The following is a 121,869-nucleotide window of genomic DNA, read 5'->3' on the forward strand; positions in this document are numbered from 1 at the left end:
AAGGTTTGGAGCATATTCCAACACGCTAATCCAACGCGTGTTGGTGCAATACACATGTGGCAGAATTTCATTGAAATTAGATACATGCTAGTTTCCTCACGATGTTTCCCTTTACCGCCGAGCACAAGATGAATTATAAACACAAATTAAGCACATGATAATTCAGTGGTGCTTGCCTGGGTTTGAACCCGAAATCATCGGTTAAAATGCACGCGTTCTAACCACTGGGTTATCTCGGCTTACTAGTATGTATACATATAAATAATTTAAATATCAGACGAACAACGATTGACCTTTAATCAATGTGGGAAAATTCAGAAATATTTTCAGATACGAGGTCTGAAAAATTTCGTTCAACGTTGACTGCGCTAGGTTTGCCCGTTATTGAATCCTTGCAGGCCAACGGTCACCGTCAACTTTCATTGTAAGCTTTGATTTTCCAATCGTATTTTCCTTTACATTTTCCATTCAACCTAAAATAAAATGACTTTTCAGTACTATGTATTGTATTTTTTTTTCGAAAATCCCAATTTTTTAGTCCTTACTAAAACTGTTTACCTATTAAAAATACTACGTTTGTTTTTAATAATTGTAAATGTTTAAATTATCACAGCAATAAATACCTTTATCCCTATGGTCTTTAAACGGTTCTTATTCCACGAGGTTATTCTTCAATGTGGATTATTGAATCATAGTGGATTTCATCCGACACTAAAGGAAACCTTCACGACGTAATATCCATCGCTGGGCAGGAGATAGATTATAAAAACAAATTAAGAGCATAAAAATTTAGTGGTGCTTAGGCCTCCTCTCCGAGCCTACTCTCTCAAACTGCTCAAATGCACATGGACAGAAATTGTTTGAAATTAGACACAAACAAGTTACCACGCGATGTTTTCCTTCACCACAAATTAACGTGAAAATTCAGTGCTCGCCCGATTTTAAATCCGTAATCATCGGTTAAGATGCACGCGTTCTAACCACCGGTTTCCTGTTTTAGCAATAACACCCTCTTTTGTATCATTGCTTATTCCCTGATTCCTCTTTGGTGTAAAATAATATTATTCGTATTTATTATTCACTAGTGTGTGAGTAATATATATCCATTTTCAACTATCCTAATTAAATAGAACCACATTAATCTTATTGAATTTATACAAACGTAAACTAGGTCGACTAATAAGTGGAATTGGCAAAATAATTTCAGCTATACGGCTTTTGGCTCGGAGCGCATTGCAGCAAGATAATTCAGAAAAGCTAATTAGGCCCTTCACGCCGAAATAACCTGGACTATTAAAAATTCAGCAAGCAAAGTGCAGATCAGTGTCGCTGCAGTCTCGCTGCATTTAGCCCGTCGCGAATGGACGCCCGCCGCGATACCGACCTGTCCTTCCTCAAATAGAACCTTCAGATACTCGAAGAGCTTTATTCGTAGCGTGTATTTTATGCGAGCAGTGAATGTTTTATTGGGATAAATGTTTACGTTGAATTTTGTTTTTTGATTTATTAATTAGGTAAAACAGTATTAAATAATAGCAGCAAAGTTATTCGCAAATTCAATATCTAACATATTACGATATAAACATATACATATATAAATCTGTACATTTCTCAATGAAAATATATTGATTTTTTTTTCTTATCGTTACAAAAATACATTTCATAACTTCAATATTTTCAATATATCTATGGACTCCTTCACTATAAAACTACCGGGAACGAGGGCCTATAAATAAACATATATATTGGTTTTAAAATATCACGTTCTGTATTCAGACAAAGCTTTTGTGTGACACGAAACGAACATTTCAATTTAACATTTATAGAGTGATCTATATTTATTTATATTTGAATTTAGAAACTTGAACCACATTTTTAAATAGTTTTCTTATTAAATAGATAGACGGGCTAATCGACCTGCATCTGATGAGTATTTTTACAGCCCATGGACATTGGCGCTGTATGAAATATTAACCATCCCTAACATAGCCAATTCGCCTAACCGTCTGAATTAAGATGCTATGTCCCTTGTGTCTCACTCACCCTTCAAGGCGCTACCGAACGTATTTATATAATAAAAATAAGGAAATAAATTGTGTATCATTCGATAAATATTGGCTCACACAAGTGCACAAAAGAAAAAAAAAAGTTGGTTCAAATAAAAATGGATAAATTCATATAAATCTCAATGCATTGTACTGCAATCGTAATAATTTCAATACTTCAACTTAGAAAATAAATAACAAGACATGTTATTCACTTGCTGAAGTTTTAACAAACTTCTTCACCGTATTGTGTATCTTTTTCCGAGGAAATGGAAACTTTGTGCTTAAAATATAAGTAAGTTCATTGTTTACGTACTCGTGGAACTTTGAACATTACTGACATGTTAAAATATGTTCGAACAGAACATGATTATCCTACGTCGATAGGAGATAACATTCAAAAAGATTTTCTTTTTAAAGACATGCACAGTATTTTTCCTCGGAAGATTCAGAAAATACCCGCTGGGGCATTAGTAGGGGTTACAATGGTACATATATTTTAAATTCTCGAGTGACAACATTTCATTATTATTATATATTTATTATATTCATCGTAATGATTCATGATTGGTCATTGGTTCTGAAGTAAACATTTTCTTAATGAATCACAAGTTGGTTCTAGAATTTTCCATAAAGTATCAAAATCTGTTCCAATAAAATTTTAATTTATCTTCTTATGGTCGTTAACACTGTTATTACTTTTACCAATATTACGATAATTACTATTTGTCCCGTACTTTATCCGTCAACTAAACAGACAAGCTTTGGACGTTTACATTTACTTACATTGTCTTCAATATAGCGTTGCTTTCTTAAAAAAAAAATTGAAAAAACCATAAAATTTTTATATGAGTATTTTTATATTTACTACATTTCGATAATGTTAATCAATTTGCTTGTTATAAACAAACAAACACACAACAAACTTTGATCTATGTTTAACAGCAAAATACAGCGACTCAGCATAAATTGCATCCGTGATGCCGGGGCGGGCCGCTAGTATCAATTAAAAATCACCTGAAATAATTTCTTAACATACTTGAATATTCTGTTATTTTTCTATTGTATATAATAATTACGTGATCTAATTATTATTATACTAGGTATTTATATTTGACGTTTTAATTCTGTCATTAAAACTTATAACATTCGAAAGAATGTTTAGATGTTAGTTTTGTGTCAACTAAAAAGTCTGAAAAATAGCATAATTTTGACTGCACGTGATACCATTTATAAGAATAACGTTAGGTAGCTTTGTAATATTTTATACCGCTTAAAAGTACGAAAAACTTTTGTTTTCTTTACTTCCTAAAATGGAGACGAAAACTCCTACCAAGTATTGGCGAAGTTTTGTTTATTTAATGACCTTACTTTTCTCCAAAAAACGTTTCCCTTCATTTATCTTATAAAGTGAGTAGGAGGATAAACACGGCGTCGACTGTACGCGCGGGATACGTGAGGCAACTCAAATAGATATTATATTTGATGTTAGTGAACTTTAATCGAATTAGCTAAATATTCATATTTTAATTTCTAAAACCCCGGAGAAGGTGGAAGTTTTGCAACGTGTACCTACCAATTTGGAAGCGTGGTGGAAGATTAAGGCGTTCTCTTTAAGAACGGAGACTTTTGCCCAGCTGTGGGATACTTCCTAGTTGTTCCTTTACATTTTAAGTTTTTGTAGGCAAATTTAATAATAACACTTATAGCATTATCCAAGCCAAAAGAAAATGAAGATTAATAATGACATATAAAAACAAATCAAATCAAAATATACTTTATTCAAGCAGGCTTTTACAAGCACTTTTGAAACGTCATTTAACAAACTATTTAAAGTAAAAATACCACCGGTTCGGAATCTAGATTCTACCGAGAAGAACCGGCAAGAAACGCAGTAGTTACTCTTTTTAAGCATGTAAATATACAGTCATGCTAGTTAAATACAATTATATATGTATGTTACGTCTCCTGCCTGGAAGTCAACAAGCATTATTATCAACGCTTTTTTATCATCAATATAATCTTGTATCGAATATAATGCCTTCTTTACCGATGTATTTTTTACAAATTACTAAAGCTAATCACAAAACTACATAACAATAAAATATTGTTTAAGAATCCATCTAATCGTATCGGCAGATCGCTTCCAGCGCCGCACCAGTAGTGAGTGGCTACAGTTGTGAATAGTTGAGTATTCCAACCGCAATATCAACTATAACTACAGTAGAGAGATTTCGACGTCTTGTTTTCGTTGTAGTACTCAGGCAAAGTCGACGATCCTTCAAAAACTTTGTCTGCACATATACACTGGCGTATTGTATTCATTCTACCGATAACTTTGCAATGTAACTCATATTTATGCGTATATAATAAAGGCAGACGTTTTATTCGTTCGTATTTCCTTTTAGATTCGAATATACTGAACCGATTAATTCCGATTGAACTAAAACGTACCCATATGTTTCTATATTTTTTATTTTGTTACTACCTTGTTGGTCTAGCGGCTACGTATAAGGGGACTGGTTTGACTATATTTGTTCCTTCTTTCGAATGGGCTTTATATAAATAATTGTTCATAATATTAATACTTATAGGTCTAAAAAAGGAAATAGTTCGTTTTATTAATTATGACACGTAGCGTTATATTTATGTCTCATTCTAAATCTGTGTGCACATATCGTGGTAACCTTATTAAGTGACGATATACAGATATTGAATATTTATTTCAGATTTATATTTTTGAAGTGATAACTTCTTATGAAATGGTAAACCTCTTCGTTACGTAACGCGTTACGGCACCTGTCTGGCTTCTAATTCTCTTACGCATACGACAGCGGTGGACAGACAATAATGATACTAATAATGTACATACACAAAGTACTCATGTACATATTCAAGAATTGTAACTAAGAATAAAATATATTTTATAATCAATCAATCAATAAAAGATTTTATTATAAATAAAATTTCCTTACATTATCATATTAAAATACATAAAATGTAAGTAATAACTTAAGCTTTTCTCAATTTAAACAATCTCAATATTAAATAGTTCAACTTAGAATATTTTAAGTTATCACTTCTGTGGAGTTAGTTTTTTTAAATATATAATTTGACATTTTTTTTTAATCAGCATAAATAATTGGTAAGAAATTAAAGAGATTAATCTAAATTAAATATTGTTTGTATGTTTGCCAACTAACATATTAACATTATAAAATGTAATTTATTAACCTAATGTCCTATAACGACGCGATCACTCTGGGGATCTTGTTATTGGCAATAAACTTAGCGATTGTACGACCAAGTCGAGTCGTCCAAGCTGAGCGTAAGTTTGCGGAGCTAATGATTAAACTTACAAATCATTTAACCGCTGTTTTGTACTCATATTCAAAGCATATTATATTGGAATAACTACATTCAAAATCAACTCTTTATTGGTCCTTTTCAACAGTTTTGAATCGTCGTGTTACGGGATTTATTGAATGTAACACTACCATTGGTTCGTAATATAGATTTTACCAAAGAGCTAGCAAAAAATTAGTTACACTTTTTCTTAAATTGAAAACATCATAAACTGTGATTAAATTTATGAATGGCCAGCAATCAAAACTACTCTGGATCTCCAGTGATGCTTAGACGATACACAACAAAGTTAATATTCAACAACAAATCAAACATAGTATGCTATGTTTTATTTGTTGTTGAATATTGCATAATATATTTTATTTGTTGTTAAAAAAAACATAGTGATACAATTTATAATAATTTTAAAATCATGAGTGAATGTTACCTAAAATTTTCTTTTCTTTTCTTTTGTACATTCCACCCTAAACTGCAGCAAAATCAAATATATATATACTACCAGAACACGTATTATATCTCACGCTTGCTGTGTGAAACGCACTTAGACTTCCAGTATAACTTTTATAAATTATTTTTCAACAAAGTATTAAAAAAAAGATCTCCTCATTTATTTATATCAGATATAATAACGTTACATGGACATGAATCACTTTACAAGATCATCGATTTCCTTGGAATCTTACTCAGAATAGCATCCAATTTTATACTGCTCGCAGTGGATAAATAAAAGATAACCTGAGCCAGACGCTAGAAAGCCTTTCTAGCTAATGGCCTTAAAATATTTCATTTTTAGAATTGTTTTGAACCGGAATCCACCGAAGTGACAGTTAAACTGATGTGTTCTGCAATGAGACTGGAAAGTGTACATTTATTAAATGTCTTAACTTAAAAATGGAGGCAAACTTGTTTCGCTGTGATAAGTGTGCTAGATAATACGTTGCTACAATCTGATAGTCCCAATATAAGCTTTTATTATTAGATTTATCCAGCGCTAGATCGCTGGAATGTAGCAATTTTTACTAAATGCAATATTTTAAAAAATATGAACAGATTGATACCTTTTTTGTTTGTTGGAACGTGCTTATCACAAAAAGCATCATTTGGAAATCATTTAAAAAGTATGGAGTTGTGGATAATCACCGTAGGTCTAGTCCCCAAATTCGAGGTCGCTCAGCGAGTAATGGAACGCGTGACGCTTGTGGTTTCTCTAGAAGATAGAATCCAAAATTAGGAAATTCGCCAGGGAACTAAAGTCAGCGACATTGCGCGTACAATTAGCTCGCTGAAATGGAAATGGGCTGGTCAATACTCCAGTCACCTTGATTGCCGTTGGAGCCGACACGTGCTAGAGTGGGGAAAATGCTTAGGCAAACGTGGTGCAGGACGCCCTGGGGCGAGTTGGAACGACGATTTGAAAATGGTCGCAAGTTCAGGATGGATGCGGGCTGCCCAAGATCAAAAAGTTTGGCGTTCTATGAAAGAGGATTTCGCCAAGCAACGGACACCAAAAGTTTGAAAAAAATAGTATGGAGAAAGGTTAAATACTTATTATATTAATCCATAACATTTTACACAAAACAACAACTTTACTTCTTAATTTATACTTTTACTTGGTAGTAGTGCCTGTCTACGTAGGTACCTAAACATACCAACATAGAAAAATACTTATAGCTTAAATAAAACATACAAAACCGGGGAAGCCCTATACGATCTCTGTGACATGTGGCTCTTTTTGCTCTATGGCTTGCAAGTTTAAAAATCCTGTCTATGAGACTAGTCCTTCGAAACCATAAATTGAATTATAGAGCTCAAAGACTGAGCCCTGAGTGGCAATAGCTCCAGCGTTTTCGATACAATATGTTGGATGATGTCACTATTGAAGCGATACTTTGTTGGTCACATAGAAAACAACATTTCTATTACGAATTACTTGTAGTTTGCAACATTTATGTTTATGTAACGTTTGAGCGAATCATTTCTGACGCGTGTTTTGAGTCGCACGCTCGTTTTTATTCTGTATACTAATACATATTATATAACATAACGAAAGTAACAAATATAAGTCATTAACTTATATTTGTTACTTTCGTTATGTTATATATTAATCAGCTTTACTTTCATTTTAGGATTAAAAGGTATATGTAAGTTTTGAAATTAAACATGTTCAAAAATAAATTAAACTCAAATCATATTATAGAATGGGTGGAAATAAGTAGCACATTTTATTATATATATCATGTTATATATAAAACCATTTCAAAGATCATGAAATCGACAAAATCATTGTCTTAAAGTGATAAAATGAATTATGAAAATGACCATTTTACATAGAATAAATTCACTAAAAATGAGAAACTTACAAAAATAAATACGATAATCTTAAGAAACGACTTTGATTCATTTTGACAAGGAAACTTAAGAACTTCTGAAAGACCACAAAGTTAATTTAATATTTTTTAATCTAATTCTCAGAATACTGATTTAAGATTCTTATAAACTTAACCTTACTGAAGAGAAAATTATCTGAGAAATATTTTTAGCTCTTTATACTATATTTTCTGTGATAGCGTAATAACAAAGTGGCCCAGTTGTAAGCACACCTGAACCTTGACCGAAAACTGCGGGTTCAAATCCGGGCCACTGATATTTAAATTACGGATGCTATGGAGTTCCGTAACCGTAACTGAAGCTAACGGGTATCGCAATTAAAATCTATTCATAATCGATAAAAATACAAACAAAATTTACAAGAATAGCTAATTTTATTTTATGTATATAAACATACATTCATCCGTATATCCTTGATTTATATAAGATTTATTTTTTTATAATTCATCACGTGCAAGGTGAAGGAACAACATTATGAAGAAACCTGCACGTATTAGATGTAAATCTTCTATATGTGTATCCACTAATACGTGGAGGAGCAGTGTGGAGTAAGCCAAAATAAAAGAAGGTATTGACCCACCACCAAGTCATTTGCAGTCTCTTACATTTTTTTACTTATGCAATAAATTGTGTCACATAGGCAGAGAGACTGACAGTAGTTTACTGCCCATAAACATTGACATATACACATCATTGCTTACGTCACCAATGTGCCACCAAAACCTGGAAACTAAGATGTTGTCTCTTGTGCCTGTAGTAGCAATACTAAGAATAACTATTTTTCGGTACAATATGTGATGACTTGCCTAGACGGGCTTTCACGAAACCCTTCTAAGAGAACGATAATAATTTAAAAACAAAACGTTGGACAAAATGTAAGCATTCATGAAACAGTATGAAGTTATAAATTCAGCTCTTCTCAATGTCCGTTCCGAGTGTGCACCAGACTATAAATAATATCTATATTCTATGCATAAATTGCGCTGTCGTAGACAACCCTCCACTGGAACGAACATGAGAACATCTTAAGGAGCCAAATGCTACATTCAATTAGCCGAATATTCTACATCTTAGCAGAGATTTTCGATTATATTATTGATTTCTTATGTTAATATGAATTCGCCTAACTTCTTGACGTATCGTCAAAAACATAATTAAACTTTTTAACGTCAAACATCGAAAATTGACATCATATTTATATCTTTATCAAAATTTTTGGTGCAAGTCTATGACAGACCCGATCGAAAGCTATCCACAATTATAGATAATTAAAAAATGCATAAATTTAGTCGATAACTTATATCCGCAAAATTCATATAATCGAGATATTTCTATATTAAATCCCTGAAATTCAATGACGTGACAATTCAACGGGCGGCCTTGTTTGGCGTTTACGGCTGCGTTCAGAAAGTGTATTCCAAATAATAATTTCGTGCAGGGGTACGGTAATTAGTATATTTATATTTATTTATTTTTAATTAATTTACTCGAGCGGTACCGGGTTATCATCTTATTAAATATATCATTATTAAATAGCATTCAAATATTTAGGTCGTCAACTCATAACATTGTGTGGAAATCAACATAATTAGCTCAAATAAAATTGGGTCACATATGTATCCACCAAACCACATTGAAGCAGCACGGTAGAACAAACTCCAACGAGTATCTTTAAAAAGGAATTAATCCTTTACCTTAAAAGTAATATCATTTGTTAATAAAAGAACACTATGATAATCAGCCTCAAAGTATCATACCTACTTAAAAATACGTAAGACATAACAATTTATTAATAACCGTGTTCACAGTGGCCACAATTTCTAAGTAACAAGAATACCTACACCGCCTTCTATAGGATGTTGAGTAAGGCACACAACGAGTGGCTGATTAACAAAAGCTAATTAGGCACTTCGCGCCGGAATAACCCCCGCCATTAAAAATTCAGCGACTAAAGTGCATAGCGCTGGCACTGCACTCAGTACATTTAACCTGTCGTGACTCGTGACTGGACGCCGCCATCGTGGAGCCTGTCGTTCCTCAAATAGAACCTTCAATGTAGACCGAGAGCTCGATCACTCGTAGCGTTTCATTTGTTATATCGATATTATATTTCAATAATTATTATAATTTCATGGATATTTATTGATTTACTTACAATATGAAAACTATAAGATCAAATCGCGGTATAAGAATGAACCGAAAGCGTCTAAAGATATATGAAGTAATATGTTAAAATTATGTTATAATAATTATGTTGGACGCATGAAATAGAACATGAGGGAGACATCATCGTCATATAACTACACTAGTTGTAGCCCGCGGCTTCGCTGCGCTTTAGGGTGTTGTCGTCCGGTTTTATATATACGAAAGTAGCTTAAGTCCAAGCTTGCTTTATAGCAAATTTCATAAAATTTGGTTCCTTGATTTGGTCGTGAAGAGGAACATACAGACAGGCAGAGTTACAGATTGAGTACAGGTAAGATTTTTTTCACAAAGTTTAAATAGCATATTTTTCGTATTATTTCATCATATTAAACAATAAAATATAGATACGTTTATTGTGTTAGCCATAATTTGCGCGTTTTACATTTTACACATTTACACATTGCGCGATCACTTTGCTACGAAACCTAAAACAAGCTAAAAATTATACTGTGTCATTGTATATTATTACAATTTTTGCGTGTGTCAGCTCCGAGCGTAGTGCGTCAACGAAGTCTGGCATGCCAGACAATTGTCTGTTGAATTGGTAAAGCGCATTTGATATTAACAAAATCTATTTCATGACATATTTACAAAGAATCCCCGGAAATATTAAAAATATACATTTAAGATAAATGAAATTACAATTATTTGCAACAAAAATGATCGCTTTGCCTCAGTTTATCACAATCGGGACCTTAAGCAACACAAATAATAATTCAGCTTGTGTTACAATACAAATTTTATTTTGTTTTCTAAATCATTGACGCGTGCGATGCTGGCTAGGGGAATTGGTTAACTAAAAGTGGAATTATGTAGATTTATTTACAATAAAGTCATTACATATAGATGTTAATAGTTTCGTGCAGGTCTACGACAGACCAGATCGAAATTTATCCACATTACATTTATCCACAATTAGTTGATAGCATATATACGCAAAATTCGATTGATCGAGATATTTCCATGAAATTCAGTTATAATATGACAGTAGGTACAACGGGCGGCCATGTTTGACGTTTATGGATGCGTTCAAAACGTGTATCCTAACGTTAGTTAGTATGTTTATACATATATTTGTTTAGCTTTTTTATTTTACCCGTGCGAAACCTGGTTTTCATCTAGTAAATTTAATTTTAAACTGATTAAATATTTTTTCATATCGCAAAAGTTTGCTCAAATACGATAAAAGGGAACATTACAATCATTTTCTTTCAATGCGACATTAACGCACTTCTATACAATATGTATTAGTTAAGCTATGAACATATAAAACATTAAATGAACTAACATTTAATAAAGCTAATGTTAATCTCTACTGAGTTGCTTACTGATACTTCTCAGTAGAATCTTCATAGAACCGGTGATAGTTGTCTGTTTTTATGATTTTAATTTATTTTGGCAGAATAGTTTATAGATAAAAAACACAAATACTATACTAATAATTAAAAGAAATATCTCATAAAGAGGATTGCCAGCTTAGAAATTCAATACAAAGCCGAAGCAGTCGCAGAAAGTTAGTTCGACATCTCATCATTATAGTTTTAATGTAGTAAATGTTATATGAGGTTATGTTTGTCGTCTCTTAAAGTTGTACTAAGCTTCGCAGAAACTGCTTACAAACTCGCATGTCTATTTCAAACGCGAAAACATGTTGAGCAAACTTACTGCTCGAATTATGATATAAGTAACACATTTAACAAATAGTTACTTAGTCTAAGACTTTATGTGGCGTGGATTTAAAAAATATATGTTTGAGCGTTTGCTCGTCTACCAACTAAATACAAATATTGTATTTAACAGAATAATATACCCATATATATTTATATTTATTTCTTATCTGTAATAGTAATTTCACTGCTTCATGACTCTAACTTATAAATCCAGAGTGCTGAGTTCAAATCCCGGTCGGTAAAATAAAAAGTTATTGTTTTCTATATTGACTTCTAGAATAGAAGGAAGCAAGAAGGAAATCAAGTCGATTGGATTTCCTTAGCGTAAATAATAATACGTAATAAAATTTCAATTTGAAAAAAATGTACCATCTATGGTATATTCTGAAATGTGGGATGACATAATGGGCGCGAATTTTATTTATAATATTTTGTCAGAGTACTATTACATTTTTTTTTTGTTAAAATTTTTATTATTTTATTTTTAAATATCTCAGTAGTACAGCTTTCGAATTGGCACTTCATACACTCATGCTTAGAAATCCACTTGAAATCAGATCCTGCACCTGATATCTCTCCAGCCGTATCGAAATTCTCCAGCCCATCAGATTATGAGGGTGATATACATATATACCTGTGTTTGCGTACTATAACGTAGGCAACGGACATTGTCTAACCACCACTGGAAATGGCCACATGTCTGAAACAGGTAAAGAAAATATCATCATATCAATTGAAACCTGTAAGAATCACAGCTGGTCACCTTATTCAGTAGAGAGCAGAATACTTACTCGTTGATTCCAATGTCAGATAGTCCAGTGACTTGTCCCTCTAGAGAGTTCAAGAGAGACTATACCGGACATATCATCACTCCGATAAGCCGATAAAATAGCAAATACGATTCGACAGTCTTCGGCTATTGAGCAGTGTCAACATCCAAACTCCGGGCTACTACTGACAAAGAGCCGAGACAATGGCCTAGCGGTTGATCTGCAGAGGGTAGGTGGAATAGGCAAATTTTTATATGTAATAGGTGCATAAAAACACCTGACACCTAGGGGTTTACAGGTGCGTTGCAAGCCTTTAGTTCTTATTCATGTAACGAAATTCCAGTCAAAATAATATGCATACTTCCTCATGACGTCTTACCGCCGAACACGGGACGAATTAAAAACACATATCGAATTATAATTCAATTATCCTTATCCGAATTTGAACTCTTTTGTAGATTTATATATATATATTGTGGATACACTGAACAATACTTAATGTATTTGTGAAAAGTAATATATATATACGTAAGTAGGTAAATCGAGTATAGTGCGACTACGTGTTTGCAGGTTTCGATAACAATTAATTACGCTTTCACAATACCCGGCTGTTACGAGACTCCAGAGCATCGTAGACGAACAGAACGGCCATACAATGAAATGGAATATAGGTAACTCATGTTCATTTTAGCTAATATACGAATTATAAGCATTATAGAGCGCTAAGATATTTTCAAGTCCCTTATGCAAGTAAATACGTGTTATTTATAGGAAGTTGACGTTAACTACTTATGAGTACATAAATAAGAATTAAATACGAGCAATGTTTAAACTTTTTTTAAATATTAAAAAATTATTAAAGTTTTAAAAATAGAACTAGACTCGAGTTAATTAATTTAATACAATTTCTAATTATATATATAGAGCTTCGGTAATATTACCTCGAAACTGGCGAAATAAACTCAGAGAGGTTAATATGATTTATATATATATTTTAAGTTTTATATAGAAACGTAATATACTGGTTTATTGATAGTCCAAAATCTCCTGTCATTGACTCGTCTGAACCTTTCAATCAAATCGAAGCAACAACAGCCAATTAAAGTTTGATATCTCTTTTTTTTTAGATTTTTCTTGAGCAACTAATGTTGGTCAACTAAAATCAGCCCTGTGCTAAGTAAATTAGATGAAAAATACGAATAAATAACTCGCACCAGGAAACGGGCTCAATCAATCTTGGAAGCATTTTGAACGTTAGTAAAATTAAAGTGGAATCAATCAATCAGTGTAAAAATCTGGCGCTGGATGATTGAGAGCTTCGGCTCAAATAGCGACGAAAAAATCATATTGTGTAGAGACAACCTAGCTCACAAAAAATATATTTGAATTATGATATCATTTTTTTACGAAGTACCTTTTATGTCGCCAATTATTTTGTCATAAAAGTTTTTATTAATTAAATTGTTACTTTTTTATTTAACTACCTTTGGAGGAGGAGGCAATCGTGGCATTATTTTTATTCAACAATTTGTTGTAACATTTTACTATTGTTCTTTGAAAACAATGCAGATTCAACCAAGTTCTTTCAAACTTTAATTTATTGTATAAATGGTTATACTTTATACGTACTTATGTCCCCATGTATCCTACTAGTTTTCGCTCCCGGCTCCACCCGTGGTAACTTAGCTTCAAGTAAGTCGGCTACCTTTAACAATTTTTGACAATTATATCAATCGGAGAAGAAAAGTACAAAACCGTGTACGGTGCACTACTTGCCGCACTGTGTACTTAGCTTCGCTCAACATTTTCATAAACCTTTTTTCAGATTTATCTTTATTCTGAGATAAAAAAAAACACACCACGCGAGGACATTAAAAATAAAAATATATATATATATATTTTGCAAGCACGTTTCAACAAAAATTATAAAGGTGGGAAAACGAAAAGCGTCTGAAGTAAATGGCATCGTGCTCTATCTACATCGTAACGAAATTAGCTGGCAGCTAACCTCTGTTACCGTGTTAGGCACTTACCGCGTAAGCGCACTTGTAACGGAACTTTTTATTTCGTAACCGAATATACAGTCAACGTTCAGAGAATACTATAAATAAGTTTAAGAGGTATCTTGTATCCGTTCTTGATGTGAAATGTCTAGTAGCGCCTGTGGGGTAAGATCAACTAGTATGCCGTGACGGCAAGCGGAATGACACCCTCTTATGTCATCTATACCTTATATACTTCGCTGCTTTACATATAATATAAGATACATAATGAGCGCTTGCACGTATTGATGGGATGTGCTCAGAATGAATCCGTTAAAACTAAACTTAATTCAGATTTTGTGCTTAGATTTAAGTTCTGTAGGACAATGCAATGTCATTCTGGCAGATCCGATATCAATTCTCACAAAAATGTCGTCCAAATTAATAGACATCTGATTAATCAAGACAATTTTAAGTTTAATATATATTATTTTGTATCCTCATAATAAATCCTCAACCGGGGCCTGTTCGCGTATACGAAAAAGATCTTTTTTTTAGAAAAAAAAAAATTATAGGTACATAATATTAACACGATGATAAATGTATATTGTATATATGATTATAATAATAAGAAAACTATATATTTATATATATTTAATTTAAAAATATTTATTTCACTTCTTATTTATTTATAGGTTATCTTTTATTATATAATATATAACATAATAACCATTCCCATCTGCGAGGCATCCCTCGACAGTATCATTTGTACGATGGGAACTTCTTTGGGCAAAGTTAGGTGTAGCTTTTTCACGATCGAGTTCTAAATCGAATTCGTAGTATAAACCTTACAGAATACTCGTGCTCCATAAAAAATGCGTTCATAACTCTGACCAAAAAATATTTTTATAGGTTTTAAATTCAGTCTTTTCGTAGTATAAACTTCATATTCATATTGAAACATGAAGCAAGTAACTGCTAATAAAGAAGCACTCAACGTAAATTACTATGAATGGAGGTTAATTAAAAATGTATATTTAATCAAGTAGAAAGCATAGTGATGTTTCAACTCGCAATTGACAGTCTGCGGGGAAATCAACGCGTAGACCAAGAGCGCGTCTGATTCAACACGACCTCGTAACGCCTCGTTTCACGTGCGTTTAGTGACCTCTTTCTGTTTCAAATCGTCTCTTCAGATTTGTCCAATACGAATACTTTAAGGTTATGGCTTGTATTGCGTGTTGTCAAAATACGTTTTTTTTTCTTTTTTGGCTGAATGCTTTCATTCATCTCACGTGTATTTTGAATTATTAAATGTTCATACGTATAGATTTTATAATTTGAACAGTTTGTATTTATCAGGTTGTTTTTAAAGTTAATGTTCTAAAATGCAATGTTAATCACACATTGTGAGAATATTTCTCCTTAAATTTAATTCGATAAGGAGTTTCTTTTGAATTTAAAATGTATATTATAAAGTGTTGTCGTACTGTTATTTGAAACAAGACCCGCGCGCCATCCCTGGGTGATTATTTTAAGAGCATTGTAAAATGATACAGTACATCAACCACCCTTATTCTTAATGCTATGTTATATTTTAAAGTTGACTTTTGTCGTTACATATCTTATATTTAAATAATAAACAAAATGCAAAAGAACGAGTTCTATATTATAAGTAACATAAATGAACAATCTTATTAAAAAAGCGCAACAAGAATTTAATATTTTCGACATCCAATATTTCTCACAACTGGGCAAAAAGCAATTATTAAAATTAATCAAAGGCTATCTGACATAAAATCAAATAGATAACATTATACAATCAATGAGATCAATAAACGTATACTAACGGAAAGCTTATACAATTATGAATAAAACAAAATTAAAATTAAAACAAAATATCATGCATTAAGAGCTACATTGACAAATTAATAACAGGCTAAATATTTATACATGTCAGTACATATTTTTATAAATTTGTCATATATAAGTTATTTAAAAAAAAAAACATCCAAGTAATTTCTTGGTGGGAGGGCTTTGTGCAAGCCCGTCTGGGTAGGTACCACCCACTCATCAGATATTCTACCGCCAAATAACAGTACACTGTATTGTTGTGTTCCGGTTAGAAGGGTGAGTGAGCCAGTGTAATCACAGGCACAAGGGACATAACATCTTAGTTCCCAAGGTTGGTGGCGCATAGGTGATGTAAGAAATGTTTAATATTCCTTACAGCGCCTTTGTCTATGGGCGGTGGTGACCACTTACCATCAGGTGGCCCATATGCTCGTCCGCCAACCAATGCCATAAAAAAAAAATACATTTCTCACGTATCATTTAACTAATATTTCTTTCAATTGCGAAGTTTACTTGTTTGCGCTGTATTCTTCTAAACATTTCAGGATGATATATAGCACAAGTTTCTTTTGTCGTCGTCCCAAATGTCATTAAAAGTGTCGGTCGTGCAATCTAAAATGGTTTTATATGTGTATTGTGCTGCAAACTTCTACGCTTATAAGAAATTTCAATGACAAAAATAAAGGCACAGTATTAAACCCGTTCTGTTACTCGATGGTAGGGTGCAGGCTCTGGTAACAGGACATAAATTATTCTATCGCCAAACCTCAATACTCTGTGTTGCTTTATTCCGTGTTGTTATAGGGTGAAAGAACCCAGGGGTGACATTGATGACGTAGCGAAAAAGTAACCACCAAATAGCGGACCCCTTTAATCGCCTGCCTAGAATGTTAATATAAAAAAACCTAACTTAAACAATCTTAATATCCATTGCTAGAGTATTGACGAAAAGCGTACCATGCGGATGTCATTGCTGTACACATTTTGTCCGTAAAAACAAGTGTGTGAATATAAAGGCGAATGTTGGCTTTCACCAAAATTTATCATGGTTATTGTAGATGTCTGAACAATTGATAAAGATTACAAACTAATCATTTTCTAAATTATTAACAGACATTTTAAATCAATATTCTAATACATACCTAACACCTGGTGCCTTGCTACCATAGACACAATTTTCCGCTAGAGTGCTAGTAACAAGACACTCTTCATAGACACACCGTCAAATGGTATAGTTATATTAAATATATGTAAGCAATTACAAACTGACCAAAAACACAGTTCCTTTCGCCGGTTCTTCTGAAGTATTTTCATTTCCAAACCGATGGTAATGTTTAATTTGACAATCAATAAGTAAGTGTTATGCTTCTATATTGATTTGATATGATGGTTCGATGGAAAAGCGTTCCGATACGATCGATATAGTTCAGGCGCCGGACGGTTTAGGTGCTTTCCGGACTGCTAGTTGCTACTGAGAATCTTGCCAAAAAAAACAATTAATTTTTTGTCTAGGCTCGGAATATACTTCAAGGACCTCAGAATCTAATACATTTTGAATTAGCTAATAGACCTATGGCTATAACAGGCTGTTAAAAATTATAACGTATCAATGCCACAGATTTTTATATATAATTTAATATGTAAAAAAACCTTTGAATGAGTTCTGCAGGTAATTAAGGCGACAATAGCGAGACCGCAGGCCAAGCCGCAGACTTTATTAAGCGAATGAATTGCACCATTTATCACATGATTTCAAGTGGTTGTGCCAAAAATTGGAAATCATTATAGATAAATTTAATTTACGGCTCCTAAAAAATCCCTATCCTAAACCTTTTTCTCTTTGTTAAATAAACATGAAGGAATTGACCCCAACAGAATATTTCATTCGCATGAAGCTATTACTTTTCACCAAAAAATTGGAATGTACGCATTATATACTGACGACCTCCGTGGAGTAGTATGTACATCGGTTTTCATGGGTACGCCACTCCGAGGTCCCGGGTTCGATTTCCGGCCAAGTCGATGTAAAAAAAGTTCATTAGTTCTCTCTATGTTGTCTTGGGTCTGGGTGTTTGTGGTACCGTCGTTACTTCTGATTTTCCATAACACAAGTGCTTTTGCTACTTACATTGGGATCAGAATAATGTATGTGATGTTGTCCAATATTTATTTATTATTTATTTATTTATATAAGCGTTTTGGCGATACAAGTTATAATATAGACAATTTTGTTTTTGAAAAAAATTGCATGTGCCTTCGGCCATTGAGATTTTTTTTTTCATAATTAAAAAAAAAACGTTTAATGCACAAACTTATGTGTTGTGGATACACATATAAAAAAATATCTCGGCAAAATATTTTTATTACAAATATATTGTTTAATAACTATTATAATAGATAAATATACAGTATTTTCTTTAAAAAAGTTTAACATGCATCCTACAGATTAAACATACCTACTAACTTTGACGTTTGACTAAATTATCTGTGACGCGTATTGATACAACAAATCATTTACCGATTCATATCAATTAAACGAAGAGAAAGCGGTTTAATCTGGAGCGGATGGACACAATTATTCATCAGTAGCCTTTAATCCAGCAGTATCGACCGCTTCGGCAGTACTTACTCGTATAGATACTTACGTATTAAATAAATGTTGTTTAGCATTCAATTATATTAGACCTATAATTTTACGGATTTAATCAGGAATATTTAAAAAATAAATATAGGATAACTAATTCAGAACATCAATTTTAACCTTTTTTGACTATTAGAAATACCGCCCACTATTCACGTGACAAATTATTCAGGTACCACGTCGATAAGGCTTATTAAAATTTAATACTCTTGGACGCCCATGGGCAACTAAGGCGGCATGGCAGTAACGTACCTATTTTCTTGAGTGGCGATGAACGGGTTAATACGTTTGAATCTTATCTAGACACGCGGTAGCGTGTCAGCCAAGTATACTATTAATACAAGATCATCGAATAGTTTGATGATGTGGATAAAAAACCGGACGAGCTTTATAAGTGCGTATGATGCTGTAACATATGTCATCTCACCTTGATAATAAATAGTATCACCTGCCGGCCAATGTTAAATATATATATACTCATATATATATAGGCATTCTATGTGTTTTGTGGCCTCCTCAAAATTTTTGTTTTATTATCAAATTAAAATCTGTGCCGCTCACACACTTTGGCACAAATAAAAGCCAAAATAAAAATGTTGCCAAATAAAATATAACGATTATATAACATAGCAGGAAAAATAATTTCCATAAACAATTTCTTACATCAAATCCTTCACTCTACATAAAATCTCAAATTCTTATCGTGTTTAAAGTAGAGGTAGCCGCTGCATATGTGAAGGCGGGACGTGACTCGGGTCGGAAGAAATCTATTACTGACTCGAATAGACCAGGTCATCCAAAATTAATATTTTTAAAGTTTAATTTAATATGCTTCTATTCGACTACCATATTAATATTTAAACATTATTGAAACTTTCGTGTGCTATATAAAAGTTACTAGGAAAAGATCAGGCATGGTGTTCAAGAACTTTAAAAAATATATACCTATTTTTTAGGGCCAGCCTTAACCATCTATCTACGTGGGTCTAAACATGCAGGTACCCTTTTAATTCAATCAAGATCAGATTAAGCCGCAAGGGTGTGGTTTCAGGGAATCTTACCGGGGTAGAAATAGTGGAAGCCTTTTTTCGTACGTAGCTAGCGTACTTATAGCGTGATCGAGGATCGACTCTAACCATATGCGTAAGGCACAGTATTAAGGGTATGAAGCACGGGAGACAAGAGTCTCCAGACCTCAGCGCCCCCAAAATTAGGCCCCCTTTAAGCCAGCATTGCTAGTCTAGGTACTCATAAAATTAATTTAAAAAAGATACACATTTAGTTGTCAATTAATTTAATTGTACATATATAATGTGTTTTATTCGTGAAAAACAATAATTAATTTACTAGCGGTCCTTTTCAGCTGAATCTAGTTTCAAACTGGTGGTAGCTTTTCGGTTTAATTTAATTCAGCTTGTAAGAGTCTATCTAAATAAGGAATGTCTTTGTTTGTGATTTAAAATACTTTAAGATTCTAAACGTATTTGCTTAAGCGTATAAATAAACTTACCTAAAAATGTTATTATTTCCTTAGAGACTTAAGCTAAAAAATATAGGTCATTAGCTAAGATTAATTATGCTAATTGCAGAAACTTAAAATTAAAACTGACACCCTTAACTTATTAAGGCTTAAGAAAACCTGAATTAATTTTTTCGACGAAGACAATTAGGCTGTCCTCAGGAACCGCGGGCGAGAATGCAAATCCGATTTGAGCAATGAAACGAGACTAATTAAAAAGTCGGAAGAAAATTGTGGGAAATAATAGGACTTTCATGCAGACAATTGGAATTCTAAGTGTCTTATGAAAACGTATAAAGATAAACGTGATATGGGTACTCACATATTAACGCCACCGCGGCAAGAAAGAAGTTTTTTTTGTTGCGCTGGCGTACGTTTCTACCGTGATATGATAATCTATATACCTTTAACTATAGGATTAAAATAATACTCACGGGGAGTTATTTAAATATTACAAGGGCCAAGGTAGCAGAATGGATGTCGCAGGAATGAAAATTGTTAGGCTATTCTGTAACAAGAAACTCGTAACTCACTGCAGAACAAGAGCGTGAAATGTCAGAATGTGATATGCAAAATTGACTATTATAATTATAAAATTTATAGGACATTCGTATTAAAATGGCGACTGTAAGACATTTGTCAATATTTCATGAGTGAGATACGAAGTGATTTCTTACCGAATCGCAATGCTGATTTCACTTGTGTGTTTAAATTTTGTCAAACGTCTCAATTTCAAACAATTTATTGAACAATTCCAGTTAAATTGTTTGTGTATTGTTTATGTAATGTTCCAAGTACAAGTATAAGTTTGGTAGCACGACATTGTGACTTCTAAGTTCCTAACTTTACTAGCTTAGAATTTCTTGATTGACCCAAAGACACTTATTGTATTGTCCTTATTTGGATTTCATATTCTGCAGCCGAACAAGTTTGGCACTAGAGTTAAACTAACCGAACCAATGAGCCGAGATGGCCCAGTGGTTAGAACGCGTGCATCTTAATCGATGATTTCGGGTTCAAATCCAGACAAGCACCACTGAATTTTCAAGTGCTTAATTTGTGTTTATAATTCATCTCGTGCTCGGCGGTGAAGGAAAAGATCGTTAGGAAACCTGCATGTGTTCTAATATAAATTCTGACACATGTGTAGTAGAAGAATTTGCTCCAAACCTTCTCTTCTAAGGGTGAGGAGGCCTTAGCCAAGCAGTGGGAAATTTACATGCTGTTAATGTAAAAATGTTAAACTAACATCTTTGTTAAAGATATATAAAGTATATGACTACATAGCGTGCGTGTGAATAGAACGATAGAATCGCGTGTAAAATTCATGTACTGTTTTTTAAATAAAATACCGAGAATAGAACATATAACGCTGTAATACAAATTTCCCGAAAATAGGTAGTTATTTATGTTATAAAAGATATTAATAACTTTTCCCTTAATAGAGCTATATATAGTAAATTGATATTTTCAATTTGATTAATAATAAATCAAAACAAAATTTTGTATAGAACAAATCGATTACACTACACATTAAATTATATTATTACTATAATGTAACTTATGAAATATTACCTTAATTATTCGACTTACGTGATGTATGTGATCAAATTTGAGTAGTATCGTTATAAGTCACAGCAAAGCGATAACAAAACGGAGCAAATGGTTGGGTAATCATAAAATGTACACGAGATTCCGTCACGCGAAGGGAATATTGCTTTGTTTGCTAGAAAATGAAATAAAAAGCTCATTCCGGCCATGCGGGTCGGTTATCGCAACAATTATTTTGGAATTGTCGATTTTAGCCGAAGCATGCGATATTGCGGTCAAAACATTTACAAGAACAAATCTGCGCTAAATACTTGTACCGAGGTATTATCTAAGACTTCGAATAATGGCTTTTGTAAAAAAAGTATCAACTACCTACGTATTATACAAACGAGGCTGCGGTAAGTCACGCAAGGGTCCTTATGTAAGCTTTTCTTTCTATGATATTGGTAAGTAGTAGCGAAGTTACCGACTGTAAATGTGGCCGCTGTGAGCTTAGGAGCTTATTCCAAAGCTTGATACTCATGTTATCAGAGATACAACCGACACATAACTAGATAGCATCCAATCGTCTCATACTCCACCAGCAAGACTTAGTATTGCTATATTTAAAGGATCTATAGGCACAAGGGACATAACATCTTATTGTCCAAGATTTGTGGCGCAGCGAAGTTGTAGGGGTTGCTTAATATTTGTACTATTGTGTATTGCTAATTTCGAGGTGAAGAGTGAAAAACAGCGTCTCGTGAAAATATTTAATCAGAACTGACGGTTCATTGACATCTGTCATATAAAAGACATATCCTACAATATCGATCGCAATAATACGAATTATGTTCTTGAGGTAAATGTTAATAACGCGATTTACATAAACTATTAGTCTTAACTGCCGTAACAATAAATGATTTCATAATACTAACAAAAATATAAAGAAACTGCTTCTTTTCAATCAAATAATATTAAATAAAACTTTACTTCTATCATTTTCTTTTCTCAACTGTCGACAATGTCTATGAGTATTAGTGTAACTTATCACTTTAAGTTACCCATTTATGACGTCTTCTTTCACTGATGAGCTCAATTATAAACACAAATTTGTGATTGTCCGGGCCAGCTTATTTTGGTTAAGACCATTGTCCTGGGATATCTTGTAATCGTTAATCAATATTAACGATTATTTACAAGTTCATTTCAATCTTGCAACAAAATGTTTAACCAGTTCCCGAGGGCGACGGAACACACTATAGGTGTTAGTGTAAACAGAGCCTTCAGTGTAAAGTTTATTTTAAAAAAAGCTTTTTACTAAAACCAAACATTTTTTATTCAAACTTAGTAATAAAATACCTTGATGTAGGTATTAAATAATAAACTATTATGGTCTTTGTAAACATTATATTTTTCTTTTTTTTTCTTTTGGGACGGCGAAGCCCTTGAGGGACGTGGGGCCTCTACATTTCCTTTATGTTAATCTGTCCCTGAATACGATAGGTACTAAATAATGCCGTATGAACGTAGAAATACTTAGCGTATTGTTATTTTGAAAGAGTTTTGTTACACGAGTAAGATATTTGCTAGACAACATGAACAATGGACATTATATTTGGACGAATATATATTAATTTAAATAGATTGTATATGATTGACGTCTCCGATTGATGATAAATTTTGGTAAATACGCAGGCTTGTATAATACGGAGTATCAGCACGATGACTTCAAAGTGCTTCATGAATGAAAATAGCGTCAATAAACATGATGATTTTAAATAATTTAATGATTTTAAACATTAAACAGAAACGTACTTAACAATTGTTTACAATTCAATGATTTTTAAATAAAAATTTACTCTTAGAAAAAACTGAAATTAACATCTGCTTGATCTATTTTTATCTTCATTGTGTGTATTTATTACTTATTTGATTAATCTTCTTGCCATTTCTTGGTTGGATTCACATTTCGTATCGGCGACGCGATACAATGTACTCCTAAAAATTTATATGAATAAAAAAAAATTGACGTAGTCACTTTTTATATCACTATAAAATCAATAATAATAATATTTTAATACATTGACTTACTTATTCCAAGCCATTACAGGTAGATAGTATGTCCTCAATAAAATATTCACACGCAATAATACTTTATTTCGTGAATGTCGTCGTATGATTTAATTGTAAGCTTATTTTTATAAAAACAATTCGAAAGGCACGCGTGAGAATGGCCTGTAATTTATTTACGTAGCTTATAGGATTGAACTATCACGCAAACTCATAATATTGTAATTGCTAAGAATACATTATGACTCTCGACCACGAATGAATTTAAAAAATATATATATTAATAGAGGAAGAATAAGGTAGATTGAGTAATAGCCTGTAAATTTAACACGGCTGAGCAAAGCTATTCGCCAATGCCGTCGCATGTTGCCCTGATTCAAGTGAATCCAGAGAGCCACAAACGTTTCTTTAGTTCAAAATTATTATCGAGGGCACTCCTCATAAATACTTAAAAAATCCCAAGCAAAAAGTTTGCTTGATTTCCGCGATTTAAACTATATAATATTTTACGAGGAATATGATTGTATCTGTGTTCGGCAAAACTATGGTCTTCTTAGCTCAGAAACTTTAGTTAAAAAAAAACACTTATAATAAAAACTTTCAGGTGTCTACTACCGAATAGCCGACTTCTCGACCAACACTCGCCTATTCTTCGCTTTCGTAATATGATATATACACATAAGATTTTTTTATCATTTTGATCCGAAAAGACAAGTTACTTCACTGGCCTGTACTATTTATGAAAGGCGTTTATCCCAACGTGCTCGTCCACGAGTTGGATATACATATGACAGATTTTATTAAATTAATTATAAACATAAATTGAGCACACAATAACACTGATGAACTTGATTTAAAACCGTTATCGTCGATTACGATCGGCTTGCTCAAACCATTGGAGAATTTCGTAATCGTCTCAATTTTATATAATGAATCCTATAATCATTGTAAAAAAAAATTCTGATATATCTTGACACAAATACATATTCAAGTCAAATAAAAGAATTGTATGATCTGGTACTTAAAGGGCTAAAGTACACTCTCGATTCAAATGTCAACTGCATTTTACCATTTGGCAAGTCCTTTAACACATTTATTTGTGCTAAAATGGCGTTAGCTATACGTATACGTTTTATAAAACAACTAACATCAGATTATTGTCGCTTCTGATTACCAAATGTAAAGGTTACGGATAATGGCTCTTATATAAGGCCAGGCTATATTATTTGACAATAAAATTAATTAATGTCAAAATATAATTACAGTATTTAACAAGGATTTGTATATAATTATATAATACTGAGATACTGTTATTTGTATTAGCATAATTTAGTTTATAAGGAGAAAATAATAACACGAATTATTAAAAATGATTATTTATTTTTATTAACAGCAAACTGCTACAAGTCTGTCATCATTAATTAAGTATTATTATCTGCTCTAGATAAATCACATCTAGTATCAATACATACATAATATATATCAATAAATAAAAAGGTAACTAGAATGAAAATGTCTTTATACACTGAATAAAGCTAATGTTAGAAATTACTGACCATAGACTAAATTCGGAATACACGTTTTAAAAAAATATTTGACTTAATAATTATTTCATATTATTTAAATGTCAAAATATATGACAGATGAATAAAAAAAAATCTATGATCGAGTTACGGTATTACAAATTCAGCCAAATATTTTCCAAGTAAAAACAAGTTCAATGTGCTTCTTAAAACGTAAAAATTCATCACTAAATTTTGACATTCGAATGAAAAAAACAAGAATGTTTTTTATAAATATTTTATAATCACAAAAAGGCGGTATTTCAAATGAGATTGATGGCATTATATAATTTCGGTACAGTACAATCATGACGAACAAAGATACCACAAAAGTTATCTATCTATATTTAAGGGCCATACTATTAAAACATATAATTTAGTACAAAAATATAATCCATATAAATTACATAGGCTTGATCTAAAATATTTATATTTCTGAGAAAGCCTACTTTTAATTGATACATATAATATAACCTTTGCAATTGATACGGGCTCCTGTTTAAACAATCCTAGTAATTACTATCATTACTTTTCAATAAGAATCATGCAAGAAGAATAATATCATAGATGTTTATATATAATTACTTATCATACAGTTAATATAGACTTACAAGAATAATAGATCCTAAACTTAAAATATGGCTACTTTTGACTGCTATAATTAGACAAATAAATTGACATTTCTCGACTATTTCATGACAAATTAACTTTCTCGAGATAACTCTTCAGCGGTACTATCAAAATATCTTATAATATTCTTATAAAGAGAGAACTGTAGTAAATGATTGTCAATTTAGTATTTATGTAATTATTTCGGTCGAAAGCATTAAGAGTATAAAATGAATCTCGATGACAAGTGTGTAGTGTTGCGATGTACATCAATGATACTTAAATTTAATGGAATATCATTTTAATAATAAAACTTAAACATACGGATTTATGTTAATACCTAGCTAAAGATGGTCGAAACAATATCGATTTGTATATTTTAACAGAAGTATTATAGATGGTTGGTTTAGCATTTAAGTTGGCTCACATTCGATCAGATCAACAAATGTATAGAACATATTTACTGTAACTCAATTTGGTCACAGAATTACCAGCACAATGTGACTGTCAGGCCGGTGACAGCTACGTTGTGCCAACGCGTGTGTTGTGACGTCACAACGTCACAGCAAGTGATAACTGTCGTTCTGACATCATGTAAACCAGCTCAAATCGTATGTAGAGTAAAAGTGAATAAAAGTTTCGATCAAGATTAATTAATGTAATCCACAGCTCATCAATTCGTCTCACTCAAAAATCTCTTGAATTTATTTTGCTTTACCAACATATTTTGAGCTGTACACACACATATAAACTCAGTGATACTTCCAGATTTGAACTTGAGACCTATAAGATCCACATATTCTATTCACTACACTCAACCGATTAACTCATATAAACAAGAAAATAACAAAGACGCGATACACATTGTTGATATTTGAGTATAAAGATAAAGGAGGTCATCAATCAATGTCGAAATTACATATGTAAAAAAAACATGATGCAAGATTTCTTCCGATTGGCTGTACCACATTTATACCTAACCACTTCGACACGGGCACATAAATCATAGCGATTAACTGCAGTGACTATATGAAATAAAACTGTTTTTATAACATAATCACTAACAAAATGTAACCGGGGCTGTTACGCTTGTAGCAATCGTAGAATACTGAATACTTGTCCATATGAAAGAGACAATTAAATCTTAAAGAATGTCACATTGTCAAAACCCACAGCGGACTCCATGTCTGCTTTCACGAAAGTAAGAATAAAACCAAATAAGAAGATAAACTAATCAAAGTCACACTTCACATTGACGTCGGCGACCAGAAGTTCATTTCACGAAGTTCCGACGGCTTCGGGCGGAACGAATGAGCCGGTTTCGTGAGCTTGGGTTGTTGACTCGTCTCGTTTGATATTATCTTCGGGTCGACTTTCGGAGACGGGCCGAGGCTCTCGACGGACTCGGCCAGAGAACCACCTAAAATAATAAAATTTTATTAATTAACAGGAATCTGAAAATCACGCTTGTCACACATCAAGTAATAATTTCCAGAAGTTGCAACTAGAGCGTAATTTTCATAATAATGTTACATATTAAAGTATATTTTGAAATGCGAAGTAATAGTTTTCTCGGTTGAACATAAAACATCAATCTATGATTGGTTTCGCATATGGGTTCCGACGGCGGTAAGAGTAAGAGGTAAGAGGCGCGCTCACCGTGCAGGCGCGGCTCGGGCGCGTCCTCCTCGGCCAGCGCGGAGGACGAGGCGGCGAGGTCCTTCTTGTAGCCGAGCAGCGCGGCCGCGAGCCACGAGCGCGCGCCGCCCTCCTCCGCCGCCTCGAACGGCGTCGTGAAGAACCTGTTAATATATGCACACAATATATAGACAAATATCATTAAAATCTGACTCGTTCGCCCAGTGGATAGATATCTGCTGATCTTGCAGCCAATAGGTTCTACTTCCCGGTCGAGCACCGAGAGTACTGGGATTTTTATTTCATTTTGCAACGGCTCGCTGCTTAGAAGTTGAACGTATCAAATTCCGTGCCAAAAGCGCGTTAGATGCGCGGTTGGCTTGTTTTCGTGGAGAATTGCCATCGCGATATATGACACTCACCGGTTGCCGTTCATCCTCCTGCGCGTCGTGGGACTGGAGGGGGGCGAGTGCGCCGGGGTGGCGGGCAGGCTCTTGCTGCCGCGTCGAGCCAGGACCTTCGGGGTGAGCTCCGGTACGTCGTCCGCGGGAGTCGCCACTGTGAAGCCGCGGGGAGAACGCGTCTGGATCATTTGGTGGGCTACCTGGAATTTGAAATTTCATGATTATTTATACATATTTTCATTGCCATTTGTGAGTTCCCGTCATGTAACTTTGCCGCTCTGACGTAGACAATGATTAATTGCGCATTAGATTAATTTTTGCCTCTAAAATCAGTAATATAATAATTCTTAAGCACTTTAGACATCACATTTGGCAAAGTTACACGAGGAAAAATATAAACATACAAAAATATAAACCAACGACTATAGAGCTAAGCATCGATGTTACATTATAGAAAATATTTAAACAGCCTGAGGTATCTGCAATTTGTACAGCACTTATATTATTTCAATCGAAATTCGTACGATAATTATATGAATGTATGGCACACGTAGCGAATTTAATCAAGTACGAATTTCATCTCTAACGTACGGCGGCAATCGAGGTGAATGTATCGCTGAGTCACGGCGCACGCGCATTTGAAATAGAACAATGCGCTCGGAAGTACCTTGAGTACTTGTTCATAAAAATTCAGCGAGAATGCACATTCTAGTTTATTTGATACCAGTTATAGATGAAAGGATAACGACTATTCAATAGATCACAAGTACGCGGTGCGCGTCAAACTTGAAATGCAGTATTTTTCTGTATTTAATAAAATATATAATATATTATTATAATTTCTGTTTTAATTCGTTCGTTGCGTTCAACTATTACGTAAACGAGGTTAGGATATGAAGGTTATATATATTTCATAATATTGCTAACAAAGGGAGCCGTGAATCGTGATACATTATCAATTCAATGTTTTATTAGCAAAAATACTAAGTTCAAAATACTCCCAAACTATCTATATAAAAATAATATATTATATAAGTAAATAATCAACGCGAAATGTATTTTAAGACTAAAATAATTAAAAAAAAAAAAAAAAACGTTTATTACACCTTCAGAATTTTCTATATTATCTTAATATCTGTACATCTTCTATGCATCAACAAGATGTGTAAATATATATTACGTAATACTTTAGTATATATTTAGTAAATAGTTATTTCTATCATTTCCTCGATCGATAGATTGAATTATTGAATTTTATAATTCTTGTTTTATTCGAGAGCCGAGATGGCCCAGAACTTAAAAGGCGCGAATCTAAACTGATGCTGCGGGTTTAAAAATCCAGGCAAGCACCACTAAATATTAATGTGCCTAATTTGTGTTTATAATTCATCTCGTAATCGGCGGTTAAGCAAGACATCATGTATAAACCTGGATCATTTATTTATGTAAATGAAACACGGTCTCAGATAATAATATCACGCTCCAATATCTTACAAACATATTGAATATGAATAAATTTCACGTTATCTTTATAAAAATTATCGACTGACCTTGACGACGGAACTCCCACACGCCGCGCCCTCACCTTTGAAGCCATCGTCTGTCCCCGCGGGCTTGGATTTTGCATTTACTGATTTCACTGAAAAAAAATAAACAACATTTTTAATTACAATATATATTTTTAAAGAAATCTTATTACATAACCTTTTTTTTTTAGCATTAGCAGCCCTTAAATGTCCCACTGCTGGGATAAAGGCCTCCTCTCCCTTTGAGGAGAAGGTTTGGAGCATATTCCACCACGCTGCTCCAATGCGGGTTGGCTATGTATAATACACATGTGGCTGAATTTTGTTGAAATTAGACACATGCAGGTTTCCTCACGATGTTTTCCTTCACCGCCGAGCACGAGGTGAATTATAAACACAAATTAAGCACATGAAATTTCAGTGGTGCCTGCCTGGGTTTGAACCCGAAATCATCGGTTAAGATGCACGCGTTCTAACCACTGGGCCATCTCGGCCTCTTTCACATAACCTTACTATAACCTAACCCCGATTGATAATTTTGTATCTTATGTTTGAGATAATTATTTTATATATGAATAAGGTAGGTTAGGCACTCAATATTATTTACAAGATTGCTAACATTCACGCATATCTCGTCAATGGACTAAATTTAAAACAGGTGAACCAGCGAAGCGTAGCTCTATATATATATATATATATATATATAAGTATATAACATTATATACTTATTAACCTTTTCAGGATATAAGTCTTCGCGCTGCATCTTCTGATATAAGTCTTATTTATATTGGTTTAATGTTTTTTTTTTTCAATTAAACATAAGAAAAAAAAAAGCTTTCCTCCTCATGAATATTATAAATAATATACAATATGTTAATACGTAAAACAATCGTTCAGCGATATCAGGGTAGCCTAGCGAGGGATATTGTTGTTCTTGAGTCCTTAAACTATTGTCATCCCCACTCCACCTTAATATAAAACAATAGACAGGTTCAAAAATCAAGTTTTATCAATTTAATTATTAGCTAGAGATGTATTTTAAAAAAAAAGACACGTCGTTTCGAAGTACCGGAAATTTGCATTCGCTTTTGATGCTGTATTCGCTTTTGTTGCTTTACTATAGTATTCGACGCGCTCCATTCGCCTTTTGTTTAAATATGGGCCTACTCCTAACACAAACTTAACTTTAGAGAAAAAACACTTGCTATTATTTCGAGTGGTAACTTCGACTCGTAAAGTTACCTAATGTGATTCTTTCTAGAATAAATTTATCTTCTTTTGTGATATATTACATTAATATTATTAATAGTTATATTAAAGTTAACAAAACAAATCACAAGTTTATCTTGCAAGTCAACGTAAGCTTTTCCATATCTGAAATTCATAAACAATAAATATAACTGAGATTGGTTCAGTGTTTCTTTTTAATAATTGAATTGAGGAAACAATGAAAAATAGTCGTGCGTCATTACAGTTCACAGAGAACATTTTACTGTGCGTATAAGTAGGCGTGACATTTAATTTTTTGTCCGACAGTGTCACTAATCGCAATACGCGTCTCAGTTCAACGGCCATCGTCGGAGAACCAGTTATTTAACTTGTACGTTTCTTATATTTAAAAGCGAAATTAAATGTCAACTAAACACGTCTCGATCGATTGAATGCATCCTGTATCGTTCACCTACCTAATTTAGAAGTCTAGTCACAACTAACAGACATATTTTTTGAACTGACTTTCAAACTATTCTATACTACTATAAATCTGTAGAGTCTGTCGGTACACTAAATATTTTTTGTCGAATTTCGTCCTAAATATTCGTTATATAACACACTGACTCAGTTTTACATTTTTTTAAATTTTTGTATGTGTGTTTGACCCGCTATAACTCAAGAACGGTCGAATCGATCTTTTAAAAAAATTGTATACAGTAAGAACATGTGATTGCGCAAATGATAGACTATATACAGTGCCGGAAAGCCACATGGCAGCTATAACGAAAAAATTTAATCATTAATTTTCTATGTTTTTTTAAATAAATTATGAAGCATTATTCAACTGTTTTAGGTATGTATAAGAGTTCGTGCGTGCGTGCGCTTTGCAATTCAATTTCGATTTTTCACCAACTAACTTAAAAAAAATTTAAAACGCCCAGAGGGAGTGTAACATCTAGTATTTATTGTATTTTCATATTGGGCGAAACTAAACAGTACAGGTACAGGTTGAATTACAAATTGTGCACGATATAGATTGAATTATTAATTTTAGTAGTGTGCCAATTTCTAACGTAAAAGAAATAATTTAAAATTCTCAAAAAATGTCTCGATATAATTGACATTGACACAAAATACTCTGTGTGTACACGATACGACAGTGACGGTAACAAGAAAATAATTGGCAAACTAGAGAACGGAAATAAGCCGTGCTCATTTTAACAAACTGATTCATATTTTCAAATGATCTGTACATTGACCGCACAGTAACTAACCATTCAAAATGTTCGACGTAATCCTAAAACTTTACGAACAGATCAACACTACGTTTAAACCTCGCATCACAACATCACGCTCATTTTAACAAACCATTTCTATGTTATAAACATATATTTATATATGTATGACGTGGGATGATTTGATAATTCAAATTTTCGGGTAAACCCTAAGCGTATCTATTACCCTAGGTACCCTAGGCGGGTAACGCAAACCTTGCGAGCCTTCGGTTTCTTAAAAACACTCTAGGGGTAAGACCAACACGACCATATAAAAGAGTAGGCAGAGTCGGTTTTAATGTCAACTGTGTGTGATTGAGAATTTATTTTAATTTATATTTATGAAATTAATGTTTTCACGATTGTGTGTGTCTTCACTGTCTCTTTCGTTTTCGCGAAAATACTAAATATCAAATCATACGACATATAAGTATGATAAACTCATATATCATTGGTAATAAAAGACGAATATTTAATTTGAGAAAATGGCTGTTACAACGTTTTAAAATTGACAACCGCTTTGTTGTATGCTAACAAATATGTACATAGATGCAAGTGATAACTCTGTGACGTCATTAGACAATGTAATATATGTTTTTTACTAGTAAATTACGTATTCCCCACAATTCGAATGTATAAAACGTTATAATAGCATTATGTTTATGTTATCTAGCGTACAAACTGCACGGGAATAACAATCGAATGGTTTATTCCACAGCTTGTGTAATTATTCATGTGAACATAATTATTGCGCGTGATCATGTTTACAAGTCACTCGAATAACCTGTGTGCTGTTTTAATTGTTTAAATTATTGCATTTTGCATTAACAGCCTGTAAATTTCCCACTGCTGGGCTAAGGCCTCCTCTCCTTTTTGAGGAAAAGGTTGCGAGCATATTCCACCACACTGCTCCAATGCGGGTTGGTGGATACACATTTGGCAGAATTTCGTTAATATTAGACACATGCAGGTTTCCTAACGATGTTTTCATTCATCGCCGAACACGAGGTGAATTACAAACACAAATTAAGCACATGAAAATTCAGTGGTGCTTGCCCGAGTTTGAACCCGCAATCATTGGTTAAGATGCACGCGTTCTAACCACTGGGCCATCTCGACTCTTTTTTTAAATTAATTTAGATCTATTCACATACAAAGGCAAGCCCCTCCACGTTTCATTTTATCGGCTTGCATTAGTGAGTGTTGCACGTGCTTACACGATGTCTTAGTGTGCGTAAGACCAATAAGAGCACACAAACAAAAAGGCAAGACACAATTTAGATATATTTTTTAAGTTATTTTTGCTTAAAGTATTTATTTAACGTGAAGATACTACCAAGATTATATTACGTAAAAAGAGATTATTGCAGCCGAATGTTATGGTTGAGCTTCATAAAACTATTGTTAAATAGTCGATTTCAATGGCAGGAGGTATAAAGATAATTAAACAACATTTATCTTGAATTGACATGACGTCATTGGTCTAAATAATCTATAATATCAATATTAGTATGAATTCGAGAAAAACGGCGTTAAAACGTATATATGTAGACGTGGAATTGCACGTTTAATTAAGGATATATTAATAGATAACAGTTCATAGTGCATTATTCGCGTGTAATATATATATGTGAGGTTTCTTTTATATACTCTTCCTGCCATTGAAATACACAATACGCTTAATAAAAAACATGAACTGACCAGCTGTATTAATAGGTGCAATGCCGTGCAGAACTTCTTGGCAGGGCTTCGTGTGTTTCGACCAATCCTTGTCTTGTCTGTACGTTGCCGTGGCTGCGATTTCGTTGTGCTGTTCAATCATAACCTTCGGAATTTCATTGCTGAACTTGGGTTTACCCAACAACGCATCGGTCTTCGGATAACGAATGTAAAAGAATGAATCTTCGGGAGCTGGGGGTGATGAAGCGAACGGTGCAAATTCCCTGTGAACAATGATAGCACATTTTCTAAAGATTGCAGTTTATACCTTGAAGTTTTTTACTTGCTATTGTTGTTGAAGTTATTTCGTAAACTGATTTGTTAAATTTAAAATTAAAATAACAAAACAGTTATATTAAATAGAAACTAGCTTAAAATATAAATATACATGTATATTTATTATATTATGTATGTATACGTGTTTTGTTTATTGTAATTTTCCAATAAACTTTACTTTTATACTTTCCAAATACACGTATATAATTTTTAAATGGAGCACTCTCTGACGCGTTCACGTACCGTTAGCAACGATATTGAGGTTAATTATTTTTGCATCGTCATAATTATGGTTTAACTAGAGATGTTTGAGAAGTGCTTATAATAGTAAAGTAGAGATTGAATTAATTGGAATAGAGATAAAATGATTTTTATTATTGTTATTGTATACTACTTACTAAAACGATAAATAATAGTTTCATACTTTCAACTTTATTCATATAAACCTGTATTGTTTTAATTTCAATCTTTATTTATTTATACGAGTATATTTTAAAGCAAGATTTAATATTTAATTAATTAAATTCATCGGGTTGTTTTTCTTACATATGATATTATTATTATATCACGCCACGTCACAACTTCAAAAGGTCCTAACGGTATTTGGCACGGATACGTAATACATGAAAGTATCACGAGAATAAGTGCACTTTAATAATAATATAACGGTGTAACCTATATCGAAATCGTACCGTAACCCAAAAATATATATTAAAAAGGCTAATATAAACTTACGTATATAGTTATGTATATGTATAAGTTATATAATAATAAAGTCAGAGTATATTTATAGACATAGTAAGTATATTTTTGACCAAACATTGCAATTATCGAAATTAATTTACTTTTTTAATTATTTATTATATTTAAAGAGTATTTAATGCATGTTGTGATTATTTATAAATGTAATTGCAACACTATGGACATTATATCTATAATACTATCGTCATTTATGATGGTAATTGTAATAAATTAATAATTAAATAATGTTAACTATGTTGTTTACACGTTTTTGATAATGTTTGAATATATTTAAAAAATAGTTTTACTTTTGGTAAGTCTTTGTTCTCGCCAGTTTGGTCGGTCCCACCCACTTCATACGATACTTCAACGATTCGACCATCAATTTCGTTACTGAATTTGAGAGGTGACATTTATATTATCAACCTGTCTTCGGATTAATTAATCTACCAAACGACAGAACCCCTCCCTCCATGACAGAATAGACCATCCAGTAATCAATTTAAAAAGGGCCTTATAACCTTGATTTTTGAAAGGAAATGAACTCTTCTAATTATAAAAAGCCGAGACGTTACGAATTTAATTATTAAATAATAACACTTTTTAATTAAGACTTTTTCAAATCTATTTTATGCCTATGATTATGACAAGTCAATTATATTTAAGATAAGATTAAACAGTAACTTTTGCATAACGTTATACATTTTTACATAAAGTCACATATTTGTTATATGTCATTACAAAATTAGGGGCGTTTTCGATACTTTTATATATCACAAAATATAAGGATTAGTTAATGAATACTTTTCACATGAGTTACTTACAAAAAACGGCCATTCAAATCACCAAAACGCGCGACGATGTTTCTCTTTTTCATCATTGTAACAGAATTAAAAACTAATTATAGAAATTTAAATTCTTATATGAGTTATCACTGAAGAGACAAGATGTATACGAATGGAAAATTAACCACAAACTAAAAGCCTACAAGAAAACGTATACCATTTTATACTAAAAACACTGTTGCTGCCGAGTTTAATCTTATCGTGATAATATTTGTTGTAAACTAAACAAAAATAACTCGTGACGTCACAGCTGAGCAACCAATAGCGTCTATTTGTACGAACACTCCCCCAGCGGCAAAACATCACGACATTTAAATGCGTGCGCGAGTTTGTATAACATCTACATTCAGAGGTCAATGCAGGACACCGATAATTTTTTAAATGTTCATAATATATCGAATCATGGAAAATAATTCTTGGCACACAATAAAGATCTCTCACGACAATCACGTGCCAAACTGCGCCTGAATACAGCACTGAGAAGTCATTAAGCCGGTATGTTTTATTGCTTCTATAAATAACTAACTTGGCTTTCATACAATATTTCGTTAACTTTCCAAATCCAAATATAGTTTCCGACGCATATCCTTAAACATTAGAAGAAGTTTCTAATTCCTCTAACACAAAGGTAGCCGATATTAATCACCATTATATTGGGAAGGATGGTTCCCTTGTCTTGGTAGATACGAAGAACCAGTTCAGCCTTATCAGTTTTCATGAATTTTAAAAACATCTCTTTATGACGATAATTGACAGTTCTTGCCAAGTATTTCAAGTTATGATATATTATCTTTAATTAAATGTAGCATTATTTACAATTTCTAGCCATCTATGTATGATAGTGTACTTGTCCCACAATCACATCATATCAGTTACAATACCTTGCTCTTCTCTTGGGGCGTATTGAAGTAATCTCTACGGGCGATATTGTTTGGCACCAAATGCAAAACTGCTGGTAATTTATCATAAGCGAGAAAAAGTGTGTGACAAGGTTTCGAGTTTATAATACAAAAAACCTTTGAATACCTTTTTTAGGGATTCCGTACCTCTAAAGGAAAATCGAAACCCATATAAGATCAATTCGTTGCTATCTGGAATGCGAAGAGGTTATAAAGTAGAACTTAATACAAATACTGAGAAATGTGATCCCTTAGGACTATGAAAAAAAAATTAAAGCTCTAAGTCTACGCAATCAAAAGATATGTCGCATTTCCCATACATTTTCGCAAAATCCATAGGGTGGTACCTGCTCAGAGGGGCTTGCACAAAGCCCTAACACCAAGTAAAACCTGTCTCCAACAAACAATAAATAATCACGAGTGGTAAATCCAAGAAAGAACATTAGTAGATACGCTATCAGTATAAAACCTATTTTTACATTTTGATTATAATATCAATTTAAAATATGAGATTCAAACAAAAATACGATGAATGAATTCTCAAAGCAATAACTATTGACGCCATTTTTAATATCTCGAATATTCTATTTCCAAATATTGTCCAGTTATTAATAAAATCAGTTTCAGAACAAGCCGTGACTTGTCGATGGGCTTTTAGAGGCAGACTGTAAAAGCGGAAATGAAATTTCAAGACGAACAATGATCGAAACGTCTGATAACTCCAAAGACTGGCTAAACTGGTTAAACGAGCTATTAATTCTTGAGCTTACCAGAGACCTGAACATTACAAAAACGATTTCCTCGTCTTCCGAAAACACGTCAACGGAAGACAGGTAGTTATTACCAATTGAATTTTTTTTTCTTTTCATTTTGAATAAATTAACATTCTTGATATTTGACACTATAGTTAATACTAATTAATATATAATGTCAAATGTTTGCCTCTATATCACTGAAATAATTCATCATTCAACGTATATCAAAAACAAACTTTTTTTTCTTAACACAAAAATCAACTATTGGTTTAGTAATAAATGAACAGCGTATACATCACTAACTATATGATATAATTACGAGCAGCATGTATAACCGGCAGCAACTTGCCAGTTACTGGCGTGTCCTCGCATGGTCTCAAATGTATTGTGGCAAACAGTTTAGAACCCTGAACGACCCATGTCGTATAGTGTCATATAGTGTATATAGTTATATACTAGCTAGCACACACAAGGAACTAGCATGCTATCTAGCAAGCTCCTTTATAATGTCTTTACCCCGTTTACGCTTTACTTATCTATGTGTGCCTACACTATTGTTTATATTTTTCTACGTTTTGTTTGTAAATATTAAATATGCTTTATAAATTGCTTGATTCAACAAATGGATAACAAACAAAACAATCTGTTGTGTCTTAATGCTATGTGACAAGATCGATCGTCGCTGACGTCAGAACATTTGAAAGGTGTTTTCAATGAAACTGATAAGGATTCATATTTACATCAGCATTGTTACATAAATAGCTGCAACCATGTATTCATTTATATACTATTTTAAAAAGTATATTATTTGAAAAGTATATAAAAACGATTACGTAATTGAATCGAATATAATCAACAGCTATCTACAAAATGAATTACTTAAGGTTTAGCAATAATTAGTGACTGAAGCCGATAACTTTTGACAATCAATGTACATATGTATAACGAATCAATATATAACGCTAAAGAAAGATTTTGACTTTAAGTACGATACCAATTTTTTTATTAAGTAACGAAAAATGTAATGTGTAATATAACAATAGTTAATTTTAAACGTATTTGGAATCTAATCGTTCAATTGCAACTTATTTTTTTGCTTATCTTTAACCAATGTAACGTGGTGCAAATTTATAAAAAGCACAGTACGAACGATACATCTCGTGTAAACACGAGACCGTCACAAATTAGCATATTGAATAATAATATCAACAGGTGACGTTTCAAATATTATTATATATGTAAACGACATTAGCAAGTTATTTTAAGTAAACCAAGTATCAATTGAGCAATAACAAGATGCCACATCTCATATTTAGCTTAGCTATTAAAATACTAGTTAAATAGATTCACTTAGGGTTATAGTGCAAGCCTGTGGCTAGGTGTAGTCCGCCAAGCAGCAATGCTTAGTAACGTTGTGTTCCGATTTGTTAAGTGAATATGCCAGTGTAACTATAGACAAAAGTGACGTAACATCTTAGTACACGATATTAGTGGTTTTTATATTTCTTACAATAACAATGACTTGACGTCAGGTGGCTAACTCGCCAGTCTGCCTATGTAATATATATACATATATATACATATATAACTTTACGAACTATTGTTTATATGTATTTACATATATTAATAGCTCTTTCATAGAATAAGGAATCGTACTAAAAAATTAACTTAATAATTGGATCGCAGTTTTGCAAAACACAAATTCGTCCATTTATGAATTTTACAACGAAAGAAGCGTGTATGATTGTTGCAAAAGGAAGTTCAATAATCAACTAGAAGCAACTAGAAATAACAAATGGAATAGACAAAAAAGCACACATTTTCAGAGAAATTGTTCCAGCTAAATTATTCATGCAAATCTTTGGTTTCGTAATATTTTTAACTATCGCTTAGTATAATCGCTGTCGTATCTTTTTGTTTTTAAGTCACTCTTTACATTTCAATACACTTGATCCTGTTTTGACAAAGAATTGTATCGCAATTCTATTAAAACTTAAAATATTATATGAAAGAAAAGGCATAAAAAAGAACAATTTTAGCGTTTGTAGCCTTTTGCAAAAATTATAAATACTTTAATACTAGAGAATTATAATTACTTTTGTTTCAAAACGATTTATTCGAAATCCTCTTTGTAGTTAAGCTGTTATATCTTAATCTATACATTATGTCAATTTGTAACGGCAATGTTATCGGAGAAAATCTCATTAAGTACAAAGCAATTCAAAGGAAATAATTATGCTTTATTATTATATATACGCGTTATATACGATTCAACATTTCGAATATTAACCAATGTATATAAATTTAATTATGCAATGTATGCAACCAATCTTTTAAACATTAAAAGTAAATGATCTAGATAAAATTGGCAACACAAGTAAAAAGTCCAGCTAAATCATCCACAATAATAGCAAAGGTACAAAACCGAAGTTTTAAAATTATAATAAAAAAAAAACACCAATTGTAAAACACACATATTAGATACGTTAAAAATCTATTTCAATTATAAATACGAATTATCAATAATAACACTAAAGTCAATTATTAAAGTAATTAAATAAATTAAATTCTACTTACTTGGTTGGTTTACTTTTCATCCATACAGGGAGAGTAAATCCATCCTTAATTTCTGGATCAGACGATGCCATCTTTGTTTTTAATGAAATTGCAAGTATTATGAAGTTATAGTATATAAAATATATATTCAAATAATCAGCAACACAGCAAATATATTACTAAACGATATGATATTTGAGTGTGTTTTATCGTGAGCAGAATGATAAGAGACTAATACTGCCAACATTAAGAATTATTAACGACTACGTAACTATACAATACAATACAATAACTGAATTAAATTAATAATTTATTTAATGTTCAGGACACCCTTTGAGATGCACCCGACTTCAGACTGAGCGATGATATAGGCATCTGTAACAAAAATACATAAATCATCTTTCGATCAGATGTCTCTTTATTCAATTACACTTATAGATTATATCAAACATTAAGGAAAAGAGATTTTAAAAAGTACAGCGGTTTTTTATCAAACAAATCTATTTAAAAATAAATTAAACCAATAATCACAGCGTCCTTCTGAATTAGTTTGAACGTAAAGACGATTTTTGTGTGACTTCTATACATACAATATTGAAGCAGTATGTATTCTATGACCACATGTTCTGCGGCATATGGTTATTAGAATGACAATGACGTACGTGTTTTTAAACATGCAATTTTTAAATACTATTTTCAACTGAATAGTCACATGAGTACTGCACTCCTCAATTCTAAGGAGGAAAAAAGATCAAACAAATAACCTTTTGATACGCATATTTCCGATAGCTCTGTTATGATATGATTTACGACTGCCTCGTTAGTCTTGTGCTATCGTATTAGTTTTAAAACCTACGTTCCAGAGTTAAACTCGAGCCAGTAAATGCATTACAAACCATATATATCCATTTTATTTGTACATGAATACGAATAAAAACGACTAACTAAACAAAACTTAGTTACTTTCACAAGAATCAGTACCTTTCATGTAATTTAACCTCTTCCTACTTCAATTGAAGTGAATGGAACGAATGAACAATTCTGTATATTATAAAAAAAACTAAAATTAATTTCCAAGTTTTAATATTCTATCAAATTCTATTCGTACATCGTTTTAACTTAAGTTTTAACCAGCTCATCTGTTGAACTTGAATAGTTAATACGAATAAAGCAACCAGTTAACCGCTTACGAAATATGTATGCGCAATAAAATTTAACGCTATATACCGACAACTGACAGCCACTTCAACTAACCTGATAGATACAAGGTTAAAATTTTGTTTACAAGTATTTGATTCAATAAGAGGTACGGCGTAGTGTTAAGAACATATGAATCTTAACGGAAATTTACAGATTCAATCGTAGATAAGCATTACTAAATTTTAATGTACTTAATTTGTGATAAGTAGAAAATGCATTGTCGAATGAAAACCAACTCTACCCTATTCGTATCCACCACTACGCATTGAAGCAGCACGATGAAAACATTCTTAGAAAAGTCTTTGTCCAATATATCCAAGCACACAGGACAATTATATTTTGTATTTTTAAAATTAATTTAAAACAAATATACTTCTTTTACTTCTAAACGTATATATAATATGTACTCTAAACAAGGTTATATGAGCCAAGGACCTAACATCTTAGTTCCCAAGGTTGGTGGCGCATTGGCCATGTACGGAATGGTTAAAATTTCTATCTGATGGCCAATTGGTCAAACGCCAACATATTTCACAAAAAATTCAAAATTATTTACGCGTTAAGTATTAATTATTATTTTATTATATTTAACACCTTCGGCTTGAAATTATAGGTTTGAAATTCGAAAGAAATCAGCAATGTTTATCTAGTCTCCCTTTAAGAAACGTTTGAAGTCTGTGATTACTAATTAGTCACGTGACACATTCAATTGGCTGAGAGTAACTTTCATTTTAATTTCAATGTTGTAGATGCATTGACGGCCTTGATGAGGGTACCGTTGAACATATTTTCTTCGATTGCACCAGATTTCCTGTTTCACTGTATGATGTTCTTCCTCCTACTTTCTCTCGCCCTTTCAATATGTCCTGTATTTTGTCTTCTTCAGAAATCTTTATTATAACTATTTAATTTAAGTATATTGAAAGTTATAACATTAAACTTTAAGTAAGTTTTAGTATATATTATTTTTATAATAAGTATATTTATGTAGGTAGTTTTATTATTTTGTATCTTAGTGGGTGTTGGTATTGGTATATTATATTGTGATGTCCTATTTGTTTTAGATCGTGGTACTGGTCATTTGGAAGAACGAAAAAGTGCTGTTTCAAGCAACCACATGTATTTTTCAACCCTGACACTGGCAGAATTGTCAACCTATTGACAGAAGCCATAAACATAATAAATAAAAAAAAATAGATGCATTGACTATTACAATTATTGTTGTATGAGTAACTAAATTACTAATACAACAAAACAATGTCACTTTAGATTCTTAAATACTGAGAACATGATATACATCATCTCGCTAACGAGTTTCAATCTAAAAGGTCAATAAGTGGTTAAATAGGTTCAATTTAAATAAAATATGTTCACAACTATACTACAAAGTAGTAAAACTAATCAATGGGAGAAGAAAAGTGGCAATTGGAACTGGAGACAAAATAATATAAATGATAACATTCCTTTTATCTTATATACTTCTTAAAGTTTAACTATGTGTATAGTCTTGTTGTAATAAACTGCAATACTGCATATTAACTCATCTATCTTTAGTAGAAATGCCAAAAACAACACAGATTTTAAAGTTTTAAACCATTGTGCCTTACTGATAGTGCTAATGAATAATAAAGTAACTTTCTATGTAAATAACATAATACAGTTTTGTATGGAACTCAGGACTACATACTGCACAAAAGTAGTAAAAAAAATAAAAAATAAATACACACTGTTGAAGTGTTTTAGTAGCAAATTGTTGTAGTCAATCTTCAAGCATAATATTTTATGGTCAGTAATTACAAGATAATTCAATTCAAAACATATTTTGACAGCATAATTGTTTTTGGCAATCTTATAACAAATCCACTAGCAATCCCTGGTCAGTAACTAAATCAAGGATTATCAGAAAAATAAGAAAATATATGACCAGCTGGATAATGTATATGTTGGCAAAATAAATAGTCCAAATACATTACTATTATTTGCCCAACAGAATTATATAGTCAGTCGATATAAAGACAAGATTTATAAGCTATAATCTCTAAGTTTGTTAGGAAAGTGTCATCAAATAGTTTTTTATTTGACATACAAAACTAAATATTTTGTGATGTGAGTGTGATTTCATGTCTTTATTGCCCTGGGTTATATTGTTTTCTTAATATTACTGGCCTTTGACATCCTAATTTACAATTAACAGCACCATGCTCATGAACATTGTTGACTACTGCAATTGAATAAGTTACTCTTTTGGTCCCTTTTCAAATATATACATAATAAATGGTTTACAATTATATATCTAATATCAGAGTTCAGAATGTATTAATTATATTGGTATATTCTGTAATGAGGGCATTACATAACTTGCCATGTATCATATTTGTTATCCATAAAAAATATTTTTGTAAGTGGTTTATCGGCAAGTAAAACAAAGTTCAATATTCATAATCAGTTTTATCAAGTAAACATTGTCAGTGCTAAAACGAAACATGTACCATTGCAGTGTTTGCTCTTTTGATACATTTCTATATCAATCAATGAGCATATACATAATAGATACTATGCTGTAATTCTAAACATACAATCTTATGATATATGTGGGATATTCACACTTAAAAAGACATATCATTTTGAATGTTTCCCATATAAGTTGTTAATTTTAAGTGCTTAGTGATAAGTTGATGGTATAACTTTTTCATTAAATAAATAAATAATATTTAGTTCATCAGTCCTTTTTTAGATCAATGAAGTAAGTTATACATTTTATGCAATATTTAATGTCGAACTGATAATATGATTTGTTAAAATAGAATCAAAGTCAACTCATATCCATAAATACTCCATTTAATTTGTGTAGTTCACGAAAAATGTTTTTTTTTAACCAATTATCAAAATTTATTAAAATTATATTGTGATGGTCAGAATGCACCCTAAATTGCACTATCTTTAATAAGTTTTGTATGTAGGTAGACTAATTATATGTAGAATGTATATATATATATATATTCTACATATAATTATAAAAAATGTTTTATATAAAACATTTTATTTTAAATAAATATTATGTGTATATTAAAAAAACTATGAACACTTAAAATAAATAAGTGACATAAATAACACGTAACAATTTTCATACTTAAAACTTCATCAAAAGAACGGAAAATAACGATATTTGATATCTGGAATTTCTTCGCCAAGACATTTTGTTTTAGTTATTACGTTATACGTATATAGGTTAGGTACCTACATATTATGAAGTTGGAAATTTTGTACGCCATTTTAGTTCATGTTGTCATGATGCCCTTGATCTCTCGTTCTAGTTTTAGCTATTGCCTTTCATTCGATATTTGAAACTAATTAAAGTTTTATTTGTATTATTGCATAAGCTCAAAATATTCATTTCTGCATTGTATAAAATGGACTCATTAATTTAAATGTCAGATCAATATAAACAAAAACACGTGTACGTGTAGCAAATTGAGCGAATTATTTGCAAAAATTTATATAAATAAATGAAATACATAAAAATCATCAACTTACCTTTACAAAAACAATTGAATCACTGTTGGAAAACATTTTATTATTCACACCACCTGCTACCAAATGCTGCTACAACAATTAAAAATAAAAATATATTTGATTGATTTTTGACGGAGTGTAGAGATGTCATATTTTTGTAATCGATTTATTTATATATTACAACCCGATTCACCGATTTTTCTTTAATTTATTATTAATTATTACAGACTAGACTTACACTTAGTACAAATTTAAAAAAAGCTAAATAATGTATAATATTGTTTTTTTTTTTTCGTAATGTGCTCCGATTTTTAAAATCTTTAGCAATCTGATAGGAAAGCTAAAGTATGGAAAAAAATACTGTCAATCTAAAATTGTAGGAAGAGAGATTTGTGGCTTAGGTTCGTCATAATCCTTTGAAAAGAGCAGCATGATCTTGAAACCTTACGATGATAAAGCATATTCATAGGTAGAAAATGTGGAAAATACTCTCCGTCAAAATACATACATAAAATTCGATTCAGTAAGTCTCTCTTTGGGTTCAAGTTAACTTGAATTCTTTAAATTTGTTTCAATGCTTTGACCAAGAAATCAGACAGACAGACATAAAAGCAAGTTACTTTTGCTTTTATAATATTTGGAAAATTAAATATCACGTTTTTATCTGCTTATTTCTCATGGCTAAGCAGCTGACTGTAATAAAATAATAAATTCATTTTTAAGATTTTAATTTACTATTATGTTAATCGATATCGCCGATCCTGTAAAATTTACTTAGAAGTTAGAAACACATCCCTAGAAGTCACATTTGTCATCTGTCAAAATATTAAATTCAATCCAAAATCCATTATTTATTTTAACAACCGCAACCTATTCCGAGGAGTAGGTTTTTTTAAATTACCTGCTAATTTAAACTAACACAATTTAAAATGGCAAATGAAGAACCTTCCGATCTAGACTGGATCCAATTGCGTCGTGAAATGGGACCTTCATATCATGTTGAAACCACCAAAGAAAAATTTGCTCGAAAATTTAGTGCAAACCCCTTTGTGCCTATAGGTATTAGTTTATTTATTGGTGTTTTTTTTTTAATTCAACAGTTGACCAGTCAAATGACAATATGTTATCTTTCTTTCTAGGATGCCTTGCAACAGCGGGGGCTCTATCATATGGCTTATGGTGTTTCCGTACTGGCAAAAGTAAATTATCACAGCAAATGATGCGGGTTAGAATTGTTGCTCAAGGTTTGACAATAACAGCTTTAGTTGTTGGAGTTGTAATGACTGCTGGGAAAACTTTGAAATAGTATAACCTTAACTAGATTTAATATTAATAAAATCAATAAAAAGAGTAAATCTTATATTTTTGTGCCCTAGAATTAGAGAAGCAAATATGTTAATAAAAAGGTTTTAATTCATAAATTATTTAATTATATGTAATATTATGCAATTAAAATGTAAATATGCAATAAATAAACATTGCTTAATACAATGCCTATCTTTTGTTTTAAATCTTATAAAATAACTATTTACCTTCCAATGTTAAAATACATTGAACTTTATTTTTCTAGCTTTTATCCAATAGAGATCCATCAAAAAATACTACTTTTTCATAATCTATTTAGATACAAACTAAGTATAAATGCAAAATAAACTGGAAAACCTAAAAATAAATTATAACTGATGAATTTTATGTACTAAATTATTAACAATTTATTTATTATATTTATATTTATTAAATATTGCTCTGAGATTTTATTAATTTTGTATTTTTTATTTAGTTTGTTCCATCTGCACTATGAATTTAAAATAACATTCACTTACTGCTGAAGCTGAAACTACTTTTGTTTCTGGTGACATGAATCTCATTAAATAAATTAACAACATATTTTTTGTAAGACTCTTAACTTGATAACTTATTTTATAATTTTCATTTTGAAAAATATTAAAATACAATAGGACCTTAAAACACTATGTATGATCAAATTTATACTAGGAGGTCAAACATAGTGAAAAAACTAATCACATCTATTTTAAGAGCGGTGAGCCGATTTTTATGCAACCTCGCGTGTTCATGCTCATGTTGATTCCTCTTTTAAATAATCGAGACAGAGAGCCGAGATCGATCAGTTGTTAGAACGCATAAACTTTAATGAAAGATTCAAAGTTTAAAACACCTTGTGCTTGGTGGTGAAAAGAGACATCGTGAGGAACTTTCGAGACGCTGCAGCTAGTTGCACCGGAATACCTAATAAAAACCAGCAGTACCCGCTCCAGCTCTCCACCAACCTGCGTTCAGTCGTTTAGTCCAACAATTGTTTTTTTTTTTTTTTAAAAGAACGGACAGGCAGATATTTAAAAAGGTGATGCTTTTTACAAAGGCTCGCGGCTTGGCTTATTATATTCCGAGTACCTACATATATTATTGTTAAATCCTAAATAGTGTCCACGATACATTTTACTTAGTATATTACCCCCAGTATATAAATTATACTAATGGCCGACGGTCAAATAAAATTTTAATTCTTTATTTGTCTATTTAATTTTTAATATTTATGATTGATGCTTCTCATGTCTAATCGAATAATTTCAAGGTACGAAATACGGCATGGAGACGTAAACAAATTTCATACTCAATAAATTATGTTTTATTAAGTCTGCCAAAAATCAATGTCTCTTTGGTCTAGTGGCTAGGTGTAAGGCCGCAGATCCTGAGATCATGGGTTCAGTATTAAAAATAAAAACTCTCAGTTAATTATAAATAGTTTTCTATATTTACTAGGAAACTATTTATAATTTAACTATTTATAGTTAAGTAAAATTTATTAGTTATATTAATCCTTCTTTTTTGGTTTCAATTTTTTATTCTTACTAACGCCTGCTATCCTACAAAGTAACACGTCCGCTTTGTAATACGATTAAATGTAAATGATATCATAGAAAGTGTGAAAACAAATCACTAAATCTTTTCAATAACAAATTACTGAGTCGCGCTATTAACAATAAAAACAAAAATTTTTAATTTTTGAATAAAAAATTCGACGAATAATTATTATATTTAAAATAAATTATCTAGACTTCACTAGTAATCGTTCGTTTTTCTTGACACTGACAACTGACAAATCTAAATTGACATTAAAACTTAAAACACTGGAATTACAAATTAAAATATACAAGATTTTATATAAACGGGAAAAGTAGAATAGGTTAAATGTAGTAAGTAATATAAAAAAGAAACATTTTAAAAGAAGATTGTGTTTTCAATGGCCTTTTAATTCAAGAAAGCTCTAATGCTACTATATCGTGACAATGAATGGATTTATTGCCGTTCACTGTGGTAAGTAAAAGATAATATTTATGAAAGTAAATTCAAACATGGATTTTTACTAAAACACTGTAAATATCAGGAGCAGGTTACCACAGTGATTCTTTAAGAAAAGACTACCAAAGAACTTGCTACATTGCATGTCGAAAAGCTGCCGAAGCACTCGTACAAGGTGGAACTGCTGTGGATGCTGTAGAAAAAGCTATTATTGGTTTGTAAAACTGTTAATTTGTTTATTTAAATTATAATTACCATCGCATAATTTTTCCATTGTATTTCAGAATTAGAAAATAGTCCATTAACAAATGCTGGCTTTGGATCAAATCTAAGTTGGGATGGATTAGTTGAATGTGATGCTTCTATCATGAATGGACAAACATTACACTTTGGTGCATGTGGTGCAGTGTCCAATGTGTGGAACCCCATCACATTAGCTAAACAGCTTTGTATTAAACAGTGTGAGAGTTTATCTTTAGGACGTGTACCACCTTGTATTCTAACTGGGCAAGGGGCTAAAACTTGGGCTGAAAGAATGGGCTTGCAAATAGTTGAAGAAAATAAGATGATTTCAAGTCGTGCTTTCCGTAATTATAAACATTGCAAACGAAAATTAAAAAGGTATTCTGTTCAAAATGATTTGAAATTCAGCCCACTGGATACAGTAGGAGCTATATGTGTTGATGCCAACGGATTGGTAGCTTCTGGAGCAAGTTCTGGTGGAGTTTCACTAAAACATGAAGGAAGAGTGGGACAAGCTGCATCTTTTGGAAGTGGTGTATGGGCTGCAATGAGTAGAGATGGATTGACTCCTTCCATTGCAGCTTGCACTTCAGGTTGCGGTGAACATTTAATAAGAACTCAGCTTGCTAAAAATTCAGCTGAAAGTTTGTTAGAATCATCTCCTGTAATAGGTCTTGACAAATGTTTGAAAGAAAAGTTTTTGGAATCACCTTTCTTATGGGATATACCGGAAAGGCTTGGTGGCACATTGGCTCTCACTTTTAACCCTCAAGTTGGAGAAGGAGAATTACTTTGGGGTCACACAACAAAAACAATGTGTGTTGGATATATGTCAACAGATACGGCTAAACCAAAGGTATATTAATATATAATAATATTATAAATGAGTATGCTTGTATATTTAAATACTTTAGTTTTTCAATCAGGCATGCTCAATGACTGGCCGTATTTGATTTTGATAAGTCAAAGAACACTTTAAATGTTATTTTTAATTATATTTTACAACACATCTAGCAAAGTAGGCTAGTATATGTCTAGGCTGAATACTGGTATTATTAAATATAATATTCCTATATTATTGAATACAAAAATTGGTCATTATTTGACCAATTTTTCAACTAAGAAGAAACTTGATTAATTTTATGATATTGTTAAGCTGCATGAAAATTTCCAATCATAATTATAAATAAATTATCGACATATGCCTGATTTAACTTTGTGCCCTTACACCAGTAAATTACAATAGTTAAGTCAAATAAATTCTGTATGGTGTATCTGGTTTCCCTAATTCATTATTAGAAATAATTATTACTTCGTTAACTATATGTATATTGTATTTATTGTAAATGTATGTTTAATATAAAAACTTTAATTTTATTTTTAATTCTTGCAATTTTAGTGTGTCATATCCTACTTACCACCAAAAGTGGAGTCTGGGCGTAAGGCAGTTGTATCTGGGGTACCATTCAAAGTGAATATGCAACCTGCTCCAGTATTACAATGGGAGATTAAGACTGAACCACACCTCAATGGATCTCTTTGACATACAATTATATTTATTGCATTAGCAACTATAGCTTTTGACCATACATGTACAAATGAAAGCTTTTTAAATACATTTTTTAAATATGTGAATATACATTGTAAAGTAGTAAACTTATAGTAAATGAAAATGTTGAAATTTTGTAGCCATTAAAGTTAATTTCGAAATGAATATCAAATTACATGAGTTTTATTTTTAAATTAATAGTGTCTGTTGATTAATGATTTGAGAAAATTGAGCTTTAAAAATATACTTTTCAGTTTAAATATTGCTTTTATGATAATACATAATCTTAGTAACAAGACATTTGCAAATGAAAAATTTTATATATTATGAGTTGATTTTCCAGTTTTAAATTTAAATATCTTCCTAGTATTCAGGAGAATGTAAAAAATCTTATTTAATTAACTGTAGCAATAAAATAGGTATTCAACAAAATAAAAATTCAAAAGAAATATTTCGATGTTTTATTAGAAAGAAGAGTGCTAAGATACGTAATTCGGTGAGAGGCGATTATTAAGTACATGACTATATAATACAAATTGATTTAAAACTTCATTTTTCATTACATAAATGAATAGCAAGATTTGCTAACTATAAGTAAAGCAGAGCACCATATGGTAGTACCAATCCTAATCTTGAAACCGAGGGTGCATATCTAAAGTAAATCATTTAAAAACAGAGTATTGTGATGTCCATTAATTAGTAACTGTTTTATATAATAATGTAAATCAGCGTTCAATTCAATTAAGATCTAGAAAAGTATACGAAAATAACGGAATATTTAACTAATATTACTGTTATCAGTCTATGATTACAATGCTTAATCTCTTTAGAAAAGTAAATATTACTATAATGACACACAACACAAACACAGACTTATATAATCAGATGGATATTTTTCATCCATAAAAATAAAATTTGTCAGTTATAAAAATTAAATTGATCTTCTAATCTGTAATTGATTTTAACTTATACCCTATATGTACTCATTTAAAACCATTATAATATTTTGTACTAAATATGATCATTCACCTATATAATTCATGTTTTGAAGTAAACAGTCGAAGCTGATACTAATAATTAAATATATCGTGATAAAAACTCCTACTGCAACTGTGCAGAATAAATGCATTACTTTCTTACAGTATTTAATAATATTATGTATGTAAATTAAAACATTGAATTGCGTTTGATATCGCATAATTATAACGAATAAATATACTTTTAGGTACACTGGGACTGATATTTCTTGTGTGTTAATATTAAATAAAATAGAATTGAAATAAATCAGTAACTTACTTAATGTGTGCATATTAAGACTTCTAACAAAAAAATATCAGAATAAATCACAAATTACGCTTAGATTTATAAATGTGTAGTAATAACTACAATGAGTAAATATTATATGGAAGAGGCTGCATCTATATGCTATTTTATTATTGCTAATTCACAGACCACTGGCAAGGTAATCTTCAATGTGATATAATGTCACACAAACTAACTATGAAGTCACTATTATCCATATTGCTATATTTTAATTATTCGTATAAAGATTAAGATAAGGTTTAGCCTCAAACATATTTTTTCGCAATATAGATATGGTACAAATTGTAAAATATATAAAATTAACTTTACCACAAACATAATAGGTTGTCTAAAATAAATGCCGAATTAATACTGTTGTCTTTACAATCATTAAGATACATTTTAAATGTATTAAGGCCAATTTTTTACATTCCATCACAATATTTCCTCACTCAAGGCCACCATCAGTCTATCCAATCTATTACATAACCAAATTATTTTGTCTTTTATGGTGTATTATGAAAAATTATACACACCCATATTCATACCAAATTGCTGTTTCCTTTGAGTTATCAGTTTTTTCGTTGCGACTCACCGTACGTTTGTCATTTCGCAAATCTTCTCGTTCTGGTGTATTCTCTTCCATGGAACGCGGTTGATCAGACACAGGTCTATGTTCCATCGACCTATCACTGTTACTTTGACACGCCCCATCACCAATAACGGTTGAAATTCTATTGTAAACCAAGTAAGTTGGGTTTTCTTTAACAGGTGTGCTCTGAGGTTTACTGGTTATGTTTACGTCTTGGTTGTCATCAGCTAAATATACTGTCCGACGTGTTCCAGCCGTTCCGAATACAGGAGAAGGAGTCGATGCTACAACAATAATTAATTACTTAACAAACTACACGTAAAAATCTACCATTTAATTAATCATGCACAATTCAAATAAAAAAAAAATATTCTTGACTTTACATTTAGTGGTCAACGTTTAAATGACAGAGATTCACTAAGGAAATTTTAGTTTTTTATATATTTTAATGTGCGGTCACAATTACCTGCTGGCAAGCTCGATTCACCCTCTACACCCTGATAACTATTTCGATGCGATGATGGCACGGTTTTATGTGGTCGCCTTCTGAGAGATGCTCGAATCAGGGCATCATCCCCACCTCCGCTATGAATTGAAGCTGCTGACAATCTTCTAACAAAATTACTTTCACCAGTCATTCTTATTGGGTCAAGACTATGAATTGAACCTGACATTTCCATATTATCAGACTTCTTTAGCAAACTATCGTCAAATCGTCTGAAGCTCGAGTCAGAGCTGTGTCTAGGTGATTCGACACTTGGATTAGAAGATCCTTGGTCATGGTCAGAAATTTTAGATAACTTCTCTAAATCTTGACTACCTGGATCTGATTCGCCAGATTCTGATCCTGCTAATGTTAATTGTGATTTAGAACGATTCGCATCTTCAATCCTTTTATTGCTTCGGGAAGGTACTTTGTTAATTAAATCCGTTCCAGCCTTTCGTACTCTTTTAACAAATGACGCACCAAAGCCTCGTCGTTTTGTCGTGCAGTTGTCAAGTTTTTTATAATGTTCCATAATTTTTTCTTCCAATTTTTCTTTTTGTCGGCATAAAGCATTTACTCTGTCAGCGAACATCTTTTCCTCCTCATGGTAATGTTGTTTATCTTTTAAAGAATGTGCTAATAACTCATGGTATTGCGTGAGAAGTTGTGAAACATGATCCATTAACGATCTTCTATCAGCATCTAAGCTCTTATTCATCTGAATTAGCATTTCACAGTGTTGATTTGTTTTACTGATTTCCAGTTCCATACTAGTAATCACTTCCGATTTTGTGTTAATTTCACCAGAAATTTCTGTATTTCTTAATTTTAATTGTGCGACTTCACTTCTAATATTTCTGTACTCTTCTTGCATATTTCTGTACTCATTCTTTAACCTATCACTGGCAGTAAACAGATTTCTAAAATCTTCTTTCAACTTAGAATGTTCAGCCCTTAGATTTGTTAGATTTCGAGATTCGATTTTTAAGTTCTCGCGTTCCAATTCAAAGTCTGTTATTTTTTTTTCACAATTGGTTAGCTTTTCTTTTAATTCTCTGTTTTCGATTTTCAAATCTCGAATTACTGCTTTTACGGGCTCCTTCTCACTGAGCAACGTTTCATATTCTGTGTTTAATTGTTCATGCAAAGTTTGCAAAGCTACTTGATCGCGTAGAAGATTGTCTTGTTTATCTTTCAAAACCTCCAGTTGTTTTATTATTTCCTCCTTTTCTGCAGCAAGTTGACTATTGGCAAGTTGTAGCGTCATTTGTTGCGAGATAAGAGAACCATTCTGAGAATTAAGCGTGGCTACATTTACTTGTAGTTTAGCATTTTCTGCTTGACAATTTTCTAAAGAAACTTGTAACGTCGCTAAATCTGCAGTCAATTGTTCGATTTGAGGGTTAACAACGTTTTCATCAACATCGGTTTTGCCCTTATTATTGCAATTACATGGAACTAAATTAAAGAAATTTGCCTTTGCAGTAATTTCTGATATCAATGCTTCATGATCAACATTTGTTATAATTTTTTCTAACAATTCTTCAATGCTGACGTCTTTTGATATTAATTCTGATGTATTTATTCCCAGCTTATCCATACAGTTTCTCAACTTATCAAAATTAACCTTCTCCAGTATTAAATCCTTTTGAAGAGCTTGTATAGTTTCAGTATCGACTTTCTTACTTGACTTCAACTCTTGCGTCTTTTGCTCCAAGTCTTGGAGTCTGCTAGTTAACGACTGATTTAAATCTATCTGTCTTATTAATCTTTCGATTTCTTTGTTTTTAAGTTCTATTTCAGTGCTAATTGTATCGAGCGTCACATCTTTCTCTTCTACCGCTTCTCGTAACTTAGTAACTTCCCTTTGTAAGTTATGCGTTTCTTTTTCACTGTAAGTTAATTTCGTTTTAAGCTCTTCTGTTTGTATAATGAAACGTGTCACTTTTTCAGCATCAGGTTTAACTATGTTTAACTCTTTTGTTCTCGAATCTAATGTCTTTTCGAGATCGTCTGCTCGTCTTTGTATTGAATCACACAACATTTGTATTCTTTGTTTGTCTTTAGTCAAAGACTCTAAATGTCTTTCGAAATCTTGTAACTTATTTTTTTCTGAGTCTCTATCAATCGCTTGCCGATCTATAAATGTTTTTTGATTATCCAATGAGTCTTGTAGCTTTCTATTTTCTTCCAATGCATTTTTGAATACCTCTTCTAATTCTGAATTTTGCAGCTTGAGTCTGTTACAGTTTTCTTGTAACTGTTCACATTTGAGCGTTAATCTCTTCTTTTCCTTTTCTAATTCTAATACCTTATCACTACTTTCTAATAACGATTGTTCTCGAAGACTGTCAATTGTAGAGAGAAGTCGCTTATTTTCTAATTCAAGTTTTAAAGCCCTCGCTTGTGCATTACTGGTCAGTTGTTCAGACAAACTGTTTTCGCCCGACTCCAAAGTATTTTCACATTCATTATCTGTGTCCAAGTTACTATTGTTGCTTTCACTCAAAACAGATCTTGTTATGTATTGCAAATGATTATTCTCCTCAATCAGTTCTTGAATTTTTTGTTGATCTGCATCTCTCTCCTATAAATTTATAAAAAGATTAATAGACTAGATATACAATTTCATTACACCATCCTAACTAATATTACAAATGCGAAAGTGAGTTTATTTATTTGTTTGTTTGTTACATTTCCACATCATAACTACTCAACCGATCATAAAATGCATATGAATTGTCAGTAATACCGCTAGATTAATATTTTGGGCGTAATAACTTGGACGTTTTGCATACTCAATATCCAAACCTGGGCGTAGTCAGGTATTGTTACATTATGTACTTTTTACTCAAACATGTGGGCAGAATTAAGTAATATAAATATATAACTTACCAATGCAATATCATTGGCCTCTCTTTTTAACTTAATCATGGCTGCTTCTAGAGATAGACATTGTTCTGCCCTTTTCCTCGCCCTCTGTAACTGCTCTTCCAACGCATCCCTTGTTTCCATTAAAGCTTTATTGTCTTCTCGTAATTCTGTGACCCTTGTCTTATAATATTCAGCATCAGATAAACGATCGCGATATCTCTGTATCTCCTGTTCCAACCTAAAATAATATAAAAAAAATTATAGAGGAGAGGTCCTACCTTAAATTATTGATCTCATAATTATTTTATATGTATATTTAATATTTTAATCGTCAATATTATTTCTATTCAGCTTATCAAGGATTTTTTTGGTTATGGAAACCATTTCATTAGCAAAATTTATAAGGAAGGTTGTTGAAGAATATAATAAGTGTAAGAGAAATTTCAGACTTAGTTAGTTTTAGTTCTCATAAAATAAAACAACAATTTTACTATTGAACCAACTACCTGTCACATCTCTCTGCCTTCTCCCTCAAAGCGTCTACTTCATCTCTGTAGCCCGCTGCCTTTCTCGCTTCGTTAAACCACTCTTGGCTGTCCGCTCGTAACTTTGCTAGCGTCAGCTTAGTGTGTTCTAATTCTTCACGACATTCCGACAGCTGTTCAGATTTTTCTTCCCTGAAATTATTCGCAAATCATGTTATACTCCGGAAATATTTATACTTTTTTATATTATATTGGCAAGTGGACTGGGAAATGGACCACCTGATGGTAAATGGTCACCACTGATGAGCAGATACTATTCATACAGTTTTAATCACAATTCCATAAATAACTTACAGCTCCTGTCTCTGTTTCCGTAACCTTGCTTTCCAATCTGCTAATTCAACAGCTAGATGTTGAGTTTCCCCGTTATTCTGATTAACATTCTGAGTAGATCGACTTTTTCCATTTTTATTTTCGTTCTCATTTTCACATAATCCTTCATTCAGGACGAGAGACGCCCAGTTTTGTAAATAGTGGTCTCGTTCCTTGGCCAGTCTTCTCATGTGGTTGAACATTGTTGGTGATTGGAAGAGGTCAATTGCATCTGGTGTTAATACCACGGTTTGCATGTCTGTCACCTAATGGTATACAAAAGATTCATAAATGTTACATTTTGTATGAAAATAAAATTAAAAGTGGTAAAATTTTAATATTAAGAATGTAATATGCACTTCATTAAAAACAAACATTACATTCACGTATTTTGTTTCTTTGTATTTACTTATAAACTATATAAAAAAATACAGTTAAATGAATTATACTTAATATGTTAAATACACTAGTAAAGTCTTAATACAGGTAATCAATACAAATTTTGTTACAAAGAGAGTTAAGTATAATTTAAACTGTATTTAAATAATCGCAGGGTACTTTGAATTCATATTCATTTGATTTCTAACATCTATGGTATGCTGCTGACAACTACATAAGTCAAGGTTCCTCCATAATTGTCAAACATACATACAAGTTTCCTAACATGGATGTTTTAATTGGTCAAACATGCCTCTTTGCATAAAATCAGCCATTTATAATTTTATGTTTAAATAAATTTATTTTGAATATGATTAATTTTATGTTGAATATATTTGTGCCAAATGTTTTACAAAGTACCTGAATTCTGGACAATTTGTGTTAGATATGGTCGATTGACTTCCATAGGGGTATTGTAAGTAACAGTTGATAATACCCCTATAATGTTATACATTACTTACATGTACAGACAACAAAAAACTTAAAATTTATGAGAGGATTAAATTATTATTAGTTTTTTTTTTATAAAAGACTTTTATATTATATTTAATAAGACTGAATAACACACAAACCTGTTTTATACATTCCACAATATTATGTTGCAAGTCAACATCTAGCTCTTTAATTCTCGTAATGAAAATTTCTTTGTTAGGACACTGAACTGCTGCACCAAGTAACAACAGAGACAACAGTTTCATATTCTCCAGACCTTCCCGGGTTTCTGGTGCTTTACCTAAGCATATGCATTCAGGCACAACTAATAGAGTCATTCCCAACTCTTCATCAAATAAAGCCTTTACATTTTTAACTATTGCATCAAAATTCTTTACTCTGCCCAAAATGAGTGCCTGGTCTTCGAGTCCTGTTAGCTTTGTAATGTGAAATGAAGGTTCTGGGTCAATCTGGAGGTAGATATGGTGTAGGATATCTCCATTGAAGAGGGAGGAGTATTCCTTGATACTGGCAGGTTCTGGCAGGCATGATCTTAGCTAAAAAAAATGTATTAATAAGTGTTAGTCACATACAGACTAAAAGGAAAGTATTTAATGTGCAAGCTCTAGTAAGAGATTGAGTGAGGTGTGGAGTGAATAACTTGCGAGCTTATGGGCTTATACAACTCATCCTTACTAACTATGGACAATCACAAAAATTTTGCAAAACAACTTGCCAATATTTAGTCAGAAGGAATATATATATAAGTAACTTTACTATAAGTATAAGAAAAGGTATATATTTTGGTACAATGCTAATAATTATGGGAAGTGGTGATCCATTTGCACATAATATCTGTATCACAAGAACATAAATAAAAGTTCTTAAGCAAAATATATGTATTGACTAACATGGAATATATTAGATATTTTTTTTATTAATAACTTAACCAAAAAATTGTAATTATTTTTCGAGTGAGTTTGTTTTTAAATATATCTTTGCTTGAATATATATTTCGATAAAACAATAAATACCTATAAAATATATTATATTACCAAAACTAGTTTTTTAAATATATGCAAAATCTCTCTCTTATGTTAAATAATAAATATATATTGATAATTTATACAATGTGAAAGTTTTATGGTTTGTTCAACAATGTTAGTCTATACAACAATAGATCAGCAAGTTATCAATTAATTTTATGTCTGGGAAGATGAGAAAAGAGGTCAGATGCAGCCATTGTGTGCAATAAATTTTCCTTCATAGAACTTTCTGCAAGTTATATGTTTTTTTAAATTTATTTCATTTTTCTAATGTTTGTTGATATTATTAAAAAAATAAAAAAAAAAACTGCTTAATTCATAGTGCAGATAACCCACTAATATTTACCCATAAATACTACATGTTAAACTATTTAAAAGATAATTATTTTGTTTATATTGTAATATTCATGGATTTTTACTGTCTCTTAAAATAAATAGGCCAATCAATCATTACTAAATTAATTTTATTGTATTAATATACGAAATAATATATGAATTAGACACAAGTACTTTTCCACAAATAAGAAAAATAAATATTATAAATTTATAGAACGACATACAAGCGAAATCATCTCACGCTTCATTTTATTAGTACTAAAGGCACGGATGGTTGATCACTCACCCACGAAACAAGAGGTCCGCTTAAGAAGTCCTCGATCTCAGAAGCAGATGCGGCCATTCTCGCCAAGCGTTAGGATGAACCAAAACTAATTCTTTGATACCGTCTACATAACATGGCATCGAAAAAACAATCGAAATTAACACGAGTTCCAAATCTATTAAACATCGGCAACAAAATACAAAGACTCCTGGTAGTATGTGCAAACACCGTAACACGATTTGACAATTTGACAAAATATTGACAAACAGTTGTCAATTGCAAAAACTTTATCATAGCAATTTTATGCTTAGGTTCAACTCATAGGTCTTCGATTTTTGCTTTGTAATTTTGAGTATGATTAATTCTAGAAAGACTTTTAATATAATTTATATGCAATTAAAAAGGAAAGCAATATAATAAAAACAAGACGAGATTTTACTGTAAATATTTATCTATATTTTGTAAACTACTATTAAGTTAGCTTAGCGTCGTTATTTAAAATGCATAATTTTTATTTTTCGCATATATTTTTTTTCTATATATAGGGAATTTATAAATTTCTTATGGAGGAGATGCCATTTGGTTATCTCATTTTATTATTTCAATACCTTATGGTTCAATAATAAAGCATTTTAAACAATTTTATTGTCTTTATATTATTTTAGTTTCACGTTAATAGATGGACATTACGCTCTTAATTCTCTTATCTTATTTTTTGGTCTCCACTTGAGAAAATTATATTTGACAAGTCAGTCATAACATTGACATTCGAAGTTCCATATTGTCAATTTGTCAAGTGTCAATTTTAATACATATTTAGTCTCTGATGTCTATTTTCATTTTGTTATTGATTAACTATTTTAAAAATCTAACATTGAATTACTATTATTAGTAATAAGGTAAAATATATCCATATTTGTTAAAATAAAACATAACACAGGGCAAAACATTAACAACGTATAATATTTGTAAAGTTTTTCTTTTAATATTTTAAATTTATAATGTCTAGTAAAATTTTCGCTAAGGTAAATAAAGTTCAGTTTCAAGACCAACAGTTAGACGACTATGTTCTCGAGGTAAGATCATTGAATACATTTATATTACGAGGTAAACATTACCATTTTAAAGGTGTCTATAACTTTCAGAATTCTGTTATCAAAAGTAAACTTCAAAGTAAAATTGATGCCCTCTCTATTATGACTAAAGAATTGGATAAATGTAGCATGGAAAGAGATAGATATAAATTGCTAGTTGAACAGTTGAAGTGCAAAAAAAGTGTTCAAGATAATACAAACAGTCACGACAGATTTGCGCCGACTAATACAATAAGTGGCAGTGAGATTTTGGCAAGAACAAAAGAGCAGAATAACCTGCTTAAATTGGAGGTGTAGTATACAATAATATGTGCTTATATTAAAAGACCTAAAGCCATTTAGTTTGGGTCTGTTATCACCACTAATATTTTAATTACTTGAAGTGATGTTTTCTTGCAGATTGAAACACTTAAAAGCAAATTGGATGAGGCCAATGGTGATATACTAGCATTGAGGAAACAAATGCAAAAGGGACAAAGTTTTGATGAGCAAAATGAATATAAAGCCTTTTCCACATCTAAAACGGATTATGAACAATTGGTGCAAGAATTAGAAAAAATTAAAAAGAAGGTTTGTTTGAAACTAAACTTAATTTTGATTTAGAAAGTTATCTACAAGAGCATAATATGTCTGTACTAAAATATAGTTATTTTTAATTTATGATCTGTAATAGGAAAAAAATATACAAAATTTTAGTATCAGTTTTAATTGAAATTTCTAATTAGTAATACTAAAATACTGATTAAAATTTTACTAAATTTTTGCAGTATCAGCAAATACAACTTGATTATAGAGCCACATTAGACGAGAAAGAGGAGCTGGTGTCAGATCGTGACTACTACAAGAGTAAGGTGCAGCGCTTGAACCACCAAATAAGCTACATTTTATCTAATAGAGTGAAGATGCAAACAGATGAACAGGACAGTCCTAAGCAAATTGTCGATATTGATGCATTGATTACTGAAAATAAATATTTACACGAAAGAATAACACAGCTGCAAGTCGAAAAAGAAATTGTCAAAAGAACTTTGACAAAGTATAAGGTAACTTATAAATGTATTATTAAACTGAGTGTCTTTAAATTTAGGTTTAATAAATAAGTACTGATATTAAGTTATATTTATTTTCAGATTCTTCTAGACAATAGGAGTAAAAATGAACCATTCAATATTAAAAAGGGGTTTGCAGATGTAATAACCCAAAAGCAAGGTACATGGAATTAATGAAATATAGATAACATTTATGAATACAATTTAAACACCACTGAATTTTAATGTGCTTAATTCTTATACTGTGCTTTGTTTTGATACTATGTTTTGGATGCTACAAAAATTCAAAAGTGGTTTCACCATACTAAATTATAGCAGTGTAGAGCTGTGAAAATAACAGGCTCTTATTGTTTATAGTTGTCTTACTTATCATCTTGAATCTGAATAAATAATGTCTCATAAAGTATATAAATACAATAAAACAGTCCCATAGTGAGGAACAAAACTTAAAGATATTTTGTTTTATAATAGACTGTGTGAGTCTAAATGACTGTTTCATAGTGCAGTTACAAATACTACTAGAAAACCAAAAAAATAAATTAGTATTGTATCATGATCATAAAATTTCTTACAAAAACATTTAATTTCAGTGAGGGAACTTTTGGATATAAACTCCAAGACAGGTTTAAAAAGAACCTCGGCTGCAGAGCTCAAGTCTTTATGTTTGGGACTATTTGAAGCTTTGAATGACAAATCGATTGCACTCCAACATCAAAGGAAAACTAATCAGTATGATTTTCATTTATTTAAATATATCAAATTTTTTTCTTTTTTAAATTATGGTAGACCTTTACTGTCGGCGCTCATTTAGCGAAGAGGAGCATAAAGCATTTTTCAAAAGAATTGTATTACGCAACAGCAACTCATACATAAAACATCCAAATAATGTCTCCAGTGACAATTAAGAATGCTTAATATCACAAACAAATTGTGACTATATTTAATTCAAATTTAAAGTTATAAAAAGTTGTTTTTGTTGATATTTAGGTGGAAATAAATAAACGATTACTTAGAAAAATGCAACGAACGTATGTTGTTAGTACAAAAGGTTACAAGCTTACATGTCAATCACCGATTAAGAAAAAGAATAAAATAAGAGTTGTCAACTAATAACGATAACAAATAAGGTTGCGTTCTTATATGCCAACAGTTTTAAAATTAAAAAAATAATAATATTTTTATATCATTTTAATGTGTGTCATAAAATATATTTTATTTAATTTACCCTTTTTTTAGAATACTGGCCAATAGGATAACAGATTTGGAGAAAACATTAGAGAACTGGTGTAATGGTCAAAAGTGTGTACCAATTTTTCCATCTCAAATGTTAATGGAAGAGTTCCCCAATGATTCAGGATCAGTCAAATCTGATGAATCTAAAGAAAAATCGGAAAAGGAAATGTATGAAAATAATTATATCAACAAGATCAAATATACTGACAGCGACGAAGAGTTGAACAAAAGCAAAGAAGATTTATCTAGTTCGAGTTTTGAAAATGGGAGTGGTGATCACAGATTGTCATCAAAAATAGTTCTGCCGCAAGAATTAGAAGATTTAGTAAAGGAAGCCCTCGCAGCACTGAAATCTGTTCAGTGATCCGGATAACTGTTACTTCTCTAGAGTTTATGATGGATTTTAGTGTTGGACAAAATTTTAATCACTTCTATATCATGACATTGATATAACTTATATTAAAATAAAACTATTGGCAATTAAGAAAAAAATAAGGTCTGATCCACACATCCACAAGAGCCACAATGGTTTTATGAATAGATTTACTTTTTGTAAATATTGAGATTGCAGGTTCAATAGTGGGCAAGCACTGCTGTAGAATAAGCTCCAAATCTCAACCGAAGACCGATTTTCCCGGTCGGATATATTTACGGCCTGTTATTTTTAACTGCTTAGAATACAAAGGTAGCCTAAAACCTGAACTAAAAGTTTAATTTAGTATATTTTTTTTATTATATGTTTGTATAGTTATTATTTTCTAGTTAGTCAATTCCACCAAACAACCTCCCTAAGGAAATGATCCCTATGAGCTCATTGGTTCACGTTAGACCTTCATTGGCTAATCTCATCGGATTGTCTTATAGACTCGGAAACGTTCTAAGAAATATATACCTCCTCCTGTTATTTGATGATGACAACGATTAAATTTTTGTATATGTGGACTATATATAGATATATGATTTACTTATGTGGACAGTTGGTACGATTACTATCTTTCAAAAAATCTGGGAAGTTGGCAAAAAAAGTTAATTAAAGTTCACATTATTTAACGGTTTCGGGATCTCAATAAGATTTATCAAAGTAAATAATATCTAACATAAATTCTTTGTCATCATCACGTAACAGATCTCTTACCGTACAGTTACAGATAGCGTTTATCGAGCACTTGGCAATAACATATCAGATTCAGGACGCCTATATGTTTGTGTTTTTTATTCTCTGGGACTTCGACTCGTGGAATGGACATTGTACTTATCACCAAAGAATTATCAAATGGAAACTATTCTAGTCTATATATTTATGAATTATACTTTTTATTTTAAATAACAATTACATAAGTGTCTATTTAATATACATTATACATATATACATAATGTATATCGGAAATGCATTTATAAAATCAGAGACATTCCAAAATAAAATGCTTATATACACTCAGTCTTTTATTTAATATAAAAATATAACATTTATTACATGTTAAATTATTAGCAGCGTACTATATCAAAATACATTAGGTACTGGTTGTATTAAATGGTTTCGTACAATATGACAATGCAATATTTTGGCTTCCTACTCCATTTGATGAAATAAATATAAATGTTTATTTTAACTTACAAACTTATCTTAATCATATGGTATGTTTGTTGCACCAAAATCAAATGGTACTTGGTAATTATAACTATTTATAACAAGGTAGCACAATCTCGTATATAATTATGGTGTACCTACGAGAATTTCGCTTTTATATACATATAAATTCTAGCAAATATAACATTGATAAAGTGTGATATTTTTATCACTATTAACTAATCATTTATCTTAAAAACGTTAGACGCTGACAACATCCTAAACGGCTTGTAATGACATGGAAAGTATTTCATACTACAATAAAAATATAATCTATACAATTCGTCAAAAAATATATGTTTATTTTCCTATTTCAAATTGTTGTAATTTGATTGTATTGTTTGAAATACGTTGCTTGCAGAATTACTCAATTATATAGAATGTGCCTGTGACGTCAAGGCATTAAATTAAACCACTCATATGACGTTCTAAGACCAAATCCAAAAAAAAAAAATCAAATACATTTATTAATTTTAGCCACAGGACTTTTATACATTTAATAATTTACAACATCATAATATACATATATGTAACTTATGGCCAAAATAGGTCGAGCGTTGCCGTCCCGAATTATTCATTTGCAAAATTATTAACCAAGAAATGCTGAATAAAGACTGAAGTCTAAGGGGACTGTGCGGGGAGAGGGGACGTTGTTGTTCTTTGAAAATTGTGTTTTTTGTAATATGTTGTATTTATCAACATATAGTTATCAAATTAATAAACAAACTCTTCTCTTTCGCTTTATCGGATATAGTAATAAATGTAAATAATATACTGGTTAACCACACGGTTAAAATATCGGAACGTCGAAGGTCATCGGGTATCGTCAGCGTCTCAATCGGTTAAGGTTTTGGTAAAATAAATATTAAAATGCAGCAGAACGGACAAGGATCGTGAAAGTGATATGAGTATTAGGGCGCTAGGCGAGCGCCGTGTAGTGGTGCAGCAGCGCGGCGGAGTGCAGGCGCAGCGCGGCGGCGTCGGAGCGCGCGCGCGCGGCGGCGGCGGCGGCGCGCGCGAGGCGCAGCAGCAGCGCCCGCTGCGCGCGCTCGTCGTAGCGCTCGTACGCCTCCAGCCCCTCCTGCAGCTTCAGGATCAGGCTGTCGTAGTTCTTGCGGACCACCTCGAGGATCTGCCGGCCGTGACGTCGCGTCGTGTTCTACTCACTTCTGTTCGTATTCGTCCCCGCAATCGTGCCGGTGACGTGGTAATAAAATATGCCGTCGCGGGTGCCGTTTATTTCAACCGAGGGGCGTCCGTGCCCGATTAGCCGTTTTCACGGGTTCTCGAGAGGAGCCCGTGAGCTAAATATTTATCAGTGACTTAAACAAAAAATCCTGTCCAAAAGTTTAGTCTCTTACGTGCTGGTAGAATATTTTTTATTTTATTTTATTTATTTATTTTTATATGCAAAAAATGAGTTATAAGATAGTTCCGTCACCTGGTCCTCGGTGGGCGTGGAGAGGCTCTGCGAGGCCAGCCACGCCTCGATCTTGGGCGAGAAGTGCTGGATGATGGCGCGCACGTTGACGAGGCAGTTGGCGAGCCGCAGCGCCTCCGCCTTGTACTCGCCCGCCGCCGTCGAGTAGCGGAGCGCTGCACGCACGCACACTCACTCTCACTCTCACGCTCACGCTCACTCGGCTGACTTAACCGTACCGAGCCGTAATACGTCAGGTGTCAGGCGTAAAACAACAGCCTATGCCCTTCCTCGGGGTTTAAGTTTACTTCGTAACCAATTTCTTCAAATTCGGTTCAGTGGGACAGACAGACCGACAGAGAGATATATATCCAATCTTACCGACTTTACATCTAATATATTAATGGCGGGGGCCAATTTTTGTCCCAGTGATTATGAGAAGAAGACCGGTTAGGGTTTTATTTTAAAAAGTCTTGATTACAAATTACCAATTAATTTTAGAGACCGAAAAAAAGATACTGGCGTGTTAAAAAGCGGCGCTACGGCTGTATAAAAAAAAAGTAATACGTATGAACGGACGTCGTCAGTATACGTTGAAATTAAATCAAAACAAACCTGTCATACGTTTAGAAATTCCTAAAAATCTGTTTAATAAACGCAAGGTCTCGCGTGCGACCCACTAGGAGAACTGTAACCGAAGTGTTGATTCAAAACGACTCAGTGATAAGCGATACACACCCATATAAAATAGATTGTCAAAAACTTGATGCATCCGGATCAACTCGTAGTACAGCTGATCGTACGACGACGGCGTCGGCAGAAACGTGTCCCCGAACGTGATGAACAGGTTGAATATGTTAACAACCTGAAACGAACACGAGCAGACGTCAGCCGGGAATTGGATTCACAAAAGGAGCTCCCAGCTCGCGTGGCACGTGCCTGCTGCGCCATGACGAAGACGTTGTGGCGGCGCAGCAGCGCGGCCTCGTGCGCCACGAGGAACTTGAGCAGCGCGATGAGCGCGGCCCACAGCGGCCGCCAGTCGCGCGCCAGCCGCACGCGGCAGCGCTTCTGGTAGCTCAGCAGCCGCAGCAGCACGCCCACGCACAGCTCGTACAGCGCGCCCGGGAACTTCTTCAGCAGGTGGCACATCATGAACTCCACCAGCAGCTCTGCGGGCACACGTTTCTGTCGCCACTTTATTGAATAAAAACGTTACAATATGTTGCCTTCAAGCTGTTTAGTGATTATGTTATTAACAGGGTATTCAAAATTTAAAGATCACTCATGGTGTTTCCCGAGGCAGTATTCTTGGTCCAAATCTATTTTTTGTATATAGCAATGAGCTATGTGACCTCTATTGTGACAAGTATTATTTCGATTGTTATTATTCATTCAGTTAAGGCGAATGTTTTGTTAAAACGCTCATTTGAAATAAAGTTTATTATTATATCTAATCGTAGTGTGTACTTTTAACATTCTTGCAATATACCTACATTTTATTCCAACCATAAGGGGGAAAAGGCCAAATAAACAACGCTTGACAGAAAATTTACGCGATATCATTGGTCGAGAGCTTGATTAATCTATGATATTCACTATGGATTTGCGAAGAAATTAGGAATTTTGAACATCGACAAAACTGTTATTGGAATTTTGGAAGTAAAATTAAAGTGGAAATAAAATAAGTTGTTAAATGTTGTATTATCAATGAAGATGTATTAATAATAAACTCTTAGGAGTTCACGATATAGCTGAGTTATCAGTAAATCGCATGAAACACGTAAATCTAAGGTTTGTTTATCTGTACACCTTGCATTAGAATAGGCTATATATAGAATATATTCATAGTGAAATGTAACTTACCGATGAGCGTCGAAGCGAGAGGTTGTGACGGAGGTTCTTCAGGAACTATTTTTCTGTGACGCATTGGTAGCCTGTACAGTTGGACCTGATAAAAAAGTCATAATTTATTTAAAGACATAATAAGTTCCACTTAACGTAGCGTGAGATACAACTACCTTTAAATTACAAGAAGATTTTTAGACTAGAACTGAACAGCCATTATATGGGTATTAAGTTCACTTATTTATCATGTATCCGAAAATATTTGTTTTTATTTTAATTGGTAGATGAACTGACTAATGGGCCACCTGATGGTTAGTGGTCACCATAGCCCAGACGTTGACCAATGCATAACAATGAGAACTGAGATGTAATTTCCTTAGTGCCTCTAGTTACACTGACTTATCAACCCTATACTAAGTACAATTGTTTGGCGGTAGAATGTGATCGCTCGCACAATAACCACCAATGACCCAAACCATTTATATTCGACCTAAAATACAAATTTTTATTATAACTTAAACAAAAAAAACCAGTATAAATTTATATACTTTACCTTAAACGTAAGATTTTGATCATGCATTATAGAATTTGCAAACTGTTCCTCAACAATACAAGTGAGTGTGATGAAACACAGGCTGCACTTATTGATGCTGGCCTCTGTTCGCGTGTCAGCCATCACTATGGAACTAAAAAAAAAAAAAATTTACATATAACCTCATTTAAAACAAAAACTTTTTGATCTTCCTAGGGCCGCTAGGCAGTCGCACACACTGCTAAATATATAATGCCGTTATATGTGATCCTATTATTCATATTAAATTTATTTTGTACAACAAAATTAAACATTAAAAAATTTTCGCTTTAATTACTTAAAATCCAAATAAACATAATTCAAGAAGTTCACTAGTCTGGTTAAGGACATTAAAAAACATTAAAATAAATATAAGGGATAACATTCATTTTTACAATTAAATTCCTTAGTTTATTCCTTACCAGTATTGAAAGAACGTGACTAGTAGGTTTGTTGGCTGATCATTGTCAAGCGCTTGAATCTGTGCTAAGTTAGGTGGGCTCTGAAAAAAAATACTGATGACATATATAACAATTTAGTCTAATATCAATATCGATCTTGACTGATGTTTAAAACTATTCCAATCATATTTACTGTATTGTACATACTGAATAATCAATGTGTATTTTTTTTAAAATGTCTGAAATTTTAAATAGAAAAAAAAAATCGAGCTGTATGACATTATTCAATGTTAATTTCAAGATAAAGGCTAGATGTATATGTTATAACCAAAAGCCAAACGTTTCGAAAGTAATTTTGACTGGCAACACAGTCAAAATACTTCTGTCACAGGTTAGGTTAGTTTCATTTTTGAGGAACGGGTACTTCTATAACAGTATTGAAATAAGAAGTGATCTTAGGCGGACAGACATTGCACACTTACAGAAATAAATCTAACGTAACAAAAGTTCCGCCAACCCGCATTGGAGCAGCGTTGTGGAATATGCTCCAAATCTTCTCCTCAAAGGGAGAGGAGGCCTTTAGCCCAGCAGCGGGAAAATTTACAGGCTGCTAATGCTAACGCTAATAACAAAAGTCAATAGTATTTTGTACTAATTTTGTCCGGCTAAAGTAGTTTTGCAAAGAGTTGAGTTGAAACCGTTTCTGAAAGATTTAGCTACTCGTTTCAAGGCTCAAAATCGCACCTCCTAAAAAAACCTTGAAAAAATAGTGGTCGTCATCGGAAGAGAAATGTAAATAGATAGTGCGTGTGGTGTACCTGGTGCGGGGGGAGCGTGTGTGGTGGGGAGGGGGGCGCCGAGGAAGCGGCTGCGGACGACGAATGCGCCAACGTCGTCATAAAGTTGCGGTTCAGGTGAGACGCCTCGTACAGCGCCAGCAGCATGCCCTCCTCGCCGCCACTGGTCGCACAGACACAACACTAGCTTTTAAGCACCGATGACAAGCACGACAACAGAATCAGGGGCTATTATGTAATACAAAACAAAAGAATATTATATTTTTTAGTATTATTATATAATAAAATTGGAGTGTCTGACAATAACATTTTTTACAATTTTTGTCAGACTGTCTGTTTGTTCCGGCTAAGCTCTGGAACGGCTGGACCGATTTTGACGGGCTTTCACTGGCAGATAGCTGATGTAATAAGGAGTAACTTAGGCTACTTTTATTTTAGAATTATACAGGGTTATTGGTAATTGGTTAGAAGGTGATAGGAGTGATTATTTGCGATAATTTTAACCCCCATATGCATGATGCAAAACTGAACCATTTTTGAGTTATAATGTTTTATAGATTTTTTCAAAATAAGTCAAAATTGCAACTTCAAAAATTTCTTTAAAAAAAGTATCAATTAAAATCTATTTTTTTTTTTCTTCTGATTTATAAAAACGAATAAACACTGGTTATTTGACAATATTAAAACAATAATTATCGGTCCAATTTTAAAAATGCGAGACGGAAAAAGATGTTATTTAAATTTTTTTTCCACAAAAATGCCTTAAAAACAAAAAAAAAACGTTATTAAGCTTGTACTGCAGATTATTTTAAAAACACAAACGTTTTATCAGCTCTCCAAAAATGTATAACAACTAGGAACTTATTTCAAAACAAACCAAAATAAAATGTCCTCAAAAAACGCTGGTGGAAATTCGTATTCGAACATAAACGAAATCAGACTTAAGTTCGCTCTTTAAAATTCACACAAAATAATTAATACCAATAACCCTGTATATAAAATAAAAATAAAGTCAAACGCGCACGGAGTCGCGGGCACAGCTAGTATAAAATAAAAATCATGAAATTACTAACCATGGATAAGTAATGTCGAATTTGGATTTAAATATGGGTATATAAATATTTTATGGGTTTCAGAAACAGTAACGGATATTATTTTTTAAAGATTGTAAATGTTAATACACAAAATCACTGTTTAACTTTATTTGTAGGCTATTTTTATTTGGTAATAGGCATAACCATGTGTACTGTCTTCAAATATTCTCGATATCGGATAGTTTTTTATTTCGGATATCGTTTGGTTTCGGTTACGGTTATGAAGCAACAGGAGTTATGGAATAACATTTCTGACACTAACAATGCGAAAATAAGTGAAAAACTATACAATAAACAAAAACACAATAAATATTTGAGCAATTGGGGGGGTTCTTAGACTGTCTCTTTCTCTCAATAAGACAGTTTGTACATGACATATAGTAATTTTATGTACCTATTTCTTTGTCCTCTAACCACTGGCTGCGTATCGTCGCTGGTGAGAAATATACCTCCCACCATACTCGTTAGAGATGACAGCCACCCGCCACCACTCGCCTGCATTCCTCCGAATGTTGACATCACGAAGTCGTTCAATGCCGCTCTAATTACTTGACCGTATCTGAAAATAGATCAATATTGTAAACTTATCCTAAAGACTATAATGGATTACTAGTCTGTTCCTTATATCAACAAAACATCCGTCAGAGTTCGACTTTGAAGTAACTAGCTATTAAAATCCGTCCAATAAGTTTTGACGTCACATGCGACTTCAAAACTTACGAAACCTTTTATAAGCACGCTTAGAATAACGCGAATTCGTAAACTGTTGTACTATCCGTAAGAATATAGTAACCGAGCGTATATATATAGATGCATGTTTAGTTTTGAAATATAAAATTCTTACCCATTTAGGGCCAGTTCATCGTCAAGTATCGACAGTTTCACGACGTAGGGATTCGCAGATTCTTGCTTTTTATAATTAACTAGGAACATCAGGAGCAGTACGACGTCATACCCTACAACATATAAGAAAGCAATTATGAAAACACAGAAAAATGGTTAAGTTAAGTGGTTTGCTGAGGGGAAACCTTCAGAAGGTTTCTAGGGAGAATTCGAGGAGAAATGCAGTTTACGTTTCATCCTCTGCACAGATCAAAGTGATTCGCTCCAATACAACGCATCTGCGGCCTCCTTAGTTTGTTGTTGACAAACCATTCAAGCATTGATTACACGCTGAATGAGACGAGTAATGGACCCGATTATACAAATTGAATTCCAAATTATGCGATTAAAGAAGGACGTCGCCAAAGTGTCATGAAGGCTACATTAACAAAAGGTACATTAACACTCGTATAGATTGGAAGATGCACTATGGATAGATATCAACAAAAACACTTCAACAACCCCTTAGTTGTTATATTTTCTACTGTTATATGTTATACTTGTTATATTTTCGTCAGGGTTTTCGCCTAAAAAGTTTCCTATGTTGCCTTGGGGTTCAAATTTGCTTCAGACCAAATTGCATCAAATTTGAAATCAGACCGACAAGAGTTACTTCCACATACATAAAATTAATAAAGATGGTGGCAAATGTTAACAGCATTCACTGGTTAAATCTCAAACCTGACATTTTAATGTGTCATATAAATATAAATAAATATATGTATATATAGTAAGTATATATATATATATAGATCGAGAATAAAAATAACAGTAATTGTTAGAGATTTTAAACTATAGAATAAGATTTGTACAATATTATGTTTTTAGCATTAGCAGCCCATAAATGTCCCACTGCTGGGATAAAGGCCTCCTCTCCCTTTGAGGAGAAGGTTTGGAGCATATTCCACCACGCTGCTCCAATGCGGGTTGGCGGAATGTTTAAGATCAATATATTTTAAAAGTATTTCAAGAATTAATATACCTCCTTAGAATGTTGTGCATTTTCTTAAATAAACAAATATCTGCTGACAAGTTGGCGTACCCTTGATTTTGATTAAAGCAACAATGCAATCAAATTATTAGGATTAGCATTAAGATTATGTAACATACCATGTTGCTGTCTTTCGGTCGCTGTACACAGTAACTGTATCAGAGGCTCAAACAACGAATGAAGCATTAAATATTCCACCAGTGGGTTGTCATCAATATTATCTATTCCGGTTGCAATTATTAATAGTAACTTCAGCACCATTGATTTCAAGCTATCCGGTACATCACCTGTTGAAAATAAGTTCAATATACTTTAACATACAAATTCCTCAATGGCTGAAATTCAATCATAATCATTATTGAAAAATTTGAGGTGCTTTCTATATATATATAGCATATTTGCAGGTCTTAAGCAATTTTTTTTTCTAGTCTTATTTCCGAAACAATCATATTAATAATAATTAATCTTGTCATGGGCAATCAAAAAAAGGAAATTATTTGATAAACATAGGTAAATTTTTGGGGTAGTTCATTAGGAGCTAGGCTAAAAAACAGTATGCCTATGCTTTTTCATGAAGTTCAAACTCGCTTCAAACCAAATTTCATCAAATTCCATTCAATGATTTGGCCATAAAAGAGCAACAAACACACAAACTTACTTTCACATTGATAATATAATTATAAATATACCTGATAACACTGTACTGCAGTGTTCTAATAGTTTCTGCATTTTTGCATTTGCAGTATCTGTTCCTAATAAAATAGTCTTGATATTCAGAGTAGCATCTTGCCCCGCTCTTTGATACATGGTAGTCAATATTGCACTGAACGTCTGCAGTGCATACACCAACCTGTAAAGTAAGTATCACTCATGCATATCACTCCTGTATCGGCATTATATATATATAATATTGTTTTACTATTTGAGGAAACCTTATGTGATGTTCTTGTCCCAACATTTCTATGCATTGTAGAACCAATAAATTGATATTGTCTTTTAAATTGGTTAGTTGTTCAGCGGACAGCTTATGTATTTCAGCTTCAAGCTGAGGAATTTTAGGTTTTAACAGAAAAAACTCATCCCAAAATGTTGGGTTATCACTTGTTAAGTCTTCGCCTCTAAAGAATGATTCGTATATCTGTACGACTTTCTCTTTTAAATGTCTTTTAGAACCAGAGCCACTTCTCTTTCGTGTAGCCATAGTCGTGCAGCTTATTAATCAACTAAAAATTATGTTTATTTATAGATTATTAATAAATATCCTCTGACAAGAAAATACTTTCTCGTCTTCCTTAATTAAATGATTGCATATAATATAATATAATTTTAAAAAAGGATAAGTTTGATTTTATATACTTAATTGATACTAATTAAGGTATTCTTTTCATATAATATAAAATTGCCACTTTAAAAGTTTTACAGATGTTCAGCTATACAACTGATAGTTCAAATGTCATTTAAACGTCAGTTCAGTGTTGCCAAAACTTGTCTTTTTCTTTTTTATTTTATATCTTTGGTCCAAGTTTTTTATTAACACAGTACAGAATCAAAGCAGTCTTTATTTTGATATCCTATATGGTACATAATGAAATTAAATTTTATATAAAGAAAGATTAAATGTATTAATCAACGTAATAAACAGGATATGACCGTTACGGCTTAATTAAACGACAATACATACCTAAGTATCTAAAGAGACTTATTTGTATTTATTTAATTTTTTAATCGACACCAAAAGAGATACATATTTTTTAAATGTTAAGTAAACCGTATATAGTTCCTCATATTGTAGTTTTGGGATCGTGATAAAACTTGGAATGCTACAAAAGCTTTAAATACATAAATGTGCAGCAATATAATTATAATATATAAAGCAACATTGATTAAAAATGCATCGAAATTAGACAATAATATTATAAATGTAATGTTTAAAGAAGTATTCAAATGTTTTAAGTGGGTACTTTATTTTCATAAATCGTTGAATTAAAGTGTTTCTATCAAAAGGTTTTAACGTTTTAGGTTATGGCAATTCTGAATTTTTGTCTTTGACCACTGGCTATTCCTAATAGAACAAAGAGTATCAGCCATAGAGGCATAAAATAATAAAACGTAGTGGTTATGTACTCTGTGTCTGTGCGGTGTGGTCTAAACTCTTTTCTCTGACTGTGTTATAAACTTCCTAAGAAAGAATAGTTAAAATTCACATTTAAGTTTTCACAAACTGAATTGCATTATTGCAAATATAGGTAGATAATATGTATTACGCATTAGATCTGTGATCTATGTTTATGCCTTTTAATAATTGCCACTATTGCCTTCATTGTAATTTGTGTATTTCATTTATCGTTGTAATTTTATAAAACTTAAAATGAAATCGAAAAAGCGTCACCATGATAGTTCAGAGGAATCTGAGGAGTCGGATGCTAGTATAAAGTCTAGCAGTTCGTCCGACAGTGATAGTGATGATTCTTCGCTATCGGAACATCGGCATAAGAAGAAAAGAAAACGTGCTGAATCTTCAGATTCAGATAGTAACAGCGATGACCAGAAACGTGCGAAGAAACGCAAGCACAAGAAAAAGAAGAAGAAGCATAACAAGAAAAAGCGTCGATCACAATCATATGACGATGTTTCCGACGATGCTATTTCTATAAGCGAAGGTGAAATCTCTCCTAAGAAAAAGAAAAAGCACAAACATAAGCATTCCAAACGATCTCAGAGTTCCGTCAGTGGAGGTAGATCCGTGTAACAATCGTTTTTATAGAACAATTTAGTCTAAATAGCTTATCAAACTTTTTTTGTATCAGATGAAGATTATGACAACAAGTCCGAGCGTCGCTTGCATAGCGTCGTAAAGGAACGTAGACCATCTTCAGAAGAAGGTATTCAACCATCTCGGACTTATTACCAGTAAGTATAAATCATTTCTGTGTCAATTAAACTGATTCAATAATGATTTGTCTTTTTTTATATATTATAGACATTACATTATTAACCTAAAAGCGAAGTAAGGAAAAAATACATAAGGAAAGAATAAAAAAAAAATTACTATGTACTTAATTATTATTAATTAGTGCACATTATTAAATGCAACATTTGAAAATGTTGGTGTAATGATATTTTAATGGATTTAAGAGTTATTTCAAAAACAGATTATTACATTTCCTAAATTTACTTATTTTACTAAATAGTTTGTTGTTTCTTTCATCATCACTATTCGCTGGCATCTCCATCATCTCCTTTATTTACAGACAATTCAGCATCCTTGTTCTATTCATCTGTGCATCTTGCCATCTTCTACACAGTCCATTGATCTTACTCTTTCCTCATAGTTGTCAACACTCAAACTCAAATAACATTCAGTCTCTCTGCATTGCATAATATATTAAGTATAATTAGTTTAATTTCAATGTTTCTACCGTGGGTGTCATTCGCTCCGACCCAGGTCATCATTGAGTATATAATTAATTTTTTGCTTGTTTGTAATAGTGAGGAAACCTACATGTGTCTGAAGAAGATTATGTATTATTGTTTATGGTATTATATTGTCATGTTTATAAAATTACTAGATATACTTCTAGTTTCTCTTGAAAGATCAAGTCAATATCATAATAGCAGACTGAAGCTACGAAGTTTGCAGTATCATACTACCAAGCCTCATAAAACACTTTAATTTGTTGGTCCAGTGCCTAAACATTGTCTGTGTAAGTCAGTTCTGAATGATGGATTTGGAAAACACAGGCTGTGCTTACACATCATATTTATCAAGTTGTGTTTCAATGTAAATGATTTTTTATTTTATTTTTATTATATTATTATCATTTCAAATATCTTGCCCTTAGAAAAGAATATCATAGATCGGCTTCTGGTGAGGATTATGTACGTGAACCTCAGAAGTACTACCAGGAATCGAGTAGACCGCGTCACCACGAGTACCAGGACAGTTACAACTATGATCGAGACAGGAATGAAAGGTTTGTTTTATTATAATTAATAAACTTTTCTTTCATCATCATTAAAGAATGGAATCATTTAAACTATTATATACAACGAAATATAGCAATTTTGTAAGCGATATACAATGATGATGACGATTCAAATTGTTTTTATAAGTCGAGCACGAGTTCAGTTAAACGTCATAGCATGTACAGTTATGTAGCTTTTATAGTTGAAATTTGCACTAGTAGCACAAGTACATAACATCTATTTCTAGTATTATAGCATTCTTTGTGAGCAGTGAAGGTTTTTACTATTGTTTGATTTTCTCAGATTTGCACCACAAGATGAAAAGTTCGAAAGACAGAGGGACAAATATCGTCAAAATGCACCTTTCGTTCCCAATGAAGAATACAGTGGGCGGCAAAGGGATTATGATGAATACAAAAGGTGAGGTCACATACATACTACTAGGAGTGTAGTGCAGCCTGGCATCACTGTCTTAGAACTAGGACTCATCTTATTCATCACGGTTGAACAAGGAAATATGTATGAATACTTGTAGACTAATTAAAAATATTACTCAATGTTTATCGGTGGGAATGATACATATGGAGATTTTCAGCTCTGAGCTAATTCTTTCTGAACCGGTAATAGGTTTTAGACATTCAATCAGAATTTGTAATGCTTCCTTACACAATGAAGATTTTGAATAGAACACCTTATCTGGTATTAAAACAATTGCAGCCAGCCTATTTCATATATATATATATGAATAATTTAATAAACATATCCCATGAAGATTCTATCACCTGTTCATCTAACTCTGATCATCCTTTTCCCAGAAGGTATAATAGGTTTTTCTTTAATATTGTAATAATAAAAAAATAGACTTGAGTTTTCATCATCAAAAACTTGTAAGTTGATAACATATTTTATATCGTAATTTCTATCAATAAATAAGGAATCCCAGATATGAAGATCAAAGGAGGGATGAAGACCATTATAGGAGGGAAAGAGATGTGCCATATGAGTCTAGAGAAGACATGAGAGGTATGTTAAATATATATGTCTATGTGAAAGTCACAGGTTCAAACCTAATCATACTATTGTGGTTTCCTACCCTAACACACTTAACTGGAGGAGGGAAGATCTTTTTTTATGTATTTAAAAAAATATTTTTGGTTATATTTTTCAACCTATAAGTGGACTGTTTTTTTTAATGATATATGTAGGCGTGTCCGATATATCGAAATCTAAAGTCGGATGTCGTCGGAACATCAGTTTTTATTAATTTTATGTTGGTACGTCAAACATTCAATGTACGATAACATTAAAGTCATGAAATATTCGCCCTATCTCTCTTTAACTTTACAGTAACCCATCCGTGAGAAAGAGATGAAGCGAATGTTCAACCGATTTCGAAATCATAATCGTTTCATCTCTTTCTCACAGATGGTACAATGTAAAGTTAAAGAAAGACAGGGCGACATATGAAATCGGATATCAACACTGATATTTAATCAAAATATCCGTTACACAACCGATGTTACAAAATTCGGATGTTGCCCATGCCTAGTATATAGTTTAAAACCTTAAACTAATAAATATTCGTTTGATTGGATGTAGTCCCGTCTAAAACTCAATACGAAATAAAACGATGTGAAAATAACTCATTCAAACAATGAATGGAATTACCGGATAGAGTTCAATAGAAGGTTATCTGAGTTCATTTTTTAATGTGTCATGTTCAAATGTACACTACATAAATATTGTTTTATTTATTTTAAGGAAATAATAGATACAATCGTTATGAAAGGGCACCCAAACGGCGAGAATTTGGCGAAGCACGAGATTATCGTGAAAGGTAATGTAAAGCCCTAAAACTCTTGTTTATTTTCTTAATTTAAGTAAATATTTGAATCATTCTATATTCTCTAGACGCGGACCAGCCGAAGCCGACCGATACCGCGACAAGGACAGATTGCTAGAAGACAGATACTCACCGGAAAGGTACATCCCCGACATTGTTACGTCATAATGTAGTTCGCACACTATCAAAGTAATAACAATATATAAAGTAATAATGTCTTAACCCAAGTACAGTATAGTTGAGCCTCAGGAGCAGTTGATATGTATTGCGATAGGCGATAGCTGCATGTGTGTGTCGCCTGGCGTTTGTTCCGCGACGTTAAATGACTGTATTTGTTTTTACAGTGACACCTCTACAGACAATTGTAATGAGTTCGGTCTGAACATGTCGCAGTTGCAAAAACATTTAAACGTTTTCACCTTAAACGATAATTACTCTAGGCGTGTTTGAACGTTTAAACATACCCGTGACGTGTAGTCATACCCTTGTTGTTTGTATGTCGCTTTTCGAAGAAGCGAACGAGACCGATTGGAAATTATTTCATTCGTTTGCTATTTATAAATAATTATTCGAGGATGACATACGGATGCCGCTTGGATCTCTGATTACCTCTCATGCGATCATTGCTTCAAATTCATTCATTGTAGATGGTGTATGACCGTATCATGATTTTGGATCGTATGTACTGAGGGGTACGTACTAAGAAAACGAGAAGATTGGTTGAGACAAATATTTAGATGAGAATTAAACGAAGACGAGGTAGTGTGATTTAGAAGAGATAATAGAAAAAGATTTACCAACAAGGAACTCGATAAAACGACAGTGTGATTTTGGATCATTCTGGTAAAACACCAGAGAAGATAGAGCCATGATATATTTATTGGAATTATATATTTAACATATTACATAGAAGAAGACACAAATGCAAACACTGGAACTGCTTTATATGTAAAGATATGTAACGAAGCGTAAAGCAATTTATTATAATAGTTACAAACAGTCTACAAATGACACACTTATAATGAAAATTGAGAGCAACATTTAGAAATTGAGAAAATACAGAATGGAACAGATTAAAGGCATTTTAGAAAATACAGATAATACAGATTTAGAGGAAATTGTTATATGTCTTTATTCAATTGAGCAACAGAATTTGTCATATTGCAATTTAAAACTTTTGATACAAACTCGGAATGGAATTAAATGTATAAACCATATTGAATTTTCTAGAAGTAAATGTGTTTATCGTCATTATATATGAAATATTTTTAATATTTTGATAAGAAGATTTTTCTACGGATTATTATCCAATTTACAGAAATTCTACTGGATTTTATTCACAATATATTATGATAGAGGAATATTTAAACACAGTTGTTGTTAATAAGTGTCGCAGTACCTAGCACCTAAATAAACAGAGATATCCACGATTGGATGAAATTATGTAGGTATACCTTCCTGAATCATCATTCTATTGAAGTGTGAAGCAATGGTAAGTGTACAAGGAGTGTCAAAATAACTGATACATCGTGTTGGGGTGTTTTTTGATGTTTATAATGTAGCTAATGCAGAATGACTTACTGTCCTGCTATTTGTTATATAATTAGCATAAAATAATAAATAAAACCGTCGTTAAGTTTCATAATAGATTTTACATACAAGTATTATATTTTAATTAAGATCTCAACATTTCGTACAATAAAGATTTTAGTTGTAATCTGGAAAGTTTATAATCTGTGTAAATACCGAAAAATATTATCATGTAATAAAAACTTTAGTGATGATTAATTGAACAGTCAATGACTTTAAGAATATTAATGTTATACTTATTATGACCGGTCTCTGCTTTTAAATATTTGTCTCATAGATAACTTTAATGACAGTGAAAATAATAGATTCATCATTATCGATTACAGGAGCCGAGACGTTCGTCGCGAGAGACCCGGCAGAAGCGACAAACCGCCGGTTCCAGTTCGCGGGTAACGAGATCTCTTCTAATGTTATCGCTTTTCAACGAAAGTCGAAAGGATATCAAAGTAAATAAAATGAGCTGAAGTAGGTATCACCATTACGTTTACACAATTTTCAGGGATCACTCGACTTCCAAGAGTCCCGAAGATCGGTACAGGGACACGAGAAGACGGGAGCGAACGACGGAGAGGGAAGAGAAAGCGGAGAGAGGAAAGAGAGCGGAGAGAAGCGAAGGGGGGGAGCGCGAGGAGAGGGCGCGCGACGAGCGGCCGCGCGAGCGCTCCCGCGACGCGCGCCGCGAGCGCCCGCCGCCCCGCAAGTCCAGGTACCCGCTGTACTCTGCCGTGGCGTGTCGGGGCGAGACACGACTCTTGGCTCCTCAGATTGCTGCAATTTCATTGTGCAATTACACACTACGGCTAGTAAAGGCTATGACTATAATAAGTTGGATTCCACCAGCTACTCGATAATAATTATTGTTACCTTTGCTTATCAAGGTTACAAGAAAGAAAAAAATGTAACAATAGCTATTACGGATCAGACATAAAAATATTATCAGTGGAGATATTATAAAAAATATTGAATTGGAATTGGAAAAAGAAAAATCTTTTTAATGTGACCATAAATAAATTTTCAGATTTGAAAACGCAAGCGACAATAAGGAATATACATGGGGTAAAACCGAAGTGAAGAATGAGAACGATAAAAACCAGGGGGACAAAGAGAAACCGAACTTTGGTTTGTCTGGAAAACTAACCGCGGATGCGAATACGGTCAACGGCGTCGTCATAAAGTATACCGAGCCCGACGACGCCAAGCAGCCGAAGCGACGCTGGAGGTGAGAGCGACAGCGTATTATTCTGTTTTATTGTGTCACCAAAATTATTTATTTTTAAATTATCCTTTAAAAATTGAAGAATTTTTGACTGAGCAACGGTACCGGTGTTTCGAGTGTTCTGTACCGTACACTAAACGCACCGGTCGGCCGCAGGTTCTACCCGTTCAAGGGCGACAAGGCGCTGCCGATCCTGTACATCCACCGCCAGTCGTGCTTCGTGATCGGGCGCGACAAGAAGGTGGTGGACATCGCGCTGGAGCACCCGTCCATCAGCAAGCAGCACGCCGCGCTGCAGTACCGCGCCACGCCCTTCGCGCGCGCCGACGGCTCGCAGGCGCGCCGCGTGCGCCCCTACCTCGTGGACCTGGGTACACCCCCCCCTCGTATTCCTTCAAGCTAACTCCACATTGTTAAAAATACATATGGACGGGTTGAGGAGTTTTATCGTGAATTCTCCAAATTCAGAACAACCGATAAATTATTAAAGTTAATTTTTAGAGATAAGTCCGCCTTTGCTTATGTTTTCTCTATTTTGTTATTTTTTAAGTGCAATAAAGAATATATATAAAGTAGTCGCTATTTAAAGTTACTATTTAATTTTAGCTCGTCGCACATACAATAACTTCACGTTTTCGTCGCTTACAGATTCGGCAAACGGTACATTTGTAAACAACAAGAAAGTGGAGCCGCGCCGCTACGTGGAGCTGCTGGAGAGGGACGTCGTCAAGTTCGGTTTCTCGCAGCGGGAGTACGTCCTGTTGCACGAAAACAGCAAAGATGACGCCCAGGATGACGACCAGGAACCGAACCTGGCTCTCGCCACCACGGACCAGATCAAGCAGGAGAAGAGGGCTAAGGAGGTGGCGGCGGCCGACGGAGAGTAGATTTATATTAGCATTGTTTCAAGTGAACTGTTCAATTAATAAACTTAGGCAGTTCACGCTTTATAGACGTGAGTTATTATATCACTTATAATAACTAAGTTATGGAAATAGTTTTCTTTTCTATTATAGCTTAGATGATTTATCTTAGAAGTTGGTTAAGCGGTCAGGCCGATGAGCCGATTGCGAAAATGTTAAAAGAATATGGAAATACGGTATCCTGTTGAGCATATTTTAATCTATGCTTTTGTTATCGGTAGAGATTTGTTTAATTTTTATTAGTAGCGTGTAGACGGTCACTAATAAATCAATCTCTATTATTAAAGATGCTAAATTATATATTGTAGTTGTAGCCAATTAGTGCATATTGGTGTACTTTAATATTCAAATATTTGCAAACGGATATAAAATATTTCTACACATTTGGTAGAGTCACAGAATATTATTTTTGACAGATTTTAATAGGTATAAATATCATTCTCGACGAGTAGTATATTCAATAGTTAGTTTAGCTTAAGGCGAATAGGAGTGAATGAAACGCTACGTTACTGGTACATACGACGTCTCCGATTTATTAAAAACAGATCATAGAAGAACCATATACATATTTTTGTTAAAATAAGTTCTAGCAATAAAATAAATGCATAACTATTATGACCACATAGTTTCATTTCCCAGCCGCCTCGGCTACGGTAACCCATTCTACAGCCTACTCTATATTTACAGCGAATCGATCCACATATGTACATTTACGATTATCATTACAAAATAAATAATTAAATATTAAAATATGGTATCTCGGTGGAATTAAAAACGAGTTGCCTAATATCACAGTTCAAAATGTAGTCTTAAAGATGTGCCTATCAAAGTCTATATTATTCCGCGAGGGCCCCGGCCGCTCGTGCAGGGGTCGCTCGACTCCCTCGCTCAGGGAGGCCCTCTTCGCGATGCCGTTCCGGAGGGGGACTATGGTCGCGTTGGGGGGCCTCGCGCTGGCCCGCAGCGAGTGCGTCCTGTAGAGAGGTGGCTTGATGAGCCTGTTGGGGGCCACGCCGACTATGCTGTGTCGCGAGAAGGGCGCGTAGGCCAGCGGCGAGCGCGGGATCTCGTAGCCGTCGCAGGGCTCGGGGGGGGCGCCGGCGTACAGCAGCTCCAGGTACTTGGGGCTGCGCGCCGGCAGCGCGTGCGACGGCTCCATTTCTTGCTCGGGGAAATCTTCGTCTGTTTCAATTTTAAGTTTTTTTTTTTAAATTAAATTATTACACATGAAAACCATCAAATCCGGTATTTTACTTACGATTAGTGGTAGGAACATGAAACACTGCTTTGAAATATGACGATTTTATTTAAGTATAAAATTATAAATAACCCTTATAAGCAGTGGAAATACTGTTAAACGCAATCTCAATAAACTCGTTTAACGTTTGTAGCGGCATGCGCCTCCATGAACTTCAAGAGCAAAATGAGTATTTGCATCTGATAGTTTGTCCTTAAGACAAAAGAACAAGAAAATGGACATCTTATAGACCTTAACCTGACTTAAAAGATAATGATGTATTCAATATCCGTTACTTCTTAAGTATTCTTAAAAATGTTACGCAATGAAATTAATATTACTGACCTAGAGCATTGCCGTTCTCGTCCAGCAGGTAGGTGCGGTTGTCGACGGCATCTGAACATGCGTGCATGCAACGTACCAGTTAGTAAGGCTCGTTTCATTATGAATTGTTTAGTTACATTATTAGGCACATTTAGCATATTGAGCATGCTTGTCTCTGATAAAATAGCATGCTTGTTATTTAAATAAATTATAATTTAATTAAGTTTGAATTGAAGTGATAAATAAAAAAAAATATATTTTCTTATGCAAAGACGAATCGGCAAGAAAGTTAAGTACATGTAGATAATAAAAGTTTATTTTCTAATAATATATATTCATGCCTGTTACGTATTTGCACAATTGCAAGACGCGGACTCGCAATAAGATTTACTCACCTTTACTTACAAGCAAAACATTTGGTATAAAATTAAGATTTCCTTATACATTAAATATTATATTGATTTTGATCTCACCGTCTCCGAGAAGCGTGAGGTAGTGCGGGGCGGGCTCGGCGGTCGCCGTCAGCGTGATGTTGGGGGAAGTCTTGTCCCGCAGCGCCGTCACCACCTCGAGGCAGTGGCGGAACGACGGACGGGCTTCGGCAGAGTAACTCCAGCATTTTTGTAACAACTCGTAGCTGGAAGTATATTGAAAATATTTTTTATCACACCAATTCCGTAATACATCATTATGAATTAGTTGTTCAACCAGAATAGTTCCCTCGGAGCAGTACTCACAATGCGGAAGGGCAGTTGGGGGGACGGTCGGGTGTCCCTCCGGCGCGGACCAGCGCCAGAACCTGGCGGTTGGTGCGCGCGGGGTACGGCTGCTGGCCCAGCGACAGCACCTTCGACATCAAAATCGAAGTCAAGAATCGTACCAATTTAAAAGTCAAGTCAGATCAACATTACCGTCTTTACCATTGGGCACATGGGGCACGTGCCCAGGACCCCCATCCTGAGAGGGTCTCGAAGAACCAACAACATCCTTCACACGTTTGTGCTCACGTTGCCTGCTATGTATATTTTGGGAAGACTTATATTTTTAAGAAATAACTAACATATTTATCAAAAAAAGCTATTGACGATAGTCGATATTAAAAGTAGAAAGACGTGGTCTTTTTGAAAGAAATAGATATACTTACTAAAAAAGAGCCATAAGATTGTACAACCAATGAGACCCCTACGAATTTACGAAAATTACCGCACGGTTTACTTGAAACTATACTTAAGGTTTGATCATAAGCAAAGTATTTGTACATGGTAGTAAATCTACCAAAAGGGCCCTAAATTAATGGGTGCCCAAGGGTCCCAGCATAGCTTGAGATGGCTCTGCAGATCAATGCTAAATACTAGGCTTTATTCTTAAACAATGTAATCCATACCTCCCAGCACAGGACGCCCCACGCCCACACGTCGGATTGACAAGAGAACACGCCGTCCACGAGACACTCCACTGCCATCCAGCGCACCGGCAGCAGCCCTGAAAGCGAAACGTTAGTTCAGGTCAGAGATCCTGGCCCTCGCGGCGGTCCCCCTGCCTGCCACGGAACGCACCTTCGCCCTCCTTGCGGTAGTAGTCGTTCTTGTAGATGTCGCGGGCGAGGCCGAAGTCCCCGATTTTGACGACGCGCGTGTTCCCGCGGGACGCCACGAGGCAGTTCCGGCACGCCAGGTCGCGGTGTACGAAGTGCATCTCCTCCAGGTAGCGGCAGCCCTTCGTCACGTCCACGCACATATTCAGCAGGTCCAGCAGCGTCAGCGACGACGCCGTGTACTGTGAACGAGACGCGGTCAGCAGGAAAGACGATGGTGATGGTGATCTCAGTGGTAATAACATACGAAAAGAAGACCAACGCACCAGAGAAGTCCTTTTTGATCGCAGATAGCTGAGTAGGTCGCCTCCCTCCATTAGCTCCATGATGATGTAATTAGGGTCGTTATCCAGACAGACGCCCAGCAGTCGCAGGATGTGTTCGTGTTTGAAATTGGACATCAGAGCTGCCTCTTTCAGGAATTCAGTCTTTTCTTGTTCTGTTGCGCCTTTACGCAGTGTCTAAAATTATCAAATGTAGTAAATGTAATGTATATAATTATTTGAATGCGGTTATTATTCATGTACGTTTACGTGATTTTTTAAATTGACTCATAGTCAATTGATTTTTTACAAAATTGTTTGTATTGGCAAATATAAAAAAAAACAAGTGAAATATATCTCAAAAGCGCTACAATGTTCATAAAATATATTACTGAGTGAAAAATGGACAATGGTCGCAAAAAAATGTTTAATTTGTCTCATTTCAAATATAAAGTGGACAGAAAGACTTTACTTATTATTATTATATTGTCCTCCACACGTTATCGAGTTCAGACAATGCAAATATGCGAACAAGCTAGTGTTGCCGTTATACAGAATGTATACAAAACCTCCTTGACTTGGTATAACACATTATTATGTATGTTCATATATTCTTCGATTTTCGTATAATATGGACTTACTTTAACAGCAACTTTAGTGTCGGTGTTGCTATTGTTTATCTGTCGCGCGACTCCTTCGAACACTTCACCGAAGGCGCCCGAGCCTAGGAATTTGGTGAGAGTTATCTGTTCCCGCTTTATGTGTGGTAAGCTGGCTAGTTCCGCGTCCGATGGACAGTGGACGCCCTGGAGTTCAATACAGATTAACATTAGAAATGGTCAACAAACGAAATCAATTTATTACGATGAAAAAATGATCAGAATAAACACCTGGTTATATAATATATTAGTCGAATGTCTGATCGGAAGTTGTCGGAGAGTCGCCAGCTCCACATCGGGCCCCCTCCTTACGATGTTAGCGGTCAGTTGACTCTCTATGGCAGCCTTTTTCTTGCTTCTATTATTATATGCTGCAAAATATATATTTCATTAAATATTTTAAACGTAGTAACAATGCAGATAAATAAAAGGTTACAAATATGAAGTTCGGACTTAATCGATTGTCGATTCCAAATTGGACCGAACGTCGGCCATAAAAAAAGAGATAGCCTCGCGAATAGAAATAAAGCAAAGCTCGCATCGGTATTCGCCGGGCAATCACTCACCGCAGAAGGCGGCGGCGCTGGCGACCAGCACGAGCGCGGCCAGCGCGGCGCCCACCACGGCCAGCGCGGCGCCGTGCGGGCGCGCCGCCAGCGCCGCCTGCAGCTCGCCCGGCGCCGACAGCGGCCCCCAGCCGTACTCGTTGCGCGCCTGCACGCGCGCCCAGTAGCCCGCCGCCACCGCGCCCGCGCCCGCCAGCCAGTACGACTCTGTGGGGCGCGCGCGTCAGCTTTCGGTCATTACTATTACTTGTTATGTGCGAGTCGGCCTCGAGATGAGCGGTGATTCGTACCGGTTCCGTTGTGGAGCAGTTCGAGTCCCTCGCGAACGATGCGCTTCTTCATCTCGTCGTCGACGTCGTCGGGTAAGTTGGCCGGCAGCATGTCACTTATGTTCTGGGTCATGTTGTCGTCGACGTAATTTATCCTGCGTCAAAATATCGACTCCTTTAACACTAACTTCTTAATAGGAAAGATATTTTTATCAACTTATTTAAAACTTTTGTTAATACATAATACCGACTCAGCCGTACCTTCCGATCGGACGCCCCCACACGCGATAGGCGAGCACGGGCGCCCCGTGCGCGTCGGGCTCGGCCCACCACGTGCGCAGCATGCGCTCGCCCACCGCCTCCACGCGCGGCGCGCCCGGCGGGCCCGGCACGTCGCCTGGGGGCACGGTTATTATTATATATGGGGTCCTTCAACAAAAATCTTATAAAAAACAAATTGATTTAGTACGTCCAACTGTGCGAATTAAGTTTACGTTAGCTTTTTGTCGATTTACATTCATCGTATCAGTAGTTCTTACACAGATAAAAAAACAACCATAACTATAATACTTATTCGAGTGGGCCAGGCGTATTTTCTAACCTGGAGTTTCATAGGTGAACCGGTCGTCGTGTGGCCAGTGATAGGGCGGCGCGTGCGGCACGTACTGCAGGCGCAGGCGGAAGCGATAGCGGGTGCGGGGCCGCAGGTCCGTCGCCGACCACTCCGCGTTACCGCTCTGCTCGCACGACCTCCACTCGTCGCCGGAACTCGACGCCTCCGTGTACTGCACGGCGTACCTGGAATGAACGAACACGTTCACCGATGCGCATGCGAGCGGACCCCAGGCTCGCGACGTCGGGCGGACACTCACTGGTGGATGCGGTAGGAGGTGGGCGGCGGCCAGATGACGACGAGCGCGTAGGCGGCGGCGGCGTGCAGCGCGAGCGGCGCGGGCGCCGGGAACGTGCGCAGGCGCAGCGGCGCGCTGTCGGCCGCCACGGCCGAGTGCGGCGAGCGCGCGCGCACCCACACCGTGTACGTGGTGGCGGCCGACAGGCGCGTCATGTCGGCGCTGCGGCCCGACGACACCTCGAACGTGTTGTGCTCTGGCGGCAACGCTTATATTATGGCCTGGCTCGTTTTGTGAACGTCACCGATGAGCCCGGCGAAGGGCCGGTCGTGAGATTGACTGGGTGTAGACGTGAAACATGTACGAGGTGCAAAGAAGTATTGTAAGTTCTGCTTGATTACATATATGTAAATAATTTTGTAATTTTCACATCGGCCTCCCGGGTTGTGAAATCATAGGGATGGGGAAAGAAATAGCAACATGTTTCTCATTTTTCTATAAATTGTTAACATACAATTTTTCTTTATTTTGTTTTATTATTGCAGATTTGATATAAAGAGAAGTATTACCTTTTAATTTATGCGAAAGAGATGGTGTATCATCAGTCCTCCAGTGCAATTCGTACCACAGGCCAGGACTTGGGGTCCATTCTACTCGAGCTAGCACTGGGCTTAACACTACTCCTGTAACTCCTGTCGGAGCAGTTGGAGCTAAAAAAATGAAGCTTATAAATATAAATATCTGACAATAATTATAGCATGATTTCAGATTACAGGTCATAAAATATAAGATCAAGATATTATTATTACGTAACATACCTTCGGCTGCAGTCTGCAAGATAATTGGCGTACCAACTATTGGCTTGACTTCGTAAAGCTTAGCGTAGTAGTTAGTGGCTTCTAGCAGTACAGAATAATTAGTGAACGGCTTCAAGTCAGTCAGGACAACTTCACTGTTGGCAGTCGTGATGTAAGGACACGACTCCCGGTCACAGGTACTCGTGTCGTTGCTCGAGTGTAATCGATAAAATATAGTAAATTCAGTAGACGTCATTTCATACAGTATTTTTGTGCATTTACTCGGTTTGGTCACAGGCGGCATTTGAAGAGTTATACTGTTTGCAGAATGTGACGTCACGTTTGGATGGAGATTCTCTAGGCTTGGAAATAAGCAAAGTCGAGGAGGATACGGCTGGCTCGCTGGGTCTAACGCCATTATTTTGTATCCAAACGTAGTTTTGACTTGTTCTACTTTATTTTTCTTCGATTTGCTCGTATAGTAAATATTCTTCTCTGTTGAATTGTACCAGTAAATATACTTGCTGTCTACAGTGATCGACATTGGTGTAAACCCATATTTCTTTTTCTCTGTAGCATCAATGATCACTCTACAAGAGCAACCGTGTAAGTCAGATACAATAATTCGATGAGTCCAAGGATCCACCCAATACAATTCGAAATTATTACTCGTTAAGTCAATTACGAAGCTACTTGCAATTTGTGGATTATCGGGACACTTGCATTCTTCTTGAAAATCAGATGAAGATACATCTTCGTCTGTATTATTAAAAAATGTTCTGATATTACTGCCGTCTATTTTTGAAGTCATTAGCACTCCGAAGCCTGGGTGACTGTCTTCTTCGTACCAGTATAAGGATCTGCAAATCAATATTGCGTGAGTAGAGAATGAGAAGGGACTAAGATAAAACAAATCTCGCTGGTGGATAATGGAAAGCTGTAACCTACCCCAACATGGGGGCGATCTGCAAGCTGTGTATCGGTTGTTTCCTAGTCAGCACTCGTGTTACGTGTGGCCGGGAATTAGCAATGCCTAGGTCAGCTCGATACATTACGTATGAATCAGTAGATGCTAACTCTCGTTGGGTCCAATAGACAGATCGACTGACCCAATCCACACAAAGACTACTCGCAGTGCCATTGATTGACGTCAACTAAAAAAAAAAATTAGAATTAAGCATACACATAATTTAGTTTGTCTGAAAATAATAATATGTTAATTATATCAAAAATCAATATTAGTAATGACTACTTTTAGAGCATTACCAATATTACTTGGTGTTAGAGCTTTGTGCAAGCCCGTCGGGTAGGTACCACCCACTCATCAGATATTCTACCGCCAAATAGCAGTACTCATTATTGTTGTGTTCCTACAGGCACAAGGGACACAACATCTTAGTTCCCGAGGTTGGTGGCACATTGGTGATGTAAGGAATGGTTAATATTTCTTACAGCGTCATTGTCTATGGGCGGTAGTGACCACTTATCATCAGGTGACTTATTTACTCGTCCGCCTACCAATATCATAAAAAAGAACCTTTTTTAGAGCAGTTAACAAAATAACTTATACTGAAAATTCGCGTTTCATATATCTAGGCGTCTCGGGTGCGGGTTAAATTAACTAAAATAGTATTAATCTAACCTTAAAGTTTCCACTTCCATCGATCCAGGATGAGAACATTTCTTCTAAATTGTTCACCCAGTAAGCAACATTTTCTTCGATAGCGACATCAAAGTCTATCGGCACCCCAGTACTCTTTGGTATAATTTCACTCTCTCCTGAGTCCAAATCAACTATTTTTATTGACTCTTGGGATGATATCATCACTCTGGGAATGGGGTTGATGTCATCAGATGAAGCCGAGACAATTTCAGAGTATTGCCCGAACCCTGCATCAGTAAATGCTCGAACCTACAAACGAAATAGTTAATCAAGAACACAAAGACAGACTTTTGATTTCTTAAGTTTTTGTTCGTGTATTGATATAATCATATCAATAACGAGACTACATTTTGTCGTACAAGCTGAGAATGGTGTCACCTCAATCATAAAAAGTCTCCAAAAATATAAAGTACTCAGTGACAGTGACAGTACTTTATATATAAACACACATATTTTTCCAATAAATATAGAATAATTTCAGTAAGACTTACCTGAAAAAAGTATGTGGAAGCAGGTGCTAAGTCCCGCAGCATGAGCTGCGTATGTAGGGGAGACAGGCGCGCATCTGCGCAGGCGGAAGGCTTGGCGGGCGCCGCACGCGCCCCCACGGCCCAGCACTGGGCCTCGTACCCGCGCACCACACCGTTACTTCTGCTTGGAGACTGCCAGCGGAACGTGGCAGTCAACGGGCCGCCGCTGTGGGTTCGAAAAACGAATTTAATTACTTCACGCAGGTACATAAATTGTAAAAGGTAATAGGGGTTACGAGATAATTTAATATATTTCCATTTCTTTGATCTGATCTCTAATTGTCGGCAACGGTGGCTAATTTCATACGGAGAGAGAGAGTGAATGATGTGTGGAGGATATACTACACAAGCGTGTATGGGTATATCCACGTCTATCTCTATTCACTCGTAATCTGAAGGGACGGCTTGCAAGAAAAGACTTTATATACTTTCCGAAGTAAGGAAGTATACGCTGCCTACTGCTACTGAAAATAAGATAAGATCGCCAGTAGACCTTAAACATAGGAGATAGTGAAACAGCAAACATGTCAGATAAGCGAGGATTAGGAATAGGTCGCGTACCTGTGCGCGGCGTGCACGTAGACGCGCGGCGCGCGGGGCGCGGCGGGGGGCGCCTGCGGCGTGCGCAGCGCCGCGCGCGCCGCCGCGCCGCCCCCCCACTGCGTGTGCGCGCGCACCGTCACGTCCATGCTGCTGTACGGCGACACGGCGCGCGAGGACAGCTCCACCCACGGCACGTCCACCGTCCTCTGCCGCACACGAGTGTTCGCTTTGCATTACTATTATTACATGTCGTCGAGGTGCAGTCGGAGACTGATGAGGAAAACACTGGTTCTGCGATTTGAGGGACTTGTGCGGACTTAATGACGTGCTTAGGAGTGATTTTATAATTGACAGATATGAGTAAGAAGCGCATATTTTTGTTTACCTCAATTTTGTACTGTCCATGGAAATGCAAACTGACGTCGTAGTACACTCTGCTGTTGTTGACGTTGACGCGCACAGCCGGGGCCCACGTCACGTTGAACTTGTCCCATTCGCCCTCCACCTTGATCGATGTCGCGTTTATTGTCTCCGGTATAGCGACGAGTGACTCTAAAATGTACAAAAATAAATCAATATCAACTGAAGCTTGAATCTTTGAATCGAACTCTACTTTAATATCTAATTTGAGTAAAAAATATTCTTCAAATATAATAATCAATAAATTTACCGCTGTCTCTATGTAGAGTAGGGTCCCTAACAGCGATTACATGGACGCGTGGGATGAGCTCTGCAGTGTATTTCCCCGCTAAATCAGACACGACAGCCCTGGAGGCGTCCTGTACCCACACCAGTCTCCCACTGAAATAGCAAAGCGGTCCGAGTGTCGCCGTTCCCGATAAACGCGTTACTAATGATCCGGAAACCTGAAATTTAATCCATTATCTTAATTATGTAATAACGTAAATAAAATTATAATTATATTTATTTTATTATCAAACCTCATTCGTTCCAAGTGATATTTGGTCCGCCGTCTGCGCTCGATGCAATTCCGAACCATCATAACTTCTGACTAACCAATACAACCATTTGTTTTCTAAGTCTACTGTTAAACCCATAACTGCAACCAAATCAAATCAAATCAATTTTATTCAAGTAAACTTCACAACGAAGCGTTTTTGTCGTCAATATTAAAATACTACCACCGTTTCGGAAAGCAGCCTCCAGCGAGAAGAAACGGCAAGAAACTCGCATAGTTGATCTTTTCAAATAAACAGATTTACAATGCTGTTTTTTACAATAATTAGTTTCCTGTGATGGAACCCGAGCCTAAATCCAGGCGTTTTTTTCTAAAAAGTCCTCTTTTAATGAAGAATAAGACTTATTTATTAATTTAGCCTTAATAAACTTTTTAAATTTCGAAAATGGTAAATTGGTTACATTTCCCGGTATCTTATTATATATGCGTATACCATTGCCCAAAAACGATCTCTTTACCGTATGCAAACGGAAAGTACGGGTTATAAGTTTATTCTTATTTTTTGTATCAATAGTATGTATATCAGCTGGCTGCTATCAATTATATTTATCTCCAATATTAAAACAACATTCGAACGATTTTTATTACTGTGTGTTCCGTACTCACCTTGTTTTCCACTAAACAATTGTGCTGGATAGTAAATAATTTTGTTTTCGCCGTTTAATCTCGCAGCTTCCACAGCGTGACCTGTATTCCAATATATATAGGCTCCTAATGAGTCAATGGTGAGCTCTTTCGCCACTGTTACTATAGGGACAGGTTCTCTGTTTCCACCATCAAAGTTCCCTCGCGTTATCTAGAAATAAACATACTGTATGTTCTATATCCGTACATAAAGAGGAAAGAAAGTTAAAAACTGGAGGCCAATTGTGCTAACAAATTCAACAGATTATCGTGATCTAATCGAAACATAATCATTGCCGGTCAGCCGTATTCCTATTCTACTAACGCAACGAACCAGTTGCAGTTCGGTCAAAGCATAATCGGAATAAAAAAGAGATCGTATCGTAACTGATACAAAAAAGTAGAAGTAGTTACGATTAAACTCAGGTTATATTTTGTGAAGAATAGTCGAAGTTCGACCGGAATAGAATCGGGAACGTATTATTACCGTTATGAGTTAACAGAATTGCTCCCTGATATCTTTTAGTATAACATTATAATTTCACCTACCAGTTGTTGCTTAGGATTTGACCAATAAATCTTTTTCCCGACAAAATCCACGGCCAAGCTACCAACGTTGTCCATATTGGGCATTATTCCCTTTTCATGTGTCGTGGTGTTGTACCACATTACCGTCGATGCGTTTGTTACGAGGTAAAGTTTATCCCTGTACCATGAAATGTCCGTGATGTACAAATTCTTAAGATGGGATCTGTTGAAAAAATGGTACATGCTTACTAAGAAAACTATTAGTATATATAGATATTATAAAAACTAAAATTAAAACTGACTACAAAGAATTGTTTGAATAGACTGTTTAAATAAAAAATTAACAACTTACTAGTGGCCCAACTTAAACTGGTATTTAGGACCAAATACAAAAAAAAGCATCAAAATATAAATAGGATCACAAACAAGAAAGTTATACCCGAACAAATATATAGATATACCCCCAGACGAATTAAATACACCGACTTTTTCAAAGTCGGCTAAAATAAAATAATCTTAACTGTTTACCTGTGAATTAGAGTTTGCAATTTGTCCCCAGTCAAATCCGTTTGCAAAAGTCCGTCAGGACCTGACCACAACAAAGTACTTTGTAAAGTGGTAGGAGAGAACGTCAAAGTTTTCCCAACAAACTCTGATGACCACGGTCCCGATCCGGACTCAGTTACGGCCGCTACTCGAATAATATACTCGGTATCCTGGATTAAATTTTCGACGTTGTACATTGATTCGCTTATATTTGCCCTGAAATTGTACAATATGACATGAGAACGTAAACGTTTAAAAAATAAATTTATATGAATGCATGTAACTCACATTTTAATAATTTCACCAGATATTGGTTCTGTCAGTTGTAAATGAAAGGTCCATTGCTGCCAGGCTCCTGTTCCTTGGTGACCTAAAAGATGTGGAGGCGACCACGAAACTTTCGCTCTGTTTATTCCCATAACGCTTTGAACACCTAAAGGAGGATTAACGGGAACAGGAATCGGTTGACAACTTCTCAGTGCGACTAGTACTTGTCTGGTTGCGACAGTTTTTGTGTTATACGCTAGAGGATATTCGTTATGAAAGTAACTGTCACTTTGATCGTGATACTCTTCTGTTAGCATTTCCTGGCCGTTAGTCCAATAAAACAGACCATTAGCATATGCGATTGAGCGCGCCGAGAAGAACATGGGTGTCTGAGTGTTGCTTCTAAAATCGGTAACTTCACGTCTAAAATAAAAAAGCATTGATATAATTTATTTATAAGTTTTGTTTTTATTCTATGAAAATTCTGGTTCGTACCCATCGAGAGACACTGCGAGGACTGTATTTCGTCTAAGATGCGCGACGAGAAGTCTAAAATCTGCATGATCTACTGTGAAAGCTCCGAGGTGAGCGTCTCTTACTATGAGTTCAGGTGGAGCGTCGTGTCGAACACCATTTGAAATATTTGCTAAATCCAATCTATATAGACCACCGCGTTCAACACCACGGAGTGCCCAAAACAAATACCTAAAGAAAAAAAAGTTTGTTAATATTTAATAAAACCTGGCCATTCACAATTTACAATAGTTTTTATTTTAAAACTCACCCATTGTAAGCGTCCACTTCAAAGTGTATCGGACGGGAGTTAAACCCTGACAAAGCGACGATTTGATTTTTTCCGTCAAAGTCACATCTCAAAATTTCCCAACTCGAATATAGGCTCGTGTTCGACCAATTAGAGCTTTCCCTTGTGTAATATACTTCACCAAGTACATATAAATGTCGATTTAACCAATCCACGGACAAATCCAAAGGTTTATATAAAATGTTCTTAGGCGTAAGTATTGGTTCAGAAATACTCTTTTTAACTAAGGAACTTCGATACACGAATCCGTCTGATACAGATATGAATAACGTATCGCTGGAAAAGTCGAGACCAACGCCTGTAACAATATAACGAATAAAAAAAATGACGTAATTATACAACAATATTTTTTGTATTCTCTATAACACTGTTTATTTTCAGAGAGTGGTTGTATAAAAACGAGAAATAATATAAAAAAAAATTTACACCTAGTTTCCGACACTATTTTCAATAATTTCCGGGACAAAACGGGTTCATTAAGAGATAAAATAATAAGGGATATTATTACAGTAAGATTAAGTATACCTATGTATATTTGAATTATGAAAAGGAGTACCTTCTTCGATGCTGGTTTAGTTGAATCTACATTCCGAACCAATGGTAGTTTTATGATTTCATTTTATATAATCACTTTCTTTTTTATAATAATTTCAAAAGTGTTGTTTTAAGCATCTACTTCAATAAATTTTAATAACGTTTTCGATACATACCTGTAATTTTATGTTCAGTGCTGTAAAGTTCAACGGGATCAGATAGCATGTCATTCGCAGGCGCTGCAAGAATATTATGCTCTCCTCCCAGAATTAAAATTGGTTGCTGACTAGGAATAGCTGAAAATAATAAATAAGTTCCAGCATATTACTGGTCATAACGAGAGGGATTCAACTTGAAACATTAAGTTCTACTACTTCTCGAAAAGTTTAGTACTTACATGTAGGTAGAGATGGAGTTTTTATTCTGACGTAAGCCCTGGGTCCTTCTCCGATGGAATTTCGCATTGCAACTGACACTTCGTACTCTCTTGCTGGCGCTAAATTTTGGAACATATAGAATAGAGTATTGTTTGATGCAGGCATGTCCTAAAACAAAAATAACAAATACATATGAATAAAATTAAAAAGTTTCTGATTATTATAATTAAACTGATTAAAAAAGAGGAGGTTATTTTTCTTTTCTTTATGTTTGTCATCTTAGAAGTCCGTCATTTATAAATCGATTTCAAAAAATCTATCTTTGGTTGTTTGTTTTTGGTTACTTAACGTTTAGTCTCATTTAAATTAAAAAAAAAATACCACTCAATACCAAGGGTGAAAAAAATATATAATATTGATTTAATTGTACGTACCTCTAAAGCATCATTCGTATTGGGCTGAGCGTCCGCAAGTCGTAACACATATGATATTAGTGGTCCGTTGGGGAAAGGTCCGGGTTCCCATGAAATAGCGACTCGGCTGGGATCTGGAGCTGCAGCTCTCAGTGCGGTGGGAGCAGAGCTTGGCTTGCCACTCTCTAAAGTCGATATTACGACCGATGGCTTTGAATACACTGGTTCCCCAGCACCGCTGTGGCCCGATAGAAATATAGCAACGCGGAACTAAAAATAAGAGATTAAGTAATTATCTATTTAAGTATTTTTATATTTATGGATTAACATTGCCAACTTTCAAACTTTAAGTTGCTACTGAGTATATCTTGACGGAAAACTTTAATAATTTAGTTTTACTGGTTGATGATTTTATTAGTTTGAGCTCAAGATCTAGGGATTTGACTTTGTGAATAAGCTATCACTCGCTCAACGCGGGTGTTACAGTCCCAGGTACCGTATTACAGTATGTTAGAAATACATTAATTGGTGAAAAGAAGTAGAATTGTCTCTGGCTAAAACTCATTGTCTTCTATTGTATTTATAAGTATCTATAATATTTTATAGTACGACAGTAGGCAATGGTAGAGTGTAACCCAGAGAACTCTCTAGTAATAATTAGTAGTTAAATTAGATGATAAATTTTATAGAAATAATAAAAAAGTACTTACTCTATATTTTGTGTACGGTCGTAAATTCTCTACATGAATAATCGATTTGTCGGAATGGCTCGAATTGGAATAGTACTGCCAAGTGCCCGGTAATTCCTCGTAACGCCATTGAACAAGATAACTCAAATTTCCTAGATTAGGCGCATCCCATACTAAAGATAAAGAAGTCGCCGTGAGGCTGTCCGCTACCAAAGCCGGGGCAGGAGGAGTGCCTAATAAATCTGTTGAGAAAATAACATTGATTTAATTAATTGTGTAAATTTAAATTCTCTCGAAAATTTGTATTGACTGTAAATCACAAAATACTATTAGCCATAGTATAAACATACCTCTGATCTTTTGAAAATAAGTGTTAAGTGCTTCATTGCAACCCATCACACAGTACAATTCTCGAGAAAAAACCGTTTCCGAAGTGACATTCTGGAATTGAATGGAATAATTAAAATAAATGTTTACTACAATACCATACTTCAATCTTGAAATAAATAATACTTACGCAAACAATTGGGCAAGTGTTTTCGAGTCCATCTAACCAAAGACTGCAACCGAGCCTGCACTGAGAAATTAAGTTCAAATTAATAAAACCATCTGAATGTCTTCCTTACTTTAAAATTAATGATTAATAGCGTAAGCCGATCTTTGTCCCAGTGATTATGGGAAGATAGCTGCACATAAAAAAAGGAATGGTCTCATTTTGAAGAGCTCAAGCCGTAGATGTGCAGAAAAATAAAAAAGATTCTTGATTGCAATTTACTATATTGTTACGCTTTAATAAAGAATTAAGTTACTGGCCGGTTAGATAACGGCTGTATAAAAAATGAAAAAGGTGCGAACCTACTACGACATATTTTGTTCTTTGTTGTGTTTTAATAAAAAATATATATAATAACTTTAAATCAGTGGTGAAGTTGTTTTAACACAACGAGACTTTATGAACACGTTTATCTCGAAACAAGGAAAAATAAATACTTTCTTAAAAATCTGTTGAATAAACGCGTTAATAAAGTTCCGCAGACGACCCACTGGTAATTAATAAACTTTAGAATTCACATATAATTAAATGATGTCCCATTGGAATCAAGTACAAGACGTTTTTTTAATTAGTATTAGAAGTATTTTAAATAAATGGTTACACTTTTTAAACATTGTATAGGCATGGTGTATTGTTTTAATTGGAAGTACTTAAAGTACTTAAAGTATGTAACGTTCACTAATTTATATTATATGTTTTCGTTATCAATGTGTTAAATTGTAAACAAATAATATACATATATCTTTCCGTCAACACTTTGTAAGTTCGTTTTATAGTTTATTATATTTTGACATCGGTTTTAATTAGAGCAATGTGTAGTATACGTAAACATGTGTATAGGTAGTGTATGTTTACAGATCTCTTGTAGATATTAAGTCGTGAGCGTTTCGCGTATGTTTACGTTATTGCGCTGCACATGTTCATTTCAACTTTTAAACGTTTACAGAAATCGTAACTCGAGTGCTTTCAAAAACCGTATCAGTTAAATTTTTTCACTACGTTTCGTTGTTTAGTTTCTTTTTTACAGATTCGTTTCTTTTTTCTTTTAATTAGTAATCACACTAATATTTTCAAGAGGTTTTTTGTTCATTCAGTACAATCGGTAATTGTCGTTATGGGCGTTTCCAAACGAAATACAACAGCAAGCAGTATACAAGAATTATGGATCTTATAATTATAAATGAAAAAATCTTTTATAGATTCTAATTGAATTTTTAACGATAACATTTATAACTGTGAATAGTAAAATAAAGAATTCACACGGTAACCTGGTTTGTACCGGACTTTTACGGTCGAGTTGCGACCTTTACGGGTGGTGACTTGTAAGACGCAGGTGCTTCTGCATTTCCTCGCTTCACCTCACAACCCGCTATGGAACTAACTGCTTCAATCACTGGGTCGTAATAGGGGAAATTAAACTACGCGAATCATGTCAACGTGTGATCATGGTTTCTAAAGTACCATTTTTTTATTTTAATTCGTATATACATTTATTTCATTCTTCAGTGTAAATATTTGTAATTTATATAATGTTTATTTGGAAAAAAGTAAATTGATTGCTTTGGGTCGATCGACATATAAAGATAATTACATACATATAGCATTTTTTTATCATTTACGTATTTGAATAGAAAATATTAATTTTATAAAATCACGTATATGTATTTTTTATCGTATTATTTTATTATATTATTAATAAACCCGTAACGGAAAAAAATGTTTCGTTAACGTACAAATAGCCGTATTAATTATTTAAAAAAAACACTTATTTTATTTTATTAACCTTTTAATTATGAACAACCTTTATCTGAACATAAATTACTTTTTTTTAGCATAGCATTAGAAGCCTGTAAATTTTCCCACTGCTGGGCTAAAGGACTCTTCTCCCTTTGAGGAGAAGGTTTGGAGCATATTCCACCACGCTGCTCCAATGCGGGTTGGCGGAATACACATGTGGCAGAGTCTCGTTGAAATTAGACACATGCAGGTTTCCTCACGATGTTTTCCTTCACCGCCGAGCACGGGATGAATTATAAACACAAATTAAGCACATGACAATTCAGTGATGCCTGCCTGGTTTTGAACCCGAAATCATCAATCACTGGGCCATCTCGGCTCTATATCACGTGCTTCACATAAATGATACTAAAATAAAAATGTTATTCACTAAAGTACAAGTCTCTCATATGATGGTTTTGTGTATATCTATTATCATAATAATTTTAGTATTATTACAGTTACAATGTAACGTAGGATGTAGACTAACGCAATGTCTGGTCATTAATGAATGCACTTATGCAATACGTAATGAATCCGGGAGTATGTTTAATTTCAACTAGAGTTGCTCGCTTGCTACTGGGAAAAGAAATCTTCACGATACTTGGTTCTGCATTCAGTTTGCTATGCTATAATGAATAAACAAATATGAATTGAGTTCATACTGTTATTTTCGTTCCGCGATTTCTTTATGTTTGGGCAGGTTTCTGACAATTAATTTACCATTTAGTTTCAGATTAGATGACCCTTTTCTCCCTGTTTAAAGAGCTGTAGTTAAAAGCATAATATATCTAATGAATAGAAAATATACAGCGAATAAACTGACAACAATTGTGGAGATTAGATGGAGACAAATAAAATGGTGAACCTGTCGACACAACCTGAGTTAATCAAATTTAAATAGTACCTAGTAACTGAACTGAATTACTCAAAGACTTAAATTATTTTTTAAACAGAGTGATATAAATTCAGTATGTACGTTCATGAGTTTATCCGTGTACTGCATTGTACACAATATACAGGCGTTAGTCAGTACGCGGAATAATTAACGAGCAAGGATGAGTGTACGCGATCAGTGCGGTTTGTTTCGGGTTTATAATTGCGGGTCGTGGCCCCGACGCGCTCCCATCGGGGAACTGGGGCACTGGAATCAGCGCTGATATGTATGTGCACGCAATTTGCAATGTGTATCTTACATAAAATTGTGCGTGCTGCTCAAGTACGCGTCTATTACTACTCAATATAACGTTATAATATATATGATAAAACCCGTAGAGTTCGTGATCGTTTTCTTCCAGGGAGAATAAATTGTATAACAGAATAAAATAATTTCCGACTGAAAACTGAATCCACATAGTGGTTGTGCAAGCAGAAAATGCCTTAAAAATCGCCGTACTTAAATTTAAATTAGGAATTCCGACGCGATGTCCGAAGATGTAATTAGACGGCCGGGTTAAAACCGGTAGAAGCTTTAAACTTAAATTAATCTTGTAAAATGTTAATTCAAATTCATGTTGAAAGATTGTAGTTGAATAAAATATATTTCGATATCATATAATTACAAACATAGTATATTCTCAAAGACTTATTACAGTATGTTAATATAACAGTATGTATTTTATTAATAATACATACGGTTTAATATAATACAGTACGTAGAATAACATATCTTTACACGAATGTCATAGTTTAATAGATATAGACAGAACATTTAAACATTACCCTTGCGGTAACTGACGTTAATAGGACTTTTCCGCCATCGGTAATGCCTTGTCACAACACCCCGCCCGACTCCACCCTCGAACCACAAGATACCGACACACTCGAGTATTTCATTTAACTAAAATTGACACGATTTTGTAATTATATTGAGGGATTAATAGTTTTATAAAAATATTGTCACAAAAATATATATATATATATATTTTAAAATAAAAGTAAAGACGTAAAATATATTTTCTATATTTAGACATATTTACATCTTCCGATTAATATCTATAGATAATTATAGTATATGTTATAAATGTTAAAAATAATGCGTATACATAAAAGTGTATCATTAAAGTTATCATTAACACATAAAAAGTAATTTATAACTACATTGCTCAATTTAAATAATAGTTTTGGAGCACTTAATGTCGTAGAGCAGCTAAGTAAATTAGTGTCTAATTAGCCGGCATCCTGTCTCGTGCCCTAATAATAACAAAACAATAGTTGCTCCCTTTGGAATCATTAAAATTGTCGTTCCACTTAATTGCCGGAGCGATTTCGGAAACGCTCTCGGAAGTCCAATTGGGAGCGCAAGCGCACGCCGGATACAGGGTGCCGTGAAAACACGACCATACTTATTATATTCAGTAACGCTTGAAACTTATCTCTTTGAGCGTAATAAAAAATCTCCAACAAAAAAAACGAGAGCATTTTAATGATTAAATAATATATCGCCTTAAAATAGCAAGTGTCGTTTTCCTCGAACCAATATTACGCGTTATTTTCCGTGTTATGTATACATGTATATTGTTTGTTCTTTATAAATAATAAAATTATATTTTTTTGAGATAAATATAACGATCATAATTATTGAACTCTTGACTCTGGACATTTAAAAAAACAAATTATACATCTACTATTATTCGTATTTGATAATACACGTTTGAGATTTTATTACATTAATTGATAATAACAATATTGATGTGTCAACTGGCGCCAATGGATAAGTTTATGCTCTAACTCTTTACGTTACTAACCTTACGATAAACTTTAAGATACAGCATCCCGTATTTGTATCATTACACGCGTTGATCATCTATTCATACTTCAAGAGACGCATGGAATTTGTAGTATTTGTCATTAATATGTCGCTAAGCGGAGACGTGTTCTAGCAATTAGATTTGAAAATTTTTCAATATTTAAATTAAAGGGTTCGAAAACAGTGCGCAGGTCACGCGCTGGCCCACGCCAAACGTTTGGCTGTGGCAATTGGATAATGTTGGGACAAATTGGGACCCACCAGTACGCTTCCCGTTAGCCGCTCTTCGCGTTCTCGAGAGCTCTCGTTTCTAGTATCCCTGCTGGCCTCTACCAGGCCGCTGCGCTTAGTCTTTTATTTTTTTATTACCAAATAATTATTTAATCGTAGTTATCAACAGAAAATATATGTATATACATTAAGTAACTATTATTACTATTGTTGTATTCTGTATACCTATATGTACGTATATGCAGTGTGTACATAGACAGCAGTTGTTAAGTACATAAATATTTCACGTGATTACCGTTAAATAAGTTAAAGCGATGATAATGTTCAGCTCAGTTGAGATTTATTCTATTTATACTCGTGCAGTCGTCGTTGCGAGTACAATAAATGGACAATAAATCAAAACACTCCATGGTTGAGTGCATTCGCGACAATTTCGCCGAGCGGATGAACGCGGTTTAAGGGGAAGGGGGTGAGGTTCGGGGTGCGGAGATGAAGCCGAGAGGGGAGAGCGAGGTAGTATAGACGCTGAATGGACGCAACGCGAGCGCAGCTCGGCGGGGAACGCTCCGCCTAATGAGGAAATAAGAATTAGCGGGCGACGAAGTTGAATGCAGTTCTTTATAACCATAACTAGTAGTAAAATCTTGATATTAATTTCAACGTTATGTTAATTTAAATAAAATCTACCCAATAGACCGCATTAGTTAAACCTAAATATAAAGCTAGCGTGTCTATGATTGTCTCGTCGTCATAAACTCTACTTTTTACTCCATATTCAAAGTAAGCAATTTGTATTACGAATATAGTTATGGCTACCATTAAATAATATAATTATAATAAATAATATAAGTATTTTCTTTAATATTATTCATAAGTTTTAAATGTAGATGTCATTAAATGTGTACAATGAACAGTTGGCAACAAAAAAATAGGATTTACAATTTTTTTCTAATATATTAGTTAATAATAGTTTAATTATTATCTCTTCTTTGCTGGAAGAGATCAGTGTTTTAGCGATAAGGTCACCTCTTCGACATATTTCTTGAACGTGACTTATATATGTATTTATTAGTGTACAATAATGAGTATTTTGATTTAATTAATATAGTTTCCTAACATACAGTTACAATTTAAAATAGGAATAAAGGAAAATTGAATAACACAGCAGTTATGAAACTAACATCGCCTCGACAGTTTAGTCTGACCCAAATCAGTTTAGCGGAACATGGCATTTAATATTCCAAAACATTTTATTAATCATAAATTATTTTAAAGCAAATGTAAATAACAATATCTTACCTTATTATGGATTCATTCAGAATTGCTTTAAAATAAAATAAAATTGTTTATTTTATCAAATGCTATGTTCTGCTAAATTGATTATGGATGAGCTGTTAAATTTTTGTTCTATTTCATAAAACCAAGTACTCGTATATGATCTGGAACCCTGAAGTCACAGAAAATAATTGTTAAACGTTTTATTGTTCTAAGTTTTGCGTCCACCTGTCTCGCATTTTATAACACAATGAGTAGTGTAAATTACGATCTTAAAATAGCATCTAGGAAATGTCTAAGGCATTCGTTTCTATTCATATATGGTTGTGTCATACTCTTGTTTGGGTGCAAAGCGTGCCTAGGAATTAAGCTGTCTGGCAGCCGGTCCCTGATATCTACTTCATGCAATCTTATAATCTCGTACGAACTGAATGAGCAGCTATTTTACTCTACATTGATTATTTCAGTACTTTTATACATGGAAGTTTTTTAAAAAGTATTTTATTATTATTATTATTCTGTTGGCTTTCATTTAATGCCAATTATTAGTGTGTCTTGCGAATGAAATAAAAGTGAACACTACCGATTGAGCTTCTGAAAAAAAATGTAAAAAAAATGAATTTAAATAGTCTTAAAAAAATTTTTTTGTATATTATAACACGATAAAAACTCTTAAAGAAATAATTTCTAGACACGTGGATATTCATCGTTACCTCTCAAAAACGTGATTCTCTATGAGTCTCTCTATAGCCTTTTCATTTCTGCTTCGAACAAGCGATAATAGAAGTAAATGAAATATTGTATTTTATGAGTATTAAAGCAAAAACAAACACAGCTAATTACCTAATCAGCGTCGACTACCCAACGAAAGGGCACAGACGATCTCGTTATGTTATCGCGCAAGTTTCAATTAGCCGTCCAATTGGTAGCTCACTATAAAGATGTTCCTCGTGCACTTATGCAGAGAAAGTTCTCGTGTGAAAAAAAAACTAAGTCGAACTGGTCGTGCAATATGAAATATTTTAATGGGAAAAAGAAATTAACTGATGGCTAGCGATTAAGTTTTTGCTGGTTATAACAGAGAAATACCTTTGCGCTTACATACTTATAAAAAAAAAGGTTATTATGTACATTAAGAGATATGACATATTTAAATGTTTTTTATATATGGAAAGGTTGACAGGAGCTGATGTATGTAAACAACTGAAAGTTTTTCTTTTTTTTCCCCATAGTAGGCTTACGTGTGACTGTTGCATTGCTAAATTTAGCACGCTTGCCTAAAAAATACCTGTTAATTCAACATTTGAGGACACCAACGTATCTATCGGGAAATACAGACTCAGACAAAGTATTTCACAGCTTAGCGGTGCGAATGAAAAAGGTAGATTCGAAGTAAGCTGATTATCATAGTATGGATATGTAATGCCCGATGCATTAAATGTTATATTGCAAGAGTTTTCGATGTGGCTCTAAGGCAAAATATAGACTAAAATAAGATGGAAGGACTGTATGAGAGTCAAATGTGAAAGAACAAATAATAGATATGGATCACTGCAGCGATCTGGTATGAAATTTGATAAGGGTAACCGAATGCCAATCGTGACGAGGATTATAAGAGCGTTTGTTTTTTAATAATCATAACATTTTTGTTTATTTTAGAAGGGTGAGTGAGCCAGTGTAAGGGACATAACATCTTAGTTCCCAAGGTTGGTGGCGCATAGGTGATGTAAGGAATGGTTAATATTTCTTACAGTGCCTTTGTCTATGGGCGGTGGTGACCACTTACCATCAGGTGGCCCATATGCTCGTCCGCCAACCAAAACCATAAAAAAAAAACAGTTCTACAGTTTAGGTCGTAAAATTGGGCCGGCTGAGTAAATGTCAAAGATATAACTTTACGATCGTCATCTATCACATAGATTAAAATGTAATAGTAATTTGTGATAACAAATAAGTAAATAAAAAAAAATTTATTATTATTGTGATTCAATTTATGACTTGATTTAATAAATTATAATTAGTGTCAATATATTACAAGATAATTAATTAAATATTTTCAATAACAATTTTCTTAGACGTCTTAAACTTGCTGAGCAAGATATCTAAATTATAATCTGAGCGAAATTGCGTAGCAGGTATTTAAGTCTTGTACTTATTGCTGTATGTTTTTATAGTCTCGTTTTGGAATGGTTGTACTTAATAGTGGAAGAGTATTCCTAGAAATTCTTGTAGGAACGTCTGCATGTAAGTGAAAATTAGAATGTTTATTATCAGAACGCAAGTCATTAATAAAAGAGAAGAAGATATCCATCCCTGAGGGACAAATTCAGCAAAAAATGATTCCGATTAGAATTAATCAATAACAATATGAGAACCTATTAAGGGTATATAAGTAGCACACGAGTCCAGCAAAGCGTCGGTGATGCCAAACGATCGAAAGCCTTCGAGAAATCTGTATAAATTACATCAACTATTCGTCCATCATTAATATTACGAATTATTGAATTAACATAAGTGATCAGGTTAGTGTTGGTAGACCTTTAAGAAATGAAGCCATGCATGTTATCAAGTATAACATACTCGTAACATCAATCTACGACCTACAGGGGTTTGAAGTAACGGTTAACGTGTAAGTAGGCCTCTCCAATTGCACTCCACTGTGGTCTTTCTTCGACAACTTGCATCCAGCTCCTGCCAGCCGTCACTCCACCGTGTCTGAGGACGTCCTACACTACGTTTACCGAGACACGGTCTCCACTCTAGAACACGTTTTCCCAACGGTTATCAGTTCTACGACAAATATGGCCAGCCCACTGCCACTTCAGCTTACTAACGTGTAAACGCGTTATAAAATTTAAATAAATAACAAATCAAAACAATAAGATTTCCTAATAACTTGTAAACGCACAAACTTGTGCAATAGTTAATGTTCCTTTTGAATATTCACGTGTGCACACGGCGAGGCGTTGCCCGCTCTCGTTTAAGTTCCGCTACGTTTATACTGTTTTGACGGTTTTGCTCTGTTGATCTCGTGAATAAATTATTCTAATTTGTGTATTGGAATTTTTACTAAATTTCCCACGATTCTGTTATTATTTATTCTGTATTTATATTCATATTTTCTGAACAAATTAATACGATTGGTGATTATGTATAAGGTAGATCTAAAAGTTATTTATACGTTTCTATAAATGCTGATGTCACAATATGTATATATATGTATGTATATATACATGTATGTATATATGTATATAATAATTCTCTGTTCAATTGATTTAGCTGAAAATAGCAGAAATAAATAATATCTACATTTTTAATTACCTATGTAATTTAATTGTCTTAATTATAATCTTGCAAAATGTCCAATCAAAAGTGGTGTCAGGGTGGGTCCACTTGAATAAAGTATATTTTTAGTTTAATGACCGTGTTATCTATTTACATTTTCAATTTTACTTTAAATCGTAAAGGCTATTTAAGTATTAGTAGATCTTTTTAAAAATATGCGTTATAACATAAACATATACACACACCCCCGATTTGATCATAATTTTATTTAACTTAATATTTTTTTAAAATACTAATTACTTTTAGAGATATTTGAATTATCACTTCCATTGCTAGCACAGTGTCATCTAATTTTCATTGTCCGTCAATGTGTATGTAAAGGACGTACGCATTGACGGACGAAGGACTTAAATAATTCCCAAAATATCGTTGATATTTTCTTCAGCACGAGTTAGCAAATTGCAGCAATAGGATACGATCTCTTTATTCTGGAGTGCGTTATATAAAATGGAATAAAATGAACTCTAAAATAGATCCGAGGGGAGCAGGCAGGCAACTAGCAACTTCCTTCCTGCGTCCATCCGGCGGCAGATCTCACGCGACCCCGCGCTAGGGCAGCGCGAGCCCCAACGAGCATGGTGGATGACCACCACGCCGGATAGATGTATCCCCGTTACGTACTCGATACCACGGTCACTAACCCAGAGATGTATCTTTAGATGTTTATGACCTTATATAATAGGTGGAACACACTGTGTATTATTTTTTATAAAACCAATATACACTTTTTCCAAGGTTCTACGGACTTTTGAATAGTTATTAAGAAAATTAAATGTAAAGCTACAAACGCAATATATTGGCGTTAATTTTACATAATATGAGAAGAACCGGCATTATTTTGTATCCATCAAATTATACTCTATAAATATTATGATAGGGCAGAATTAACATCTAAAAATCGAAAAATAGAACAAAAAAATATAGGTAAAAAAAAATTACAGTAAGTATATAACATCCTATAAGTGGGTTACTAAAAAATAAAATTCATTCTAAGCATATAATTAGCCTAGCCGTTAACCAGAGTATCAACAGGAACTCCATTTAATAAGCACGCCGCCACACTACACGCCGACAGTTAAATTAAGGATACCGTGTAACGAAGCAACAGAGACAGGTACCGAGCAACCGATTGGGTTCTGTCGTTTACACCTTTGCCTCGGCGGATGAATGATGTTAACAACATCTCTGTTTTTTTTTAATTATCTGTATATATAAAAGGCAACGTGGGGACGTATTATTATTATCAACTCACCTCTAAAGTATGTGAGGTAGAGGATTAAAAAATGGCAGAGATTTTGCGGAAATTCGATTTTATTATTTTTCCAATCCATTTTTATTCTTTATTTAAAGATTTTTTTCGATAAAACGAATATACCACTCTGTAAAATTAACAATAGAGTAATTAAAGTTAAATTAGTTAGTAGTACTTATAATATTACGTTATCCTTGCTATTATTAAGGCCGATCTTAACTAATTCAATCCATTCAATTTAAAAGTGTCATTCTTTGTAATAAATAAATGTAGTATATTTATTTGGAATAAGACTAAGTTGTCGTTTGAAATACTCCATACTGTATTTTTTTACATTCCTTGAAGTTTCGTCGCATCGTGTATTGTTATTTTATTTATATACTATATACTATACATATATATACTATATATATATAATAGCATATTGATCTTACAACATTATTTTAAGCTTTTTATATATGCACTGTTGCAGAACACCAATATTGAGAGTTTTACAATCTTATAGTGTACTATGTAATAAATAAAATATTATATAATTAAAGAATACATAAAAAAACTTATGATAAAATTCAATATCGTTTATATCTTCGTGTGTTATTAATGCCTACTAGTTAATATTTTCTTAAATAAAATAAATAAAAAAAAAAAAAAGTAAAATAATCATAGAATAATTAATTACTTATTTTTTAAATTAACTCTGCTTTAAAGTAGGTTTTCGTTTTTAATATTGGTTTAAAAGGCGAAACCCATTTTTCTTTAAAACAAATCATCTCGAATGGTAATTTAATTTAACGAACTAATATTACAAAACTATGAAGAAGATTTCATTCGTTCAAGCTATTCTTCGGTACAAATTGTGTCATAAAAGTTGAATGCGATGATCATATCCAAAAATAAATAATAACAAGTCAATTGACTACACTCGCTGTGTCGAGGGTGCGCGCCCCGACTTGCCACTTAAGGGGACTACATGAGCTAAATGCAAGTTTTATAATGCAAAAAAGTATATGATCCAATGCAGTAAACCAAATGAAAAAAATATATGATAATCTTCAGGATACATGCTAAGTATTTATTATTTTGAAAACATGATGTAATTAATTTGGTACGATAGAAAAAAATCACAAAGTTACCTCTAAAAAGATCTTTTAATCAATAATAACTATACTTATATACATTCCATAATTCTGGTTTTTTGTCAGATTATTCTACAAGCAATATACTATTTAACCTGGGTGTCACTTTTTTAATAAAACCAATAGATTTTTTTTAAATCCGATATTCTTATTTTCGAACAAAATGCGTACGCATGTGTGCGTAAACGCCGTGTACAGACAATGCCGGCCGAGGCCTGATGCTATACAGACGTGTCGATCTTTTCGCCGCATCATTCATTACGTTACGAGATATTTTTTTGTAATTTTAATTGTAAATTCATTGTTTCATGTTTTCTTATAATAATTTTATTCTTTCTTGTAAATAAATATATTAAGTTAAAATAGTGTAGTAGTAATTAGGCATTTGTTTTTTTATTATATTATTTGTTATAAATTTTAATTGTGTAAATATGGGATATAAAGTGAAACGCGTGAGGAAAATTAAAAAACGTTTATATAAATCAAGCGCCGAACATACATATGAACGATATTAAAAGGTAAGAGTATTTAATTAGTAAACATATTTTTTTTTATAAATTATGAATATTGAAAACATCTATTAGAAAAATGTGCAATCAGTTCGCATATAATCAGATTTTTCAAGCCATTCCTAATAATTACGATAGAGTATTTGGTCAAAGGAAGGAAAACATCAATTGACTTTCATGGGGATCAAGTGACTACATTCGATCCCCATGAACTCGAAACATTTTTTTTCATTATAACTACTATGACATATTAAGATACATATTTTTTAAATACATAATTTTATAATTAATAAAAATGTAATTACTAAAATATATTTATTTTTTACAGAATAAAGAAAGTCGAAAACAATAACACGGAAGCTATTAGGAAGAATTTATATTGCGTAAGAGTTTAATTTTATCGATTGTTTATAATAAGAATTAAAGTTATGTATGAACTAATTTTAATAATAATAAAAAAAAGTAAAGTCTTAACAAAAAAAATGTAATTGTTGTGAACCAGAGAACTAGAATATTTAGAAGTGTCATTTGTACATAATTCATAAATTTAAATTTTTTTGTAACGTCCGCCATATTGGATTGAATATAGCAGCAATTCATGAATCGTGCATTGTCATCGAGATTAAATATGTGTGCCAACTTTCAGCTGAAAGTGGGTGTAATATTTATTCCAAAATTCCAGGACATATGTAATAACATTAATACATACAAGTGAAATTAAATAAAAAAATTTAAAAAAGAAATTAACACTAAATGTTTTTTTTTGTAGTACTAAATATAAATAAAAATATTTTAAGTTTAATTAAATCAGTTTTATTTTTTAATCATTTTCGAATAACAGTCAAAAGCAATATAAATAATTCTAATATCCTATCTATTTTTATGAGATTTATGATTAAACCTATTATGATTAACCTTTCATTCATCAATGATTCAACCAAATCGAATTGACAACATTTTTTTCTAGTAAATATTTAGATTTTTTTTTTAAATTGAATATATATTTTTTCTTTATGAACCAATATTAATAAAACGAACAAATACTACGCTATATGTTACCCCACGGTCACTACACTACAGATTTCGAACACTTACGATTTTATTATATAAATAGATCATTAAACTTTTATAAAATGTTAAAAATTGGTATGTTTCAATATTTAGTATAAGAACTAATTGTGGTATAATAATATAAATAATAGAAAAAAAAGGTTAAAACTAACTGTCTATTTTATTGTATACAAAATATAAATAAAAATATTGTAAGTTTAATTGAATCAGTTTTATTTTATAATCATTTGTTAACTAACATCGAAAGAAATAAAAATAATTCTGTTGTCCTATCTATTTTTTATGAGATTTATGATTGATCTTACGTCGCTCGGTTTGGCGCCATCTATTAGAATATTTGGGCGTAATCTCGTTACCTCGCTTAACCCTTAGTACACGGGATTGCCGTTTTTGTCGATTTTGTAAGTGTGTGCGTGCGATTCTCAAGGGCACTTAGCTCTTGTAGTCCTCTTAAGTGTTTTTGCGTTGCGCGGGCGCATAAATTGAACCCGACTGGTAAATTTGACATTAACCAGTAGTAACTGTCGAGTTTGGGAGAAAAAGACGTTTTGTCTCACGGGTGAAACATTTTTAAATTACAAATGGTATTTATTGTTTAGCACGTTACTCTTTTCAATATAGAGTTTTTTATTTATTTCATTTTATTTAATCTTTATTTTTTGCTGGTGTTTAGCTTTTGTATGCTAACAGATTAATGGGAACTTTATTGTTTTATGTACCGTTAGTTATTTTGGTTTTATGTACAATGTGTTCCCTTGATTTTTTTTTTACGTTTTGTTATTTGATAATGCATGTTCTCATATCTGTTCTCATATCTATTAACTCTATCATTATAATATCTAGATTCTAGACCATGGTCGCCATGTTATAACCAGTATCGCGTATGATCAAAATTCGTCTATTCTTAATTAAGTTTTTCAGATGTATGTCGATATTTTTGTCTGAATTAAAGCAGTCTGAGTGCTGTAAGTTTAATTCTTCCCTTTTTATAATAAATATAAACTATTAATATCTTACACAAGGTCATCCAAAAGTCTGTTTGCGAATGATGATGTTTAATTTTGTAAATTAGAAGAGTTTATTTGAATACGAAAAAAAATATGTATTAAATAGACATTTTACCTAATGGGATTAGATAATGGCTATAAAGTATACTATATCGCGCTACGCCACGAGGGCGAAGTACCAAATGTTTATGAAATCTCGCGGAGCAGTTATTAAGAAATAATTTTGGAAACGAATTTTTATCGATGTCCAAATCATTTTAAAGGAAGAAAAGCTGAAGTGCCAAAATTACACTTGGAAAATGAGGTTTAAAGTTTTTACTTTAAATGTTATTTTCCAAAAAGTAGTAGTCCCATTTGTTATGTGTATGCCGTTTGTCGAAAATCTTTAAACAAATAAATGTAAATTATGCTGACATGTATTCATTATATTTGCATACATATTCGCGGATGTTTCCATGTATTGTTTGTCCGGTCCTGTTTAGAGCAACACTTGACGCGCTCTAGTTAGTTTAAATGTAACCTGTTTCTAACGTCTTTATTACTTGGAACCTGCTTTAATATATCCTTAGTGCCAAACTAAAGGTAATATACTTTATAAATTTTAATATAAACATCGTACAATAATGCTTAAACATTTAGGCCCGTATTACAGAACGGCTCATAGTTATGAATCTAGTTTTAAAACTAATTTTAAGTATTGTTTTTATTTTAGAACGATTTTTAAAATGACACATAAACATCAGCACTGACTTGAGTTATTTCTTATTATTGAATATTATTTAAATCGATCTTATATTATTGAAAATCGATTATTATTATTGACTGACAATTTTGAATTGTTATTAAGTAAACTGTTTTATTTTGCTGCGTAATAATAAAATATGGCAATAATGTTTGCATCACATCAAATGTTTACATAATATTAGTTTTCAGTTTAAGATCGTTTCCTCCCAATGACGACAAGTCAGCGTCGCAGAAGGCGCCGTTAGGATGTATTTATTCTGAGCCCTTAAGTAACTCTCAACATCCGGTTTGAGTCTCGGTATTTGCCCTCTTCCCGTCCGTTGGTCATCGAGGCCAGTAATGGCCACAGAAAATAATATAATAAAAAACTTTTCCAATTGTTAAAGAAATATAGTTGCACAAACATAAGATTTACTTATACCATTTGATTCGCTAATAGCTCCGCTATATAATGCACTACAAATAGTTCTTGTTTAATAAATTAATATATGTTCATTTATAATATCTACTAAGATTAATTATTTACGTAGATACATCCTTTATTTTAGTTCCGATATCAACTGTGCGGAAATGAAAAAGAACGATTTGACGAATGTAAACTTAAACATAATTTAAAGTCATGTTAATTCAATATCAAATTTAATTATTTGTCTTTACTCCTCTGATTTCAATCTATACATTCTTTCGACAGTTAAAAATATAGTGGTTTATTGTCAATCCACCTGGTGCTAAATTATATTAAACGATGATACATACAAAAAATATTCAAATATTTTTTTAAGATTGATAAATTAATTGCATACCTACGACATGTTTCCCAAATAACTATTGATGTTGCTAAGTTATTTTTGCAACTTAGTAGTTATTTTCGAGTGTCACTTTATACATTTTCATAATCTTAATGTCCGTTATTATCAAATGTTTTTGAAGCAGTATTCATTAAATACTTCTATCGTATTAAACATGTCAGAGGTTACGTGACGCGATTCAGTTATCATACAGCAATATAAACGTAGGTAATTATTTTCGTATGGTAACCGAGATTTTCGAATCGGTTACCCTCGAGTGCCTCTTACCGGTAGCTTTGTATCTTACACTTCGGTATAAAAAAAAAAATCTTTTTTTGACAAAGGTTCTTACGATTTTAGCTGTTAGATCTTTTTTTAATTGCATGTTTATTTATTAAATTATCTATTAATTTGTATTATTAATAATATAATTATTTATTTGAAAAGATAAACAAACCTTAGATATACGGGTACATACTCCATAATCCATTCGATTCTCTAGCTCTGCTTTATTAAGTTCTAAACACAGTTCTTGATTAATACCTATATCTTAATTTATAATACAACACTGATGATTAAACTACTTATATTCCGTCAATTAAACGTCTATATTGATTTTTTATCTTAACTCCTTCGATTGAAGTAAAAACAAATTAACATAATTTCAAAAGTTACGGATAATGTATAAATCTTACCTTAAAATATGTATCATTTTATTGAAATGTTTGTTTTTTTTTAGTATTAAATTCAGGGAAGAAACGACAAATATCATTTCTATTACTTTTTCCTTATTAGCAACACTATTGAATGTTATATAATGTATATAACATAATAATACGATGTGTGTTTTTAATTCAGCCTTTATTGTGTACTGTTTATAGGTAGCATAGTAGTCGGTCCTTGACATTGATCGTAGTTGGCCTAATTTCATTTGTATTGTGCTAAAATATCACTACGATTTTTGTATGTCAACAAATTATAATGTATAATTATAATGTCCTCCTGACCGAGTACTGGTCATTATTATCACCTTGTATATATATTAGTCCGACCTGGAATTCCAACTTGGGTCCTCTGCGGTCTCAAATATTATTGAACCAACGAGCTAATTAGCATATATACAAACATACATTTTCAAATAATCGATTTTTTTTATTAAAGAAGAAACAATATAAATATCGAATGTTGCTTAGATTTCGTCACAAAAAATGTATATTTTGTGCAAGCAATAAATATTTGTATTAAAAATATAAACAATACAATAATACAGTTACGTTATCGGTTGGGAACAGAGTTTTACGACGTTATTTTGCGTCGCTGCGAACGCTCGACATATTATATTTTGACGTGCAATCACTTATTTTCACATAAATTGAATTGATAGGAGTCTTATAATTGAATCATGAGAGAGTTGTTTTTAAAATAAAGAAATTGACCGGAGTTTACGATGACCATAGACTATACAAATAGTACAATCTCTTGAATTTTATTTTATTTAGGTTGTAAACGCCTTCGTACGTTCTTTATTTGATAGAGCCAGATTTTTCGATGGAGTTGCGCTCACCGACGTCGACTACACCAATCTATTTCGCCACCTCTATGTCGCTTTCATTGTCATTATTATTATTATAAAATAAAAATAATCGCTTGCTCATATAAAGTATTTGAGATCGTATTAAATTATGTTAAGTAACTTTATTTCTCAAACACATCATAAACTATTACAGCTATGTATTTTGTTTTTAAATAAACATTAGTTGTTAATCTTGAGTTTTCAAAGTGTTTACAACTATTTTCAACTAATTTATTTCAACGATCGTCAACTCCATTTTCCTTAATTTATATATTTTAAGAGCCAAAATAACAATAGGTCATTTTATGACATGTGTTCAACCTAAGAATATAACGCTTAAGTATATAACACTTAAACACATTGTTTTAAATAATTAAAACAATGTGTTTAAGTGGTTTTATGTAATAAAAAATATACTTACTTGTTGCATACTGCAGTCAGATCCACAGCTTACATCGAAATGGCCGTCGCCCGTTCGGTTCTAGAAAAAAAGGATGAAATCAAAGAATCTTCAAGTTAAAAAAAAAACACAAGTAATATCCAGTTTTTCGAAAATAATCTGGTTGTACATCTACCGGACACCGACCTGATAACTTCCGCTGTGACTGCGCGAGCGCATCAGAGCGTGCCAATGCGACATTAGGGCTCGATCGTTTATGTTGTGATACGTTACAGGAAATAAAGAGTTATTATTTGTAATAACCGTAAATATTATCTCAACTATTTAGTACATTATATTTACTTCTCCTAGCTCATCGCACCAAGCAATTATATTCCAAAATACTAACTAAATTAACAACAAGTATAATAAAAAATATAAAAAAAGTTAAATGGGTGTCCATTAAGTATCTCGGTCGATTATAAATCAATCAAACAATATTAAATACAATATCATAACGAGGGTTGAAAATCTCAAAAAAGTTACCACAAGCTATCGAATTACGTAAAGCCCGTAAAGTGCAGTGGAGTTACAACCACGGTTCCGGTCACACGTTCGCAAAAAGTGTTTTAAGCACCGATAAAACTAATATCCTATTCCGTTTACAATTAAACGATCACATATTTTCAAAAAGCTTATCGTAGTCAACGTTTAAATTAAATATACGTAAATGCCGATTGATTCAGGCCCGAAACGTAAGTTTAGAGAGCCCTGGGCTAACACTACTTAGGGGCCCATCTAAGGCATATGAGCTTAGACTTGAATTAAATTAATTGAATGGGTTTGATTAATTGCAGGACTCGCAGGGCTGCATACCATATGATCTGTTTATTTTAATAAAGTTATGAATTCTTTCGCAGTATCGTCTATATTTGACTTTGACTTGACTTAGCTGGGGGCCCTGGGCTGAAGCCCAAAAAGCCATATGATAGATCCGGCCCTGGATTGATGTATATACATTTTTATTAAATCAAAAATTTAAGTCAGGTAAGCCACCTGATGGCAAGTGGACATTGGTACTTTAAGATAATAACCATACATTAGTCAACCTTATGTCCCTTGTGCTTGTTGTTATGTGCGTCGGCGCACTTCAACACAACAATACTAAGTATTGGTGTTTGGCGGTAGAATAAGTGATAACTGGGTAGCACCTACCATCGAGTCAAGATAGATGGCTCTTAACTATAGATTTTGAGTTAAAATCTGGGCTAGCGTCTGCCTATTTATTTCCTTTATTTATGTTTTGAGTCAACTCGACGATGAAGCGATATGAGGTATCCTGCATGGATTGGAGGCAAATTTCTATAAGCGCATCCATCGAACCGTACTAGAGTAGATTTGAATAGGCTCCAAATCTTCTCTTTGAGAGGGGAGACTCTTATGATCTTAAAATATTTTTTTCATTTTAAGCGCTGCAGAGCTGCATAGCTTAAATTTTGTTATATTAAGGACTTTAAATTCTAATGAGTCCTTCGTTTAGTAATGTAAGTAAGTAGGTATAGTTTCACTAAGAATAGATTTTGCAACTATCTTATACCGCACCCTGGCAATTATTAAATTCATCAAATTCTCCCGTTAAAAGTGTATTTTTTTTTAATACACCAAATTAAGTAAATATGATCGAACGTAGAGTCGATAAACAGTAAAAAATAACATAATTAAGTACGCACAATTTAACCTATATAGATAATTTTTAATAGTGAGCCAATCGAAGATGACCAAATCGGAAGCTATCGTAAGTAAAATAAATTTTCATGATATATTATATACTTGTTGACTTGCAGGAGACATAACATACATATATAATTGTATTTAACTAACATCACTGTATTTTAAGATATTGAAAAAGAGTAACTACTGAGTTTCTTGCCGGTTCTTCTCGGTAGAATCTACATTCCGAACCGGTGGTAGCTTTACTTTAAATAGTTTGTACTTGAATAAAGTATATTTAGATTTTGATTTTTGATTTTGATTACGTGTTTGTTTATTAAATATATTAAGATCAACTGAAAGAGTTTAAGAAGATGTTATAGTGAGAAAACTTATTCAGAGTAGAATATATTATATCCTGTAGGGTATATTTTAGACTATATATTGTTGTATGGAAATTCGAGATTATTATCTCTCTTTTAAAATGAGAACAATGAAAAATGGATATCTTGAAAAATATATTAGAAAGACAGGGAGGAGGGTGCGGAGTACTGAAAATATATTGTAATTTAACAATATATAAACAATTATTCCACGACAATTTTCACTTTCTAAAAGACTATGTTGATGTTTTTGTTCTCTTGTATAAAAAAATAAAACAGTTTTATGTTTTATGTGTATTATCCCACATGGACGGTGTGGTCCAAGGCCAGGCCGTGGACAAAACAGTTGTGGCACACTCCTCTATATTTAGCGCGATCTTGTTGATTGCTAGCTTACTAATTGTCAACAATTAGTTGTGCGTTGAACCTGCGTAAGCGCCGATCGTTGCAAACAAACGTATTAGTCACATTTTACAATAATTTTGCGGTTTGATTCATTGGAATGATGATTACAAAGTTTTAGTAATTGTATAGTAATAAAATACACATATCAAATAATATTAAAAACAAAATTCTTTGGAAGAAACATTACAAAATACGTCTATCTTATTACACGACAATTTTTAGAGGTCTCTCAAAGTCATGTCGTATTGAATGGTAGCTATTATCGTCGATTATAAAACATACTACACTGTATACTTATTGATGTTTGTAATCCGGTTTTAATAAGAAACAATTTCAACGTTTCTGCAACAGACCTGGAAAGGGCATTTTTCATTACATCGAGCCACCGCTTCCGCTCCAAATTTCTCGGCGATGGAACTGTAATCGCAGCCAATTGTACGAGCGGACAAAGCCAATCCGAGCAGCGACAACACTAGCCATTTGTGCCAATTCTGCGGCGGTCTCATTGTGCCCGCCGCCGCCGAACGTCACTTCTGCTTACCGTCGCACGAACACACAAAACATAACTTGTTTATATTTATGGTTTAATATCATAACTTTAACATTTTTTCCTTGTTTCAGAAAACAAAAATTATATATGTTTGAAACACAGTTCTAAATTATCTTTGAAAGGAATCAATTTAAACGAACAATATCGAAGGACGGATATTAGCGCAACGTCCGTAAGTTGAAAATGTATGGGCACGTCTTTTTGGTGCGCGTGCGCAGCGAAAGCTACTCGCATACTGACTGCGCGTCTGCGCTAACGGCGCTAACTCTCGCGCTACGAGGCCGCTACGGTTGGGCGCTACGCTTATTATCCTTTACCTGCCTTTTGACTCACTTGTTACTAATATGCAGTGATTGCCATTTACATAAATGTATTCATAAGTCAATTGGCGTTTAGCGCTGTACATCGTATATAATATTCACTTGTTAAGAGACCGTTTATTGTTCTCATTTAAAATACCGTAAGCTGTTAATTGACGTTTTATTTAATTTGACATCTACTTAATTTTTTATTTACTCGGCGCAATAGACGGGAAATAGTTTCGTTGAGGTGATAGAAAAATACGGATTAATCGAATTTATAAGAAACTTGTTGTCAATCCTGGCTTCGCTCGCGTTTTAGGAATTGCTATTCATGTGTCCTATGGGGTCCTATTCTTTGGGGTTTAAGTTAGCTTGATACCAATGTTCAACAAATATGGTTCAATGGTTTGGCCAAAGAACAAGAGACGGACAGACAGCAGAGTTACTTTCGAATTTATAATACTGGTATAGAAGTATAGATAATCGAGGTACCCATTTGATTCATTAAAGATTTAATTATTTAAGCCATTTCGTTTCTGGTAGCGGCGAATAGAGATACCACATTTCAACCAATGGGTGAAGAACTGACCAAGAAAAACAAAGCCTCTCTACAAAACACCCCACCTGTTCAAGTATTTCCATGTAGGGTCGCATCAAGAAAGCGGTCGGTCGTAAAATTACAAATCCATATATGTACTTGACTTCACTGGCCTCAACAACATGGTATAAAAACGAGAATGATAATTATGAAATCATTCATTCATTTATATATGTTCTAATAAATTTTTAATACGAATTTTATACTCATACTCCTAGATTACAAATATTTAATATATCATGTCGTCAAGATTAATAAATTTTCTCTTATTGACCTCGTTAGTAGGTAATACAATGGTTTATGATACCGAACATCAGTAAGCAAGGCCACTGGAGCTCAATCCTCACACCGCGTTCAATTAGTTAACTGGCAGACTTCCCACGCTTTAACTGCATTCCACTCCTTGAATGATTTCATCTCTGATTCTAGGTTTTATGAAATGCTTCAATCGTTTATGAATTAATTTTATAACTTATATCAGCTTTTGTTGTTTCGATAAACGGTCTCAGTTCTAGAAACGTTATTATTTTCATTTCATTATAAGCGTTGTCATGTTTTAATATTAAATGATTTACGATTGTGATTGAAGTAAAACTCACTCATAATTAAAAGACAAAAATACAAGAAAAAAACTAATTGCATCGAAGTTAAAATATACTTTAATCGAGCAGGCTTTTACGAGGAATTCCAACGTCGTAATTTTACAAGATTAAAATAAATTGAAAGCTAACAACAGATCGGAATGTAAATGAACGATCGGAAACGGCAATAAATTCAGTAGTTACTCCTTTCTACCATTGTTTTATTGAACTTACAGATACTTAGTTCTTTTTTGCATAGAACGACTACTCAAGTACAGAACTATCTTTGCGACTCATTATGACAATGATGTCTTCTTGACTTCGACCAATATCAAGGAAGACTAACCAACTACACAAGATAAATTATAGTGCACAAGTGTGTGCTCAAATACAGGTGCACTCCCTGTTCCCTTACTCTCATAAATAATTTCGTCAGCCCGACCTGGATTTTGAACAAAGGATCTTGGTAGTAATTTATTTTAAATTTAATCATTATTTGATACATTCCTAAATATTATCTCCTAAATTATATTATTTACAAGCTAAGTTGCAGTACAGTACACAACGCCATCTATTGGGTATAATTATAAACAATTGCTATTATGGATCTTTCGGTTAGGATAAAATTGATAAGTTAAACGAATGTGTGATATTGCCTTATTGAAAAAGTTTATGCAATAATATATAGATGGCGCTATTACTAGGAAATGTTTTGTAAGTTCGACACTAGATGGCACTACTAATACACAGATCAAGAAATATAACGCTATCATAATATGAGGAAAATGGATGGAAAACTAGTAGGGAATTCCTGAATACTTCGACCGCTACTTTTTGATTAGCTTAGCAGATTTATATAAAATATATTTTCATGCGAATCGTTTGTCAGTCATTCAATACTTAAACCTTAATTACTCTCTATTTGAAAATCTGATTTACTAAGTATAATTAAATATGTGAATATGTTATATAAGTTGGTAAAGATAAACATCTCAAGTGGGCATTTTATTTTTGGATTTAACGCATCCTTGTATATTTAAACTTCGTGCGCAAATGCATTGAGGTCACTCACTCACATATTAATTAAATCGTTAATTCAACACTACGCACACATGCAGTACCACACCATACCATACGTCATACGAAAGATATTATATAAATTAGAGAAAAAGTGCCCGTTTCGATCATAATAAATTTATTTCTCATACATTATTTAAATAAGAAATTAAAAATGGAAATGTAAATCAGCATATCTGTGTGAGAGGACTCGAATAGTTACATGTCAATGTACGAATTAGGCAGTAGCAGAGCCCTGTTGACCCAGTGCTTACAACGTAAATCTTAACCGATGATTCTGAGTTCACGCACCACTGAATTCTTGTGTTTAATTAATCATTTTTATTTATAATTTATCTCGTGCTCTGTGATGAAGGAAAATATAATGAAACAACCTACATGTGGTGGACGAGTATCTACTACGAATTTTCACCAACCCCCATTGAAGCAGCATGGTGGAGTAGGCCTCAAACCGTCTGGTCAAAAGGCATTTGCCCACAAGCTATTACTACTTCTTTTAAATAGTTATGATGCGACTTACCTTATCGATCCGCTATAACCCAGCAGCTAAAACACAAACGAAGATTGCGAGTTCAAATCTGGGCAATTTTCAGGTTAATAATTTGCGTTTAAAATTAAAGGAAAAATTCTAAGTATAGAAACCCTGCAGGCTGCATCTTTGGTTTAATACTACATTGAAGTTGCGTGGTAGCTCCAAGCATTTTCTATTGTTACTTTATTTAATGTTTTTAACCTTATGATTTTATTTCTATCTTTACAATGTCGTTATACGGCCCCTGAGAAGACGTAGTGGGTACCGCCTTTTTTTTTAATAGGTGCTGAATGCACCGGGCATTCAGCACCAGCGAGTACCACATTTACTGAATGCGTTTTACATACATTTTATTTTCGAGATAAAAAAAGTACCAGTGTTACAGCTACCGGCACCTTCCATGAGCCATTGATGTAAGATATTTCCAATATATTCTTCTAATTGAGCATGTAAGCGCAAAAAGAATATGAATCCTTATTTTTATTATTATAGTAAATGTATTTTATGTAACTACTACCATATAATTTTTGTACTTCATATCGTCAGTAGAAAGAAAGGCTTAAGCGCCAATATAGTACTTTTGGGAAATGAGGTGTAAAGTTAAATAACTAAGCGTCATTATCCGAGAGTACCCTATTGACACTTTAGCGTTTCTTCTTTTCCACTAACGATTTTTACTATTTTAGAAGATCATTTATTCAACAAACATATAAAAGAGAGTAGCCTTATAGACATTGTTAGGGAAGTAAATAAAATCATATGGTTACCAAGTTTAGTATATATTATAGGCTATATCTTTTTTATGTTCAATATATAAATAACCATAAATTGACAAACAAAAACCGCTGTTTTTCTTTCGACGGTTCTTCTCAGGTCAGGGTATTGTCTTTTCCGAACCGGTGGTATTGTTTAAGTTGACAATAAATAAGTGTAATGCTTCTATATTGGATAAAGGAATTTGATTTGATTGGAAGTTAAAATTTTGAAAGAATAAATATGCCTAAAAATCCTCTGTTACCAAGTGAGAAATCTGTTTGCAATTGTTTTTAAAGATGACCAGTGAAATTATTTATTTATGACATTCAATTTATAAGGACACCCGCTTATAATATGATTTTAAGCTACCTAATAATTAATACATTTAAGTTCTTTTTCTGACAAACTAGAATTTAAGTTAAACATCATGATACTTATATTAATAAAATATT

The 121,869-nt window shown here is 33.5% G+C and overlaps 8 protein-coding genes and 1 long non-coding RNA gene across 13 annotated transcripts; 5 read left to right on the top strand and 4 right to left on the bottom strand.

The window, feature by feature from the left end:
- Positions 1-25,827: 25,827 nt before the first annotated feature.
- On the bottom strand, positions 25,828-44,916 carry LOC125066664. 2 transcript variants are annotated; one of them, XM_047674860.1, is made up of 7 exons: positions 44,794-44,916; positions 40,081-40,434; positions 33,970-34,211; positions 29,807-29,895; positions 28,275-28,456; positions 27,874-28,016; positions 25,828-27,634 (listed from the first exon to the last, which is right to left on the bottom strand). In XM_047674860.1, the coding sequence occupies exons 2-7, from the start codon at positions 40,149-40,151 to the stop codon at positions 27,462-27,464; spliced, it is 900 nt and encodes a 299-aa protein (XP_047530816.1). In that variant the 5' UTR covers positions 40,152-40,434; positions 44,794-44,916; the 3' UTR covers positions 25,828-27,461. The 2 variants fall into 2 exon arrangements, with proteins under 2 accessions (XP_047530816.1, XP_047530817.1); XM_047674861.1 differs by lacking the exons at positions 40,081-40,434; positions 44,794-44,916 and adding an exon at positions 35,829-35,977.
- Positions 36,157-42,433, top strand: LOC125066665. The gene is made up of 3 exons (XR_007119695.1): positions 36,157-36,344; positions 37,370-37,581; positions 42,324-42,433. It is a non-coding gene; the product is annotated as an uncharacterized LOC125066665 (long non-coding RNA).
- Positions 44,917-45,583: 667 nt separating the features above from the next.
- LOC125066889 (HIG1 domain family member 2A, mitochondrial) lies at positions 45,584-46,261 on the top strand. Its single transcript, XM_047675201.1, has 2 exons — positions 45,584-45,831; positions 45,912-46,261. Exons 1-2 carry the CDS (start codon positions 45,702-45,704, stop codon positions 46,076-46,078), a joined length of 297 nt encoding a protein of 98 aa, XP_047531157.1. The 5' UTR covers positions 45,584-45,701; the 3' UTR covers positions 46,079-46,261.
- A 1,639-nt stretch (positions 46,262-47,900) lies between these two features.
- LOC125066875 (threonine aspartase 1) lies at positions 47,901-50,051 on the top strand. The gene is made up of 4 exons (XM_047675182.1): positions 47,901-48,108; positions 48,179-48,307; positions 48,378-49,192; positions 49,736-50,051. The coding sequence occupies exons 1-4, from the start codon at positions 48,081-48,083 to the stop codon at positions 49,877-49,879; spliced, it is 1,116 nt and encodes a 371-aa protein (XP_047531138.1). The 5' UTR covers positions 47,901-48,080; the 3' UTR covers positions 49,880-50,051.
- A 280-nt stretch (positions 50,052-50,331) lies between these two features.
- LOC125066922 (girdin) lies at positions 50,332-58,738 on the bottom strand. The gene is made up of 7 exons (XM_047675248.1): positions 58,536-58,738; positions 57,008-57,424; positions 55,980-56,263; positions 55,647-55,817; positions 55,162-55,378; positions 52,246-54,853; positions 50,332-52,063 (listed from the first exon to the last, which is right to left on the bottom strand). The coding sequence occupies exons 1-7, from the start codon at positions 58,590-58,592 to the stop codon at positions 51,714-51,716; spliced, it is 4,104 nt and encodes a 1,367-aa protein (XP_047531204.1). The 5' UTR covers positions 58,593-58,738; the 3' UTR covers positions 50,332-51,713.
- A 713-nt stretch (positions 58,739-59,451) lies between these two features.
- Positions 59,452-62,976, top strand: LOC125066784 (coiled-coil domain-containing protein 149). The gene is made up of 7 exons (XM_047675053.1): positions 59,452-59,590; positions 59,660-59,899; positions 60,008-60,178; positions 60,376-60,651; positions 60,739-60,817; positions 61,248-61,386; positions 61,894-62,976. The coding sequence occupies exons 1-7, from the start codon at positions 59,516-59,518 to the stop codon at positions 62,252-62,254; spliced, it is 1,341 nt and encodes a 446-aa protein (XP_047531009.1). The 5' UTR covers positions 59,452-59,515; the 3' UTR covers positions 62,255-62,976.
- A 1,034-nt stretch (positions 62,977-64,010) lies between these two features.
- On the bottom strand, positions 64,011-72,956 carry LOC125066950 (armadillo-like helical domain-containing protein 3). 3 transcript variants are annotated; one of them, XM_047675286.1, is made up of 13 exons: positions 72,454-72,956; positions 72,211-72,371; positions 71,641-71,808; positions 70,493-70,604; positions 70,043-70,207; positions 68,576-68,717; positions 67,779-67,858; positions 67,339-67,471; positions 66,804-66,888; positions 65,877-66,109; positions 65,676-65,802; positions 64,959-65,113; positions 64,011-64,649 (listed from the first exon to the last, which is right to left on the bottom strand). In XM_047675286.1, the coding sequence occupies exons 1-13, from the start codon at positions 72,720-72,722 to the stop codon at positions 64,437-64,439; spliced, it is 2,043 nt and encodes a 680-aa protein (XP_047531242.1). In that variant the 5' UTR covers positions 72,723-72,956; the 3' UTR covers positions 64,011-64,436. The 3 variants fall into 3 exon arrangements, with proteins under 3 accessions (XP_047531242.1, XP_047531241.1, XP_047531243.1); XM_047675285.1 differs by having other exon boundaries at positions 64,011-64,676; XM_047675287.1 differs by having other exon boundaries at positions 64,581-64,821.
- Positions 72,957-73,615: 659 nt separating this feature from the next.
- Positions 73,616-81,645, top strand: LOC125067021 (probable serine/threonine-protein kinase DDB_G0280133). The gene is made up of 12 exons (XM_047675390.1): positions 73,616-74,256; positions 74,329-74,431; positions 75,364-75,495; positions 75,791-75,907; positions 76,422-76,510; positions 77,249-77,324; positions 77,399-77,470; positions 79,247-79,309; positions 79,420-79,626; positions 79,939-80,139; positions 80,293-80,507; positions 80,785-81,645. Exons 1-12 carry the CDS (start codon positions 73,890-73,892, stop codon positions 81,021-81,023), a joined length of 1,881 nt encoding a protein of 626 aa, XP_047531346.1. The 5' UTR covers positions 73,616-73,889; the 3' UTR covers positions 81,024-81,645.
- Positions 81,646-81,713: 68 nt separating this feature from the next.
- On the bottom strand, positions 81,714-117,790 carry LOC125067020 (proto-oncogene tyrosine-protein kinase ROS). Of its 2 annotated transcripts, XM_047675388.1 has the most exons (37): positions 117,375-117,790; positions 114,566-114,625; positions 96,653-96,712; positions 96,486-96,576; positions 96,157-96,377; positions 95,468-95,716; positions 95,054-95,201; positions 94,833-94,952; positions 94,084-94,420; positions 93,795-94,004; positions 93,321-93,722; positions 93,015-93,248; positions 92,508-92,709; positions 91,941-92,130; positions 91,297-91,415; positions 91,026-91,221; positions 90,741-90,907; positions 90,374-90,561; positions 89,774-89,978; positions 89,262-89,531; positions 88,568-88,773; positions 87,641-88,479; positions 87,392-87,532; positions 86,844-87,078; positions 86,573-86,769; positions 86,233-86,368; positions 85,993-86,126; positions 85,703-85,909; positions 85,368-85,507; positions 85,119-85,283; positions 84,481-84,675; positions 84,177-84,396; positions 84,005-84,102; positions 83,358-83,467; positions 83,094-83,257; positions 82,642-82,692; positions 81,714-82,241 (listed from the first exon to the last, which is right to left on the bottom strand). In XM_047675388.1, exons 1-37 carry the CDS (start codon positions 117,525-117,527, stop codon positions 81,856-81,858), a joined length of 7,446 nt encoding a protein of 2,481 aa, XP_047531344.1. In that variant the 5' UTR covers positions 117,528-117,790; the 3' UTR covers positions 81,714-81,855. The 2 variants fall into 2 exon arrangements, with proteins under 2 accessions (XP_047531344.1, XP_047531345.1); XM_047675389.1 differs by lacking the exon at positions 82,642-82,692.
- Positions 117,791-121,869: the final 4,079 nt, after the last annotated feature.

Source organism: Vanessa atalanta, chromosome 10 (genome assembly GCF_905147765.1).
Source record: "Vanessa atalanta chromosome 10, ilVanAtal1.2, whole genome shotgun sequence".
NCBI classification, from domain to species: Eukaryota; Metazoa; Arthropoda; class Insecta; order Lepidoptera; family Nymphalidae; genus Vanessa; species Vanessa atalanta.

Excerpts from the sequence above, each read along its gene's own strand:
- LOC125066664 (XM_047674860.1), bottom strand. The coding sequence starts at position 40,151 with ATGGCATCGTCTGATCCAGAAATTAAGGATGGATTTACTCTCCCTGTA. Across the intron at positions 29,896-33,969 it reads TGCACCTATTAATACAGCTG|TGAAATCAGTAAATGCAAAA; the intron begins GTCAGTTCATGT and ends ATTTTTTTTCAG. Across the intron at positions 27,635-27,873 it reads GCCCGAGCCGCGCCTGCACG|GTGGTTCTCTGGCCGAGTCC; the intron begins GTGAGCGCGCCT and ends TTATTATTTTAG.
- LOC125066889 (XM_047675201.1), top strand. The coding sequence starts at position 45,702 with ATGGCAAATGAAGAACCTTCCGATCTAGACTGGATCCAATTGCGTCGT. Across the intron at positions 45,832-45,911 it reads AAACCCCTTTGTGCCTATAG|GATGCCTTGCAACAGCGGGG; the intron begins GTATTAGTTTAT and ends CTTTCTTTCTAG.
- LOC125066875 (XM_047675182.1), top strand. The coding sequence starts at position 48,081 with ATGAATGGATTTATTGCCGTTCACTGTG. Across the intron at positions 48,109-48,178 it reads ATTTATTGCCGTTCACTGTG|GAGCAGGTTACCACAGTGAT; the intron begins GTAAGTAAAAGA and ends TGTAAATATCAG. Across the intron at positions 48,308-48,377 it reads TGTAGAAAAAGCTATTATTG|AATTAGAAAATAGTCCATTA; the intron begins GTTTGTAAAACT and ends ATTGTATTTCAG.
- LOC125066922 (XM_047675248.1), bottom strand. The coding sequence starts at position 58,592 with ATGGCCGCATCTGCTTCTGAGATCGAGGACTTCTTAAGCGGACCTCTT. Across the intron at positions 54,854-55,161 it reads AGGCCAATGATATTGCATTG|GAGAGAGATGCAGATCAACA; the intron begins GTAAGTTATATA and ends ATAAATTTATAG. Across the intron at positions 52,064-52,245 it reads TGAATCGAGCTTGCCAGCAG|CATCGACTCCTTCTCCTGTA; the intron begins GTAATTGTGACC and ends TTATTGTTGTAG.
- LOC125066784 (XM_047675053.1), top strand. The coding sequence starts at position 59,516 with ATGTCTAGTAAAATTTTCGCTAAGGTAAATAAAGTTCAGTTTCAAGAC. Across the intron at positions 60,179-60,375 it reads TAGAAAAAATTAAAAAGAAG|TATCAGCAAATACAACTTGA; the intron begins GTTTGTTTGAAA and ends AAATTTTTGCAG. Across the intron at positions 61,387-61,893 it reads CATCAAAGGAAAACTAATCA|AATACTGGCCAATAGGATAA; the intron begins GTATGATTTTCA and ends CCCTTTTTTTAG.
- LOC125066950 (XM_047675285.1), bottom strand. The coding sequence starts at position 72,722 with ATGGCTACACGAAAGAGAAGTGGCTCTGGTTCTAAAAGACATTTAAAA. Across the intron at positions 66,110-66,803 it reads TCTCGCTTCGACGCTCATCG|AGCTGCTGGTGGAGTTCATG; the intron begins GTAAGTTACATT and ends GTGTGCCCGCAG. Across the intron at positions 65,114-65,675 it reads TGACAATCTATTTTATATGG|CGCTCCGCTACTCGACGGCG; the intron begins GTGTGTATCGCT and ends GCGTGCGTGCAG.
- LOC125067021 (XM_047675390.1), top strand. The coding sequence starts at position 73,890 with ATGAAATCGAAAAAGCGTCACCATGATAGTTCAGAGGAATCTGAGGAG. Across the intron at positions 77,325-77,398 it reads GCACGAGATTATCGTGAAAG|ACGCGGACCAGCCGAAGCCG; the intron begins GTAATGTAAAGC and ends TATATTCTCTAG. Across the intron at positions 79,310-79,419 it reads CCGCCGGTTCCAGTTCGCGG|GGATCACTCGACTTCCAAGA; the intron begins GTAACGAGATCT and ends CACAATTTTCAG.
- LOC125067020 (XM_047675388.1), bottom strand. The coding sequence starts at position 117,527 with ATGAGACCGCCGCAGAATTGGCACAAATGGCTAGTGTTGTCGCTGCTC. Across the intron at positions 92,710-93,014 it reads TTGCAAACTCTAATTCACAG|ATCCCATCTTAAGAATTTGT; the intron begins GTAAACAGTTAA and ends TTTTTTCAACAG. Across the intron at positions 84,676-85,118 it reads ACACTAAAGTTGCTGTTAAA|ACACTGCGTAAAGGCGCAAC; the intron begins GTAAGTCCATAT and ends TGATAATTTTAG.